Raw genomic sequence first — 144,179 nt, 5'->3', positions numbered from 1 at the left:
AGTGCTTGGTTTGTTAAAGTGTGCATATCCTTTTTAAGATCCAACAAAAGGGTGGGTGGAAGGGCCCAAGAACAATTCCATCTTGCACCACTTTTCCTTTCAGCTACCGCTGTGTGCCAATTTTACCTACATGTGCTATACACTGTTGTGTGCTTAGCAAGAATCTTAGACACCCATTGATAATGCAGATGACTCAGCACAACATTTTGACATCTGGTCTTGTCTACTGTAAAAAAATTGACCAGAATTAGTGACACCCAGGGGAAGGCTGGCAAATTTCAGTCCGGGGGACAAGACTCGACTCAGAAACCTATTTTAAAGGAACAAAATGCAGGTGGCCCAGTGACCCAGCCCAAGGTAGCTCACTATGGACCCTCCCAGGGGGCAGATGCACCCCAGCCCAGCTTGCCCCTAGTGACACCTCTGCTGTAACTCCACCTGATCCTACTATCAACCATCAGCATCCAAAGAATGGTGGAGGATTATTTTTAATTATTTTGAACGGTATAAAGACAACTGTTTTATTAATAAAGAACAACATTGCTTACAGAAGTCATGTAAGCATGGATGTCTAAATAGACGTGTATATGTATTACCTTTCACTTTGCTGATGTTTCATCAAGTGTTTGTAATCTGCACTTTACATCAAAGGTACCTAAATATATCTTATTTTTGTGGGAATTTGGGGTGATTCGAAACTCAGTGATGAACTTGCTTTTTGCTGGGTATTACAAAGGCTTATTTTAGTGCATTTTCTGGCACCCTGAATTGCTCTGGGTCTGATAAAAGCATGCCTCCTGGGGAGAATCAGCGCTCGTTGTCATGTGTTAACTGTAGAATTACCACAGTTATCCAAGAAATGGGTGGAATGATCAAATGAACCATAACTAGTTTCATGATCCAAGGACAATTCCATCTTGCACCACGTTTCTTTTCTGTTTTTTTGTCACTGCTGTGTGGCATTGTTTCCTAGATGTACTAGGAACTGCCGTGTGTTTGAGTCATTGCTCTGTTGCCTACCATCCAGCCAGGTTGCTGCAGTATTTTTTCAAAAGTGTATAAAAATAAAATTGTGACCTGTGAGATGGTCAAAATTGACTGCAAATGACTTGCAATTAGTGTGATTAAGGTTAATAATAATCTAGGAACAAAAAAGAGCAAAATTATGTGATTTTAGCATATTTTAGCAATTTTTCTAAAAAATACAGATCCAAAACCGAAACCAAAACACACGAGGGCGGTTTTGCCAAAACCAAAACCAAAACACAAAGTTAATCCAGATCCAAAACCAAAACCAGAACACGGGGGTCAGTGAACATCTCTACTTATATCTTTAACCCAATCTAAATATGTTTCATGTAAAACTTAGATTTCTCTTCTATTCCTAAACTAGTTTTCTATATATGTACTAAAGTGTTCCCCTAAACCAATAACTCTTATCTTATATTCCACACTGTTTTGTAGAACAGTATGCAACGTGTAGCAAAACAAAGATCCAGTTTGAAACTTAATCTAAAACTAATCATATTTGTTAGTTTCCGAGTATGTTGATACTGTTATCAAATTATTTTCTATAGTATATTTGTTTTAACATTATTTACCCATGACCGCCCTCGGAATCACAAGTCTGTCATGTACTGAGTCCGATTTTGTTTCATTTATAAATATTGGAATCACGTCTAATTTTAGAAACGTTTTGGGCCTTTAGTGGGAACCAAATACAACTAAGCACTTCCGTTCCTGTCAGAATTGACGTTTGAAATTCCACCTCCTCATTCCAAAACAAATAGGCAGCTGCACGACTGCTCAGGTTCAAACTCCTGAATACTTCCACCACGACACATGTAGGAACCAGCAGTGCCATAACTAGAAATTTTGGTCCCTGGGGCAAGAAGATAAATTTACACCCCCTAGCTTTCAACTGTAACCAAGTTAACCTAAAATATGAATTTCCCTGAGCCACGCTTCAGCTATGCACTCTGGGCAGTATCTCCTCTCGCACACATACCTACTTATGGTATAATCAGAGATTGCTGTCTGAAAAGAGAAACAGTAAAAATTGCACTCTCCCAATATCTGTGTATTATACCCGTATATAAAAAATATTTTGCATGGAGAGAAGAGCTCAGACCCCGGAGAGGAGCTCAGACCATGAATATGCACAAACAAGACAGAATATTGCTTTTTATGTTGTTACCATATAATAAGCAAGTGTATTTATTTAAAATGTCTTAAAATAAATACCTGTTGATCTCCATGCTTTTATTTAGGGGTACACTTGCCCAAGCTTCAAAGCTTCTCTGGTTAGATAAAACTTTGTCCTTCTAAAAGTTATAGTTTTTGTAGCTCTCTCAAAAAAATATTTTATTGAAACTCAAGTTATATATTACCATATCATGATTGTAATTCTCTAATACCCACTTAACTGCATTAAATATAACATCAGTGCTTTTTGAAAGTCTCAGGTCCTCCTCTAGTTAGCTCTCTCTACCACTTGCAAAATCTTTTAAACTGGATAAAAATCAACTTAAATTGCCAGAATCACTAGTTCTATTGTCACAAATTATATCTACATATAGGCGGACCAGGTTTTTCTTTGCTGCTCTTCAATGTATTAAACTAATAATTCCAGTACAAACATCTGTGTTGAGCGGCCTATCACAAACTACAGTCAATAATTTACTGCTGTCTTTTTTTTCATGTAGGTGTATTCCAATAGACTCTGTTGCCATCATCTTGACAGATATCTGCCCACTTGGCTTGGCTTTTTGCATACAGATATCCTTTCCTACACTTCCTAAAAAAAAATTATCTTCCAAATTCTCTTTGCAATCATAAATTGTATTTAATGACAAAAATACATAAGTACATTTTAGTCACTAATTACATACCAATCACAATAAGAAACAAATGTGTATTAGACTGTGTAATGTTGCTTTATAATATCTGAAATAAATATGAGGTTTTTAGTGCACATTTTCATCAAATTGTGAATGTCCATCTACTGCAAAAAGGTGATCTTTTTCAGATGGATGTCTACACTTACAATTAATGTGTTAATGTGTGATTATCCCCGGTGACCTAGTGGGGCACAGTCCAGATGACTGCATTGCGCGGACTGGTACTTTGGCTTTTGTGTATATGTGTGTATATATATATATATATATCTAATATATAAAAGCCTAGCGGCGTGTGTTAGTGTGTGTGTGTGTGTGTGTGTGTGTGGAAGAAACTACCGGGTGACAGAGTGCTCAAGCTGCAGTACCACCTGCTGGGCGGAGTCATATACTACACTGACCTACTAAATTCTTAGCATTATCTAATATATAAAAGCCTAGCGGCGTGTGTTAGTGTGTGTGTGTGTGTGGAAAAAACTATTTTCTCAGAAAGGGCTCATCCAATTGACCTGAAATTTGGTATACTGACATTATTTGACAAAAAATTATAATAGTGAAGTCAGTTAACTTCCATAATCCCCCCTTCCCCCCGTGGGAGGGGGGGTAAAGGCTAAATTTACGAGTTGAGGGCTCAAACTTTCGTGAGGTTTTTTTACCTCATGAACACACATGCTGTGTTAGTGTGTGTGTGGAATTATATACTACACTGACCTACTAAATTGTTAGCATTATCTAATATATAAAAGCCTAGTGGCATGTGTGTGTGGCGATGAAGATGACAAGAACCTTTTTAACACCTTAAGTAGCTTGATTTGACTAGAATGCATGAGTATCATGCACGGGTTAACTTGTATACATATATATATATATATATATATATATATTGTAACAAAGGGAGGCGTTTGTCTGACAAGATGCAGAGAAAGTATACAAACAGAATAAAATATTGGCACAGTTATGCACCTAGGTTGAGGTTAAACCAGGTAAAAACTTATGTGTAGTTTAAAGTTGTGTTAACTTACATGATTTTCTCTCAGCAAACAGACAGGGTGTGTCTGTTAGTGCAAACAGAGCCAGGGATGGGCGTTTCCTTATAAAGAGAAGGTGGGTGTGTTACCTGCCCATCAAGCTAAGGCTGGGGGAGGAGTATCATGTATAAAAGCTTGACTGTGTTACTTGTTCAGGAAGACCAACGCTGGGGAAGCTGGCAGGTCTTGAGAGAGAGCTGGTCTATGTATAGCTAGCGTTTAGGGTCTCCATAATTGCTGTGAAAGTATACAAGTCAAAACATTTACCATCCTGACAATAAAACTACATAAAAAGGAAGAAGTTGTTTGCGTGTGCTTCAGCAGTAGCGGGCTCTTGCCACAATATTATTATTATTATTATTAATATTTATTTATAAGGTGCCACAAGGCATCCGCAGCGCCGTACAGAGACAAACAAAATTACAATACAATGGGAGACAGCACAGTACAGTAAACACAGCAACTCAGTAAGCTCAATGCACAGCTAGAGAGGGCGGGGAAGGGGGAGGGAGGATCCGCAAACGACGGGGCCCAAGAAGGAGGGCACGGAAGACAGGGAGACCCCCAGGGGGGAGGAGGGAGCGAGAGTGGACGTGGGGTGGAGGACCCTCGAGGAGGAGGGCTAAGTAGCTGGAGAGCAGAGTTAGAAGTGGTGGAAACAGGAGGAGAGATGGCCCTGCTCAGAGGAGCGTACAATCTAATATATATATATATATATATATATATATATATATATATATATATTTGTGTGTGTGTGTATATTACTGTCTGCCAGACAGGAATTACATTTGTGAGCAACTGTATATATCATCTATTACAACTGACCCCTGTGTTTTGGTTTTGGTTGTGGATCTGTATTAACTTCACATTTTGGTTTTAGTTTTGGATCTGTATTTTTTCTTTTAAATGCTAAAAGTGGTAAAATCAAATTATTTGGCTCTTTTTTGTTCCTACATTTTTATTAACCTCAATAACATTTATTTCCAGTCAATTTTTGTCAAGTGGCAAAAACACTGCAACCCCTTCTGTTTCTGTATGAGCAATGGCACTGAGCAATGGCATTGGAGAATGGAGAGTGACAAGAACACTGCTACCCCTCCTGTTTCTGTATGAGCAATGACCAGGGCCACCATCAGGGGGGTACGGGGGGTACTGTTGTACCGGGCCTGGGCTCACCAGCGGGCCCGGTGCAACAGCTCAGCAAAGACTTACCTGGGGCCCGCCGCTTGTCTCCGCTATTCTTACCTGGGCCCCCAGGTAAGTATGTGTTGCTCATGGGGGGGGCGCTCATGGGGGGGGCGGGTGGCACGGGGGCCCGTACTGGGCCCGATTTTTTCTGAAGGCGGCCCTGGCACTGATACTGGAGAATGGAGAGTGACAAGAATACTGCTACCCCTCCTGTTTCTGTATGAACAATGGCACTGGAGAGTGGAGAGTGACAAGAACACTGCTACCCCTCCTGTTTCTGTATGAGCAATGGCACTGGAGAATGGAGAGTGACAAGAACACTGCTACCCTTGTTTCTATGTGAGCAATGGCGCTGGATCTCCTGGAGAGGGAGGTACTTATTGAATCCAAAACCTGCAAGATCAAACGACACAACAATGACGCTTAGTGTCGCTGGCTCAGCTCTGTACTCAGATTGTCGATGTTTGGGCGGTTCGGCTTTCGTAAAACCGAGCCTGAGCATCCTGTTGCAACCTGTTCAAATAAAACCAACAAACTTGGTTAACTTTTAAAGCTTCTGGTGGTTTAACATCCACCACCAACGATGCTGACATCTATCACAGACATTTTAACATACCTCTTATAGTTATTTCTGCCTACATGTTATAGATAATGAGGGTTGGATCTAGCTAAAAGCTGCCCTAATTAAAACACTTATGAATAAATGGATGAAATGTGAGCTAAAGTGAAGGAAGTGGCTTTAACAGAAAAGGGGGGATTTAGTCCGCACACTAAAATTTGTACGGAAAGGTACATCACCACTGTGACAGACTTTAGAGATTGCAGATGAATGAATCTCCAATGGTTTAGTTCTTGGAACTGTTCAGACTCTCCACCAACAACTGTACACTTGGTTAAAATGTTGAACTACTGATGCTGTAATGAAATGGAAGTAGAAAAATGCAGGCCATCATAGGTCAAACAGGTTCACAGTATGTACAGGTTTTACAAGTCATTTTGCAACAACTATCAATTTTAACATGACTAGGAGAGGTGCTAGTACTAGAAATGGTACATTAAAGTATGAGCAAAAATAGTAGAAAATAGTAGACAGTGATACACACTAACTAGTGTTAGCAGCCGATTATTTTTAATTTCTAAATGGACTGTTAGTCATACAGCATATAATACACTTATGGTGGTCTACGTTTAAAAATTGTCATTACTTGATTCTGAAGGTCAAAAAATATACAGTATAACTGCTACTTTCAACCATTAATCCATGAAAATGTACTATTGGTCAGCCACAAACATTAGTCTATTTGCCTACTTGATAACATAATTTTTGTCCTATTTGAGCATTAATAAATGATAAAACCAACAAGCTCACTTTCAAGGTTGCAACAACTTTGTAAATGTCTGTTTGTGATATTTTTAGGCAAAGGAGATTTTTTAGAATAAAGCCTGATATACACTACATCATATTAAAAATCATGTTATGAGATGTATTTAAAAAACTAAACAAAAAGGCAGTTTGACCTCTTATATATTTGTATACTTTTTTAAACTGTTCTCTTTACTGTTATCGCACTCAGGGGAGGGAGATATTGTGCTCTATTGAGGTGGTATAAATAGGAAGCTTTCCAGACATACACTGTCCCTGTGGATCTTTTATTTGTTAGAAAAACCACAAATATTTCTGTGCTATTTTACCAGAAACTAAGGGTCACCATCTTAAACATATCCTTTAAATGAAAAATACAGGACATAAATTTTGCACATTTTCATATTACTTGAAATGCTGACAAAATACGTAACATAATGTTCTAAATGACATTGAATGCAATACATTTTTTATGTCTATTCTTTCAATCATTAGTTGTCATTGAGTTTCAAATTAGGGGTATAGAAGAAAAAAGAGGAAGGGAGGGAATGGAAGGAATGGAGATAGGGGCACAATGCATTTTGAGTTAATTTGACAATTAAACTTTACAAATGTGCATGAATGAGAGAGTGGTAAAAAATACTCTTTTTTTGTTGCTTGTATTGGTTCATAACCCAAGAAAAGGGAAAGAAAGGAAGGAAATAAAAAAAAAATAACCAATGGAAATATCAGTAGACTTACAGGTAAGGTATGTTCTTGAATCATAAGTATTTTTATGTTGTTTAATGGTTTCAAAGAGCATATATAATAGGTTTTATTTGGTTTAATTATGGGGGTGATCAAAGTTTTCATTCCACTGGGAAGTCTTAGGGGATGAAGATGAGTGGGCCTCGAGGTATAGGATTTTCGTTTACTTGCAAAAATTATTTCTGCTAATAATGATGAAATTCTGAAAAGGTCTGAGGTGTGGAATTAGGTACAGTCCACCATAATCTCCAACAAAAGGGAGAAGACCCTGGAAAAATATTTTGCAGTTTAACAGGCTGCCAAATGCCAATGAAGAACTAGCTTTAGAAATCCCTCAATGTGGTAAGTTCAGTGGTGCACTGGTGATGCATTGGAAAAGATTTTTAGACCAATTGTCACAAGTGAACTAACACTTCCAAAAAATTTCTCATTTTAAAATGCTGCAGAGTCAAAAAACTCTGTGGCATCAAAGATGAACTTATACCAGTGGGTGATAGAGACATTTTTTAGAGGGAAGTAAGTAAATATTTGGCCATCTCCAACACTAGGGATGTTAGTGTTATGAACCCCACTATCATCGACTGATAAACCCTATTCAGAATCTATGGTGCAGAATGTTTTTCACCATTATCTGCTGCCTTTCCCAAAACCACACTGTTCACTGGTACTCGGATGTCCCATGGACTTGATCCCAGTAATGCATAGTTGTAATCAGCCATGAGTGAGGTAGAGTCAGGTAAACTCACAACTGTGGAGTCACATGTAGACAAAACAAAACAGACAGGACACAAAAGAGAAGAGTCAATTGGCAGGTCGGGTCAGAGGGCAGGAGAGGTACATGAGGTCATTAAACAGGCAGAAGATTCAAGGGCAGGCAGAAATCCAACATCAAGATCCAGTAAATATAGCCAAGGTCAAACACACTGTATCCAGCAGCAGAGGTTATATTAATCTATATAAAACAAAGGTATTGGAACTAGCCTAGGTAAACCAAACACAAGTAAGGCAATAGTGACAATGTGTGTATTTATGTAGTGTGGCAAAATAGGTTATTTACCACACCTCTCCTGCATAGGGAGAGGTAAAATCCCAGAGTGTTTGCAGGTACAGGCCATTTAGTCTTTCCCACAGCGCACAGACAAACAGGTGCACTACATGGATGTGATTGCTGTGGTGTTTGTGTGTGTATAAAAGGATTGTGGGATCTGGTGAGCGGGGCATCCGATGCTGATTAGCAGCCGAACATTAGTGAGGGATTGTGGGCTAATCTAGTGTTTCAGGAAGCCGTGGATTCTTTATGTTTATGCTGTGCTGTTTTCTGCTGATAATAAAACAGCCACTGATTAAGAAGCCTGGAGCAAGGAGTCTTTATTTGGTGATTTCTACAGTACAGTAGGTCCTGACCAATCATCTGCTGGGTAGAAAACATGTGAGCAGAGAGTGTGGGGTGATCAGATGCTTAATGAGCAGTAATGAGTCTTGCAAGAACTGATAAATCAACTGCAGTATGAAATCCCTGTTAGCAGTTCAGAAAGAAAGGCAAGTTTGGTCGCTTAGCAACCTCCAGAACACAGAGACACAAAAACTCTCACATACAGCGGAATCTGCAATATAAGTAACTAACTAACTTGCACATGTAGTCCCTTTATACTCGGAGACATACAAGTGTAGCACACCTCCTGTAGATACAGCCGAGATAGCCTTGGCCGCATCTCCAAATATTCCTATTGGAAGGCTTATCTATTATGCCAACATCAAACCAAATCTTAACTGTTTAAAAAAAGATTAAATAATGAAATACATGATGTGCCTAACTTCCTAAAATAAGTAACCAGACCCAGTGCTATCACATTGGCTGGTTACATTTAAACTTGAGGGACAATGAGCATGGGGTCCACCTGCCAAAGCATCAACTAGGATGGGCTGCTAAACCTATAACAGAGAAATTGGCAGTGTGGGGTCCTCTTGTCTTCATTTGGAAATGATCCCAGCCTGATCAGTAAAGCGCGCAACTTCCTCTAAAAATTCTGAATTACTGTTGTGAATGAACTACAGGTCCTAGCAAAGCCTGGCAGCCATTGCCTGTTTTGGCATGCTGGTGCTTGTCAAACTGGAAGCGCTAACATGCCCATGGACTCCTTTTTTGTTTCCTGCAGTAGGCCAAATTAATTAAGAATGAAAAAAAAAACATAGGAGAGCAATGCTTCTTGCTTCTTCAAGAGGCTGAGATGTGAATAAAAGAAGGGGTCGATATGGGAACAGACAGTAAGAATAGCTTGCGTCTAATTGACTGAAACATGGAAAAATCTTTCTGAAGTTCATTAGTTCATGGGAAAGATGAAAGCTTCCTTATGGATTTTTCCCCTTTTCTGCATGTATAAGCATATTTCAGAGAGTCGATGCATGCCTTCATCTGGGCTGAGCAGACCATCTAGTCACACTGGTTAAAAAACAAGTAATTTCCCATTGTGGATCCAGGAAGTTTTGCAAATGTTATAAAAACAGAAACATGTTATATTCCTTTAAAGCACTCAATTTAAAATAAATGAATGTGCATGTATAAATTGTCTCTTATTGGTAGCCTATTGCATTGTTTCATTGGTTCTCACTACAACAGTCTCTAGAAAGCTATGCAATTCAGTTTGATTGTTATCACCTTGTGCAATTTGTAGATATGTGTCAAAACAATTTGAAGTATATGTTCAATACCATAACTACACCATCTGTGTACATTATCTTCTGCTAATTGATTGTGTCTTTTTTTTTTTCAAATGTCAAGTTCACTCACCAAGTGGTGTCTCAGACAGTCAGACATCACTTAGTGGAATCTGAACATCTTGATGTTCCAGATGGAACTAGTAAGACTGAATATTGATGATGAGGCAGCAAGGTTTTTATTTCTATGTTTGCAAGTGTTCATAATATTATTTTTTCTTTCATTCAAAAAGGAAAAATATGAAAACAATGTATACTATATTAGGTTAAATACTGGAAGCTTAACATACATATGTACATGTACAAAGTGGCAGATAGTTCAGTAAACTGGATTTGATGTGTTTCTTGTGCTAATCATAACTATATATGAATTAAAATCCTGTGGTTCAATTTTCAAAACTATTTGGTCTTGGAAATTCAGAACAAAACTTTACAAAACTTACTTATTAATACGTAATTTAGAAATAAGCAAAACTGCAGAAGTGCAGAGCATAATGTGAAGCAAAACATACTATATAACCTCAGAGGGCCTGATTCACTAAGGAACGGTTTTGTGTATATTGTTCACAAAAATCATGCTGTGCATTCTCAGAACCAGACTAAACGCAGCTGAATGCAGCCAAGTCTAAATCAACTTTGAGCACAAATGACCCTTACTAAAACCACCTACGATTTAGGGGAGTGAATGGGGTGGGGAATGGACTTTTACACGTTGACAATATACAGTAAGGGCATTTACGTGCAGCCACATCCAAGTCAAACTCAGGCACACACAGAAGTACGCTATTTTTTTGCCATATATCTTTCTCCAACTGGGGAGCTAGTTTAAGTTACGAATACTAGTGCTGATGACTGAGTATGTATGCGGGAACGTGTTTTCTGTCAGGAGCAACTGTAAAAATATATTTCTTGTAAAGTAGACATTAAGGACAGCCTAATAAAATATATATAAAAATATAAAATAAAAATGTACATTTATGATCATAAATAACTATATTATTGACAAGTAACATTAATTGCTTATTTTTTTTCTATGTGCATTCTTTTGTGAGTTTACATTCTACATAGGTATTGTACGTATCCTGTCTTGCCTAGGAGAGCAGAGTAATCTTACACCTGTAGTCAACACCATACGTGGGTTAATGTTTACTCATACATTTATACCCTAGTAATGTGCCACATTGTCAATCTTTTGTTTTGATTAGTTTTTTCAATGTAATGTGCCTGTTTAATAGTAGTTCATAACATCACTATTAGGAGTGGGGTTCCTTGGATGGAAGAGGTCGAGGCGACTGGCAAGGAGGTGAAAGACATGGACCCAAGCCCTCCTGATTTGGGTGATTCAACCACATTTAAAGAATATGTCCTGATTATCTACTTTGCCTCTAAGACAATTTTGGCTTTTTTTAAAGAAAAAATAACAACCATAAATGTAAAGTATATCATTAAAAATTTTTTATTTACATTATTTTATAAAAATGAAAAAAAAAAACAGGGTTAGATTATTAATTAGGGTATTGGTTGTCTATGGGCTGATTTCCAAAATAGGGGGGTTGTGATAAATGTTGCTTATGTGATTAAACGGATTTCTGGGAAACCAATCAATTTGGCCTGAAGAGGGGAGTGATGCTGGATTATAAAACTGGTGAGGGCAAAGGTGTTGAATTTGTGGCTGAGACTCGGGTGGTGAAGTAGGGACGATAGATTGGACTGAAAGTTGGGGAGAAAGGGGGAAGGAGAGAGATATATTTTGCGCTAAGACCAGTTAGATGGGTAAGGGTAGTGTTTATTGTAGTCAAATTACTTACCAAATTGTGCTCTAGACGGGTGAGTGCATTGTTTATTTCTTGGTGTTGTGCTGAATTGTGAGGTTGGATTCCATAAGATTTTGATATCATTCAAGTCGTGAATCCTGGCCACTGACCTCTGCTTCATCTCCCATCTGATGCTTTTCAACATCACGGGCCTCCTCCATCTGATCTACCTCTAAAGTATCCGCCTGACCAACTAGAAAATAAAATAAAAAATAAAATAGTCACCAACAGAAAACTATTAGCAGCATGTTACCCTATCTTTTAATCGAATGATGATCCCCTGTGTGGTAACAAAGCACTCAGATCATTATGTGTGTGTGTATATATATATATATATATATATATATATATATATATATACACACACACACACACACACACACAAGTAAAGACACAATGGCGCGTAACTCAATAATGATATAATGTCCCAATAGTCAGTATTTTGCATTCACTTGCCAATATATTATATATATATATATATATATATATATATATATATATATATATATATATATATATATATATTTACCTGGAGGTGTTAGAGGGTCCAAGAGGGGTGGGCTTAATCCAGTGTCAATGCGGCCCACCCCTAGCACCATCTCATCAGCGATACAGGGCAATGACATGGTTTTCCAGGAGACTGAGGTCTAATTGAGCTGGGGGACCACCACCTGTAGTCTGAGCATGTTTGCGGTGGTCCCTCAACTTGTCTTTTAGCTGGCACTTACTGACACTGATGTTGGCCCGATTTTCACTTAACATACCACTTGTGAACTCTCCTGAGCTTGCAAAACATGTGAACAAAGTACACCCATAAAGCTAGTATATGGTTTATTTATGTAGTAAGAGTGCATTTTCACCAATTTGTATTTCCTTTTTCCAGCTGATGAAGAACTGGGGCCTGATTCATTAAGGATCTTAACTAGAGATGAGCGCACTCGGATTTATGAAATCCGAGCCCACCCGAACGTTGCCGATCCGAGTCGGATCCGAGACAGATCCGGGTATTGGCGCCAAATTCAAATCTGAAACTGAGGCTCTGACTCATAATCCCGTTGTCGGATCTCGCGATACTCGGATCCTATAAATTCCCCGCTAGTCGCCGCCATCTTCACTCGGGCATTGATCAGGGTAGAGGGAGGGTGTGTTAGGTGGTCCTCTGTCCTGATAGATCTCGTGCTGTGCTGTTTAGTTCTGTGCTGTGCTGTTTAGTTCTGTGCTGTGCTGTGCTGTGTTCTGCAGTATCAGTCCAGTGGTGCTGTGTGCTGTGCTCTGTCCTTCTGAGGTCAGTGGTGCTGCTGGGTCCTGTGCTGTGTCCTGTTCAGTCCAGTGGTGCTGTGTCCTGTGCTCTGTGCTTCTAAGGGCATAGTTATTTCCCCAATATTCCCCTGTGTTTAAAAAAATAAAAAAAATTATTTAAAAAAATACCAAAAACTAATTTAATTTTTTTTAATTACCACAAAATTTGCACAACCAATCCTGCAGTATAAGCCCATTGGTGCTGCAATATTACCAAGTTCACACATTCAGCAGTAAAAGTCCAGTGGTACTGCAATATTACAAAGTTCACACATTCTGCAGTATCAGTCCAGTGGTGCTGTGTCCTGTGCTCTGTCCTGCTGAGTTCCGTAGTGCTGCTGGGTCCTGTGCCGTGTCCTGTTCAGTCCAGTGGTGCTGTGTCCTGTGCTCTGTGCTTCTAAGGGCATAGTTATTTCCCCATTATTCCCAAGTTTTTAAAAAATAAAAAAAAAGTAAAAAAAAATAAAAAATTAAAAATAAAAAAAAAATATATAATTATAACCAAATTTGCAAAACCAATCCAGCAGTATAAGTCCATTGGTACTGCAATATTACCAAGTTCACACATTCTGCAGTATCTTGTGCTACATATAATGGAGACCAAAAATTTGGAGGATAAAGTAGGGAAAGATCAAGACCCACTTCCTCCTAATGCTGACCGTCCAACAGTCGTTTGCCATGACCACAAAATATGATAGTAGTCACCCTATTGCAAAGCGTATAACTGCGGCTGTAACTGCAATGTTGGTGTTAGACGTGCGCCCGGTGTCCGGCATCAGTGGAGTGGGATTTAGAGGGTTGATGGAGGTATTGTGTCCCCGGTACCAAATCCCGTCGAGATTCCACTTCACTAGGCAGGCGATACCAAAAATGTACAGAGAAGTACGATCAAGTGTCCTCAGTGCTCTAAAAAATGCGGTTGTACCCACTGTCCACTTAACCACGGACATGTGGACAAGTGGTTCTGGGCAAACGAAGGACTATATGACTGTGACAGCCCACTGGGTAGATGCATCCCCTTCCGCAGCAACAGCAACAGCTGCATCAGTAGCAGCAACTACAAAATGGCTGCTCGTGCAAAGGCAGGCAACATTGTGTATTACAGGCTTTAATAAGAGGCACAACGCTGACAACATATTAGAGAAAATGAGGGAAATTATCTCCCAGTGGCTTACCCCACTTAGACTCTCATGGGGATTTGTGGTGTCAGACAATGCCAGTAACATTGTGCGGGCATTAAATATGGGCAATTTCCAGCACGTCCCATGTTTTGCCCACACCATTAATTTGGTGGTGCAGCATTACCTCAAGAGTGACAGGGGTGTGCAGGAGATGCTTGCGGTGGCGCGCAAAATTGCTGGACACTTTCGGCATTCAGCCAGTGCCTACCGCAGACTAGAGGCACATCAAAAAAGCATGAACCTGCCCTGCCATCACCTCAAACAAGAGGTTGTGACGCGCTGGAACTCCACCCTCTATATGCTGCAGAGGATGGAGGAGCAGCAAAAGGCCATTCAGGCCTACACAGCCACCTACGACATAGGCAAAGGAGTGGGGATGCGCCTCAGTCAAGCGCAGTGGAGACTGATTTCCGTGTTGTGCAAGGTTCTGCAGCCATTTGAACTTGCCACACGAGAAGTCAGTTCCGACACTGCCAGCTTGAGTCAGGTCATTCCCCTGATCAGGCTGTTGCAGAAGCAGCTGGAGAAAGTGAGGGAGGAGCTGGTAAGCCATTGCGATTACACCAAGCATGTAGCTCTTGTGGATGTAGCCCTTCGTACGCTTTGCCAGGATCCGAGGGTGGTCACTCTTTTAAAGTCAGAGGAATACATTCTGGCCACTGTGCTCGATCCTCGGTTTAAAGCGTATGTTGTGTCTCTGTTTCCGGCGGACACAAGTCTACAGCGGTGCAATGACCTGCTGGTCAGGAGATTGTCCTCTGAAGAGGACCGTGACATGCCAACAGCTCCACCCTCATTTTCTTCCACATCTATGGCTGCGAGGAAAAAGCTCAGTTTTCCCAAAAGAGGCACCGGCGGGGATGCTGATAACATCTGGTCCGGACTGAAGGACCTGCCAACCATTGCAGACATGTCTACTCTCGCTGCATTGGATGCTGTCACAATAGAAAAAATTGTGGATGATTACTTTGCTGACACCATCCAAGTAGACATGTCAGACAGTCCATATTGTTACTGGCAGGAAAAAAAGGCAGTTTCTAAGCCCCTGTACAAACTGGCTCTATTTTACCTGAGTTGTCCCCCCTCCAGTGTGTACTCGGAAAGAGTTTTTAGTGCAGCGGGGAGCCTGGTCAGTGAGCGGCGAAGGAGGTTGCTTCCTCACAACGCTGAAAAAATGATGTTTATAAAAATGAATAATCAATTCCTCAATGAAGTACAGCACTGCCCTCCAGATACTACAGAGGGACCTGTGGTTGTGGAGTCCAGCGGGGACGAATTGATAATGTGTGATGAGGAGGAAGTACACACTGTAGGGGGAGAGGAATCAGAGGTTGAGGATGAGGATGACATCTTGCCTCAGTAGAGCCCGTTTAGTCTGTACAGGGAGAGATGAATAGCTTTTTTGGTGTGGGGGCCCAAACAAACCAATCATTTCAGCCAAAGTTGCTTGGTAGGCCCTGTCGCTGAAATGATTGGTTTGTTAAAGTGTGCATGTCCTATTTCAACAACATAAGGGTGGGTGTGAGGGCCCAAGGACAATTCCATCTTGGACCTTTTTTTTTTGCATTATATGACCAATCAACAGTCGTTTGCCATGTTCAAAAAGTAAAACCAAATTTAAACAAATTCAAGAAATTAAACCAAAAGTAAAATGCCCTGTCATAATTTAAAACAAGAGGTATTGACGTGCTCTAAAACTACTGTATTGTTGTTTATATTTTATAAACACTACACTTGAAAGCTTGAGTCTTTCAATAAAAAAGTAACTGTCCATTGCACGAATATTTGCAACAGGGACAATTTTAGGGTTAAGAAAGTCAACTAATAACACTTCGACGCTGTCTGTCTTTATAAACACTACACTTGGAAGTTGGAGGAGGTATTGTGGCCCCGGCACCAAATTTACTACCGGGGCCACTCCACTGTGCAGTCCATATTTAGGTGTATCAGATATTAAACAACGGTGACAGTTGATGCCCAATTTTTTAATTATATTGTGGCCTCGGTACCAAATTGTGTACCGGGGCCACCACACTACGCAGTCCATACCCTTTTTTGGTGGAATTCTGACCCGTGGAGGGTTTTTTAATTATATTGTGGCCTCGGTACCAAATTGTGTACCGGGGCCACCACACTACGCAGTCAAGATAGATAGATGCGTATCATAGATAAAGTACATTCAGTGGTGTGGGGCAAATTGAAAAATATTCAAAATGCACTGACATTATCAAAAACAAGAGGTTGTCACACGCTAAAACTCCAACATGTATATGATGGAGAGGATGGAGGAGCAGCTGTATGTGCAGTGTAATGCAGACCTGTTGAAGGTTTTTTATATATTTTATTGTGGTGCCCAGTGCCCACTCCTCTACGCAGTCCAGATACATTTATTGGTGCGAATCCTAAAAGTTCAGGGTTTTTAATATATATTGTGGTGACCCACTCCTCTACGCAGTCCAGGTACATTTATTGGTGCGAATCATAAAAGTTCAGGGTTTTTAATATATATTGTGGTGACCCACTCCTCTACGCAGTCCAGGTACATTTATTGGTGCGAATCATAAAAGTTCAGGGTTTTTAATATATATTGTGGTGACCCACTCCTCTACGCAGTCCAGGTACATTTATTGGTGCGAATCATAAAAGTTCAGGGTTTTTAATATATATTGTGGTGACCCACTCCTCTACGCAGTCCAGGTACATTTATTGGTGCGAATCATAAAAGTTCAGGGTTTTTAATATATATTGTGGTGACCCACTCCTCTACGCAGTCCAGGTACATTTATTGGTGCGAATCATAAAAGTTCAGGGTTTTTAATATATATTGTGGTGACCCACTCCTCTACGCAGTCCAGGTACATTTATTGGTGCGAATCATAAAAGTTCAGGGTTTTTAATATATATTGTGGTGACCCACTCCTCTACGCAGTCCAGGTACATTTATTGGTGCGAATCATAAAAGTTCAGGGTTTTTAATATATATTGTGGTGACCCACTCCTCTACGCAGTCCAGGTACATTTATTGGTGCGAATCATAAAAGTTCAGGGTTTTTAATATATATTGTGGTGACCCACTCCTCTACGCAGTCCAGGTACATTTATTGGTGCGAATCATAAAAGTTCAGGGTTTTTAATATATATTGTGGTGACCCACTCCTCTACGCAGTCCAGGTACATTTATTGGTGCGAATCATAAAAGTTCAGGGTTTTTAATATATATTGTGGTGACCCACTCCTCTACGCAGTCCAGGTACATTTATTGGTGCGAATCATACAAGTTGATGGTTTTCTTATTATATATATTGTGGTGACCCACTCCTCTACGCAGTCCAGGTACATTTATTGGTGCGAATCATACAAGTTCAGGGTTTTTAATATATATTGTGGTGACCCACTCCTCTACGCAGTCCAGAAAGATACCTCGTTGCAACGTTTTGGACTAATAACTATATTGTGAGGTGTTCAGAATACACTGTAAATTAGTGGAAATGCTTGTTATTGAATGTTATTGAGGTTACTAATAGCATAGGAGTGAAAATAAGCCCAAAAACTTGATTTTTAAACTTTTTATGTTTTTTCCAAAAAAAATCCGAATCCAAAACCTTAAATCCAAACCGAGACCTTTCGTCAAGTGTTTTGCGAGACAAATCCGAACCCCAAAAATAATGAAAATCCGGATCCAAAACACAAAACACGAGACCTCAAAAGTCGCCGGTGCACATCCTTAATCTTAACGTAAAGAAACTTCTTATTTCAGTCTCCTGGACAAAACCATGTTACAATGCAAGGGGTGCAAATTAGTATTTTGTTTTGAACATAAGTTAAATACTGTTTTTCCATGTAGCACACAAATACTTGATAGCTTATTTGTTCACTGAAATTTAAAGTTGATATGTGTGTGCTACATGATAAAACAGTCAGTATATAACTCATGTGCAAAACAGAATTCTAATTTGCACCCCTTGCATTGTAACATGGTTTTGTCCAGGAGACTGATATAAGAAGTTTCTCAAGTTAAGATCCTTAATGAATCAGGCCCCTGGTGACCCCTCATCAGAGGTGACCCCACATTGAAGGACGCCCCCCGCCCCCAAGTTTTTACTCCAATTAAAAAAGAGGTTAAAAAAATAAAAATAAATTATTTACTAAAACTTTTACAAAGAAATTCTTAAGTTGAATTTATAAAATTAAACAGTTTGTTTATTAGTTGAAAAACTTGTGTGTGTGTGTGTGTGTGTTTGATTAATGTAAATAAAATGCGTATTAAGGTATTTTAAGTAAAAAATGGTGTGCCACCAATCCCCACCACCACCACCACCCTAGCTGTAACAAGCTCTTTGATGAAAGCACTAGGTCTTTCATACATCCCTGGCTGGTGGGTGTGTGTTAACAGCAACTTAATTACTGTAAAAATACATTTTGTCCCTGGTGCACTAGAGGACCAAAGATGTCCAGGGTGCCATTAAGTGTCTGGGACTGGTGGCAAATGTAGTACTACAAGCACAAGAATACCCAAATAGTGGTGAGTATTTTTTTTTATCACTACTACAAATCACTCATCAACATCTTTATGGAAAAATATTGCAGGCACCTGAGCGGATCTCAGCTGTCCAGCAAAGCTGGCACGAAGCAGGAAGAGTTTACTTACCATTTTGTTGAGCCAGTCTCTACAGTTGTGTGCTTGCGTGAGCCAGAATTTTAAATAAAGCTTAAACAAAAGATTTTATTTTAAACATTATATAAATATTTTAAAAAGATTAATTGATTAAAAAAATGATATAGTACAGGACTAAAGCATGCTTTAATTTGTTTGCTGTTGTGGCAATCCTGAGATGATGTCTCTTTACTCCTAACACTAGAAGGGACTAAGCCCACACAGGAAAAATAACAGACCATTATAAAGAGAAATCAATATAGCATAGATAAAAAGTAAATCTAATCCTAATTTTTTTTTCTCCAATACATAGATAGCCACAAAATAAAAAATAAAAAAATACTTGGCTAATAAAAGATAGAAAGGTTGTTTATTTGGGGATCATAAAGAGAAATCTGAAAAGTAAATTATTATTTTTATTTTTCAACAGACTTTAGGTGGGAAAAAGCAGGGAAATGTGTTGTGTAGTATTAACTCATTGTATAAAGGGAGAGACTTACCTCATGTTTGGGAGAGTGTGAGATTATAAACAGCAGTAATCCATACTTGCCTACTTTTGCAATCCCCTCTCTGGGAATTGGACATGGCCATTATGCCCTGTTAAAATTACACAATTTTCAGCTTATTGCAGCAGGGGGCGGGGCCATGATGACGCGATTCACAGAGAATCGCGTCATCATGGCCCATCCTCCGCTCAAGTCACTAAGGAAGTGACAGGATTCTGGAGGTTGCTCTTCTCTGCCGGGAGAAGTCCCAGACATTCGTGAGTCTCCTGGACATTCCAGGAGAGGAGGCAACTATGCAGTAATCATAAGTGTGTGTGTGAGAGGTGATCACAAACAGCACAAGTGTGTTAGTGAGCAAGCAGTGATCGGATGCAGGAGGTATCTGCCTCGAGTGAGCTGGAAGGAGTTACGGACTATAAAAGATTGTTTTGCTGTTGTGGTTCTGCTGATTGATGCTAAACAAGTTAGCCAACCTATAGAGGAGCAGAGGTGGAGGGGGGAGGCTAGGTGTAGGAATCATCATTAGGAGTTATATTTATTACAATTTGTGACGTACTGTTGTAACTGAAGCCTGTGAAAAATCCATAATTTTGTACTGCAGAGAATCAGAGCCAGGAAATTATGTAAACCTGTGAGTCTGAAATCAATTGTGAGCAAACTAAAGGAATTTTAAGGTATGTAATAAATAATAAACTAATTTGCACCACTTGCATTGTAACATGGTTTATCCCAGAGAACATAAATTTATTCTTTTGCCTTACTTTCCTTAATGACTTTGGCCCCACAAATCCCCAACAGCAGCAACTATGGCGGAAGAGAGGAACTACATGCACAAAATATGTATAGAACACTGTACTAACATCTGGTACATAAGATGAAAGCCCTAGATCTAGGGAGGAGTATGTATATAGAGAACCAAAGGAATTGACGACAAATGGTAATTTTAAATGGCTGAGCTAAAGTTACTAGTTGTATACCAAATAGATGAGAATTGGACCCTGTCCTTTCAAAAAAAATGTTAATGCCCTTGTTGATGGACTAGAAGTTAACGTTTCCATATTTGCAGATGGCACTAAACTATTTATGGTTGTAAACAAAGATGATAGTATCATGCTGCAAAATGATTTAGACAAATTGGAAAGTTGGGCAGTACAATTGAAGGTAAAGTTTAAGTTAGAAAATGTAGAATTATGCACCTTGGCAGTGGAAATAGCTATATTACTTTCACTTTGGATAGGATACGTTTGGGAAATTTGTAATGGAGAATACTAGTAGACCATTAACTGAAGAACAGCACTCAGTGTCAGGCAGACTAACAAAATGCTGGGTTGCATAAAAATAGATGTACATGACGTAAACATAACCCGCTTGTCAGACCACATATGAAATATGTGATAGTTACAGACAACAGCCCAGAAGAAGGCTGTAACACAACCTGAGAGGGAGGCAGGCAATTTTATTATAGAAGAAAATGGAGGAGTTACATTTTAAAGAAATACTGCACAAATTACACTTGCTATATTGGAACACATAATGTGCCTTAGAGGTGACCTAATTATGATAGATAGATAGATAGATAGATAGATAGATAGATAGATAGATAGATAGATAGATAGATAGATAGATAGATAGATATGTAAGGTGAATCATCATCATTTATTTATATAGCACCAACAGATTCCGTAGCGCTTTCCGATTGGGAACAAACAGTAATAAAACATTACTGGGTAATAAATACACACTGAGAGGTAAGGGGGCCCTGATTGCAAGCTTGTGGCCTGGGCTCATCTAGTTTTTTTTCTCTGATTAGCTGACCAATTAGCACATATGTAGCTAATTTGTATTCATCCCAACTATATCTTAGAATTCAGTCTAAGGGCAAATGTGTTGGGGTTCTCTACAATAAGTGGGTTTTCTCACAAAGTGTTGGGAAATGCGCAGTTAAACAACACAGTTAAACAAATATTGAACAACATCCGGTGACAACCAAAAATATGCCTGACTCTGCACTTCTCTAGCTGCACTGGATATTGCAACTAAGTATTTATTTTAATTCCCTCAATTTGTTGCCTTTTATTCTTACATCCCAATGTTTCACAAATTGCTTTTATTACTTGTCTTTCATAACATAATCTTTAGGGCTATATTATCCTTCACCATTCCTGCAACACACACATTTGTTACCTCTACTTAACACTCATTAACTTCTTTCCTATTTAAATTCAATAACTGGAACAGCCTCATCCTGTCGCCAGAAAATAAAAGGTCACACATCTTACAATCATCTTACCTATCTTTCTTTTTCTCTCTGCTTCTATTAGCTGGTGATAAATAACCTAATCCAGGTCCCCTCCACATCCCCCATATGCATATATCAGATCATCTAAATCCATCAAACCTCAAACACATCACCTGTCTCCTGTCTCCTCCAAATTCCTTTAAATGTTCCCTTTGGAATGCTCATTCCGTGACCACATGACCACTTCCTCTCAAGCAAACTCAGCCTTCTGGCAATAGCAGAAACATAGCTAACACATTCGGACACTGCCTCACCTGCAACCCTTTCACATGGTAGCCTCCATTTCACCATACCAACACTATTGCCCTCTACAATTCAAACATCTGCTGGATACCTGGCCAGCCTAATGATTCACCGCAAGTATCATATCAATATTTTGCACAGTATTATCCATACAATTATCGGAGATATTACTGGAGAAGGACATGTGTATTACCGTTCGACACGCAGAATAACTTTTACCATTCTCCTCCTATGTAGAAGATATCACATCACTCCCAGTGAAGTTTCACCCACTTGGAACTATACATTGGTACAGTAAGAGTTAGACATTGGCTGGATAGACTGATTACTGAGCAGATATTTGTCTGGACTTGTTCTCAACTATTCATATAAGTCCAATTTGTTTTAATATTTAAACATAATTTTATTGTTATATTGCTATGTATGATTCAGGAATATAAGTAATGTATTAGATTCATACAATATATGTGATTTTGCGAGTTTTTGTAATTTTTGACTTAAATAGATATAAGTATTGTGTATGATTGAATTGATATATGTCAGTCAGTCTATTTTAATAAGTTCCTCGGTACAATAATTAGTTGTGATTGTATACAATGAGGCTATAGAATTACCACTTCAAGTAATTTACATTACAACAGCACCTTGGAGTGCATATATAAAGAAATACTAATAGTCAATGAGCACCTAACTATTATTTCTTCCTAACTATCTATTCATTCCTTCAATGTTAATTTATCTGGATCCCCCTCTTCACCACTACCTTTATCAGTTGGAGTACCACAAGGCTCAGTACCAGGTCCTCTGCTGTTTTCTATCTATATCATTTCTCTTGGAAAACTAATAAGGTCCTTTGGATTTCCTTTCTTCTCCTAATCTCTCATCGTCTGTGTTGTCCTGTATTACTGACTGTTTTTCTGCCATTTCATCTTGGATGTCCACTCGCCAACTCAAACTCAATCTTTCAAAAACAGAGTTAATAATATTCCCACCTGCCAACAGAAGTTACCTACCTGCCATTTCTAGTTTTGTTGACAACATGACCATAAATCCCACTCTGCAAGCTTGCTGGCTAGGTGTGATCGTTGACTAGGAACTATCCTTTGTTCTCCACATCAACTCTATATTTAAATCACATTGCATACTATAAAACATTTCCAAAATATGCACATATCTCACACAATAGACTGTAGAAACATTAATTCATGCACTCATAATCTCCCGCATTGAATGCTGCATTTCCCTCCTTATTGGTCTTCCCCAAATCAGATTCTCATCCCTACAATTTTGCATGCAGCAGCTAGGTAGATTTTCCTTGCAAAAAGTACTTCTTCTGCTGATCCACTCTGTCAGTCTCTACATTGGTTGCCTGTTTATTACTGAATACAATATAAAATACTTCTACTAACATACACGGCCATCAACAAACTGCACCAATATAAATCTCCTCGCTTGTCTCAAAATATCTCCCAACTCAACACCTCCATTCTGCACAAGATCTGTGTCTCTCATCCACTCTCATTACATACTCTCATTCCTGGTTACAGGACATTTTTCGGGCTGTACCCACTCTGTGGAATTCCCTCCCTCGCACAATAAGACTTTCCTCTGGTCTACAAACCTTCAAGCGTTCTCTGAGTACCCACCTCTTCAGGCAAGCATATAATATTATAATATTCCTCTACCACCCACTTAACCTCACTAGGTTACCCTATTACCAATCTTTACACAGGTCACACAAGACAACAATCCTCTAGCCAACATTGCTGTGTGACTGGATCACATAGCATACTAAGCACTTTTTACCTTTGCACTCTGACTGGACCAAAATGCAATATGTAGATTTATCCACATGTATCAAACTCCCATTGTCCCATAGATTGTAAGCTTTTGAGTAGGGTCTTCTTACCTCTATGTCTGTGTTTCCCAGTATTGTTTGTTCCCTGTAAAGCGCTGCGCAATTTGCTGGCTTTATATAAATAAATGTTGATAATGTTGATGATTGCCAGGGAATATAAACTTTGACTGAAAGAAACACATTTTCACTATCAGCATTAAAGGGAGGTGATGATGCCCAAGTTATTAAATTGATTTAAAAATAAATTGGATGCCTCTCATGAAATGGTATGGTAGGAAATTGTACATCCAGCTAAAATTGTTATAACAATCTATTAAGGTGGCTGATCCAAATAATGAATCTAATTGTCATTTATGGGGTCAGGAAATATGTTTTTTCTACTGTAAGGATAAAATGGCAGCTGTCTTGCTGGGACTTGTTTCGCCTTCTTATATTCTATTCCATATAAGTATAGGTTGAGCTTGACTGACTTTTTTTTTACCAACCTTTCTTATTATGTACTTTACTTTCCAATATTACACTTCTCAGCATCAAACATATTTCGTGACCATAAATTACTATACAATTAAAGACTGGGAGACACAGAGTGACTTTTTCAACATCATGAATAGGTTGTTTGTGCCATTCATAGTTAAATAATATACAAATTAGCAGAACATGGAAAGCTGATATTGCTAGCTAATTAAACATTTGTGCTATATAAAATGATTTATATGGAATATTCATGTTGATGAAGGCAAGCATAGGCTTTCTGAGGCAAATTTTTTACCTTCCATTCACATGATTACATTTTATATATTTATTTCCATACAAGTTAACCCGTGCATGATACTCATGCATTCTAGTCAAATCAAGCTACTTAAGGTGTTAAAAAGGTTCTTGTCATGCATTTGGGCCATAGCCCAGGCCTCAACCACCAACCACTCCCCACTGTCACCCCCGGCAACCACCAACCACTCCCAACTGTCACTTCTCCTTCAAGAAATATATATATATATATATTTTTAAATCTTTATAAACACTTTTAACAATTAACAAATTAAATTAACAAATTAAAAACATCTTAGTATACCAAATTTCAGCCCTTTCTGAATTTTTTTTTCCACACACACTAAGAATTTAGTAGGTCAGTGTATAACTCCGCCCAGCAGGTGGCGCTGCAGCTTGGTTTTATATTTTCCACACACACACAGACAGACTAACACACGCCACTAGACATTTATATTATAGATGAAGTAACATACAATGCATATTTAATGTGTAAAATAAAAATAGAAGTGTATTTTAACATTTAATTTTACTTTCCTTTTAGTAAACATTGTTAAAAATAAATGTTCACTGGTCCACTTCTGGATTTATCTGTGTAATTAAATGGTTAACTTGGGCTTGGGGGAGTTTTTATTTTTATCCAACTGCTTTGGAAGTCTATGTGTACATTTTTTCCAATTACTTAAGTTAGTGGAACTACATGTTCTGTCAGGCTAAGTTTGTGATTGTATGCTGGAGCATGCTCTGGCAGCTGCTGCCAGCCAAGTTCTTGCTGGCATATGCAGTTCTATAAGCCCTTGCACGTCTAAGCACTTAAGGCTTCCAGGGCTTCTAAGAACTTCTAGGTCGGAGGGTGGAACTTTTTTTGCAATCACAAATACCCCATGGATTCTACCCAGTGCTAATCTTGCTGTGGCTAGTACACATGACAAGAGGGCTCATATTGTGGATCTCACTGCTATTGTGCGACCAACCCAGCCTGGCATAACCTGGTGCTGGTTGGCATTTTTGCAGGCAGATGACTGCTGTATGTTTATATCATTTGCCTCAAAATAAAATCTATTTACAGTATCTATAAATTGGAACTACTGTATGTGTATGGTTCTGCTTCATTCTAATAACTTTATCTTTCAATCATTTACAGAGAGGCCATAAATTGGATGGATGCGTTACATTTTGAAAATGATGAGCATTGTGCAGCCCAAATAAAGAGAATACGAGTTATACACAAAGTGTAAGATGCTAACTCGGTTGGACCTTCGGATACAGTATAAAGTAGTGCAAAACAATGATAAAAAAAATAATGTGTGTAAGATCAATGCACATGTGAACAAAACTCTTTTTTTAACAATACAGTACCAAAATTCAATGCTTTACATATCAATTTACATATTGTGAACAGAGTAGTGGAACAGGTGTCTCTCCTGGGGTAGATGGTAATGTGTAGTAGCCATGAGATCACACAAATCCAAGACTTTATGTAGAACTGGCCTCAGCCAGTTTTATTAAGCAAGAAAATAAAGGAGACTTTAAAATAAACACCTTGAGTGTCCAGCACTAAATAAATACAAGTCACTCCTGACTAACAAACTAAAACAAAACATAATACGTTTCAGCACAGTTTTCCCATAGCAAAGATCAGGCTTCCTTTCACAGAGACTCTGCAGTCAATTTTTCTCAGGTAGTGAGAGACTGAATCCAATCCCTAGCAGCCTTTTAAACATAGCTCACAGGAGGCAGCATTAATCAGTCTGACAACAGAACAGAAGACCTGGACTGGCCTTTGTAAATGGAGCCTACCCTTCTCTCTCCATTTACACCCCAGGGACCCTTACTAGCTTTTCCCTAAAGCTGAACATCTCTCTAGGAATCATTTACCAAATATAAACACTCTTCCTGGGGTTTTAAAACATGTAGATTAGAAACCTGGGACTAATATACCTGCCAGCAAACACTATTCCTGAAACGTTTCACAATATGTTTATCACACAGAATTTATCCCATGATACTAAATTAGAATAAAAAGGAAAGGGTAGGAAATCCCAAGCTCAGAGCCTGGGGAACAATTCAATGACGTGCTATTCATGAATGAAACATTTGTGGCTGTGTAGCAATTTACATAGTTATCATTTAGGAATAGAACCCACCTCTCATTCAAACCAAGTTCAAAGCATCCCTTGAACATTTTTTGAGGGTAAAATATATTGTATGTTTACGAGATTATTTGTCTTGTGTTCTAAGAGTATTTGCCTAAGCTTAATGTAGCAACATGTGACATAGTGATAAAACAGTAGCACAGTTTAAGGAAAGTCAGTAATTTGAAATTATTAAGATCTGCTCTCATGAGTTTTGATTTGTAGTTTTCAAATTCAGGCTCTTTCAGACAATAGCGGTTGTCAATTGTTGGTAATCACATGAATTTGGAGCTAACAATATATTAGGTGTCACTACATGAAAGGTTATAATAGAAAGTGACTTCTAAACTTTTGGTTGTCTGTCTCCTTACCTAGCACTAAATCGCCCCCTAATATAAGTCTCAGAAAAGACACAAGAGACTGCTCTATAGTCATTTCTGTGAGAAAAAAGTCTACATTGCATGTGAATACAGATTATAAAGAAAAAACTTCTAGTTAAGCATTTTGTTTTCTTCTGGAGGGTTTATAGAAAATGAGTTCCACAAGGAACAGATTTTGATTAGGGTCCTTGCGTTTATATTAAGAGCTCATGGTTTTCAGGACATTGTATCTTTCAAGACAATGACTTCAAAATAGCCCCCCACAACATTCTTCTTGGAGAATGGCATTAATTGGTTATGCACACCTTCTGAGAAAGCTGGTATTCAGCCCATTATTATGGGAGTATGCTGTAATGTACTGACTGTTTGTTTGGTTTCCCCATTTGTATGATTGGTTACCAGATCTTAACCCTCATCAAATTAGTGTGAACATTAATGGGAAACCACATTCGAAATGTAACTAAGCCAAAGAGCATAGAAGAACTGGTAGCAGCGATTTAAACCTGTTACCTACAGATTCCTACAGACAAATGAATAAGAACAACAGAGACCTTTCCCCCCAAAATATAAAGGGTCGCAATCTGTTTCATAAATATTTGAGGAAAACAGGGAGTGAGGAGTGCACTGTCATCATGTGATACCTACTATATATACTTATACCTACTGTTGGTATAACCACCTAACAATAGACACATACGATAAATTGATAAACCACATAGTTAATGTTTTGTCTATTACTATTGAACATAATGGTTTGTCGAAAGAAATGTGAATACTGTATTTCACTAATGACTAATGAAATCAAATAAAATGTAACATTTTTAATACTCCTATGTCAAATAATTGTTAAGTTGATAAATGCCAGCAGTGTCACCAGAGTGCAGCTTTGGGGGAGATGCCTTGTAATTATTAAGTGTTTTAACTTTTGAGACACGTGAAAGTCATGAAACAATTTCCAGCATATGGCTCAATAACACAATAGCTCCTGTAGACTAATTACAGGACTACATTACCGGACTGCATAAAGAGAAAGTTGAAAAGTTGATTAGTCATCTGTGGGTGGGAGGCATATAGAAAGAGACCAGCTATATGAATAGCTTGAGGTCAAACTGGCATGTACTTAAATCTAAAAAGAAAGACTATTGTATAAATCATAAAATGGATTTATTAATATTCATAATATTCATACAGATATTAAACATTATATACTGTATGGTGATACAATAAAAAAGTTTCCCATAAAAAGTGAAATAAATAAATAAAATGGCATATGTACAGTATATATATATATATATACACACTAGGAATTAGTAAATGCAATTCTTATGTTATTTATTTTTTATTATATCTTTCAAATTTATCTGAATGTGCTTCTCAGTGCAGCTTGTGAAATGCAATACCGTTGCTGCACTAAAGTCAATTGCTGTCGTGGTATCACATTTTAGCTACACATTTCCACATTTGCTTCCCTGTAGATGGGGGTGGGCAATGATATTGATTTCTCATACTTGCCAACTTTGGAGATCACCCCTCCTGGAGACCACCAAAGTTGTTTTGAGGGTGTGGCCATGTTAATTGTATCATTAGGCCCCGCCCCCTGCTATACAATACCACTTTTGCCCTATCATAACAGGGGGCGAGGCCTAGATGACACAAATTTTCCCCGCCCCCAACAAAACAGACAGAATTCAGAAGGTTGCCCTGCTCTCCTGGGAGTCCGATAAAGCTCCCAAACATTCGGGAGTCTCCTTGACATTCCGGAGAGTAGGCAACTATGTGGTTATTTGAGGTCAAACTTCAATGTACACTACTAGAAAAAATAAATATTGTGCAAACCAGCACGAATTGTAACATCCATTGTGATTTCAGCTACTCTGTGATTATGTTTATCATTCACTCATTATACTGTATATTCAATGCACTGAACCAGGTAGCATTGAATCAGCTGTGAAGCTGCAGTAGTGTGTAATGTGAAATGCAACTTATTTAAATCAGTTTTCAAATCTCCCACTGCACGGCTGAGATCATAATTTATTCACTGCAATGAGCCAGGCAGCAGGAGATTTGAAAATTGATTTGAATACTCTGCAGAGCTACAGCTCTTGTGAATAGCAAAATATTTAAAGCGCTTTTGAAATCTCCCACATCTGTATAAATGCAGTGCAAACATTATGATGTCAGCCAGATAGTGAGAGCTTTGAAACCAGTTATCAGTCCGCTATGGCACAGAAATCTCCCACAGTTATCGCACCCCCATTTTTATACAACATAAAATGCTGTGATAAATAGCTCAATATAGCCAGGCGGAGTGAAAAATGGTCACACAGAACTTGTGTGAAATATGCACTGCTAGAATGACCCTATATAATATAATTAGTTGCATAAAATACATGCATTAAGCATTAAACTGTATGGTGACACAGGAAATGGTTTACAATAACTGTATAGCAAATAAAAATTACATTTAATTTGTGATGCTTTGGAGGGGGTTGTGCCAGTGAGATACTGCAGTTACGAATATTGCAACTTCTTATTATCCTTCACACACATTCTTCTGCAACCATTTTAAAGGAGTGTATTTTCACTGATGCATTCTGCAACTACTGTAAGAACATTGAGATTTTCAAATGAACATCTTATACAGAATAACAACAACATATTAATTACTTCTGTACACTTATGCATATAACCTCATGTGGCAGTGTTAACATTAATTAATTAGTTAATTATTATTAAACTGTTTCTTAGTATAAAGGGGATGGATTACAGTGACCCTGGTACTGGATCTTATTCTGTATAATGGGACAACTACATAGTAAGTACTGTAAATCATCGAACAAAATAAAAAGTTACTTAACTGGTGCAAAGGTAACAAGAGCGTTATTTATATATATCCTCATACCCTTCTCTCTATTCATACTTTGATGACCGCTCTGTTTGATGAGTGAAGTACTGTATTGTAAGCACTTTTTTAATTTCCAGAAACATCTGTCAAGGTAATATATAAGAGTGTGATGTCACAGAGCAGACTTTTGTGAAGTGTGATAAGAGTCCACCATGCAGACAATACTGGTAATACAAGCAAATAGTATTACAGATTTTGGGTCATTTTGTCATCATTACCAGATGTGTAAAAATCATATAAATCCAATTAAAATTGTGGTGCGCCAGATGTCTTATTAATGCTTGCTACATCAATAACTATACTGTAATTGACTTTGCCCCTTTTTTAAAAGCAGATGAGAAGATGTAACAATAAAAATTAGGTGAAAGGATAAAAGTTTAAAATGGAATTTATTTTCTTTATTTTATACAGATGAGTGAGAGAACATGCAGCAGAAGAATCCCCTTATAGAACCATGCATGCTTCCTATACAACACAGGTAAACATTAAGGACCTGATCCAACAACGAATGCAAAGTGAAAACAGTTTTTAAAACCAGACATTGTACACGTGTCCACCTGTATTCAAGTACAAGCTGATATCAAGAAATGTTTCCATTTGAATACGGGCATAAGCACTCTCTGTCTATACGGTACTTGCTGTATGCAGACAGATAGAACAGAATGTAGGATACACCCAATGTATATGTGCAAAATAAAGTCCCTTAGGAACTCATAGAAAAATAAACACTAAATACATTAACACCTCTTAATACTACAACCATTAATGGAAATACATTTAATTTTTTGTTGTTGTGGATTTTTTCTTAACTTGAAATACATGTAATACATACAGGATGTTGTTAATGCATTTTTGCAGTTGCTGTTGTAAATACATGTTCTGGCATGCATCCGTCACCACTATATATCAGCACTTACATCTGCCCTGCAGCTGGTGCAAGTGATACGACTGAAAAACACTTACCTCAGAGATGCCAAGCGCTTTATTTGGACGAATGTGCGAGTGTTTGACCTTGGCACGACTTTACTATACATTGCATACCTGCATATGCCCCTTCCCCTGCCCATTTAACCTTTCAAATCGAAGGCTGTTTGAACTGTCATTGGCGTATGAACTTGAATTGCATGCACTTGTGTTCACTGGCGTAAAGTTCATTTCTGAGCAACTTCACTCAAACTACGGCATGTAACAGGACTTATGTTCAAAGATGAATCATGCCCCAAATGTGCATTTCTTAAGATAAATTGTAGGTTTCACATGCTGTTGCAGGTCTAACAAAATGACTGCTGAAACCCCATTTTGATGCCTGTACTTTCATGTGTGTATTACTTTGAATACTTATATAACCAAGTGATTTTGCGATACTTATATAACCAGTGATTTTGCAATGCTTGTATAACCAAGGACACCACCACATAGTTTGCTAGGGTGTCAACTGCTTATGTGTAAACTTATTATCAGTATTATACCAATAGAAAGTCTGAAAAATCATGTTTATGCAAATGATTCCAGGGACCCTTGTTTCTTGGTCAATAGAAGCTAGGAAACTGTGACATTACCCTGCTTCAGCTTGGACCACTGCAGGTCTGCCAAGTACTCTGTTTGTTTCCAGTAGTTTACTCCTAGCTTTTGGACTTAGAAAGATGGAGTCCTAGGATCAGTGACTGAACATATTATACTGGAAAAAATATTGCCTAAATATCACATTTTATTTACTCGTATCATATTACTCTTTATGTTATATTACACTTTTATATTATATTTTTTACATTAAATAAACAACACACTTGTTTGACAGCCTTAGTGTCAGATGTTATTAATCCACTTTAACACAAACCTGCATTTCACACTGGGAACACATGCTATTACATTTTCATAATCATTACTAATCACTATGTATTGTGTGTCAGTTTGAGAAATGATTGATTGCACTGTAATAAGTACCAACTCTAGATTTACTCTGTTGACATTCAGTGGAGATCTCCTAGGAAAAGAATGGCATTGCTTTAAAAATCCTAGTGAAGAGAGAGTTTCTTAATAACCTGGGATGTGATACTGAAGCTGGACAGAGCAGTTAATAGATTTAAAAATAGAAATGTTAATCCTAACTCTAGTCCTGGGCTCTCTCATATGCAGAGGGTACTCAAAAGAATTTAAATTTGGTTGCATAATCATGACCCCTCCTTATTTCATGCTGATCCCACCTGGAGCAATATGGGGTTAGTATAAAATTATACCTCTACCCACTAGAAGTGATATGTGGCTGTGGTAATAAAGAAGTAACCTAGTGCTAGGACGATGTTTTTAAGAAGAAATACCCTGACCTAATGGTGGGGTCCCTACATACCTAATCTGATGGGAGATGGGGGAAAGCTATATTGTTGGCCTCAGCCTAGTGTCTGGGGCCCAACCCACTCCTGTACCCTGCTGCAGTGGGGAATCGCAGAAAGCAAAAATAAGAAAGCTGAAGCTCTATTCCATTCTTAACAAATTCTGTAAATTCCACTAAGAATCATCCCATTTTGAATGAACTCAGAATCTTCAAACTGATGCTTTCTCACCCTATCTGAGTCCACCTCCTGGTAAAACATTTTTGTCTTCAAACATACATAAGAAACTTTTACTTTGTGTTCACTCTTCTAGTTTTGCTGGTCATGTAGGAGTTAAGAAAACATTTGAACTTATTTCACGGAACTACTGCTGGCCTAATCTTCATCAAAATGTTAAGGAACTGTTACCTCCATTATCCCTTCCAGATAGACCATGGTCTAATATCACCACGGACTTCATCACAGACCTTCCCATCAGTAAGTGTTGTAATACCATCCTAGTGGTGGTGGATTGGTTCTCTAAGTCTGGGTTAGGGTTCAGCTGGTTGTTCCCTGTATCTTGACTCCTATCAAGTCTGAACTGCTGTGCAGGTGTGCTTTCCCTGAAAAACTGATTGGTTTGCTGTACTATTTAAAGACCTCTCCTGCCTTCTTGTCTAACCAGTGATAGAGTTGGAAAGCGTTTGACATGACAGGAGCTGAATCTTCTCCTGTTTTTCCTAACCTTTCACTCAGTCCTTTTTCAGAATTTCATTTGTACCCTGACTTCTGAACAGCACTATACATTATTGCTGGTTCTAGCTCTGATAAACACGGACTCCTGTTGCATGGTTGGTCTATACAAGTTTGCTACCTCCTGTCTCTGCTTCTGTCTCCTTATTCCTATCTTCTGGTCTGCATCAACTCTGGCATCACATTAGAATCTGGGCCTGGGTAGAAGTAAATTAAATTAGTTCAGCATCTCTTCCTGTGTACTCTTGATAAATAGAAGTTGTTGTATGGACCCAATTAAAGTTCATCAACCTCAGGGAATTTTGCCAAAGTGTGAATGGTCATCAGGCTTCTCTAATCACTTTTTAAGCCTAATAAGAGGTGGAAATATAAATGATGATTATATTGGAAAGTACAGATGTGAATGTGAAATTTATCTTGCAATGTTTTATTAGATGTGAAAGTAAGAGACTAGAGGGGTATGACCTGGTCGTCTATGGAGAAGCACGTCTTGCTGTGTGCTCTCCGTTTGACTATTCTGCTGCAGTAATTTGTTGGTTTCTGGCTCTTAATGTGCAAGGTCCCATCTGCCCTCCTGCTGGTGCCTGCGGTGCTGTGCTTGTCAAAGCTCCAAAGAGCCCCTTTGCTGTGTCCTGGTACATGCAGCCCTGTTCCCACTAATCTCTTCTTTGTTTATTACAGCAATGGAGGAGAGTGGTCCCTCAGGATGTAAGGCAGTGTTTGCATTATCGCTCCCTCTGGCTTTGTTGGGTCAAGCTTCTATGTGCCACTTGTAAGTCCGATGTTCGGCATGTGGATTTGGTGGCCCATTCCAGCCAGTGCCTGCTCTATATACAATTTTATTGCCGATTCCCTTCTCTATTGGAACCATGGGAGGCTGATATAAATCTGTGTACCTGTTACACTAGGGCCTTTCTTCATTTACCAATCTGGCAAGTCACTCTTATATTCCCTCTTGGCAGTAAATATTATTTGGCTCACCTTAGGCTCATGAGGCCCAGTCAATGAGTCCCTGCATACATTTTTTAGAATTATTCTCAGTATACACTGTCCAAGTGTAAATACATCAATATTCTGCACTCCTGGTACAAACAGGACCACTGGGAATCATATACATTGACTTTACGGACTTATTTCCTCTATGTTTTGGTGCTTTGTGATTTGCACAACTACAGCTGCTCCCTCATTGCCTCTGTTGTGCAATATTCTTGGCAGGCTTGCCTGTATAACATCTACCCTGTTTTTGCACTCCTCTATGGTTATTATACCACCAAGCTCTACTTCTAGTTCCAGATAAAACACACTTGCTGTACCATTTCTCTTCACCAGCCATTTACTCGGTGGTCGTCGGCATATCAATGCTGACTACACCTCCACTAATTACCCCGAAGTGGAGAGACCGAAGGGCTCCTTCCCCGACCAGCGTGCAGGATGACTTCTGTGTAAACCGACTGGAAGTCATGGCGATCCCTGAAGTAGCCGGCGTCAGCTGATGACACCACCGATAACCGCAACGCAGTCATCGGTGCTGTGAAGGGGGGTATGTTTTCTGCACTTTTTCCTGATTCTCCTGTCATTTGTGTTGGTGACTTCAGTAATGTAATGGCCAAAAATTCTGATGGATGGTGGGACAGCCAATCCACTGACCTCCATGGTAACGCATCCTTTAAGGACCTGGCATTCGACTATAATATTACCAAGGGTAAAGCTCTCTGAAAATTCAACCCATTTTGGTTGTCTCACATCGGGGCTGTTGTCTGAGACTCATTTAAAGTTTATCTCCAGAGTACTTCGATTAATAAATTAGCAGCTCTTAAAACATTTTCTAATGATAAAGAATGAGAAATAGAGCAGACTTGTAGAGACCTGGAATCTGTGTATTTGGTAACTCTCTCCACTGATTCCCATTGCAAATGGCTTTCTGCTCAAATAGAGAGACTGATTTAGACCTGTTAGAAACATCTACACATGGAGGGTGCTAAGACTGCTGTTCCTGTAATTGTAGATGTCATAGAGTTTGAGCAATTATTGATGCCTAATATTGTGGGATCTTTCAGGATATCTACCGTATACATCTCGTGCACATGACACTGAGAGGGACCTATCTTGGTATTTAGACGTAATTTGTCTTTCTACTCGATCAACATAATGTAAAATGTTTTCGATTTCTGTTTACATTGGAAGAGGTGGAAGATGTCCTTCCCTATGGATTCATCTAGATCAAACAGGCTTCAAGCCTGGAAAGTCCCCCTGTCTAAATTTACAGTGTTTATTTACTCTCATGCAGGTGACTGATTAGAGTTTTCGGGAACTGGTAATAAGGTATTTTTATTCTGTTGATTGATCATATTTCCACATAGTCAGTTTCCACTTAAATGGACCACCCACTTTACATATTTAGGTATTTGGATCTCTAACAATGTATTTGATTATGTGCCTCTGAACATTCAACCCCAGATTGACTTTCTGAAATCTAAAGTCCACACATGGTGGAAATTTCCTCCTTCAGTGTCAAGGAGGATAAATCTTGTAAAAATGATCATACAGCCTAAGTTTCTATATGTTTTGCAGCAGGTACCAGTATTTCTGCCCTCCTATCTGTAAAATTGATCAGTTCCAATTTGTCTTTGGTTTGGGGTGGGAACAGGGCAAAAATAAAAATGAGTGATTTATGTAAATCTAGGAACTTTAAGGCCTTGCCTTACCAAAACGTAGGTTTTATTACTATGCCTACTCCGAAATGGCTCATTTAAAATTTTGGGTATCAGACCTAGATACTTGCCTAACCCTGGAAACTTGTTTCCGGGAGAGGGGGCATGACTGGAGGGCGGGAGGTGGCGGGGCGGGGCCAATGGCGGCATTTTGGCCCTGCCCCCGCAAACGTCATTAATGCCGCCGGGGTGGGGCCAAAATGACGCAATTGGCCTCATCCCGCCCCTTCACGCCCTCCAAAATGGCGTCAAATGACGCCATTCTCTGTGAATTCCGGGATGCGGGAGAAATGCCAGCTCTCGCGGGAGCCCGGGAGACTGACCCGAATTTCGGGAGTCTCCCGGACTTTCCGGGAGGGTTGGCAAGTATGACCTAGATTACCACGGTCTCCATTAGAAATTACTGAGGCACATAGCCAGCCGTTACACTCCTGTTAAAAATGTATTGTCTGGTGTTTGTCCCATACAAGCACCTCCACTGCTTTTTCAAGCTGTAAAGGTTTGGAATGCTGCGCATCCTTTGTTACATGTTGACGGTGTGAATCCCTGTACTCCATTTTGGGTCTTACTAAATTTACTGAACTTAAATCACTGCCTGTATGTTCTATGTGGTTTACACGTGGTATATCTGCTCTGGGACAAATGTGTGCTGCGGGGGTTCTCAAATCATTTGCACAACTTAGAGCGGAATTTGCGATCACTAAAGCTATGTTTTACTGCTATTTACAACTTTGGCATGGCTTAATTGACCAATTTGAGCTGCAATTCCCTTCCCTTATAGATGCTCATATGAAAACCCTACTTCAACCCTAAGGTTACTCGAAGCTCACCTCCTTTATGTATTCTTATTTATTGAGTAAATATGCTACCAAAAACCTTGTACAATTGAGGAAGAAGTGGGAGGTGGATCTCGGCCCTCTCTAGGATAAGGAATGAAGGACGATTCTTAGTAGCTCCCAAATCTCGACTCTTGAATTTTCAGCAGATTCAGATTTATATTCTACACAGAGCGTACCTTACTCCTTCTAGATTGGCTAAATTTAGTTGTGACGAGACAACTCATTGTCTGAAATGTGGTGATCCTTCTGGCAATTTCTGGCATCTCTTATGGCAGTGCCCTGAAATAAATTGCTTCGGATTGCTTTGTTTCGGATGCACTCTGTGAATCACTAAAACTGGGGTGAAGGAAACGTCATGTATAATAGACTGATGCGTCTATACTTAATAAATGTACTCATGTTAGCTAGAAAGTGATGTTCGTGGATGGATCAATCTAGTTAACGACACAGTGGGTCACAAGCTTTTTGTCTATATTAGTAGGAAGTGCCCTTTGAAGAATGAAAATATTTGGAGATGATATCTGGACTCCTCCTTTGCCTTACCCTTCATGGCATGACCCTCTCTCCTAGATTAGATATGCGGCACCCTAGATATTGTTGTACCTTTTTTATTACCCTCTATGTTTTGCTGTTAACATTGTTTGTATAGTCTGCTATATATTGCTATATGCATTATATGCATCAATGTACTCATGTTGTCCCTGACTGATACCTCTGAAACTAGAGACATCATTTTTTTGCTGAACATGCCTGTTTGTGGGGAGTTTATGCCACCTTACCTTGTGGTTCCCCAAGTACCAGCATGCTCTGGCAGCCATGGGTAGTACTATAATCACCAGCATAATCAAATTATTAATGGCAGCCTGGGCTTGCTGGAACTTGTAGTGCATCATCACAAAATGTCTATATTAGTAAAACATTTTTTTTGTGGAACCTAATTCTCAAGGGAAGGGTGTCCAGCAAGGGAATCCAGTTTATCAATATGGCAGGGGGACCCCACACTATTGACTATAGAGCTGGTTCTAGTGAAATCGGGGGGACTCCATGCTTTTTGTCCCCCCGACTTTGCTACTACCATCCTAGGCTGGCAGCACTAGGGTTAATCTGTTTGGGAGGGGGGAGGAGCAAACTATTTATTTGTTTATTTTAACACTATTGTGCTGGCAGGTCAGTGGCTGTAATGCTGCTGGGTCTGCCGGCTGACGCTACATGGAATTGAATGTATCCTGCAATGTCTTGTATAGTAAAGCAGAGCAGAGTAAAAATACACCCGTAGTCAACAAGGAACGTATCTTGAGATCCGCTTCTTGTTGTCTACAGGAGTATGCAGAGTCAATTTGTTTGGGGATTTATTACTTACTGCATTTAAGTTCCTTAATGACTCATGCCCACTGTGTTTAGATAAATAAATAAAGTAAAGAATTTAATATAATTTATTTATCTGAAGAAGATGACCTATTATGTTCTTTGTTTATGGCTTTTTGCCATTTCAATGGCCACACCTGTGTTCCATCTTTATTCACACATGCATGTCAGGGAATTCTGTTTGCTCACACTAACCCATGCACCCTGGTATGAAAAAATATAAGTGACTAAGAAGCTACCACCCGAACCTCGCCGATCCGAGTACCAAGTCAGCTCGTGGATTCTATATGTACCGTCCTCCACGATGATCCAGCGCCATTTCAAAGAGAGACACAGAAGGGGTAGCACGGATCTTGGCAGTCTCTAGTGTAGTTGGGGCGCGTCATATCTAAAACAGAAAGAGGAGGGGTGGCAGTTTTCTTAAAAGTCTCCAGTGACATTCTTGTGAGTTATAGCTCACACAGAAACAGGAGTGGTCCATTGCTCCATTGCTAATTGTCATTGCTGAAATAGAAATAATAAGGCTGACATTGTTTTTCAAAATCTGCAGTCACATTGTACTGTGTTATTATAGCTCACACAGAAACTGGAAAGTTCACAGTTTTGCTGCCAGTCTACAGTCTACATGGCATTGCTCCATTGCTAATTGTTATTGCTGAAATAGAAATAATAGGGCTGTCAGTATTTTTCAAAATCTGCAGTCACATTGTGCTGTGTTATTATAGCTCACAGAGAAACAGGAGAAGTCCCAGTGTTGTTGCCAGTCTACAGTCTACGTGGCATTGCTCTATTGGTAATTGTCATTGCTGAAATAGAAATAATAGGGCTGTCAGTGTTCTTCAAAATCCACAGCGAAATTGTTCTGTTCACAGCAGTACAATGGATTCACAGCAGTACACAGAAGACCAGGAACACCAAGCAGCTGCTGCCACCAGTCATGATGATAGTAATCCCTATGTTAAAGTGCATAGGGTTTTTAAGTCAGGGAAAAAAATGTAAAAAAACACCTTTTACCTCGGTAAAGAAAAAAGAACTGTAATCCAGGCAAAGTTCACTGCAGAAAAAAAAAAATTTGCCAACATGCTATTCTACAAACTGTGGTGGCAATGAAAGAAATAGTCTTCGCCTTTCTCTATGAGTGCTAGTTCTGCAACTGTCACTGACAGACCTTGTAATTCTGACTCAAAAAGTGGTGCTCAAATACTTTTACGTGTAAAAGCTGAGCTGGAAGAAAACAGTAAGACATTAGAAGAAAATGTATGTTGAGATTCAGAAATTACACAAATCCCTGAGGTATCCATGTGTAAACCTGACCTGTCTGATGGTGTACCCATAAAGAAGCCTGCTTTCAGCATTTCTGCAGATGTGTGGATGAGCAGCACAAGTGCAGCCGATGATACACAAACTGAGGATGCCACTTTGGAATTGCAACAGGATAAGGGGGATATTTGTGTATCTGACGACACCGCTAATGAGGATGTTGATGAGAATGACGTTGTTTGTGTAAGTCCTGCACCAGTGGAAGAAGTTCTTGCATGTGATAAGAACAAGGCCATTGCCATGCTTGGGCATAAGACCAAAAATCCACCTCTTATGTGTGGAATTATTTTTACCCGATTCTTGACAACAGTTGTCTAGTCATTTGCAGCCTTTGTAAAGCCACAGTCAGTAGAGGTAGGGACCTTAACCATCTAGGAACCTCATCCATGTTACGCGATTTGAAGCGAGTTCATGGCAAGCTGTTGGGAAAATCGGAAACTTATGCTAAAAAAATAACAACAAGCATTCCAGCATCAGCTAGGTCTCTTTTCTCAGCTAGATACCGGCACCTGCAATCTACACCCACAACACCTTCCTCATCAATATCCTCAGTAGCGATCAGTGTTAGTCCTGCATCCAAGTTGCTAAGGCTAGATGACTCCTCCACTATCCAGGATTCCTCAGAAGAATTCTTGAGTGTTAGTCCCACTGCTGCTGCTGCTGCTGGTGGGGGTGGATCTTCATCCCAGAAGCAGACCAAGAAGAAGACTACTAGTAGTTTACAACAATTGACCGTTAATCAATCCTTTGCAAGAGGAAGAAAGTATGAGAGCTGTCATCCTGTTGCAAAGCGGATCACAGACGCCATGGCGACTATGCTGGTATTAGATCTGCATCCAATATCCCCTATTAATGCAGCTGGTTTTAGACAGTTAATTGAGGTCTTGTGTCCCCGTTACAAAATTCCATCACAACACCATTTTACTAGAAAAGCTATTCTTCACCTCTACCAGAAGGGTCCTAAAAATATAATTATTGGGCTACAAAATGCCATTCTACCCACTGTACACTTAACCACAGATATGGGGACAAGCGGAAATGGGCAAACTAAAGATTATATGACTGTGACAGCCCACTGGGATGGTTATTCGCCTTCACCAGCAGGAACAGCAGCAGCACATTTTTCACATTTTTCAGATCAGGCTACTCTGTGTATCACCGGCTTCACCAAGAGGCATACAGCTGACAATCTGTCATTGCAACATGGTTTATCCCGCTTGGACTCTCATCAGGATATGTCATTTAAGATAATGCCACCAATATTGTGAGAGCATTACAGCTGGGTGAATTCCATCACATTCCCTGTTTTGCTCACACAAAAATGCAGGAGATGCTGACTGTGGCCCGTAAAATAGCTGAACATTTCCGGCATTCAGCAACAGTAGGAGATTGCAGCAGCTACAATAGCAATTTTATTTGCCCTGCCACCAACTGAAGCAAGAAGTGGTAACAAGGTGGAATTCCACTCTGTATATGCTTCTGAGGATTGAGGAACAATGAAAAGCCATCCACGCTTACTCCACAAGCCATGACATTTGGAAAGGAGGATGATGTATTTTATTCAAGCGCAGTGGAGAATACTTTCCATGTTATGCAAGATGCTGAAATCATCCAAAGTAGTCACCTGTGAAGTGAGTTCAGACACTGCTAGCCTGAGCCACGTGATTCTCTTAATTAGAGTTTTGGAAAAGCAGCTTGAGAAACTGAAGGAGGAGATGAAACAAAGCAATTACGCTAAGTATGTCAGACTTGCAGCTTAAGTACTTTATTCACATTGCCAGGATCCAACAGTTATCAAAATCTTAAAATCGGATGACTACATTTTGGTGACTGTGCGTGATCCTAGTTTTAAGAGCGATGTCTTCTCTTTGTTTCCAACTGACCAGGATCTCAAGAGATGCAAGGAGCTCCTGGTGAACAAGATGACAGCTCAAGTATTACTGTCACAAGCTGGGTTGCTCTGATGGCCTTACCTGCCGGTATTGGCGCTGCTACGTTGGGATGCGCAGAGTCTAAATACACCTCAGTTCTTCACCAGGGATCGCCGCAAGGAGATTCGGGTTTAGCTGCAGAGACGTGAAGGTTGCGGCCCTCCCATGTAGCTAGCAGCGAGGTGTGAGTGAACTATCAGAGTCATACAATCCAAGGTCAAAACCGTGTGGGCAAAAAAGAGGTACCGAAGGATAAGGCAAAAGAATCGTCAAGAGGTCAAACCAGAGAATCAGGATGGGTCCAAGGGAGAATACGAAAGAGTGGTCAGGCAGAGCTGGGGTCAAGAATCCAAATAGTCAGAAGTGCAGGATACAACAGTGCTGGAGCCTAGAAAATTAGATAGTCTGGCACCCAGTGGTGCCAGAGTCTGGGTTAAATACATGTAGCCCTTCTTTCATTGGTGGACGTTGGGTCGGCGGTCAGCTGTACTGACTGCCGACAGGAAATGCTGTTTGGTGTCTCCGTTGCCTAGCAACGGAGACGCGATGTTCGGGCGCATGCACCCGAACCTCCTACTAGACCCGGAAGTAGCATTCTGTTTCTAAGCAACGGGACGGCTGGGTAGAAATGAAGGCGTCCATCCCCGGCACCTGGTGTGTGTGTGAGAACGGTGTCTGATAGTTACTTGGCAGAGATGGCCTCTCCTTCAGTTCCTCAGTCAACTGCAGCTAGGTAAAAACTTTGTTTTCCCAAGAGACCCAGGGATGATGCAGATGACTAAGCACAACATTTTGACATCTGGGGGTAAATGTATCAAGCTGTGAGGTTTCCGGCAGGTTTGAAAAACCAATTAGATTCTAGCTATCATTTATTTAGTACATTCTACAAAATGATAGCTAGAATCTGATTGTTTGCTATAGGCAACATCTTCACTTTTCAAATTCGCCAGAAAACTCTCAGCTTGATATATTTACCTCCTGGTCTGGTCTAATTGAATTGACCAAAAAATGTGACACCTCTGTCGTAACTCTACCTGATCCTACTATCAACATACAAAAGATGATGGAGGATTATTTTAACCACAGCATAGAAATAGACACATCAGACAATCCCTTTACATACTGGGAGGAAAAAGAGGGAATTTGGACACCCATGTACCAACTCGCTTTGCACTACCTAAGCTGCCCACTCTCCAGTGTGTACTTGGAAAGAGATTTCGGCACAGCCGAGAGCCTTGTCAGCGATTGGTGTAGGAGGCTACTTCCTCAAAATGTGGAAAAGACGATGTTCATAAAAAAGAACTACAATTTCCACGAGGAAGGCCTTTCCTGCAAATTACATCAAAATACAGAGACTTCTGTCATGGTGGATTCCAACGGTGATGAATTAATAATGTGTGAGGATGATGTACACACTGATGAGGGTGAGGATGAGGCTGAGGATGATGACAACAACATCTTGCCACAGTAGAGTCCATTAACAGCACTATTACTTTAGGTGCCTTCAGCCCATTGTTACCTTGTTTTGTGGGGGCCCAAACAAAACAAGCATTTCAGCCACAAAAGTGGCACTCCTTGATGCTGAAGTGCTTGGTTTGTTAAAGTGTGCATGTCCTTTTTAAGATCCAACATAAGGGTGGGTGGGAGGGCACAAGGACAGTTTCGTCTTGCACCACTTTTCATTTCAGCTACCACTGTGTGCCAATTTTACCTACATGTGCCATATACTGTTGTGTGCTTTGCAAAAATCAAAGACACCCATTGATGATACAGATGACTCAGCACAACATTTTGACATCTGGTATTGTCTACTGTAAAATAATTTAACAAAATTAGTGACACCTCTGCTGTAACTCCACCTGATCCTACTATCAACTATCAACATCCAAAGAATGGTGGAGGATTATTATTAATTTTATTTAATGGCATAAAGGCAACAGTTTTATTAACAAGTACAACGTTGCTTGTAGAAGTAATATAAGCATGGATGTCTAAATAGACATTTATTTGTATTACTCAAACCTTGCAATTTGCTGCTTTTTCATCAGTATTGCATAAAGTGTTTGTAATCTGCACTTTACGTCAAAGATACCTAGCTATATTTTAATTTTTGGGAATTGAGGCTGATTCGAAGCTCATTGATGACCTTGCTTTGTTGTGAGTTTAAATGGCTCTTTTTAGTGCATTGTCTGGAGCAAGATCCAATATACTACTGTCAACATGGTCACAGCCAATTTTTGGACACCTACCGGATTTACCCTTCTGAAGTTTGTTTTCAATCAGCCTTCAATTGCTTCTCTCTCATACACTGACCATCCCAAACTGTGTTATAGGAGTACTCTGAATGACGGCAATCACCTCGTCTTCATCTTCCAAAGCTTAGTCTACAGGGGCCGGTGGCACACCTATTTGTTTTCTCAGGTCTCTTAGTTGTTCTTTAAACCTGATATATTTATCCTCCTGCCTCAGGGCCTACTCTGTATTATTCTTCTGAAGCGCAGTGTATCTCTCGAGTACAAGCTCTTTTAAATCCGGGATCTCATCCGGTGGGTCACATGTTAATTTAAATACGATCACCTCAACTGCGTCTATATGTTGGTTTAAATCTCTGTTCAGTGCAGCATATCCCAACATGACAGATTCCATGCTGCCCACATGTTACGTGTCATAGTCTGTCTGAAGCAGATGTAATGCCATTGCAGTTGTAATATCCATTCCTGTGTCTATACAAGTTTGGCAGTTCTTCAGGGATGAGAGGGAGGTTTTCACAGAGGAGAAGGAGATTAAAGATGCAGCACGAGCAGACATGGTTTCATAATGTAGAGTTCATTGACAGCACTGTTAGGCTTAAGGCAGTCAAGCTATTGGTAGCTTGTTTTGTCGAGGCCCAAACAAACCAATCACTTTAGCCACAAAAGTGGTACTCCTTGTCACTGTAGTGCTTGGTTTGTTAAACTGTACATGTCCTTTTCAATATCTTACAAAAGAGTGGGTGTGAGGCCAATGGACAATTTCGTCTTGCACCACTTTTCTTTTCTGCCACTGCTGTATGGAAATGTTTCCTAGATGTGCTATGAACTGCCGTGTGTTTGTGTTGTTGCTCTGTTGCTTAGCACATAGATGCCGACTTTGTGACTCTGTCCTTTGGGAGGACAGGTCTCGTGACAGGGGTAGGAGGGGGCTATGGTGACGTCTTTGTGTCACCATAGCCATGCCCCCACTATAAAATGCCTAAATTCACTGCATTGAATAGCGGGGGGTGGGGGGCTTAATGACGCAACTAAGCCCCACCCTCTGATATTTAGTGCCGTGAATTTCGGTATTTTTTAGGATCAGGGAGGGCTGTCTACTCTTCCCCAAAATTCGGGAGCCTCCCGGAAATTCCAGAAGAGTAGGCAAGTATGGCTTAGCATCCAGCCAGCTCACTGCAGTCTTTTTCCAAAAGTGGGTGAAAATAATATTGTGACCTGTGAGGTGGTGAAAATTAACTGGAAATGACTTGAAATTAGTGTTATTGAGGCTAATAATAATGTCATTTTAGCATATTTTAGCTATTTTTCTAAAAAGATACAGATCCAGAACCAAAACCCAAACCAAAACACACAAGGGCAGTTTTACCTAAATACGAACTTAATCCAGATCCAAAACCAAAACCAAAACATCTCTAGTTTTAGTTTTATACAGAATCTATACTACATTCAAAGAAAGATTCATGATTTTGCATGCTTCTTCTATACACTACATTACACATGCACCACCTAGTGGCACATATTTTTACTGTATATGAGAATTCCAAGGAAATGACTTATCTCTTTGAATTAAATAAATTGTAAAAATGTATTCTAAAATATATCTATGTATAATTTATTATAGTTCACATATTTTGCATGTTTTACAAATCAAGTATATCGAAACATGACAATGCATTCAGATACGTATTAATAAAGTAAAGACCTGAAAACTGCACTACAATATTCACAACAGCAAATCTGTAACAGTCCTGTTATAGATGTCACTTGATTTTATCTAAGAATAAAAGTATGCATAGACAGGCACATTCAGAGACTGATTTAATAATTATACAACCTTGCTTTGTATGTATCATGTACAGATGCTTACATGATAGGTGAAGCCCAATCAATCTACTGCATAAGTAAATTTTCAGGCATATCCAAGGTACATGTCTTTCAGTCGTATCACATGCACCAGCTACAGGTCAATTGTAAGTGCCGAGTGATAGTGATGATAGTAGTGTTTGTATGCGATCATGTGTAAGAACATGTGTTTGCAATCAAGTGCAAATGTAAAAATGTATTTTATGTTCAGCAGACATAATAACATTCTGATAAATGTATTTGATACGCGAGAAAAGAACATATTTTTTAATTAGTGACTATATTATTAACAGCTGACAATAATTGAATACTTTTTTTTCCTGTGCGTTCTGCTGGGACTTTATATTCTGCATACGTATTGCACATATATCTTGCAAGTGTATTGTGTCTGTTTGAATATGGGAAGTGCCGCATAAACAGAGCCTACCTAGTCCCGTATTCAATAAGAGATGTTTCTTCAGTTCCGCCTTAATGAATCACGCCCAAAATCTCTATGTAACATCTTTGTGACACCTTGTTTGATTTTGAGTGCAAAATATAGCAAAACATTTATAATGTTAGAGGGCCTGATTCACCAACTCAGGTATTTGCTGATTTTGAGCACATCAAACGCAAAATCACTCTGCGCATGTCCATAAGCGGCAGATATGGTCATGATTGCAGACCTGCTCCGTGCACTGGTGAGCTCAAGGGACACATACTACATCCTACTACATCGTGGGGAAAGGACGTGTTACCATAGCCATTTGACAGTAGGGGCATGTCTAATGCATGCAGCCACTGCCGTATACAGCTCTACAGCTGCAGAGTAACTTGTTTTTCTGCCACATCTCTTGCACCAGCTCTGGGGCTAGTCTAAGTTTAGTCAGCTCTATACTCTGTTAAAATAAATATTTATTTATTTTTTTAAAGCGTGGGTTCCCCTCCACTAATAATATTAACTCTTGTGCTGCCAGCCTAGTGCTGGTAGCTACAAAATCGGGGGAATAAAAGCGTGGGATCCGCCCTATTTTACAAAAAAACAACACTAGACAATATAGCAGGGTTGCCCTGCCATAATGACAAACCAGCACTAGGCTGTTCAGCACAGGGCTGAATTCCTTAGGGAGGGGGGTCCGCAAAAAAATGCGTAGGCCCTACCCCTAGGGGTACCCAGCACATGCTGAAAGCACTAAGGCTCTTCCCACACCCATAGGAGGTAGGTGTGGGGTAATAAAGTGAAAAAAAAAGTTTATAACACTATTTTACCTTGTGAAACAACAAGTCTCAGCCAGCCAAGACTGCCATTAACAGTCTGGGCATGCTGGTGTTTGTAGAACTACAAGTAACATATCCATGGCAACCAGGATATACTGTCACTTGGAGAAACACAAAAGCCATCATGCCCTGACACCCAGGGTCAGCTGAGCCATGTAGTACCACAAAGTAAAATTTAAATAAAACACACACCTTTTTGAAACCACATTAGTTTAATAAAAAATAAAAATAAACCCCTAAATAAAAATGAAAATAAATCCCACAGCTCATTTAAATCACATAAATGTATTAAAAAAAAAAAATACCAAATATACTTACCATCTGTTGCCTTTAGGCTTGATTCATCTAGGCACGCATTCTGAGCACAACCTGCATTTAGCATTAAACACACATATTTAGGCTTTGTATACTCCCAAATTCATCAAGGCACTGATTTCAAGATACGTGTGCTGTTGACTTCAGATGTAGTTCTGCTGTGCTCTGCTACACAAGATGCTGCAGGATACAACCATTACTTATGTGGATCATAAATTTGCCAAAGAACACACAGAAAAAAATTGTTTTATTAATTTTACCTGTTAGTAATAGAGGCATTAATGATAAAACAGTTTAAAACAAAAAATCCCCATGAAAAACATATATTAGGATGTGGTTAATGTTTACTGAGCATAAAATTCATTATTACAGTTGCTCCTTATTGCAAACACATGTTATAGCATGCATACAAGACTGTCATCACTACTAATAAGTACTTAGACTAGCCCTTTAGCTGGATCAAGAGATACGGCAGAAAAACAAGTAATTTTGAGACGTTTAGAGCTTGATTTGGATGTGGCTGAGTGAGCTTGACTTTGGCACACACCTACTATAAATTGACTACTGCAAAACGCCCCTTCCCCGCCCCATTCACTCCATGAAATCGTAGGTTCCGAAAAGTGTCCTTTGTGTAGGAAACATACCTCCCAGTTCTGGACATGCTCAGAGTGATTTTGAGCACGATACATTCAAAATCGGCAGATACGTGCCATGATGAAGCCCATAATATGCATTTTTAAACATAACTTTCTGGTATGTGATATTAATTCTTTATGAATATTGTATAAAGTTACAGTTTTCCCCATCAGGCAGGAATGGAGGAAAAATCAAGTATTCCATTTTAAGGTGGTTTGTCAAGTAACCAGTTGCCCATGAATAATGATTTCCCAAACCACTCCATGTTAAATAGTAAAATAGGACCAAAGTACCTCAGTACATTAATTGCATATTGAAAATTACCACCTTAGTATTAATTTAACAGTACATTTGACATTTATGAAGGAATAATTTAAAAGGATAATTACTACACTTGTCTCCACTTCATTTGTTCTGTCTCAACCCACCCTTAAGTTACAATCCAATGTATTTTGATTAGGATGCTCTAGTTTTGTCATAGGAATGAGTGATGATAATGTGTTAGAGAGTACGGTGATTCTGGGTCATTCTCTCGGTGGATTAGAAGAGATAAAATGACAGCAGTAAACATGTTGTGTAGGAAAGTCTGTAACATTTAGAACCCACCGAGAGACAGCATTGATCTGTCTGGCTCTATATTTTGTAACTCTGTCTTTTTCCAGCTGCTCTTTCCAATACACTGTCCACAGTCTTATTTCATAGCCACAGTAAATAGACTGACATTTAGTGTTAATTTTTGTTCATCTCTCATATTGTTTATCATCTGAGAATTTATCACAAGTTTACATCCTTTACAGTGCTGTTTTCACATCTATGGATCCACAGTTTTTCATGGTAAACTAAAATTTGATGGGTTGGAGTAAACTATAATGTAAAAGCCAACTCACCTGATGCTCAAATGTTTTATTGGGTTTAATCTAATTGAACGGTGTATCAACAACATTTTCATTGCCAGAAGTTGACGGAACCTATACCTCAACATGAATTATTGTACGGGACGTGTATTTTATTCTGCGATCATTCTTTTTTTAATGTGCACTACTGATTTTTTATAAGTCAAAATATTAAAAGGGACATTCACCTTAAGAGAATTGCATTGTTCAGGCAGATTTATTTGCTTTCATTGCCCTTGGAATCAACAACAGGTCTGCTGGGTAAATCAATCCAAAGCACTTACCTGAGCTTATCAGTTGTCATACTCAAGGATAACAAAAATAGACAATAGAATTGTCAGAGGAAGAACAGGGAAGGGCAGGCAAGCATAGGTTGAGTATATTAAGGGCATGTGCACATAACTGCGACTGAGGTAGACCTGGACGTATGTCTACCTGTCAGGAGGTGTATCTCTTGCCCAGAGTCGGAACTAGCGAGCTGTGGGCCCCGATGCAGGGAAGCCGGGAGGAGGGATCTGGGGCCCACAGCACACTAGTTCCAATTCTCTGCATCTGCCGTACAGTGGGCCCCATTATCTCCATGGGTCCCGGTGCACCACACTTGCAGCACCAATAGTGGTTTCACCATTGCTCTCACCGGTGCAGAAGGGCTGGTGCAAAGATATGCAATGATGATGGTGATGACGATTGGCAGCACCAGTTAGCCACTTATGTTTGGTTGATTGTGTGTTGACCCTTCCAGTTGATCGTACCTTATTCATTAGGTGAGGGTGCTATATTACATTAAGTTGAGACTGTCTTTTTGCATTACTTAATTGATAGTTCCATTTGAACTAGGGCAGGAAAGAATAACCCCATTTAATTTTTAAAGGGGAAAAACAGATATTTGAATTTAAATGAATTTGTATCTTGTATTTCTGTTTGTATTTATTATATTAAATACAAACAGGAATTGGAACATGTGTTATTAATAACAGTGTCAACACACTCTAATCTGTTGTGTATATGACATTACATTATCACATTGTGTGCATATGTGTGTGTGGTAGGGATTTTACCGTGTAAACTCCAATGGGGAAGGGCTGATGTGAATGATTCAATAGAATAGCAGCAAAGGGTGCCCAAGATGACTGCCTCATCCTCTGCAATAATTTAAAGTGCGTTGAGTCTTATTGGGAGAAAGGTGCTATACAAATAAATAATTATTATGTGCAAACAAGAATGACATGACATTATTGCAGAATTGAAATATTTTGGAAATTGAAGGGTGCACTCAATATGCTAGTCACGACAAGACATAATAATTATTGGCAGAAATGGTATCAATAAATAAAAATTTCTTTACCTTTATTTGCCCAAGGATAGGAAATAATTAAACCGCACTTGGCATATATATCACCACTGGATATTATTAGAACCCCACCTGAATGTTTAACCAGGTGGGCTACTCTTAGTCCTAACTAGAGCAGTGTGGGGAGAAGGTATATTATAATATTATCATTATTATTATTATTATTATTATTATTATTATTATTATTATTAATAATAATAATAATAATAATAATTCCTTTCCAGGTGGTATAATCACAGCTTGCCCTGGAGCTCCCACTTAGAGGATAGCGTTCCTGGCATAAAAAAACAGCACCAGATCAAATGATCATGTGGGCACTTCCAGTTACCTTTCAATGATGATGCCCAGGGGCTCCAGGGCAGCCTATTGTATCTTTACCATGCCCCATAGCTTCTGCTTAGGTAGAGATGGCTTACTCCAGTCTGAGTAGCAAAGTGTTTCTTCATTATTCCCCAGCAGGGGCTTATTGGCAGAGTTTTCCAGGGAGGTAAACACACTTTTCTCTCCCATGGTGCATAAGCCCATCTCCTAAAGTGAATTTAGGTACTGTGAATGTGATGACAGTTCTGCTTTAAGTGTATTATGTGGTTGGCTTTGCACCAGTGTAACCTATGGCTCGCCAGCTAATTTGGAATGACAAGTTCCAGCTTGCCCTCTGGCAAGGCCGTCAGTGCATAGCAATTACACAACACTGAAGAGCTAGAGGCTCTGATAAAAATAGTGTCATTGATTGCAGGCCCACCTACCTTGCAGCTTGTATACAGCCTGGCTGCTTTGCCACTGTAGCTTCTCCTGAGCAGTACAGGGGAGCAGAGGCCATCCACTGTTAAAAGCAATAGAGAACCAGTTCAAATATATAGGGGTCTATTTATCATGAACTGTCCCTTAAATGGTGATATGAAGATTTTTTTTATAGCCATTTGTCATGACAATAAGAAATCCTTTTTTGCCACAATATATTTTTAAAAAAGTCACAGTGGCAGCTGAGCAATACTCGGCTGCCACTGTGATATTGGCTCAGAGCAGTAAAGGTTAACTTACCATTTTACCAGGCCAGTCTTTGCAGATGAGGCTTTTTTTGTAAAAAAAAAAAGTTTGAAAATGGATAAAATGTAAATATTTTTTTTTAAAAAAAAGATGAAAAACCTTTATACATATAAAATGCTTTATTCAAACCATTTTATTGTCATCCAAAGATACGCGTTAAATTCACATGAGGATATTTTCGCTGGTGAAAACCTATGAATCTTACCGCCATTAGGGTTATTGCCAGCAATAGCAGTCCTGTCGCTGGCAGTAAAGTTATGATCTATAGGGCTTTTCACCCTTCGAAGAATTTGCCTTTTAGTGAGGAATTCTGGACCTACAGAGTGTCATGATATCCACGGGAAGAAACTGGGATTGGTGTGACTTCCACTCTGCAGGTCGCGGCCCCCTAGAGACGTTCCCAACGAACTGTGAGAGAGAGAGACAGAGAGCGAAGAATTTACAGGTATTCACCCATGGAGAGAAGTAAAGAGATAGAACATCTGTGGTGGTTTGTAGCCGTTACCACTGAAGCGTGGAAAAAGAAGAGAAGATCTGCGGTGTTACCACTGAGAGGTGGAGTGTAAAGATGATCCGCGGTGTTTCCACTGAGGAGTGGAGATGCTGTGATGATCTGCGGGGTTACCACTGAGGAGTGGAAATGCTGACAATGACACAGGGAGTGTAGGATCACCGGGATGCCACACACACAGGAACCCAGGAGAAGGCAGGAATCACTAGAGGGTAGAAATAGCCGAAAACCCAGGGAGCTGCTTCCAGCACAGAGGATAATAACTGACTGAAAGAACCAGGCCTGAGTCAAAGGTAGAAAGGCTAGATATAGGGGCTAGTAAATAGAACAGCCAATGACAGACAGAGCAAGGGGAGAAAGGCTAGTGGTTCTACGCATGCGCAGAACCGCAGACAGAGGAAGGACCAGTGGGCTGGATCAACGCCGGTGGGAGCACCCCCCGGGCAGCCGCTGCAGAGGGCCAGAGGAAGTGAGCTGGAGGGGACGGAGCGGAGGAGTAGCAGATGAGTGTGCTGGCTCCCGGGCAGACGTTGCAGGAACCCGGCGCGTTACACAGAGTCTCAAAACCACATTAGTACACACCTATTTAAGCAGAGTGGTTGCATGCTGCCTCTATATGTCAATAGGCAACATATGTGGCCAATTGTGGAAAGGAATGAGGGCAGTTCCACTGCCACCACCAGAATGCAACATTTTGCACTGCACACAAGAAGTGACTGGTAGCCAATTTTGCACACTTTGCAAAAAAAAGATGACCCACTGACTCACCAGTCCAAAACAGTCTGATATTTGATAGGCCCAGGTAATACGTGATCCCCTGCTCCCGACCCAGTCTACCCCTGTTCCTCTGCCAGGTAACAGTCTAAATAGGTTCAAAAAGTGTATCCAACACAATTCTAGAGTTATTATCCTCATCTGGGCTAAAGATGAGTGGAACTTGACATATAGCTCTAAAATGTTAAGGATGATTCCCACTGGTTCTCAGCATTGAAAGCAGTAAAAGTAGTAGAAATGATACTTACCTGTCCCCCACCTGTATTTCCTGCTGGTGGGTAGCTGGGAAAACAGGTGGGGAACGATATCATCATGGCACCTGCAGACATGGTAGTTCTCTCTTTCAAACACTGCCCCTTAGAAGTTATTTTCTAGTGATCATGTGTGATCACCAGACATTAACAACCTACACAACATAAATCATTAGGAAGCCCAGGAATGTGGGAGGCTCTCCCCTATCCTGGCGATAACAAACCTTATTAGATATTTTCTGGTGCTCACAAATGGTGATCACACATGTTTTTAATGCCCAGGTTTCCCCCATACTGGCTTCAATAAGCACAGGGGTGTCATCATATTATGCGGTAGGTTGTCTAGTTTTCAATATGGTATTTCTTGATTTTTATTCCTACAGATTTTACACATTTTATTCAAGAAAAAACAAACTAGCAAAACAATTAATTGTCATTTTCAAATGCAGATTTTATTACGAAACCCTACGTATAGATTCCAAGGTAGATTGATGCCAAAGTAAGAAGCACAAAGTATTTCTGGGTGGTGTTTTGAAAATCAAGTACACACATGCTTTAATTTTACTTTCTTGCAATTTCAATAAGAAAACACTTTTGGGCATTTCAGTGTAAATTTTTCTTTACTGTGTCAGGATTTCTAAACAAACTAATTATTTCTGAACATTCAAAGTCTTTTAAAAAAAACAAGATATAATTTGTGAAGGAACAGCTTAATGAAATACTGATATTGATGTTAGAATATTACCCACCAAAAAAGTACCAAAATTAGTTTGTTACAGAGGTGAGAAGAAATTCAGTTGTGGAGGGGTTAACTTAAAGGTTGGAAATCACTTTATTGCAGGAGGACAGGCATGCATGTATCGTGGCCTCCTGGACACAAACTAGAGGGTGTCACATGTACAGTGGGGCTAGTATTGTACCATGTCTGCTATAGCCACTTTTTAATACAAATTAAGTTAGTGCGTGCCACCTTGATATAAACGGGGTAAATCCTGTTCTGAGACCAGGGAGTTTGCTTGTGTTTTTTAACTCCTGCTACTCTCAGCAATAAAATATAGCAGGCTCAGCCCATCAAATGTGGGACGCTAAAAAAAAATTAGATATAGATGCTTATCTCCAGAATATCACCCTTCCCAAACTCAAAGAAGAGGATAATTCTTCTAAGAACATCCATATTTCAAAAAATAGAACAGGCCATATTGAACTCCCATTACGGCAAAGCTCAGGGCAAGATGACCTTTCTGTTTCCTACTATAAACCCCCCCCCCAGCCCCTCTCCTTTTCCTCTCAGAAGAACAAAAATTCACTAAGGACCTGTCTCATTCCTTTGCCTCTAACTTTGCCCCCCACTTATCTAAAATGCACTCAGACTATAAAGACTGGTTCCCAAAACAACTGTCCTGGATTGTGAGGATTAATGTAATAAAAATGAATACCCTGCCCAAGATTTTGTACTTGTTACAAAAATATCCCAAATCAGTGGGTCCTGGAGTTCCAGAGACACATTAATAAAATTATTTTGGGAGGAAATCACAATTCCCCCCAAAAAATTTCTATAGGCGGAAAAACCTAGGTGACCTTCAACTTCCTCATATTCCAAGCTATTACCATGACATAATACTTAACAGAGTTTTAGAGTGGACAATAACCAAAAGTTCTAAACAATGGATCACCATAAAATAATTCATTCTTAACATGACCTCTGAGATCCTTCCATGGCTGCTCAAACTTCCCATAACTTAACATCCAATAAACATAAAGTCACATATCCTTACTCATTTTACCATATACATCTTTTTTAGCAAACCCAGATTTTCCTCCAGGCATTAATTTATCAGCTTTCAACACATGGGCTGCTAAGGGGTATTTTCGCATAGGTCAGCTGGTTACTTCGTTGGGGGTACAAATATTCAATGATCTCCAGTTCAGTTGGGATCTCCTCTACACTGAATTTTGGAAATATTTACAGGTTAGACCAGTGGTTATCAAACTTTTGCAGTTCGCGGCACCCTTTGAGTCGCCATAATTTTTTCAAGGCACCCCTCCAAAATAATTACCGAGCAGTCCCCTTTTATAAGTAGTTGGGTCAAAAAAACGTATTAAGTATTTAGGTCAGGACAGAAATACTTATTTAGTTGTATGCAAAAATATTACAAATAAATCCAAGGGATAAGAATATTTTTATATATTTTTTTTCAATTATATTTCTGTCAAAGAATAATTTACACCTAACTCACACTGAGCCCTTCATCCACACACTGTGCCCTCGTTCATCTCCACCACTCACTCTGTGCCCTCCTTCATCTCCACCCCTCACTCTGTGCCCTCCTTCATCTCCACCTCTCACTCTGTGCCCTCCTTCATCTCCACCTCTCACTCTTTGCTCTCCTTCATCTCCACCCCTCACTCTGTGCCCTCCTTCATCTCCACCCCTCACTCTGTGCTCTCCTTCATCTCCACCCCTCACTCTGTGCCCTCCTTCATCTCCACCCCTCACTCTGTGCTCTCCTTCATCTCCACCCCTCACTCTGTGCCCTCCTTCATCTCCACCTCTCACTCTGTGCCCTCCTTCATCTCCACCTCTCACTCTGTGCTCTCCTTCATCTCCACCCCTCACTCTGTGCCCTCCTTCATCTCCACCCCTCACTCTGTGCTCTCCTTCATCTCCACCCCTCACTCTGTGCCCTCCTTCATCTCCACCCCTCACTCTGTGCTCTCCTTCATCTCCACCCCTCACTCTGTGCCCTCCTTCATCTCCACCTCTCACTCTGTGCTCTCCTTCATCTCCACCCCTCACTCTGTGCTGTCCTTCATCTCCACCCCTCACTCTGTGCCCTCCTTCATCTCCACCTCTCACTCTGTGCTCTCCTTCATCTCCACCCCTCACTCTGTGCTCTCCTTCATCTCCACCCCTCACTCTGTGCCCTCCTTCATCTCCACCCCTCACTCTGTGCTCTCCTTCATCTCCACCCCTCACTCTGTGCCCTCCTTCATCTCCACCCCTCACTCTGTGCTCTCCTTCATCTCCACCCCTCACTCTGTGCCCTCCTTCATCTCCACCTCACACTCTGTGCCCTCCTTCATCTCCACCTCTCACTCTGTGCTCTCCTTCATCTCCACCCCTCACTCTGTGCTCTCCTTCATCTCCACCCCTCCCTCTGTGCCCTCCTTCATCTCCACCCCTCACTCTGTGCCCTCCTTCATCTCCACCTCTCACTCTGTGCTCTCCTTCATCTCCACCCCTCACTCTGTGCCCTCCTTCATCTCCACCCCTCACTCTGTGCCCTCCTTCATCTCCACCTCTCACTCTGTGCTCTCCTTCATCTCCACCTCTCACTCTGTGCTCTCTTTCATCTCCACCCCTCACTCTGTGCCCTCCTTCATCTCCACCTCTCACTCTGTGCTCTCCTTCATCTCCACCTCTCACTCTGTGCTCTCCTTCATCTCCACCTCTCACTCTGTGCTCTCCTTCATCTCCACCCCTCACTCTGTGCCCTCCTTCATTTCCACCTCTCACTCTGTGCTCTCCTTCATTTCCACCTCTCACTCTGTGCTCTCCTTCATCTCCACCCCTCACTCTGTGCCCTCCTTCATCTCCACCACTCACTCTGTGCCCTCCTTCATCTCCACCTCTCACTCTGTGCTCTCCTTCATCTCCACCCCTCACTCTGTGCCCTCCTTCATCTCCACCCCTCACTCTGTGCCCTCCTTCATCTCCACCTCTCACTCTGTGCTCTCCTTCATCTCCACCCCTCACTCTGTGCCCTCCTTCATCTCCACCCCTCACTCTGTGCTCTCCTTCATCTCCACCCCTCACTCTGTGCCCTCCTTCATCTCCACCCCTCACTCTGTGCTCTCCTTCATCTCCACCCCTCACTCTGTGCCCTCCTTCATCTCCACCTCTCACTCTGTGCTCTCCTTCATCTCCACCCCTCACTCTGTGCTGTCCTTCATCTCCACCCCTCACTCTGTGCCCTCCTTCATCTCCACCTCTCACTCTGTGCTCTCCTTCATCTCCACCCCTCACTCTGTGCTCTCCTTCATCTCCACCCCTCACTCTGTGCCCTCCTTCATCTCCACCCCTCACTCTGTGCTCTCCTTCATCTCCACCCCTCACTCTGTGCCCTCCTTCATCTCCACCCCTCACTCTGTGCTCTCCTTCATCTCCACCCCTCACTCTGTGCCCTCCTTCATCTCCACCTCACACTCTGTGCCCTCCTTCATCTCCACCTCTCACTCTGTGCTCTCCTTCATCTCCACCCCTCACTCTGTGCTCTCCTTCATCTCCACCCCTCCCTCTGTGCCCTCCTTCATCTCCACCCCTCACTCTGTGCCCTCCTTCATCTCCACCTCTCACTCTGTGCTCTCCTTCATCTCCACCCCTCACTCTGTGCCCTCCTTCATCTCCACCCCTCACTCTGTGCCCTCCTTCATCTCCACCTCTCACTCTGTGCTCTCCTTCATCTCCACCTCTCACTCTGTGCTCTCTTTCATCTCCACCCCTCACTCTGTGCCCTCCTTCATCTCCACCTCTCACTCTGTGCTCTCCTTCATCTCCACCTCTCACTCTGTGCTCTCCTTCATCTCCACCTCTCACTCTGTGCTCTCCTTCATCTCCACCCCTCACTCTGTGCCCTCCTTCATTTCCACCTCTCACTCTGTGCTCTCCTTCATTTCCACCTCTCACTCTGTGCTCTCCTTCATCTCCACCCCTCACTCTGTGCCCTCCTTCATCTCCACCACTCACTCTGTGCCCTCCTTCATCTCCACCTCTCACTCTGTGCTCTCCTTCATCTCCACCCCTCACTCTGTGCCCTCCTTCATCTACACCTCTCACTCTGTGCTCTCCTTCATCTCCACCCCTCACTCTGTGCCCTCCTTCATCTCCACCTCTCACTCTGTGCTCTCCTTCATCTCCACCCCTCACTCTGTGCCCTCCTTCATCTCCACACCTCACTCTGTGCCCTCCTTCATCTCCACCTCTCACTCTGTGCTCTCCTTCATCTCCCCTCACTCTGTGCCCTCCTTCATCTCCACCCCTCACTCTGTGCCCTCCTTCATCTCCACCTCTCACTCTGTGCTCTCCTTCATCTCCACCCCTCACTCTGTGCCCTCCTTCATCTCCACCTCTCACTCTGTGCTCTCCTTCATCTCCACCTCTCACTCTGTGCTCTCTTTCATCTCCACCCCTCACTCTGTGCCCTCCTTCATCTCCACCTCTCACTCTGTGCTCTCCTTCATCTCCACCTCTCACTCTGTGCTCTCCTTCATCTCCACCTCTCACTCTGTGCTCTCCTTCATCTCCACCCCTCACTCTGTGCCCTCCTTCATCTCCACCTCTCACTCTGTGCTCTCCTTCATCTCCACCCCTCACTCTGTGCCCTCCTTCATCTCCACACCTCACTCTGTGCCCTCCTTCATCTCCACCTCTCACTCTGTGCTCTCCTTCATCTCCCCTCACTCTGTGCCCTCCTTCATCTCCACCCCTCACTCTGTGCCCTCCTTCATCTCCACCTCTCACTCTGTGCTCTCCTTCATCTCCACCCCTCACTCTGTGCCCTCCTTCATCTCCACCTCTCACTCTGTGCTCTCCTTCATCTCCACCTCTCACTCTGTGCTCTCCTTCATCTCCACCTCTCACTCTGTGCTCTCCTTCATCTCCACCCCTCACTCTGTGCCCTCCTTCATTTCCACCTCTCACTCTGTGCTCTCCTTCATCTCCACCCCTCACTCTGTGCCCTCCTTCATCTCCACCTCTCACTCTGTGCTCTCCTTCATCTCCACCCGTCACTCTGTGCCCTCCTTCATCTCCATCTCTCACTCTGTGCCCTCCTTCATCTCCACCTCTCACTCTGTACTCTCCTTCATCTCCACCCCTCACTCTGTGCCCTCCTTCATCTCCACCCCTCACTCTGTGCCCTCCTTCATCTCCACCCCTCACTCTGTGCCCTCCTTCATCTCCACCTCTCACTCTGTGCTCTCCTTCATCTCCACCCCTCACTCTGTGCCCTCCTTCATCTCCACCCCTCACTCTGTGCCCTCCTTCATCTCCACCGCTCACTCTGTGCTCTCCTTCATCTCCACCTCTCACTCTGTACTCTCTTTCATCTCCACCCCTCACTCTGTGCCCTCCTTCATCTCCACCTCTCACTCTGTGCTCTACTTCATCTCCACCCCTCACTCTGTGCTCTCCTTCATCTCCACCCCTCACTCTGTGCCCTCCTTCATCTCCACCTCTCACTCTGTGCCCTCCTTCATCTCCACCTCTCACTCTGTGCTCTCCTTCATCTCCACCCCTCACTCTGTGCTCTCCTTCATCTCCACCCCTCACTCTGTGCCCTCCTTCATCTCCACCCCTCACTCTGTGCTCTCCTTCATCTCCACCCCTCACTCTGTGCTCTCCTTCATCTCCACCCCTCACTCTGTGCTCTCCTTCATCTCCACCCCTCACTCTGTGCCCTCCTTCATCTCCACCTCTCACTCTGTGCCCTCCTTCATCTCCACCTCTCACTCTGTGCTCTCCTTCATCTCCACCCCTCACTCTGTGCTCTCCTTCATCTCCACCCCTCACTCTGTGCCCTCCTTCATCTCCACCCCTCACTCTGTGCTCTCCTTCATCTCCACCCCTCACTCTGTGCCCTCCTTCATCTCCACCTCTCACTCTGTGCTCTCCTTCATCTCCACCCCTCACTCTGTGCCCTCCTTCATCTCCACCCCTCACTCTGTGCCCTCCTTCATCTCCACCTCTCACTCTGTGCTCTCCTTCATCTCCACCTCTCACTCTGTGCTCTCTTTCATCTCCACCCCTCACTCTGTGCCCTCCTTCATCTCCACCTCTCACTCTGTGTTCTCCTTCGTCTCCACCTCTCACTCTGTGCTCTCCTTCATCTCCACCTCTCACTCTGTGCTCTCCTTCATCTCCACCCCTCACTCTGTGCCCTCCTTCATTTCCACCTCTCACTCTGTGCTCTCCTTCATTTCCACCTCTCACTCTGTGCTCTCCTTCATCTCCACCCCTCACTCTGTGCCCTCCTTCATCTACACCACTCACTCTGTGCCCTCCTTCATCTCCACCTCTCACTCTGTGCTCTCCTTCATCTCCACCCCTCACTCTGTGCCCTCCTTCATCTACACCTCTCACTCTGTGCTCTCCTTCATCTCCACCCCTCACTCTGTGCCCTCCTTCATCTCCACCTCTCACTCTGTGCTCTCCTTCATCTCCACCCCTCACTCTGTGCCCTCCTTCATCTCCACACCTCACTCTGTGCCCTCCTTCATCTCCACCTCTCACTCTGTGCTCTCCTTCATCTCCCCTCACTCTGTGCCCTCCTTCATCTCCTCCCCTCACTCTGTGCCCTCCTTCATCTCCACCTCTCACTCTGTGCTCTCCTTCATCTCCACCTCTCACTCTGTGCTCTCTTTCATCTCCACCCCTCACTCTGTGCCCTCCTTCATCTCCACCTCTCACTCTGTGCTCTCCTTCATCTCCACCTCTCACTCTGTGCTCTCCTTCATCTCCACCTCTCACTCTGTGCCCTCCTTCATCTCCACCTCTCACTCTGTGCTCTCCTTCATCTCCACCCCTCACTCTGTGCCCTCCTTCATCTCCACACCTCACTCTGTGCCCTCCTTCATCTCCACCTCTCACTCTTTGCTCTCCTTCATCTCCCCTCACTCTGTGCCCTCCTTCATCTCCACCCCTCACTCTGTGCCCTCCTTCATCTCCACCTCTCACTCTGTGCTCTCCTTCATCTCCACCCCTCACTCTGTGCCCTCCTTCATCTCCACCTCTCACTCTGTGCTCTCCTTCATCTCCACCTCTCACTCTGTGCTCTCTTTCATCTCCACCCCTCACTCTGTGCCCTCCTTCATTTCCACCTCTCACTCTGTGCTCTCCTTCATCTCCACCCCTCACTCTGTGCCCTCCTTCATCTCCACCTCTCACTCTGTGCTCTCCTTCATCTCCACCCGTCACTCTGTGCCCTCCTTCATCTCTATCTCTCACTCTGTGCCCTCCTTCATCTCCACCTCTCACTCTGTACTCTCCTTCATCTCCACCCCTCACTCTGTGCCCTCCTTCATCTCCACCCCTCACTCTGAGCCCTCCTTCATCTCCACCCCTCACTCTGTGCCCTCCTTCATCTCCACCTCTCACTCTGTGCTCTCCTTCATCTCCACCCCTCACTCTGTGCCGTCCTTCATCTCCACCCCTCACTCTGTGCCCTCCTTCATCTCCACCTCTCACTCTGTGCTCTCCTTCATCTCCACCTCTCACTCTGTACTCTCTTTCATCTCCACCCCTCACTCTGTGCCCTCCTTCATCTCCACCTCTCACTCTGTGCTCTACTTCATCTCCACCTCTCACTCTGTGCTCTCCTTCATCTCCACCTCTCACTCTGTGCTCTCCTTCATCTCCACCTCTCACTCTGTGCCCTCCTTCATCTCCACCCCTCACTCTGTGCTCTCCTTCATCTCCACCCCTCACTCTGTGCCCTCCTTCATCTCCACCTCTCACTCTGTGCCCTCCTTCATCTCCACCTCTCACTCTGTGCTCTCCTTCATCTCCACCCCTCACTCTGTGCTCTCCTTCATCTCCACCCCTCACTCTGTGCCCTCCTTCATCTCCACCCCTCACTCTGTGCTCTCCTTCATCTCCACCCCTCACTCTGTGCTCTCCTTCATCTCCACCCCTCACTCTGTGCTCTCCTTCATCTCCACCCCTCACTTTGTGCCCTCCTTCATCTCCACCTCTCACTCTGTGCCCTCCTTCATCTCCACCTCTCACTCTGTGCTCTCCTTCATCTCCACCCCTCACTCTGTGCTCTCCTTCATCTCCACCCCTCACTCTGTGCCCTCCTTCATCTCCACCCCTCACTCTGTGCTCTCCTTCATCTCCACCCCTCACTCTGTGCCCTCCTTTATCTCCACCTCTCACTCTGTGCTCTCCTTCATCTCCACCCCTCACTCTGTGCCCTCCTTCATCTCCACCCCTCACTCTGTGCCCTCCTTCATCTCCACCTCTCACTGTGTGCTCTCCTTCATCTCCACCTCTCACTCTGTGCTCTCTTTCATCTCCACCCCTAACTCTGTGCCCTCCTTCATCTCCACCTCTCACTCTGTGTTCTCCTTCATCTCCACCCCTCACTCTGTGCCCTCCTTCATTTCCACCTCTCACTCTGTGCTCTCCTTCATTTCCACCTCTCACTCTGTGCTCTCCTTCATCTCCACCCCTCACTCTGTGCCCTCCTTCATCTACACCACTCACTCTGTGCCCTCCTTCATCTCCACCTCTCACTCTGTGCTCTCCTTCATCTCCACCCCTCACTCTGTGCCCTCCTTCATCTACACCTCTCACTCTGTGCTCTCCTTCATCTCCACCCCTCACTCTGTGCCCTCCTTCATCTCCACCTCTCACTCTGTGCTCTCCTTCATCTCCACCCCTCACTCTGTGCCCTCCTTCATCTCCACACCTCACTCTGTGCCCTCCTTCATCTCCACCTCTCACTCTGTGCTCTCCTTCATCTCCCCTCACTCTGTGCCCTCCTTCATCTCCACCCCTCACTCTGTGCCCTCCTTCATCTCCACCTCTCACTCTGTGCTCTCCTTCATCTCCACCCCTCACTCTGTGCCCTCCTTCATCTCCACCTCTCACTCTGTGCTCTCCTTCATCTCCACCTCTCACTCTGTGCTCTCTTTCATCTCCACCCCTCACTCTGTGCCCTCCTTCATCTCCACCTCTCACTCTGTGCTCTCCTTCATCTCCACCTCTCACTCTGTGCTCTCCTTCATCTCCACCTCTCACTCTGTGCTCTCCTTCATCTCCACCCCTCACTCTGTGCCCTCCTTCATCTCCACCTCTCACTCTGTGCTCTCCTTCATCTCCACCCCTCACTCTGTGCCCTCCTTCATCTCCACACCTCACTCTGTGCCCTCCTTCATCTCCACCTCTCACTCTGTGCTCTCCTTCATCTCCCCTCACTCTGTGCCCTCCTTCATCTCCACCCCTCACTCTGTGCCCTCCTTCATCTCCACCTCTCACTCTGTGCTCTCCTTCATCTCCACCCCTCACTCTGTGCCCTCCTTCATCTCCACCTCTCACTCTGTGCTCTCCTTCATCTCCACCTCTCACTCTGTGCTCTCTTTCATCTCCACCCCTCACTCTGTGCCCTCCTTCATCTCCACCTCTCACTCTGTGCTCTCCTTCATCTCCACCCCTCACTCTGTGCTCTCCTTCATCTCCACCCCTCACTCTGTGCCCTCCTTCATCTCCACCCCTCACTCTGTGCCCTCCTTCATCTCCACCTTTCACTCTGTGCTCTCCTTCATCTCCACCTCTCACTCTGTGCTCTCTTTCATCTCCACCCCTCACTCTGTGCCCTCCTTCATCTCCACCTCTCACTCTGTGCTCTCCTTCATCTCCACCCCTCACTCTGTGCCCTCCTTCATCTCCACCTCTCACTCTGTGCTCTCCTTCATCTCCACCTCTCACTCTGTGCTCTCCTTCATCTCCACCCCTCACTCTGTGCCCTCCTTCATTTCCACCTCTCACTCTGTGCTCTCCTTCATCTCCACCCCTCACTCTGTGCCCTCCTTCATCTCCACCCCTCACTCTGTGCCCTCCTTCATCTCCACCTCTCACTCTGTGCTCTCCTTCATCTCCACCCCTCACTCTGTGCCCTCCTTCATCTACACCTCTCACTCTGTGCTCTCCTTCATCTCCACCCCTCACTCTGTGCCCTCCTTCATCTCCACCCCTCACTCTGTGCCCTCCTTCATCTCCACCTCTCACTCTGTGCTCTCCTTCATCTCCCCTCACTCTGTGCCCTCCTTCATCTCCACCCCTCACTCTGTGCCCTCCTTCATCTCCACCTCTCACTCTGTGCCCTCCTTAATCTCCACCTCTCACTCTGTGCTCTCCTTCATCTCCACCTCTCACTCTGTGCTCTCTTTCATCTCCACCCCTCACTCTGTGCCCTCCTTCATCTCCACCTCTCACTCTGTGCTCTCCTTCATCTCCACCTCTCACTCTGTGCTCTCCTTCATCTCCACCTCTCACTCTGTGCTCTCCTTCATCTCCACCCCTCACTCTGTGCCCTCCTTCATCTCCACCCCTCACTCTGTGCCCTCCTTCATCTCCACCTCTCACTCTGTGCTCTCCTTCATCTCCCCTCACTCTGTGCCCTCCTTCATCTCCACCCCCACTCTGTGCCCTCCTTCATCTCCACCTCTCACTCTGTGACCTCCTTCATCTCCACCTCTCACTCTGTGCTCTCCTTCATCTCCACCCCTCACTCTGTGCCCTCCTTCATCTCCATCTCTCACTCTGTGCCCTCCTTCATCTCCACCTCTCACTCTGTACTCTCCTTCTTCTCCACCCCTCACTCTGTGCCCTCCTTCATCTCCACCCCTCACTCTGTGCCCTCCTTCATCTCCACCTCTCACTCTGTGCCCTCCTTCATCTCCACCTCTCACTCTGTGCTCTCCTTCACCTCCACCCCTCACTCTGTGCCCTTCTTCATCTCCACCCCTCACTCTGTGCCCTCCTTCATTTCCACCTCTCACTCTGTGCCCTCCTTCATCTCCACCTCTCACTCTGTGCCCTCCTTCATCTCCACCACTCACTCTGTGCTCTCCTTCATCTCCACCTCTCACTCTGTGCCCTCCTTCATCTCCACCCCTCACTCTGTGCCCTCCTTCATCTCCACCCCTCACTCTGTGCCCTCCTTCATCTCCACCTCTCACTCTGTGCCCTCCTTCATCTCCACCCCTCACTCTGTGCCCTCCTTCATCTCCACCTCTCACTCTGTGCTCTCCTTCATCTCCACCTCTCACTCTGTGCCCTCCTTCATCTCCAGTCATCACACTCTGTGCCCGCCATCATCTCCACCTCTCACTCTGTGCTCTCCTTCATCTCCACCCCTCACTCTGTGCCCTCCTTCATCTACACCTCTCACTCTGTGCTCTCCTTCATCTCCACCCCTCACTCTGTGCCCTCCTTCATCTCCACCTCTCACTCTGTGCTCTCCTTCATCTCCACCCCTCACTCTGTGCCCTCCTTCATCTCCACCTCTCACTCTGTGCTCTCCTTCATCTCCACCTCTCACTCTGTGCTCTCCTTCATCTCCACCCCTCACTCTGTGCCCTCCTTCATTTCCACCTCTCACTCTGTGCTCTCCTTCATCTCCACCCCTCACTCTGTGCCCTCCTTCATCTCCACCCCTCACTCTGTGCCCTCCTTCATCTCCACCTCTCACTCTGTGCTCTCCTTCATCTCCACCCCTCACTCTGTGCCCTCCTTCATCTACACCTCTCACTCTGTGCTCTCCTTCATCTCCACCCCTCACTCTGTGCCCTCCTTCATCTCCACCCCTCACTCTGTGCCCTCCTTCATCTCCACCTCTCACTCTGTGCTCTCCTTCATCTCCCCTCACTCTGTGCCCTCCTTCATCTCCACCCCTCACTCTGTGCCCTCCTTCATCTCCACCTCTCACTCTGTGCCCTCCTTAATCTCCACCTCTCACTCTGTGCTCTCCTTCATCTCCACCTCTCACTCTGTGCTCTCTTTCATCTCCACCCCTCACTCTGTGCCCTCCTTCATCTCCACCTCTCACTCTGTGCTCTCCTTCATCTCCACCTCTCACTCTGTGCTCTCCTTCATCTCCACCTCTCACTCTGTGCTCTCCTTCATCTCCACCCCTCACTCTGTGCCCTCCTTCATCTCCACCCCTCACTCTGTGCCCTCCTTCATCTCCACCTCTCACTCTGTGCTCTCCTTCATCTCCCCTCACTCTGTGCCCTCCTTCATCTCCACCCCCACTCTGTGCCCTCCTTCATCTCCACCTCTCACTCTGTGACCTCCTTCATCTCCACCTCTCACTCTGTGCTCTCCTTCATCTCCACCCCTCACTCTGTGCCCTCCTTCATCTCCATCTCTCACTCTGTGCCCTCCTTCATCTCCACCTCTCACTCTGTACTCTCCTTCTTCTCCACCCCTCACTCTGTGCCCTCCTTCATCTCCACCCCTCACTCTGTGCCCTCCTTCATCTCCACCTCTCACTCTGTGCCCTCCTTCATCTCCACCTCTCACTCTGTGCTCTCCTTCACCTCCACCCCTCACTCTGTGCCCTTCTTCATCTCCACCCCTCACTCTGTGCCCTCCTTCATTTCCACCTCTCACTCTGTGCCCTCCTTCATCTCCACCTCTCACTCTGTGCCCTCCTTCATCTCCACCACTCACTCTGTGCTCTCCTTCATCTCCACCTCTCACTCTGTGCCCTCCTTCATCTCCACCCCTCACTCTGTGCCCTCCTTCATCTCCACCCCTCACTCTGTGCTCTCCTTCATCTCCACCCCTCACTCTGTGCCCTCCTTCATCTCCACCTCTCACTCTGTGCCCTCCTTCATCTCCACCCCTCACTCTGTGCCCTCCTTCATCTCCACCTCTCACTCTGTGCTCTCCTTCATCTCCACCTCTCACTCTGTGCCCTCCTTCATCTCCAGTCATCACACTCTGTGCCCGCCATCATCTCCAGTCATCACACTCTGCCCCTGTCATCTACTGTCATCACACTCTGTACCCGCCATCATCTCCAGTCATCACACTCTGTACCCGCCATCATCTCCAGTCATCACACTCTGTACCCGCCATCATCTCCAGTCATCACACTCTGTACCCACCATCATCTCCAGTCATCACACTCTGTACCCGCCATCATCTCCAGTCATCGCACTCTGTACCCGCCATCATCTCCAGTCAGCACACTCTGTACCCGCCATCATCTCCAGTCATCACACTCTGCCCCTGCCATCTTCTGTCATCACACTCTGCCCCTGTCATCTACTGTCATCACACTCTGCCCCTGCCATCTACTGTCATCACACTCTGCCCCTGTCATCTACTGTCATCACACTCTGCCCCTGCCATCTACTGTCATCACACTCTGCCCCTGTCATCTACTGTCATCACACTCTGCCCCTGTCATCTACTGTCATCACACTCTGCCCCCCTGTGTCCCACGGCCAGGTAGCGAAAAAAAAATACTTACCAATCTGGAGGCACCCGGGACCCAGCATCCTCCTCTCTCCTGCTTGTCACAGACTGTCGGGTCGTGATGACGTCATCACGCCCGACGTTCAATGATAAGTGAGGAGGGAGGATGCTGGGTCCTGGGTGCCTCCAGATTGGTAAGTATTTTTTTTTTCGCTACCTGCCCGCGGCACCCCTGTCACAGCGCCGCGGCACCCCTGGGAGCCGCGGCGCACAGTTTGGGAACCGCTGGGTTAGACACTTCCTCTGTTTCGGGAGTCTCAACCGTAGTATTTGGTAGTCACATCGGTAGTACCCACTCAGCCAAAAGGGAACTGTCTGCCTTTGAGAAACTTTGTGTATCCACCCAAAAACCTGTGCATACTATTTGATTCCCGACCATGGCTTTATCTGTGTGAAGTTTGTATGTTTTCTCCATGTTTGCGTGGGTTTCCTCCGGGTGCTCCATTTTCCTCCCACAATCTAAAAACATACTAGTAGGTTAATTGGCTGCTATGAAATTGACCCTAGTCTCTCTGTGTGTGTATGTATGTTAGGGAATTTAGACTGTAAGCTCCAATGGGGCAGGGACTGATGTGAGTGAGTTCTGTGTACAGCGCTGCAGAATTAGTGGCACTATTTAAATAAATGATGATAATGATGATTTATTCTGTCTACCTCCTATGTACCTGTTTTATGCATACTATGTTTTTCTCACTGTTCGATGCTGCAGTGATGTTCCACTTCTAGACATGTCAGCTATATGTATTTATTGATTGTGAAATATTAAAAGTCATCCAAACACCAACTTGTATTTCACATTAATTGTAGACTCAAACCTCTTTATGTTAGATTTCAATGGTGGAATTTTAATGTTATGCAACCCATGGATCCAGCACTCTATTGTATTTGGAGGCCCTGTCCCATAAGTTAAGACACAGGGGAGAATGAGCCACTTGCAGGGTTGCAGTCCAAGGCTTCCATTGGTGCTTCCATTTCTTCATCCTGTATGAGCCAAGGTGGTGGCTCAAGTTAAAAGGAAGTGGTTTGAGACCCACTCTCTAGTAGGTGATTTCCTTCATTCTTGCCATATTTGTTTGCTGAGTACAGAACATGACGGGATAAGTGTTTTTTTTAATAATGATAGCACAAAAGAAAAATGCATGGTTCCTTTGCTTGAATCCAACTTTTAACTAAACTATGGATGTCCCTGGCAGGAAATAAGGGTTGCCCCAGACAGGGGTCATGGGGGGAAATATGAGAGATGATTATCAGTTTCAGATATATATCCAACATTGTAGTAAAGAATTTCAGTGTTGGGAGTAAATTGGAAGTAGGTGGTCTACATTTTTTATGCAGTCGTCATGAAAGGGTTAGGTCTGAGCAATTTAGGGAGTTAGATTTAGTGACTAGCCAGAACATTGTACCTGGAGGTAAGTAAGATGCTACTATTTGATAAAAGTGTGCAGCCAGATATGTTTTTCCCAGTTATGTCAAAAGCCCAAAACACTTTGGGTCATAAGACTCCAAGAGATTTTATCACACCTTTTAAACATCAAGTGTGATAATTAGAACTGAAAATTATGTGAATGTGATTTATGGCCCACCTTTTGCTGTCCCTCACCTGGTGCCCTGGGATGAAGCCCACCAGGCGCGGGCTGGGAGAGGGAAGCCTGGGGGGCATACAGGCGGCTGCATCACATGAAGCGGGACGAGGCCGCGTCATCTCATGTCATCAGATGCGGCCTACCCCCCGGCCCAAATAGCGGGCTGCCCCCATGCCCCCCGGGCCAGCCCGCCCCTGAAGTCCACTAGGTTACAATGAATCACTGCAGAATGAACATTTCAGTCTATTAGCCAGGACTTTAGCATACATTTTAACATTGTTATTAAGGAGAGAGTTAGGCCTGTAACTGGTGTAGTTGCGTGGGTCTTTTCCCTCCTTGTGGATCACTACTATTCTGACTTCCAACATATTGTTGGGAAATGGGTCTGAAAATTTCTTATAATATGCAACATTAAATCATTTGGGGTCAGGGATTTGCCATTTTTTGCCTGTTATTTTGGCCTCTATTTCCTCTAAAGTAATTTCCCTGTTCAAATACTCTGCTGAGCATTGAGATAATTTAGGCAATTGGGTGTCAGCAAGAAATTTGTTGATGTGTGGTTTGGTTGGAAGAAGGGGAGGAGCGGGAAAAGAGATTATATAATTTATTATAGTAACATTGGAATTAAAAAGAAAGCCTGAAAATAATTGTTTTTTGGATTTTTTGATAGTTTACTTATCTTTTGCACTGACATAGTACCACTGTCTTATTACTGTCACGCCTGAGGATCTGTCTGTACCTGGGCTGATTGTGTCTCTGGTGTAGAACTGGTAACTATATGCAAAAAGTTGGGTTGTTTGATTAAGTTCCTTTACATAGAAAGGGAAAGGACTGGTAAAAATGGTGGTTGTTGTGAGTTCAGGAAACTTGAGAAAATGAATGGCACTGGAGACTGGCAAGAAATGAAGAATAGCAAGACATTGGTCAAATTTAGCACAGGAGACCGGACTGCAACCGGAATGCTGGACCGGACTAGAACCGGGAGATTGGACCATACTGGAACCGGATTGCAGACTGCACTGTTTGAGCAGAAATAACTGAGAAGACTGCAGAGTGCTGAGAATTAGGTTGACATCTGAAGAAGCAACGTTGTACTGGCAACAGGTAAGGCCTCCAGGAAGTCCTTTTAGACTAACTGTTATCACCTGATTGGAGGCTGCGGTCAGCTGAGCTGAAGTGTGGTTGGCAGGGACTAGTTGAGAATTGCCTTGAGCTTCTCCAGGTACATATGAAAATTAGTACCAGATATAATGTAACCTAAGAAGATAATGGATGGTACTTCAAAGGTACATTTTTCCAATTTGCAAAAGAGCCGGTTAGTAAGGAGACATTAAAGATCTTCTTTGACATGGGCACAATGTGATTCCAGATTGTTGGAGATGATAAGAATATTGTCCAAGTAGACAACAACTGTTTTGTAGAAGAGTTCACAGAAAATTTCATTGTCATAATGCTGGAATACCGCTGGGGAGTTATTCAGTCCGAATAACATGACTAGGTACAGGTTACGAGTGTTAAAAGCTATCTTCCATTCGTCACCTTCACAAATTCTGAATTAAATTGTAAACCCCTCTCAAACCTAGTCTGCTAAAGATTGTGGCAGTTCCCACACGATCAAACAGTTCCATGATAACGGGCAAAGAATAAATATTTTTAATGGTGATAACGTTCAAACCTCTATTGTCAATATAGGGGCGGAGACCGCCATATTTTTTCTTGACAAAAAAGAAGCTTTAAGGTTTTCCTGGATATATTCCAACATGGACTCAGGGAGAGACAGTAGGTACGTATGCCCCCTAGGAGGTGTTTCCCTGGCATCAAATCTATAGGAAAATCCCAATCCTGATGTGGTGGTAAGGAATCAGCACCAGCTTTACTTAAGACATCTGAGAAGTCTCTGTAAGGTAAGGGTGGAATTTCTTGACCAGAGGAAACTGTGGTCCGAAGTTGTATAACACACTGAAGGTAGGAGTCCTTACAAGATGCTCCCCAGGATATAATCTGAGACTTCATTCTGGGGGTTATGTAACCGAAGCCAAGGTAAACATACAACTAAGGAATTTGAGCCTTTCGAAATTATGAGAAGTTCTAAAAATTCTGAATGCAGAGCCCACACTCTAATCATGAGAAGGTGTGTCTGGTTGTGATAGTACTATCAGAGATGCAACTTCTGTCCACTGCAGTGATGTAGAACGGTTGGGGTAACGGCTTCATTGGTAGCCACAAATCTCGAACCACTGCTGCGGTAATGAAGTTTCAAGCGGCACCAGAATCAAGAAGAGCTGACAAGAGTGATTGGTAGTATACAATCAGATTTTGTGGAGAATGTACACAGGGAAATTAAATCATCAAGTTGTAGAAGGCAGATCACGAGTGGATAATTTGTCCCTTATTTTATCTGACAAGCCACTCCAGAAGGCTGCGATCAAGGCCTCATCATTCCGCTTTGACTCGAAAGCCAGTATTTGGAACTGAACCAAGTATTGGCCTACAGAACAAGAACCTCGATGAAGGCGTAGAATATCTAAGGATGCTGAAGTAGTTCTGACTGGCTCATCAAAGACCCATCGGAAGGCTGCTATGAATCCAGACCATGTGGAAAGCGGGGGATCTGCTTTTTCCCATAATGGAGATGCCCAAGCTAATGCCTGTCCTTATAGGAGGAAGATAATGTACGCAACTTTTGCTTTCTCCGTAGGGAGACTGCTGAGCTGTAACTCAAAATTGATCTCATACTGATTCAGAAATCCTCTGCACAGTTTTGGCTCTCCATCAAACTTGGCAGGAGTTGGCAAATGAAGATGAGATACCGTGGCAGGAACTTGACCAGGTGGAGCTTCCGCAGGATCGGAAGAGTCATCTGAATCACTGAGAGTAGTTTGAATGCTATCTAGGCAAGTGTACAATCCTTGAAGGAACTGCATGTTTTTTCTCTGTGCGAATTCCTGGCTCATGAGCTTATTCACCAGGCTTTGCATTGAACCTGCTCCTTGGGGCAGATCACCAGGGGCATGCATTTGGCCAGTGCAAACTGTTAAGCTTGAGGATCTGTCTGTACCCAGGCTGGATTGTGTCTCTGGAGCAGTACTGGTGAATATCTGCAAAAAGGTAGGTGGTTTGATTTGGTTCCTTTGCATGGAAGAGAAAGGATCAGTACAATTTGTGGTTGCTGGGAGTTCAGGAGACTAGAGAATATGAATGGCACTGGAAAATGGCAAGTAGTGAAGAACAGCAAGATTGTGGTCAGATTTAGCAAAGGAGACCAGACTGGAACCGGAATGCTGGGCCAGACTGCAACTGGAATGCTGGGCCAGATTACTGGACCGTACTGGAACCAGATTGCTGAAGCGAACTGGAATTAAAATGCAGGACTGGACTGGAACTGGAATGCAGGACCGGACTGGAACAAGATTGCTGCACCAGACTGGGACCACATTGCAGATTACACTTTATGAGCAGAAGTAACTGAGAAGACTGCTGGGAACCAGGTTGGCGTCTGAAGAATCAACGTTTCACTGACAACAGGTAAGGGCTCCAGCAAGTGCTTTTACACTAACTGTTATCTGATTAGAGGCTGCAGTCAGCTGAGCTGAAGCAGCACTCTGACTGGCTGAGAGGGATCAGGTGACTGGATCCAAAATGGTGGTGCCCAGGAACTGGTGTTGGAGGGAACCCTGGAGTGGAGACTGCTATCCCCTGATTGAAAGCTGCAGCCACCTGAGCTGAAGCAGTATTCTGACTGGCTAAGAGAGAGCAGGTGACTGAATCCAAGATAACAGCACACATGTACTGATTTTGAGGGATGTCTAGAGTGCAGAGAGACTGGGCAGGAAGCTGCAGAGAGATCTGATACATCAGAGCCTGCAGACTGCAGTGACAGCTTAAAACGATAGCGAACGGGTAAGTAACAAGACCTAGTACATGACAATTAAAAGATATTTACATTTCACGGTAATAGTCATCTCAGCCACTTTATCCCTGTCAAGCACAGAACTTTTTACCCTTAATATTTTATTTATCACGTTATTGGTCATTAGCTTACCTGGCCATTTAATAAAAGTGCCAGGTGTTTTTTTCTGTTTTACCTGATGTGTGCATGAGCTATCACCAGTCATTTGTTGTGAAGTATGGGTTTCCTAAGTAAACCCCTGGAAGAACTTGTCAAGATCAACAACCCCAAAGAGAGATCATGAGACACTCTGCATTTGAGAAGTGGTGACATTAACAACTGTGAAATTTACCACCCATCTTTCTTCAGGTATGCTGAGGTAACTCTGTGACACAGGGGCTACAGTTAAACTTTCTGATGTTCATTGTAGGTTCAGAATGATTTTGCTTACACTGGAGGTTTTAAGAAGTGCAAAAATCCCACTGTGCAAAACAAAACAGCTTTCAACTCAAGGGTGTATGCAAGTGTACCTAGATTTAGCAGATGAGAGTATGTTTAGAGCAGCAGAAGGCATTGGTAAGATGTTCTTAGCAAAGAAGGTACAATAGTGACTTTTGTTTTGCAGAACAGTGCAGAAATAAAATTTCAGTTTGTGCAGTGAGATTATATTATAATGAGATGGAGAGCTGAAAGAGTACAATTATATCAGCGTTTGATGCTCTGCAGAGTAAGACACTGCCTCTTTCACTTCTCAAAAGGGGTTTAAATTTTAACCAGCTCAGAGCTGGTGATCTTTGAATCTTGCCCTATTATTTGAATTGGATTGATTTCGTGCTTCCATGCTAAACAGGAGAAAAACATAAACATTTCATGAAATAAAAACAATGGTACTAAAGTGGTAGTTGGCTGGATTTTGATGTGATGTTTATGTGGTGCCCCAAAGCCCAGTTGAACAGCACAGAGTAGTGCATAAGCGCTGTTAAAATGCAAGGCTGCAAGGGGTTAATTGTGCTCCTAGAGACTTTTGACCAGGAGTGATTGACAGGAGGAGGATGAAGGCCCTGATTGGCTGGGGGAGTAACAGGAAGAGGATGTGCAGGAAGGAGGAGGAGGAGATAGCAGCATGGTAGAAGGAACAAGGGGGGCTGAGGTACAGCCGAACAGAGAGAAGATAAGCTGCTGCCAGAACTGGTGACATTGCCAGCAAAGCGGACGGAGAACAGCTGGGGACACGCAGTGGGGTGCCAAAGACAGTCTCCACTAACTACAGAACCCCCTCAAGGTAAAACCCTAGCCTGCAGTGTACTGCACACACCCCAGTGTCAGAGGGAAGAGTGATGAGAGAATCTATCCAAAACTGACATTGCATTCTTGTACAAGGAAGAATTGTGAGAGTTTTTCCCCCACATCATACCTTACACAGGCTGCAGGGAACAATTAAGACTGTCGTTTCAGCTATATCCTGTGTGTGCTGATAGAGATTCATTGACTGTTGAGAGAACAGCGCCATCTTGTGGCTGAACTGAGCAACAGCCCTGCTTTCTACTATAATACTTAACCCTTGATGGAAACCTCTGCAGAACATTGGAACACTACTAAATTCCTGTACACAGGTCAGCCCAGGACTGAGTGGAAAATATGGTAACGTTACCAGGGATAATATTGGTGCACCAAATGTTTTAGATGATGTTAATGTTATGCGATTTACCTAAGAGTTGATTTAGTGATATTGAAGGTGTGACATTCAGCGTTAGCGGTACCGCTGCGATTCAAGTTAACCCAGAGGGAATAGCACGGTACCACAAACACCTGAATAAGAAGGAGCCCTCTAGTGGGCGCGGTAGTGACCGTAAGAGTCTTGATGGGTTATTATTGATGGTTCTTGCATCATCACCAGTCAGATATTGTTAACTTGAAAGTAGTAACTGTGATTACCAGTGTGCCTTATTAGACAATGTGTATTGAAGATGTGATCGCTATTGTGCCTTATACTCACCAGGGGGTAAATGTATGAATCTCCGGATTCTTCATCTCCGGCGTGTTCAGCCTCTTCAGCGCTTAAATTTAAAGCGGCGCTGCATTGTAAAGGGAAACTTCCCTTTACAATGCAGCGCCGCTTTAAATTTAAGCGCTGAAGAGACTGAACACGCCGGAGATGAAGAATCCGGAGATTCATATATTTACCCCCAGGTGTATGTTATATGTTAAATGCTATTGTGGTCTATGCTGATCAGACGCATTATTTGTCATTACTTTTGAGCTGAAGGGGTCAGTGGCGCGGTGGCTTATGAAAAATACCCTTCCCGCATTCTCAATAAAACCAAGTTGTTTGACCAATCTTTGTCCCTTTCATTGAAGTATTTATCTCCTGACCACCGGATATCCAAAAGAGAAAAGAACCTGTCTCGTATCTGGGAGACAAGGTAAGGGAAGGATTTCCCAGCAGTACTCGGCCACCACATTTACACTTTTGCACAAGCTGAAGCTTGATCCAATACTCCACACAACTAGGGTCATTTCAAGGTGGCAGAGGTTTAGGGTGCTCATTAGTGTTGTAAATGATCTCCACTAGCTTTCGTTTTAATATAAACTCGCTATTGCATGGCATTTGTTCCTATTTTCCTGTTTTGGAAGGCTGAGAACGTAGTCATTGTATACATCTATAAAGATTGCACTTGAAATAGCACATGCATTTAAGCTATTACTGTCAGACCTATCCATTCATCCTCTTCTGTGGTTGTTAATTAAATGCAACCCCAATCTTTTGAAGTTATTATGCCAACCGTTAAGGCAAATTTACTTTATTTAGTGCACTCCTGAGGTTAAAATTTCCTTATAATAGTTTGTCTACGATTAAAAAAATGTATCAAAAGTGTATTTACACTTTAAATGATAGATCATGTCATGTGCACAGAAAAACTAATAAAGCTCTATAAAAATAGGATTTGTTTGGGCCAATTAAAGCATGCAACTTGAAATCCAACAGCGACGCAGGTGCTGTGCTGATGCTGCATTCTAGAAATGTATTACCCCCTCCTTATTATCAGGGATAAGATTAATAGGCTATGATAAACTAATGCAACATTTGCCTCCTATGATCATAAGGATTGATTTATTAAAACAAACTTCTTTCTGTTGTATTTGGAGGAGATGTAATTAAGGATTGCTTAATTATTCACCAACTGTTTACCCTGAGCCTTTTCACTCTTGCCAGACCCATGTAAGCATGTGTCATTTCATAGAAAACTTCATGGTAACTAAAACTGAATGAAATTAGACCATTATGTTCTGCACAGAATTCCCTCTATCATTTTTAGTTAATCTAGTATTCCCAGTCCTACCCGAGCCCCAACATAGAGCAGAATGACTTGACCACCGTCATCCAAGCTCTTTTTATAGACTGCAAATTATGCATAATGCAAACATACAAATACAGGGTCTGATTTTGAGTTAGGAGCAAAGGAAAGAAAAGGAGCAAATTTGCACCTTGGTAAAACCATGTTGCATTAGAGGGGAAGGTAAATTTATAATGTAGGGACAGATTTATAGTTGGGATATGGCATGTCATAGATCAAATTTAATTTAATTTAGTGTAAAAATAAAGCTATTAATTATTTGTGTGCTACATGAAAAAACAGCCAGTATTTTCCTTGCATACAAAAAAAAGTCAATTTGTACCACTTGCAGTGTAACATGGTTTTTCCAGGTGCAAAGTTGCTCCTTTTCTAGGTCTGGCTCCTACCTCAAAATCAGGCCCACAGTGTGCAATGGCAAATACACTGCAGAATGGCAAACTAAAGCAGAACTTAAAGACTGTGTGGCTGCAGGTCACACCTGCGAAACAACCTATTCAATTGCGGAATTTGACTCATGCTAAATTTCACTTCAATTTTGCTCATCTCTAATGTTGACAAAAAAGACAATTATATGTGTGAATCTCTTTAGGAAAACTATAAACAAAAAGAAAAAAATCCTGTTAATAGCATATGATTGTGTGCTTAACTATGATGCTTACTGAACTGACTCATTAAATGATGCTTGCAATATATAAATTACATCATATTAAAAATGAGCATTAGTACTTTAAATGAGCTTTGCATAATGTATGCAGTAAGTTTGGAAATATCACTATGAAAAGAACATGAGAGATAGAAAGAAAAATTAACATGAGCAAACCACATAACCCATAATACACAAACAGGGTTTGTTGTCTTGAATAAATCTAGATTCATGAATGGAGACCAATCTATCTTCTATTTTATTGAAGAATTCAATAGTTTTCCCCAGAATGAAATGTTTTGAAGCAGAAGATAACTCATCATCATTTATTCTTTCCAATGTAATGCATGTTTCACTGTTTAGCACATTTGGAAGGTGTTACATGTTTTCTTTTCCTGTTTGTATTTTTACATTATTGTTTTAGTTACTTTCTATGTAAATCCTTTATGTCTGCCCCATGCATTTTAAAATTCATGGTGGACAGAAAATAGCTAGATAGCTCGTCAGCTGTTTTAGCGGTGAACACATGGAAGGATGCATAGACAGTAAAGCTGGACTTCTCCTGTGTATTGCCAGGCCGTCTGTCGGAGGTAGGCCATATGGTTTGCAAGATGCAGTGGCCAACAGAGTCTGCTTGCACCACATTTACCTGAAAGAGAACAGATGGTTTCATCAAATAAATAAAACACCAGTAGCAAAGTAGAGGAGGATTATCATGTTCTAGTTTAAGAGCATATATAGGTGTACACTACCTCCAAAATAACAGAACTTTTGGGTATTTTTTTTTTTTTAATTGTTGAATTATTTTCATGTTTACTTTAGAATTTTTATGTGACATAACTACCACTTGAATTTTATAGTCAATTGATGACTTAAGCAGATGTGAGGATTATTGTGCTTTTTAAAATACTAATGTATTTAAACCATTTAATGTAAAAAATGTGCTAATTTATCTTAAACATGTGCCCCACTTTTCTGATTGAAATACATGAAAACCCTACAATTATCATCACTGGGCACTAAAACAATAGCGTGAATTACACTGGTAGGTCCACTGCATGCAGAGCCAGCTGGCAGACCAACTGCTCACAGACAGCATTGGCAGGGCTACTGTGAGCATTCTTTGCACAGACCACATAGCCAGGCACATTGCTTTAACTCCAGACTTGTGTCACTGTTTTATGCCCATTTCATTTCAAAGTATAGTCACAACATATGCCCACCCTTGGAACTGGACGAGACCTGACAACACACAATGCGAAAAAAACTGTTCAACTGTTTCACAATGTTTTTGCATGTTTTTACTAGGGATGAGCGCGCTCGGATTTCTGAAATCCGAGCCCACCCGAACGTTGCGGATCCGAGTCGGATCCGAGACAGATCCGGGTATTGGCGCCAAATTCAAAAGTGAAACTGAGGCTCTGACTCATAATCCCGTTGTCGGATCTCGCGATACTCGGATCCTATAAATTCCCCGCTAGTCGCCGCCATCTTCACTCGGGCATTGATCAGGGTAGAGGGAGGGTGTGTTAGGTGGTCCTCTGTGCTGTTTAGTTCTGTGCTGTTTAGTTCTGTGCTGTTTAGTTCTGTGCTGTTTAGTGCTGTGCTGTGCTGTGCTGTGCTGTTTAGTGCTGTGCTGTGCTGTGCTGTGCTGTGCTGTGCTGTGCTGTGCTGTGCTGTGTTCTGCAGTATCAGTCCAGTGGTGCTGTGTGCTGTGCTCTGTCCTTCTGAGGTCAGTGGTGCTGCTGGGTCCTGTGCTGTGTCCTGTTCAGTCCAGTGGTGCTGTGTCCTGTGCTCTGTGCTTCTAAGGGCATAGTTATTTCCCCAATATTCCCCTGTGTTTAAAAAAATAAAAAAAAGTTTTTTTTATAAAATACCAAAAACTACTTTAATATTTTTTAATTACCACAAAATTTTCACAACCAATCCTGCAGTATAAGCCCATTGGTACTGCAATATTACCAAGTTCACACATTCAGCAGTAAAAGTCCAGTGGTACTGCAATATTACAAAGTTTACACATTCTGCAGTATCAGTCCAGTGGTGCTGTGTCCTGTGCTCTGTCCTGCTGAGTTCCGTAGTGCTGCTGGGTCCTGTGCCGTGTCCTGTTCAGTCCAGTGGTGCTGTGTCCTGTGCTCTGTGCTTCTAAGGGCATAGTTATTTCCCCATTATTCCCAAGTTTGTAAAAAATAAAAAAAAAGTAAAAAAAAATAAAAAATTTAAAAAAAAAAAAAATATATAATAATTATAACCAAATTTGCAAAACCAATCCAGCATTATAAGTCCATTGGTACTGCAATATTACCAAGTTCACACATTCAGCAGTAAAAGTCCAGTGGTACTGCAATATTACAAAGTTTACACATTCTGCAGTATCAGTCCAGTGGTGCTGTGTCCTGTGCTCTGTCCTGCTGAGTTCCGTAGTGCTGCTGGGTCCTGTGCCGTGTCCTGTTCAGTCCAGTGGTGCTGTGTCCTGTGCTCTGTGCTTCTAAGGGCATAGTTATTTCCCCATTATTCCCAAGTTTGTAAAAAATAAAAAAAAAGTAAAAAAAAATAAAAAATTAAAAAAAAAAAAATATATATAATAATTATAACCAAATTTGCAAAACCAATCCAGCATTATAAGTCCATTGGTACTGCAATATTACCAAGTTCACACATTCTGCAGTATCTTGTGCTACATATAATGGAGACCAAAAATTTGGAGGATAAAGTAGGGAAAGATCAAGACCCACTTCCTCCTAATGCTGAAGCTGCTGCCACTAGTCATGACATAGACGATGAAATGCCATCAACGTCGTCTTCCAAGCCCGATGCCCAATCTCGTAGTACCGGGCATGTAAAATCCAAAAAGCCCAAGTTAAGAAAAAGTAGCAAAAAGAGAAACTTAAAATCATCTGAGGAGAAACGTAAAGTTGCCAATATGCCATTTACGACACGGAGTGGCAAGGAACGGCTTAGGCCCTGGCCCGTGTTCATGACTAGTGGTTCAGCTTCACCCACGGATCTTAGCCCTCCTCCTCCTCCCCCCCCCTACAAAAAATTGAAGAGAGTTATGCTGTCAGCAACAAAACAGCAAACAACTCTGCCTTCTAAAGAGAAATTATCACAAATCCCCAAGGCGAGTCCAAGGGTGTTGGTGGTTGTCAAGCCTGACCTTCCCATCACTGTACGGGAAGAGGTGGCTCGGGAGGAGGCTATTGATGATGTAGCTGGCGCTGTGGAGGAACTTGATGATGAGGATGGTGATGTGGTTATTGTAAATGAGGCACCAGGGGGGGAAACAGCTGATGTCCATGGGATGAAAAAGCCCATCGTCATGCCTGGTCAGAAGACCAAAAAATGCACCTCTTCGGTCTGGAGTTATTTTTATCCAAATCCAGACAACCAATGTATGGCAATATGTAGCTTATGTAAAGCTCAAATAAGCAGGGGTAAGGATCTTGCCCACCTAGGAACATCCTCCCTTATACGTCACCTGAATAACCTTCATAGTTCAGTGGTTAGTTCAGGAACTGGGGCTAGGACCCTCATTGGTACAGGGACACCTAAATCCCGTGGTCCAGTTGGATACACACCAGCAACACCCTCCTCGTCAACTTCCTCCACAATCTCCATCAGATTCAGTCCTGCAGCCCAAGTCACCAGCCAGACTGAGTCCTCCTCAATACGGGATTCATCCGAGGAATCCTGCAGCGGTACGCCTACTACTGCCACTGCTGCTGTTGCTGCTGTTAGTCGGTCATCTTCCCAGAGGGGAAGTCGTAAGACCGCTAAGTCTTTCACCAAACAGTTGACCGTCCAACAGTCGTTTGCCATGACCACCAAATACGATAGTAGTCACCCTATTGCAAAGCGTATAACTGCGGCTGTAACTGCAATGTTGGTGTTAGACGTGCGCCCGGTGTCCGCCATCAGTGGAGTGGGATTTAGAGGGTTGATGGAGGTATTGTGTCCCCGGTACCAAATCCCCTCGAGATTCCACTTCACTAGGCAGGCGATACCAAAAATGTACAGAGAAGTACGATCAAGTGTCCTCAGTGCTCTTAAAAATGCGGTTGTACCCACTGTCCACTTAACCACGGACATGTGGACAAGTGGTTCTGGGCAAACGAAGGACTATATGACTGTGACAGCCCACTGGGTAGATGCATCCCCTTCCGCAGCAACAGCAACAGCTGCATCAGTAGCAGCATCTACAAAATGGCTGCTCATGCAAAGGCAGGCAACATTGTGCATTACAGGCTTTAATAAGAGGCACAACGCTGCCAACATATTAGAGAAAATGAGGGAAATTATCTCCCAGTGGCTTACCCCACTTAGACTCTCATGGGGATTTGTGGTGTCAGACAATGCCAGTAACATTGTGCGGGCATTAAATATGGGCAATTTCCAGCACGTCCCATGTTTTGCCCACACCATTAATTTGGTGGTGCAGCATTACCTCAAGAGTGACAGGGGTGTGCAGGAGATGCTTGCGGTGGCCCGCAAAATTGCTGGACACTTTCGGCATTCAGCCAGTGCCTACCGCAGACTAGAGGCACATCAAAAAAGCTTGAACCTGCCCTGCCATCACCTCAAACAAGAGGTTGTGACGCGCTGGAACTCCACCCTCTATATGCTGCAGAGGATGGAGGAGCAGCAAAAGGCCATTCAGGCCTACACAGCCACCTACGACATAGGCAAAGGAGTGGGGATGCGCCTGAGTCAAGCGCAGTGGAGACTGATTTCCGTGTTGTGCAAGGTTCTGCAGCCATTTGAACTTGCCACACGAGAAGTCAGTTCCGACACTGCCAGCTTGAGTCAGGTCATTCCCCTGATCAGGCTGTTGCAGAAGCAGCTGGAGAAAGTGAGGGAGGAGCTGGTAAGCCATTGCGATTACAGCAAGCATGTAGCTCTTGTGGATGTAGCCCTTCGTACGCTTTGCCAGGATCCGAGGGTGGTCACTCTTTTAAAGTCAGAGGAATACATTCTGGCCACCGTGCTCGATCCTCGGTTTAAAGCGTATGTTGTGTCTCTGTTTCCGGCGGACACAAATCTACAGCGGTGCAAAGACCTGCTGGTCAGGAGATTGTCCTCTGAAGAGGACCGTGACATGCCAACAGCTCCACCCTCATTTTCTTCCACATCTATGGCTGCGAGGAAAAAGCTCAGTTTTCCCAAAAGAGGCACTGGCGGGGATGCTGATAACATCTGGTCCGGACTGAAGGACCTGCCAACCATTGCAGACATGTCTACTCTCGCTGCATTGGATGCTGTCACAATAGAAAAAATTGTGGATGATTACTTTGCTGACACCATCCAAGTAGACATGTCAGACAGTCCATATTGTTACTGGCAGGAAAAAAAGGCAGTTTGGAAGCCCCTGTACAAACTGGCTCTATTTTACCTGAGTTGTCCCCCCTCCAGTGTGTACTCGGAAAGAGTTTTTAGTGCAGCGGGGAACCTGGTCAGTGAGCGGCGAAGGAGGTTGCTTCCTCACAACGTTGAAAAAATGATGTTTATAAAAATGAATAATCAATTCCTCAATGAAGTACAGCACTGCCCTCCAGATACTACAGAGGGACCTGTGGTTGTGGAGTCCAGCGGGGACGAATTGATAATGTGTGATGAGGAGGAAGTACACACTGTAGGGGGAGAGGAATCAGAGGTTGAGGATGAGGACGACATCTTGCCTCAGTAGAGCCTGTTTAGTCTGTACAGGGAGAGATGAATAGCTTTTTTGGTGTGGGGGCCCAAACAAACCAATCATTTCAGTCAAAGTTGTTTGGTAGGCCCTGTCGCTGAAATGATTGGTTTGTTAAAGTGTGCATGTCCTATTTCAACAGCAGACCTCTCAACTGCAGCTCATCCCTCCTCTGCGGGGATAATGTCTCCTGTGCTCTGACACGTCACTCTGTGTACTCTCAGCCTCAGGATCTGACACTACAGCTACCATGCCTCTTGTAGCAGCCCTCACTCCAGGGCCTCTTCCATGTGCAGTGTCCCCCTCTCTCTTGGGTTCACTATAGTGGCATGGAGTTCTCCCCCTCATCCAGGGCACACATTCCTTGCCCTGGCTCAGTCACCACGCTCAGACTTCCAGGCAATGCTGGGGGAGCCTGGGAGCTTCCACCCCAGGTCCCCAGCTACAACTCTCCTCTCCTGTGTCTTCTCTCTCTTTCTGACACTTTAAAGATCGTGCCTTTAAATGAAAAACTCAGTCTTCATTGCACGACTATGTGCAAGTGCAACAGGGACATTTTTTTGGGTTTACAAAGTCAAACAATAACACTACGACCCTGTCTGTCTGGGGTCTGTCAATGACGAATTGTCTGGAGCATGTTTTGAGGAGGTATTGTGGCCCCGGTATCAAATTGGGTACCGGGGCCACCCCACTATGCAGTCCAGATACTTGTTTGGTGGAATTCCGACACGTGGAGGGTTTTTTAATTATATTGTGGCCCTCGGTACCAAATTGTGTACCGGGGCCACCACACTACGCAGTCAAGATACTTGTTTGGTGGAATTCAGACCAGTTGAGGGTTTTATTATTATATTGTGTGGACCACTCTATCTATACCACACTACAACTCTATACCACTCTATTTCCTACTTTAATTCTATTTAATTCTATTTCCTACTTTAATTCTATTACTAATTAATTAACATAAAGAGGAACAAAAATAACCAATTTTACCAAAAGTATAATATGACTTAGACTTACAAACACTACACTTGAAAGATCGTGCCTTTAAATGAAAAAGTAAGTCTTCATTGCACGACTATGTGCAACAGGGACAGTTTTTTTCTTTACAAAGTCAACTAATAACACTTGGACCCTGTCTGTCTTTAACATACTTAATGGGATCTCAATGACGAATTGTCTGTAGCATGTTTGGAGGAGGTATTGTGGCCCCGGTATCAAGTTGGGTACCGGGGCCACCCCACTACGCAGTCCAGATACTTGTTTGGTGGAATTCTGACACGTGGAGGGTGTATTTATTTTATTGTGGCCCCGGTATCAAATTGGGTACCGGGGCCACCCCACTACGCAGTCCAGATACTTGTTTGGTGGAATTCTGACACGTGGAGGGTGTATTTATTTTATTGTGGCCCCGGTATCAAATTGGGTACCGGGGCCACCCCACTACGCAGTCCAGATACTTGTTTGGTGGAATTCTGACACGTGGAGGGTGTATTTATTTTATTGTGGCCCCGGTATCAAATTGGGTACCGGGGCCACCCCACTACGCAGTCCAGATACTTGTTTGGTGGAATTCTGACACGTGGAGGGTGTATTTATTTTATTGTGGCCCCGGTATCAAATTGGGTACCGGGGCCACCCCACTACGCAGTCCAGATACTTGTTTGGTGGAATTCTGACACGTGGAGGGTTTTTTAATTATATTGTGGCCTCGGTACCAAATTGTGTACCGGGGCCACCACACTACGCAGTCAAGATAGATAGATGCGTATCATAGATAAAGTACATTCAGTGGTGTGGGGCAAATTGAAAAATATTCAAAATGCACTGACATTATCAAAAACAAGAGGTTGTCACACGCTAAAACTCCAACATGTACATGATGGAGAGGATGGAGGAGCAGCCGTATGTGTAGTGTAATGCAGACCTGTTGAAGGTTTTTTATATATTTTATTGTGGTGCCCAGTGCCCACTCCTCTAGGCAGTCCAGGTACATTTATTGGTGCGATTCATAAAAGTTCAGGGTTTTTAATATATTGTGGTGACCCACTCCTCTACGCAGTCCAGGTACATTTATTGGTGCGAATCATAAAAGTTCAGGGTTTTTAATATATCTTGTGGTGACCCACTCCTCTACGCAGTCCAGGTACATTTATTGGTGCGATTCATAAAAGTTCAGGGTTTTTAATATATTGTGGTGACCCACTCCTCTACGCAGTCCAGGTACATTTATTGGTGCGAATCAAACAAGTTGATGGTTTTCTTATTATATATATTGTGGTGACCCACTCCTCTACGCAGTCCAGGTACATTTATTGGTGCGATTCATAAAAGTTCAGGGTTTTTAATATATTGTGGTGACCCACTCCTCTACGCAGTCCAGGTACATTTATTGGTGCGAATCAAACAAGTTGGTGGTTTTCTTATTATATATATTGTGGTGACCCACTCCTCTACGCAGTCCAGGTACATTTATTGGTGCGATTCATAAAAGTTCAGGGTTTTTAATATATTGTGGTGACCCACTCCTCTACGCAGTCCAGGTACAATTATTGGTGCGAATCATAAAAGTTCAGGGTTTTTAAGATATTGTGGTGACCCACTCCTCTACGCAGTCCAGGTACAATTATTGGTGCGAATCATAAAAGTTCAGGGTTTTTAATATATTGTGGTGACCCACTCCTCTACGCAGTCCAGGTACATTTATTGGTGCGAATCATAAAAGTTCAGGGTTTTTAATATATCTTGTGGTGACCCACTCCTCTACGCAGTCCAGGTACATTTATTGGTGCGATTCATAAAAGTTCAGGGTTTTTAATATATTGTGGTGACCCACTCCTCTACGCAGTCCAGGTACATTTATTGGTGCGAATCAAACTAGTTGATGGTTTTCTTATTATATATATTGTGGTGACCCACTCCTCTACGCAGTCCAGGTACATTTATTGGTGCGATTCATAAAAGTTCAGGGATTTTAATATATTGTGGTGACCCACTCCTCTACGCAGTCCAGGTACAATTATTGGTGCGAATCATAAAAGTTCAGGGTTTTTAAGATATTGTGGTGACCCACTCCTCTACGCAGTCTAGAAAGATACCTTTTTGCAACGTTTTGGACTAATAACTATATTGTGAGGTGTTCAGAATACACTGTAAATTAGTGGAAATGCTTGTTATTGAATGTTATTGAGGTTAATAATAGCCTAGGAGTGAAAATAAGCCCAAAAACTTGATTTTTAAACTTTTTATGTTTTTTTCAAAAAAAATCCGAATCCAATACCTTAAATCCGAACCGAGACCTTTCGTCAAGTGTTTTGCGAGACAAATCCGAACCTCAAAAATAACGAAAATCCGGATCCAAAACACAAAACACGAGACCTCAAAAGTCGCCGGTGCACATCCTTAGTTTTTACCCCCTAGATCAGCGATGGGCAACCGGCGGCCCCCAACTTATTTACGGCCATGGGCAAAACTCAGCAGGTCATACAGTTGAGTCAAAAACTGAAATTGATTTTATTATTTGCCTGACGCAGCTGACTTCAACATCATTTGAACCCATCACTTTATATCATCAGCACAATACAGGGAGTTCATGCAGAAGATATAGTGCATCTAAGATCAGAGGAGGGAAGACAATCAGTCTGCACCACGTGGTCTTCCTCCTTTTTCTGTTGGAAAAAGCTACGTGATTCCTGCTTTCTTCATTTGAGCAAGTTAAGCCCTTTTTAGGCAGCGTTTTATTAGACAAATTAGATTAGTAGTGGTTCATTGAGTCCCAGTGAGAGGTGCGTTATAAATTTGAAGCGTGTTTTGTGTGAAGTCTAAAGAACATGGCAAATTTTCAGATTGAGTGGGGGTTCAGGCCTGCTGCAGAGCAAGTAACAGGTAGGTATGACAGGCATTTTGGGGCCAATGAGGTTCTAAACGACATATGGCTGTGTTTTGGTGAGTGGACATTGTGTGGGTCTGAGAGGTGATTTGAAATTCATGTGGAATCTATTCTAAGAACAGGTGTCTCTTTCTTTCTTTGATTAATGTATTTTTTTAACTTATTAACTGACACTGAGGGCTATTTTTAAGTTAAGAGCGCTACACATGATGCGCTTGAAATTAATCAGGTTTCCTATCACTGTACTAAATGGTCAATTTTTAGTGTTCTAGTAAAACTTTTTATACATTCTGAAATTTTTCATTTGCAAATTATGACACTCTGTGAAACATTTTCATCATTATTCATCTGTAATTATACAGGACTCCATCCGCAATGCCCACTGCATGGAGTGATTAAAATAAACAAAACAGTAAGGGAATACTTTATTTAAAATGCTTTTCTCCCTCTACACCTCCTCCCTTGGTGTCCTCATCCGCTCTTTTGGCCTCCAGTACCACCTCTATGCTGATGATACCCAAATCTATCTTTCATCCCCTGACCTCTCCCCTTCCCTTCTGTCTCATGTCTCCTTCTGTCTCTCGGCCATCTCATCTTGGATGTCCCAACGCTTCCTTAAACTCAATATTTCCAAGACCGAGCTTATAGTCTTTCCCCCTGCCAGGACTCTCCCACCTCTCCCCCTCTCTATTTCTGTTAATAACACTACCATCGTTTCTGTCCCCCAAGTCCGATGCCTTGGGGTCATCCTTGATTCCTCCCTCTCATTTAAGCCTCACATTCTGTCCCTCTCTAAATCCTGTTACTTCCACCTTCGGAATATATCTAAGATACGTCCCTTTCTCACCACGGAAGCCACGAAAACCCTTGTTCACTCGCTTATTATCTCTCGCCTTGACTACTGTAACCTTCTTCTCTCTGGCCTACCTGTTTCTCGCATTGACCCTCTTAAGTCTATCCTCAATGCTGCTGCCCACCTCATTTTTCTCTCCCTCCGCTCTATCTCTGCGGTCTCCCTTCAACAGTCACTACATTGGCTCCCCATACCCTACAGAATTAAATTTAAACTCCTCACCCTCACCTTTAAAGCTCTTAGTCAATCTTCCCCTCTCTACATCTCCAATCTCATCTCTACCTACACTCCTACCCGCTCCCTCCGCTCTGCCTCTGACCGCCGCCTCACTACTTCACTCACTGATCACCTCTTCTCACTCTCGTCTTCAGGACTTTGCCCGGGCTGCTCCCCTGCTGTGGAACGATCTTCCACGTTCCATCAGGTTAGCATCTATTCTCAAAGGCTTCAAGCGTGACCTTAATACTTATTATTTTATTCAAGTCTATCAGTCCTCCTAACTTTCTTGTCCTGGCTCTCTCCCCTAGTTAGTACCCCCATTTATGTGTCTCCCCTTCCCTCTAGGTTGTTAGCTCTCATGAGCAGGGCCCTCTTTCCTTGTGTGCTCCTTCTACAGTTCCTTCACCCTCTGTACCTCTTGGCCTGCTTCGCTAGCCCTGTTTTCCCTGTTTTATTAATCTTCGGCCTTCTTCTTGCTGATTTCTACTATCCCTTTCTCTATCTGTCAGATATAATCTGATTTGCTTTACCCTGTCACCTGTGTTTGTATATATTTGTATCATGTTGTGTCTTGGTTCTGTTTTCTGTATATGAAATGTACAGCGCTGCGGACCTTTTGTGGCGCCTTATAAGTCAAAGATAATAATAATAATAAGAAGAAATAAGTCTAATGCTCCTTAGACTAAGCATTACTTAGTGGACTGTATGCAATGTGAGGAGATTTCCACTCCTGAACTTGAACCGCACCAATCAATATATCAATATAGTTTTAATATTTCCTAGTCATTGACTGGGGATATGTTGCGCTGAGCACAGGCAGTAAATGCACCCATAGTGCTGTAATTGAGAGTTACACCAGGCAGAGTTCCGAATGGTAAACTAGCAAAACCCATGTGGGGTTGCAGAAACAATAAATACATTAGAAGGCATGCTGAAATCTATGTCTGTATACTGTATATTTAATCTGCTTAGTGAGCAAGACTGTGGAGCCAAGAGGTGACACTTAAATAATGTGGAAACTAACCCAATGTTGAGAGATCAGGGGCTACTAATGAGGATTGTTTAGAGGTGTAGAGTAGAATGACTTTCCTCAAAACATGGAGGGCCTGATTTTTTAAGGAAAGTTAAGCAAAAAATTGAGTATGTTTTCTTACAAGGGGTGCAAATTATTTATTTGCACATAAGGAAAACACTGGCTGTTTTTTCATGTAGCACACAAATACTTGATAGTTTATTTGTACACTAAAATTTAAAGTAAATCTAGGACATGCCCGAACCCAAATATAAATCTGCTGTCACATTTTAAATTTACCTCCTTCTCCAATGCAACATGGTTTTGCCTTACTTGCTTACTTTTGCTTAGCTTTCCTTAATGAATCAGGCCCATTGTCGGTTTATCTGTAAAACCTGTGAGCCACTGATGAGTGATAATTGCAACTACTAAGGGTGTGCTTATGGAATTCAATAAAGGAAATAAATGTGATGTGATCTGTACTTTACAGCTGTGTCATTAAGAACTAATATGATTTTCAAACGTGTGTGCACATGAAACTCTTTTCACCCTCTGACCCATAGAACCTGCAGTAAATAACGAAGAGAGAGAGAAAATTAACTAGCCTGTAGAAAAGTTTATATGTTAATACAAAACAAACAGTCATGGCCAAAAGTTTTGAGAATGACACAAGTATTGGTTTTCACAAGAAGAGTTTGCCTCTTCAGTGTTTTTAGACCTGTTTGTCAGATGTTGCTATGGTATACTGAAGTAAATTTCCAAGCATTTCCTAAGTGTCAAAAGCTTTTATTGACAATTACAGTAAGTTTATGTAAAGAGTCAATATTTGCAGTGTTGACCCTTCTTTTTAAAGACCTCTGCATTTCGTCCCTGGCATGCTGGCTGTCAATCAACTTCTGGGCCACATACTGACTGATGGTCGCCCATTCTGCCCTAAAAAATGCTTGGAGTTTGGCAGAATTTGTGGGGTTTTGTTTGTTCACTCGCCTCTTGAGGATTGACCACAAGTTCTCAATGGATTAAGGTCTGGGGAGTTTCCTGGCCATGGACCCAAAATTTCAATGTTTTGATCCCCGAGCCACTTAGTTATCACTTTTGTCTTATGGCAAGGTGCTCCATCATGCTGGAAAAGGCATTGTTCGTCATCAAACTGTTCTTGAATGGTTGGGAAAAGTTGTTCTTGGAGGATGTTTTGATATCATTCTTTATTCATGACTGTGTTCTTAGGCAAAATGGTGAGTGAGCCCACTCCCTTGGCTGAAAAGCAACCCCACACATAAATGGTCTCAGGATGCTTTACTGTTGGCATGACACAGGACTGATGGTAGTGCTCATCTTTCCTTCTCCGGGCAAGCGTTTTTCCAGATGCCCCAAACAATCTGAAAGGAAATTCAAAGAAAATGACTTTACCCCAGCCTTGAGCAGTCCAATCCCTGTACCTTTTGCAGAATATCAGTCTGTCCCTGATGTTTTTCCTTGAGAGAAGTGGCTTCTTTGCTGGCCTTCTTGACACCAGGCAATCCTCCAAAAGTCTTCGCCTCACTGTGCATGCAGATGCACTCACACCTGCCTGATGCCATTCCTATGCAAGCTCTGCATTAGTGGTGACCTGATCAACTTTAGGAGACCATCCTGGCACTTGTTGGATGTTCTTGAGCGCCCTGAAGCCTTCTTCAGAACTATTGAACCTATCTCCTTGAAGTTCTTGATGATCCGATAAATGGTTGATTTAGGTGAAATCTTACTAGCAGCAATATCCTTGCCTGTGAAGCTTGCCGCAAAGCAATGATGACTGCACATGTTTCCTTGCAGATAACCATTGATAGCAGAGGAAGAACAATGATTTCAAGCACCACCTTCCTTTTAAAGCTTCCAGTCTGTTATTCTAACTCAATCAGCATGACAGAGTGATCTCCAGCCTTGTCCTCGTCAACACTTTCACCTGTGTTAACGAGAGAATCACTGACCTGATGTCAGCTGGTCCTTTGGTGGCAGGGCTGAAATACTGTGGAAATGTTGGTGGGATAAAGTTCATTGTCATGGCAAAGAGGGACTTTGAAAGTAATTTCAATTCATCTGATCCCTCTTCATGACATTCTAGAGTATATGCAAATTGCCATAATACAAACTGAGGCAGCAGACTTTGTGAAAAATAATATTTGTGTCATTCTCAAAACTTTTGGCCATGGCTGTACACTGGTGCAAAGGATAATAAGCACTTGTGTAGAATACATCTTACTCACCAAAACTATATTCTTCCTAGAAAGATACAAGCAATGTACGATCATACAATCTGGATATATATATATATTCTTCTGTGAAAGACCAATCTCTACTGATCCCATTATATTCTTTTTTTCCCCTGTAAATTCCCACAAATCCCATACTAAATGAATATGTACAAAAGATCACAGTTATTCTGCTACACACTCCCAGGAAAAGTTTACTTTACTCCCATAGGGGCATCAAGATAGTGAAATATTTAAGCCAAGTTCGGTAGCCCTCCCAGTGTTGCTGTTACCTTGATTATATTTGAATAAATCAATGAGTCAAAGTACCTTGTAAACATAATTCATGCATCCATTTACACTAAGGGTTCTTAGTTTCAGGCCAGGACCCAGATTATCTCTGTGAATCAGTTTTGTGAATTATGGATACGTTTTTAATTAGTTTACTGTGTTTAATTTGGTATATAATTGTTAGTTATATAGTGGAATATGAAATTGGGAACTCAAACAGAATAATATACTATAATATATAATATATTGGCAACACAGTGGCTTAGTGGTTAGCACTTCTGCCTCACAGCACTGGGGTTCAATTCCCGACAATGGCATTATCTGTGTGGAGTTTGTATGTTCTCCCTGTGTTTGTGTGGGGTTCCTCCAGGTGCTATGGTTTCCTCCGACACTCCAAAAACATACTAGTAGGTAAATTGGAGGATATTAAAATTTACCTTAGTCTCCCTCGGTGTGTGTGTGTGTGTGTGTGTGTGTTAGGGAATTTAGACTGTAAGCTCCAATGGGGCAGGGACTGATGTGAGTTCTCTGTACAGCGCTGCGGAATTAGTGCCACTATATACATAGCTGATGATGATGATGATAATATATACTAAAATATATTAAATTAATTTATTAGTTGGTAATATACTATTTTTCTTAAAAAAGAACACCTGACCTACAACGAGCAATGTTTACCTATTCAGTCACTCACATCATGGAGTGGTGCTTAAAGACACAAATGATAAAGCAGGTGACAATGCAACAACACCATATGGAAAAATAGGCAAACATACTTGCTGAAGTCAATAGGGTACATGAGCAGATGTTTATATGAAATAAAGAGCACTAAATTATTTTTGTGTTGATGGTTAATACAGTCTTAGCAAATGTTATAAAAGATGCTTAAGGTTAACATGTTCTATCTATCGCTTGTGTACTTTTCAGCTATATATTAAGCATAGGGAAGCATATTTTAAACTGTGAGAAATAGTGCATATGACTTTTTTATTCTTGCCTGTCAAACCCTAAATTGAAACATGTAAATTTGCTAGTGCATTACCAATTACAATTTTATTGGCAGCATCTAAAGCAGAGCAATGGTATTTTTTTAAAAAACATTTTGCTTCGGAACGTGCATAAGCATTTGCTGTTAACATTATATTACAGTATTTTAGTGTTTTAATAATATTATTTTAATATTATAATTAAACACTGTGCCAGAATTCATCTTAATCATCTATGATGTCGAAAACACAAAGAGATGATAATTATATTGCTGGAAAATGTCAGAGGTAAAGATGGGTGCTGAGCATAGTGCTGCATACACATCAATATGGCCCCCAGCCAAGTGCTACTTCTTCCTCTGGAGGCAGTGGATGATCTGGAAAGCAATGTAGTCCATAAGGACTCCATAAAGGGCATTCCTAAATTAACAAAATCCCCAGGGTCCAGGGGCACGTTGAACTTTTTCATAGTCACTCCCACCATATGGTGGCATTATCATACATCATTTACATTAAATAACTATAAATAACAGGGCAGGTAAATTTACTTTTTGTGCTGCCAAACAGCACAAAAAGTATTCAAAGTATACATAGTGTTACGAGCTGCAGCAATCCGCGGCTCTCCTCTCCTGCTTGCATACCAGCTACCATGGCAACAGCCGGGATGTCATTTCCGGCTTCCAGGTCCCGTCCGTCACCATAGCAACAGCCAGGACACTATCACTGACAGCACCGTGTCCCGGCATCTGGCACAGCACTCCGCAGGTGCAGATTAGATTTATTTGGTAGTTACAGCCTCAGGTGGCTGATTAGATCTCTAACACCTCCTCAATTCTGATTGGACATTTTATGTATTTAAGGCAAGAAGAGCTTAGCCTCCCTGCCGGTTATAGCATTCTCTACCTGTGCTGTTGCTGACCTGCTCATTGTCTCCTGACTTCTGATAGACTCCTCGTTGTGACCCTTGCCTGGAATTGGACCTTGCCTGTTTGCTTGTAGCCCTAACCTCTGCCTGAACATTGAAACTTTGTTTGCTTCGGACCCCTGATCTCGCCCTACCTCTGACCACCCGCTCCATCCTCCTGGATCCTGCCTCCTGTTAAAGCTGCGCTACATAGATAAACCTTTACTACGCTGAGCTTAAGACCTGGGGGCATCCAAGTACCTGTGAGCATACTCGGCTCTACGGGAAAAGCGGCTGCTAAAGGTGAAGACCTCATTACCTATTGTTCTAAAGTTTATCTTGGTAGCCTGTAGCCAAAACACATTGTAATATAAAATGGAATGTCATAACAAGTCATATCTGAAATATATCACACAGATCATTTAGAATGGTTCCTCATTTTCTACAGACACCTGATCTGAAGTTAGGATACCCTCCAGCCTTTGCCTGTTAGGGTGATAATATTACTATTATAATTATTGCATCTAATATGGAGAAAGAGAAGTGGTGCATGCCTAGAATAATTACAGCAAGGAACTAAATATATTCATTTAAATAAATAATACCTTTCTTACATATCATACATTTCACTGAACTAAAACAGTGCAGCATATAATTGTACTAAAGCCTTTAATAAAATTACAATCAAATTGTTGAACTTCAATAGCAGAACAGAAAACTACTGGCTATATGTAACCCCTATATATGCTCACTTTGTGATAAGCCATTAAAGAGGCTGTGCACAATAAAACATTTTTTTAAAGTTAAATGCGGGTACAATCACATATATTAAAAGATAAAAAAAATATGTATGTATGTGAAGGAAAATGGAACATAGCACTGCAGAATATATTGGCACTTCCTAAACACATAGAAAAAAAATGACATAAATACAGACACTTTGTTTGACACATGTACACTACTAAATCAAACTAATCAAGGAGACAGTTTGCAAAATAAAATAGACCTAAAGAGAAATTGTTATTCTACAAAGGTACTTGCAGGTATTCGCCTTGAAGATGGTGATGACAGTGAGCTATATTATAATCCTGCTCTCAGTGTCCACATCACTATATATTATATATATACACATACATACACACACATTCTTGTTGTCAATTTCTCTTTTTTATATCTCCCTAACATACCTTTCTATATATCCCTTTGTCTTGTTTATGATCCCCCCTTGCTGCTGTGTCATGCCCCTTATCCCTTCTGTCTTATGTTTTTACTCACATCTTCTTACTTGAGTCTTCTACATGACCCATCTTTTCCTCTTTATCTTGACTATGCCTCTTCTACTTTTATTGTCTATATTCTTCCTCTGTTGTCGATATCTCTTGTATTGTGCCCCTCTAATGTCTTGACTGTGTCCCCTCCCCCTTATTTTGTATTTACCCCCCTTTCCTCCCTGTATTTTTTCTCTCCCCCCACATCTCATTTTCATTTTCTCTGTCCTTGTGTCTTATGTTTGTCTCCTTTTTTTGCCTGTTACCATACAATACTTTTTCTATGTTTTGCCTGTGCCCTCTCTCCTTGTGTTTTTGTACACCGCACATCCCATACTCACTGTTTTTTGTCCTTTCCCTCTTCGCCTTGTTAATATTTTGCAGTTCCCTAATCACAGTTCATGTCCTATTGTTTTTCATTCCCCTGTTTTTATTACCTCTCTCTTCCCACTCAGTTTTTGTATAGATAAACTCCTTCACTCCCCATTCCTGTTCTTTTTGACTATGCTCCTATCCCTGTACTGGTGATTGTCTGTATCCCATTTTTTCTCACATTTTTTATTTTATCTATGGATTCTATCTCTCCCCATATTCTGTTTATTGTATTTGCACCCTATCCACCCCTTTCTGGTTTTAGCCCGAGTCCCCTGTCTCTTCTACTGTTTTTTTCTGTGCCCCTTTCCTAGCACTGTTTTCTACTGTAAGAACTTCCTACCAATGGTTTAAGCAGTGTCAGGAGACCTCATACACACTGGGTGAGAGCAGCAATATATTTTGGTTTTGCAAGATGTACCTAGATGGTCCTCTGGGCACTTAAAGGTACATGAGTACTCTCTGCACTCGGAGTATGTCTCTGCAAACTAGAAGTGCACATAGCTAGGGAAGCAGACAAGACAGGGAATTCTCAAGACGCGCACCAAGCAAAACCAACTTCCACTTTTGCCAGTCCTTTCACTAATTTAATCTTTTCAGTCTTTAAATATTGATCAGTTTAATCACTAGATTAAGGGGACACCTACAATCCCTTTACTTCACAGTGAAACTAGTAAGTGTTAGGGTGACGGTCTGTTCACAAACTCACAGAACTAGTTGGCGGAGGTCTTCACCTTTAGCAGCCACCTTTCCCATAGAGCTATATACGCTCACCGGTACTCAGATGCCCCCAGGACTTAGCTCCAGACGAAGTGCAAGTTTGTAATACAGAACCATAGCTGCAGGCCAGGAGACAGAGTAGATGGCAGCGGATGGTGAGACGTAAGCCGAGGTCAGAGGTTACTAGCAAGCAGAATGGTCAGATAACACGCCAAAGGTTAGGGTTACAGGCAACACAGCCGGGTCCAGGGTCTGGGTCACAGGCAAGCAGGCAGAGTCCGAGGTACAGGCAGGGGTCATACACAGAAGTCAATCCAAAAGGCTATCACCAGACAGCACAGGAGCAGAAACTGGACGCTATAATCGGCAGGGAGGCTAAGCCCTCTCTGCCTTAAAAACTGGAGCCAACCAATCAGGGCATTGCCCTGTAATCACACACAGGGCATGGTTAATTACATAATGAAGAGCCTGATTAGCCCGCAAGCTGTAGCGCACACTCGGCTGTACTGAGTGGCCGGGGCGCGATGGCAGTAAATTCTGCGTCCGGCCGTTGCCCTGGCAACGGTCGGGGCAGAGAAACAGGATGTGATGTACCGGTCGTCATGGAGATGGCCGGGACACCAGCACCAGAAGGAAGCAAGTCGCAGTGGTGCCCGTGGCCGCCGCGGCTCCTGACAGTACCCCCCCTTGAGGAGGGGTTAAAGAACTCCGACATCCTGGCTTCCTAGAAAACTGCTTAAAGAATTTCTGAATAAGTTTTTTAGAATGAAGGTGTCTTCCTGGATCTCAGGACCATTCTTCCAAACCATGATTCTTCTATTGAACCACAAAATGGACCTGACCTTGAACTCTCTTGGAATCAAGAATTTTTTGAACAAATTTTCTTGGGACCATCCAGATCCGGTGCCTGAGTACTTGAAGGCCGTAGATGCTGAGACTGACTTGGGTATAACACTAGCTTGAGAAGAGAACAGTGAAAGGTGTTAGGAATCCTCAAGGAGCCAGGCATCTTTAACCTGAAGGCTACAGGGTTGACTTGTTTAATGATCGTGAACAGTCCAATGAACTTAGGCCCAAGTTTCCTGCAGGGCTGTCTGAGCTTGATGTTAGGTGTTGAAAGCCAAACTCTTTGCCCTACTTTGAAAGAACAGGTTGCATGATGGCGATCAAAATTTTTAGGGAAAAATGGGGCTCGTATTAAAGAGGACTGAACTTTCCTCCAGATAATTTTGAGGTCTGCAGCTGTAGAACATATCTCTGGAATACCAGCGGACCAAAGTGAATATAAAGAATTGGACCTGGGGTGGAACCCAAAATTACAGAAGAATGGAGAAGTATGAGTAGACGAATAACATGAATTATTGTAAGCAAATTCTGCCAAGGGTAACAGAGAGGACCAATTGTCGTGGAATTCTGTGGTGTATAACCGTAAGAACTGCTCCAGAGATTGGTCAACTCTTTCAGTTTGACCACTAGATTGAGGGTGGTATATGTATGAAAGGCTGATTTTAATTCCAAGCAGGGTACAGAAAGTTTTCCAGAACTGCACAGCAAACTGAGAGCCACGATCAGAGACAATATCAACAAGAAGCCCATGGAGTTGAAATATATGTTGGACAAAGAGAATAGCCAGATCTCTTGTGCTGGGAAGTCTGGTTAATGGTATGAAATGAGACATTTTGCTGAACCGATCTACAACACCGATGTTATATTCTGCAGAGGATGGGAGATCAACGATGAAGTCCATTGATAAAGTGTGTCCAAGGTTTCGAAGGAATGGATAACGAAACAAGCTGGCCTGAAGGACAGTTCCTGGGGACCTTACTCCTTGCACAACTTTCACAGGAGAGGACAAAGTACCTGACATCTGCAGATAATGAGGGCCACCACTCGGCACGGGAAAGAATTTCCAGTGTTTTATAGATTCCAAGATGCCCGGCAGTCTTGCTGTCATGTGCCTCAGAAAGGATCGTTCCAGTCCACTTAAGGAAAGCGAACAGACGATTCCCCGGAGTGTTAGCAGGAGCTATCCTTTAGATCCTACGGAGAGTCATTCCCAAGTCCTGAGTTAGTCCAGCATGGATAATAGACGAAGGAATGATAGGCAGAGGTTCAGCAAGTGGAACGTGATGTGACATGAAGCTCCTAGATAGGGAATCCGCCCGGATGTTTTTAGAACCTGGTCTGTAGTTGGCTAACTGGTTAGCACTTCTGCCTCACAGCGCTGGGGTCATGAGTTCAATTCCCATCCATGGCCTTATCTGTGTGGAGTTTGTATGTTCTCCCCGTGTTTGTGTGGGTTTCCTCCGGGTGCTCCGGTTTCCTCCCACACTCCAAAAAACATACTAGTAGGTTAATTGGCTGCTATCAAAATTGACCCTAGTGTGTGTGTGTGTGTATGTTAGGGAATTTAGACTGTAAGCTCCATTGGGGCAGGGACTGATGTGAGTGAGTTCTCTGTACAGCGCTGCGAAATCAGTGGCGCTATATAAATAAATGGTGGTGGTGGTGGTGAATTATGAAGTTGAACCGGGTAAAGAAGAGTCCCCAGCGGGCCTGTCTGGGATTCAACTGTTTGGCTGACTGGCTATACTGTAGGTTCTTGTGATCGGTTATCACGGAGATTACATGCATGGCTCCTTCTAGCCAGTGACGCCATTCTTCAAAGGCCCACTTAATGGTCAACAGCTCCCGGTTACCTACATCGTAGTTAGCTTCGGCAGTAAAGAATTTACAAAGAGAAATATGCACATGGATGAAAACGGTGAGTATGAGGGTCCTTCTGGGAAAGGATGGCACCAGCTCCGATGTCAGAGGCATCAACTTTTAGTACAAATGGTATATCTTAATTAGGATGTCTGAGAACTTGAGCAGACACAAATGCCTTTTTTAAGGCTTCAAATGTGGTTACCGCCTGAGGAGGCCAATTAGTTGGATTCGTTCTCTTCCGGCTAAGGGCGTCAATAGGAGCCACTATATTAGAGATATCACTGATGAACCTTCTATAATAATTTGCGAAGCCCAAGAACCTCTGAACAGCTTTGAGGCTATTGGGTTGTACCCAGTTTAGAATCGCTTGGACCTTAGTTGGGTCCATGGAGAAACCTGCAGAGGAGATTATGTATCCCAGAAATTACACCTTCTGTACCTCAAATTTGCACTTCTCCAACTTGGTGAAGAGATGATGCTCCGGGAGTTTTTGGAGAACCTGCTTAACATGACCCCGATGTAGAGAAAGTGACTGAGAATATATCAGGATATCCTCCAGGTATACAACAACAAATTGGTCGAGGAAATCACGGAGTACTTCATTAATAAGGTCCTGAAACACGGCAGGTGCGTTGCTGAGACCAAACGGCATGACCAGGCACTTGTAGTGGCCAGAATGTTTGTTAAATGCCATTTTACATTCACCTCCCTCTCTGATGCGGATGAGGTTGTATGCCCCCTGAGATCGATTTTGGTGAAGATGGTGGCAGTTTTTAGCTGGTCAAATAGCACAGAGATGAGGGGAAGAGGATAGGTAATCTTAACCGTGATTTGATTGAGACCCCGGTAGTCGATGAAGGGCTGCAATCCACCATCTTTTTTCGAGGTAAAGAAGCATCCGGCTCCCACTGGAGATTTAGATGGCCTGATAAACCCTTTTCCCAGATTTTCCTCTATGTATTGCTGCATGGCTTTAGTCTCAGGACCAGAGAGAGAATACAACCACCCTTTGGGTAGTTTAGAACCAGGAATCAGGTCAATGGTACAATCGAAGGCACAATGTGGAGGTAGAGAGTCAGCTGCAATTTTACAGAACATATCCCGGAACTCATGATATTGTGGAGGGAGCTGCTCAGGTACCGGTTGCAGAGGGGCAAGGTCAGGCAGGACTGTGAACAGTAAGGGCTCCATTGAATAATTTCTCCTTTAACCCAATCCACTACAGAGTAAAAGAGAGAGAGCCAGGGATGCCCCAAACTTAAAGGGACAGACGGGCAATCAATTAGGAACAATGACAGAGCTTCCGAGTGGAGAGCACCCACGGTTAGCTGCAGTATAGGAGTCTCACAAAGAATTTTGCCACCGGGCAATGGACTACCATCCAGGCCACAAACAGTAATAGCGGAATTTAGCTTAATAGAAGGAATTCCAGCAGAATGAGTGTACCTGATGTCCAGGAAGTTGCCGGCAGCACCACTGTCAATAAAGGCCGAGATGGCTGTAAACCAGGCATTGTGAGAGTTGTGTGCAGGAACAAAGACAGCATTTTTTGGGGATATGATTCGCAGACCTAGACGAACTTCCCCCTCGTTCCCTAGGCATGCTCTTATCGCAATTTGTTGGGACAAGAACGGGAGAAGTGGCCCTTTATGCCACAGTAGAAGCAGAGGCCTAGAGACAGTCTTCTGTCCTTTTCCTCAGAAGAGAGATGGTATGCCCCTAATTGCATGGGCTCTTCCATGTCTGTAGGTGCGGAAACATAAGCAGAAGAGAAAGATGGTGCCTCCTTTTCCGCCTTCCTCTACTTGATTCTCCTATTGATCTTGATGGCGAGCTGCATGATGGTCTCCAGGGATGTTGGAGACGGATACTGTACATAATGAAGAACCTAATTATCCTGCAGGCTGTAGAACGCGCGCCCGGCTGTACTAAGTGGACGGGGCGCGATAGTAGTAACTTCGGCGTCCAACCGTTGCCCTGGTAACGGTCGGGCCGAGAAACAGGATCTGATGTCCCAGTCGTCATGGAGACTGCAGGGACGCCAGCAGTAGAAGGAAGTGAGTCGCGGCGGTGCCAGTAGGCTCCTGACAGTAGGTGCAAAATAAGCCCCATTAAAGTGTAATATGAAAAGTGATCTCTGCAATCTCAAAGCTGGTGCTAAATTCAAGTCCTTTTTTGGAGTGGAAATCGTTTTGCATCCTTCTGCACAGCAAGAAATGTCCCTAAAAATGTGTACCATCCACCCTTTATTCGCATTTCAATAATGTTGCTGAAGTTCATAGCAGTATACAAAAATCTCAGTTTTGCATTGCTCCAGAAAACTAAGCATAGCATGTGCTCAGGGCTGCAAATAGGAATTCAGGGCCCCGGTACAACAAATTGAGTAAGCAAAAAAAATTTGTGCCGCCTTACAGCGCCGCAAAATTTTTCAGGGGTGTGCTCACACAATTGGGGGCGTGTCAATGAGCCATTGGGGCGTGGCTAGCACAACAAAATCACTAGGTCCTGAATTCCCCAGAGCGTGACATTTGTCCAAGCACTCCTGATTTTCAGGACATCTAGCACCCTTGTGTAGTATAGGAAGAATGCAATGTGTACAGAAAGAGTTTAGTCTTGACCTGTGCCCACTGGGCTCACCAAATACTCACCAAACATTGCCATTGTCCCTACTACAATCAAAACATTTTACACACTATGCTGCTCTGTCCTACCTGTTTGTCTCACTTTTACCACATGTGGCTGCTGGTTTCTTTAGTTGCGGCTTGCTTGGATCCTGGAATGTTGGAAAATCTATTTGGAAAAAAAATTGGCTACATTTAGAAAATTACAGCCAGCCCCACCGTTAATTGTCCCTCCTTTCTTTAACCCCCTGTGCCATGCTGCTGGTCCCTCTTTTCTTTAACCCCCTGTGCCATGCTGCTTGTCCCTCCTTTCTTTAACCCCCTGTGCCATGCTGCTTGTCCCTCCTTTCTTTAACCCCCTGTGCCATGCTGCTTGTCCCTCCTTTCTTTAACCCCCTGTGCCATGCTGCTTGTCCCTCCTTTCTTTAACCCCCTGTGCCAAGCTACTTGTCCCTCCTTTGTTTAACCCCCTGTGCCATGCTGCTTGTCCCTCCTTTCTTTAACCCCCTGTGCCATGCTGCTTGTCCCTCTTTTCTTTGACCACCTGTGCCATGCTGCTTGTCTCTCCTTTCTTTAACCCCCTGTGCCATGCTGCTTGTCCCTCGTTTTTTAACCCCTCTGTGCCCCCCTCATTTTTTAACCCCACTGAGCCCCCCCTCGTTTTTTAACCCTTCTGAGCCCCCCTAATTTTCCAACCCCTCTGAGCCCCCCTCATTTTTTAACCCATCTGAGCCCCCCTCGTTTTTTAACCCCTCTGTCCGTTCCCCCCCCTCCCCCCGTTTTCCTCCCTTCACTTACCTTTTGTTCTCTCTTCTTTCTTGGACTTCTCTGCTGCTCTGTGCTCCATTGCTCCAGACTGACTGAATGCTGGGTGTGACATGATGATGTCACACCCGGCATTCAGTCAGTCTGGAGCAATGGAGCACAGAGGAGCAGAGAGGAGGGACGCCGGCGCCGCAATCACGTGAGTATGTTTTTGTTTTTATTTTAACTACCCTGCTCCCCCCACCAATGACCGAGCCCCCCCAGCCACAAAAAAAAAAAAGAAAAGAAAAAAATGTAGTTTCTTTTTTAAAAAAAAATTGTCGGCGCTAGGGCCCGGGCCGGGCCCCCTGACATGCCTGGGCCCGGGTAATTAGTACCAACCCCCCCCATTCGGCGGCCCTGCATGTGCTTATTATGTATCTAGCAAGAAACACTCAACCAATCCACCCAACTCCTCTCATTGGCTGGTGGAAATGTCTGACCTTTAAGCAAACCCATGCAAATTGGTCGCAATCTAGGATAACAGCACTACCAAAGAGGATTTTGCGCTAAGCAGTTTTGTGCTTTGTAATTGACCTTCTCAGTTTGAGGATGCTTTGATGCATTAGGAACTCAGCAGTTTGGTATTTTTTAAAGAATCATGTACAAGGGACCGTTTGTCATACCGTCTACATTCCCAACATAACTCTCTACATATATTTGTTGACTCAGACATTTAAAAGATAAATAAAACAAATGGCAAGGGTGTTTCCCAAGTCTCTGTAGAATGTTCTTAATTAAAAAAGTCTTGCAAATGTATGTAAAAAATATTTTGTGGTGCTCCTGAATTTTTCTCCACTGTCCCTTCACCGCAGCATGTCCTTTCCCTTCCCTTCCCCTCCACTACTCACAGCCCATCTTATAATCTCTGAAGGTTCAACTGGTGTGTCCAGAGTGAGTTAGAGCTAGGGAGGGTGCTTATAGCTTATTGAAACTGGAAAAGGTATGGCACTTGCCCCGTTAAGGTTATTTTTATTTTGCTTTCATCATCTATTATAGGACAGCTTTTGAGCACAGACATTCCATAATGCAAGAAAATCTCAGCAGTTAATTTGCAGAGTGAGGTAGTCAGCATTGTCATGTCTATACTGTGTCCCCCACCACATCTAATAGAAGGGTTAGGTCTAATTTGCCCTCATAACTAGCACATCTTACAGGCATGATAGACAAAGAAATGGTTCTGAAACTAGCTTAAAAGGGTTGTCAATTTTACACAAAATCTTTCTAACATTTTTAAAGGTTAATACTGTAAATCATAAATAACAACTCAGATGTAAATTTAGAAAGAACTTGGTTACAGTTTAATTAAAATAAATTGGTGGCGGAGAAATCTAAATACTGATTCAACTACATTTTTAACCAAACAAGTGGATGGTCAAATGGCCCTGCCTCCACTAGACCAAGGAAATTCTCCTTTACCGAATGGCCGACGCTAAATCTGGCATCAAAGGGCAACATCGCCTCTAGACTCACAATGGCAGGCCCTCACAAAGCAGGTCAAGGGATGAAAAGGATGGAGGATGAAGAGCCACCTTTGCCTCTAAGGGGGCTGTGACCCGCGCTTGCTGAGAGGTGCTGAGAGTGGTACATTTTACAAGGGACCTATGCCAGTGAACCTCCAATGGAGCCTAACGAAGATCTCTTTCTGTGGGCATTCAATGCTAATCTGTGGCCATAGAGAGAGTTTCCTGGCCTAGTTGATTTGTGAGCGAGTAGACAAGGCAGCGTATAAGAGGAGGTCTTGTCCCCGTGATTACTGCTGAGTCCTGCCCAGTGTCTTACCCCAATGGTGACAGATAAGTGTGCTCATAGTTGATATACACATATACATCTACACAACATAGAGACATAAGTGCAGAATCATTCTGTTTCCGAGTTCTGTGACTACTGTATTGCATTTCCTATATATATATATATATATATATATATATATATATACATACATATAACTGCTGTGTGACAATGTGTCCTAGATGTGCTAGGAACTGCCGTGTGTTTGAGTCATTGCTCTGTCGCGTAGCATCCAGCCAGGTCGCTGTAGTCTTTGTCCGAAAGTGTATGAAAATAATAATGTGACCTGTGAAGTGGTCAAAACTTACTGCAAATGACTTGAAACTAGTGTTAGTGAGGTTAATAATAATGTAGGATCAAAAAAGAGCAAAATTATGTGATTTTAGCATATTTTAGCAATTTTTCTTAAAAATACAGATCCAAAACCACTTCACGGGGGTCAGTGAGCATCTCTAAAATATATATAGTACTAGAAGTGTAGGTAAGAAATAAACAACATTAAACATAAAACGAAAGGTTTAGAACTAATGTTCTATTGAAGGCATTAATAAATTCTGTATCACTGCTGATTTTTTATTTTGTGAAAAATGCAATAGCTGTGCAATTCTGTGAATATAATTATCTTTACCTTGTGATAAGAAAAGATGATGATATAAAATAAGATAACCTAAATTAAGCTGTAATTCAACATGGAATTCCTGTGGATTCACTTAAACTCAAGTAATTGAAATAAAGCAGGCACAACTAATCAAAAGAGAAAATAGGCAGGAACGCTAAGTGTATTGTATTTTGGCAATCATATAGTCTGCAACGATTAATTTGTCAAATAGTATTGCAGTTTGACTGTGGGTATAGAGCCCCACTGTGAAGTGGGATCAGGTAAATTGTGCCGGAGGCTTTTCTCAGACCACCTGTGCCAAACTGTTTGGAAATGGTGCTTAAGAAAGACTAGTTATGTCCACTTTATTACTATAAATCTACCTCCAGCAGCCCAGTGGTTGTTGAATAAAGACCAGTGCTAAATCACCTTGGCATGCAGTGGGGATCCATTGCTACTAGCTGGTAGGTGTTTTATATTTATTATTGGTCCTATTGTTACAGCGTGACATAAGTTTGTGTCTATCTAATCCCTTGCACAAAACAGTGAAATGTTCAACATTAATTGATACCATCAGGGGGTAAATGTATGAAGCTGCGAGTTTCCGGCGGGTTTGAAAAGTGGAAATGTTGCCTATAGCAACCAATCAGATTCCAGTTATCATTTATTTAGCAAATTCTACAAAATGATAGATAGAATCTGATTGGTTGCTATAGGCATAATCTCCTCTTTTCAAACCCGCAGGAAACTCTCAGCTTGCTACATTTACCCCCAGGAGTGAGTTGTAGTGGGATCCTGCATGGTTGAAGACCTGGCACAAGTTTATCAAAATTCTCAAAAGTTCATGAAAATCAGGTATTATAGATAGTTATTTATGAAGAGACAAGCTTGCAGTGATTACTCCTATTCTGAAAAAAAAAAATCCGCCCCATCTCTTGCCACACACGCTTCCTTTCCGCAAACAACCTATTGGATCCTGTTCAGTCAACACTCCATTTCACTCTCAACACTCCATAGAGACGGCGTTGACTAAGGTTGTCAATTATTTGATCACTGCTACTCTCTTCTAAATCTCCTGGATATCTCTGCTGCATTCCAAACTGTTGAGCAGTTTCTTCTCATACAAACGCTACAATCCCTAGGTCTTCAAGATACTGCCCTATCCTGGTTCTAATCCTACCTTTCTAATTGCTCTTTTAGTTTAATTCTTCTGGATCCATCTCTGCTCCGCTTCCTTTATTAGTAGGAGTCCCACAAGGCTCAGTACTAGGTCCTCTGCTGTTCTCTATCTATATCACTTCTATACCACTTTGGACTTCAGTATCATCTCTACGTGGATGATACCCAAATTTATTTATCCTCTCCTGATCTCTCGCCATCTGTGTTGTCCCGCGTTACTGTCTTTCTGACATTTCATCTTAGATATCCTCTCGCCAATTCAAACTTAATCTTTCAAAAACAGAGTTAACAATATTCCCACCCACCGACAGAAGTTACCTACCTGACATTTCTATTTATGTTGACATGAGCATAAATCCCACCCTGCAAGCTCACTGTCTAGGTGTGATCCTTGACTCGCAACTATATTTTGTTCCCCACATTGACTCTATATCTAAATCATGTTACATACATCTAAAAAACATTTCCAGAATATGCACATATCTTACACAAGACACTGCAAAAACTTTAATTCATGCACTTATCACCTACTACATTGACAATTGCAAATCCCCCTTACTGGTCTTCCCCTAAACAGATTCAAGCTCCTACGATCTATTTTGAACGCAGTGGCCAGACTGGTTTTACTTGCAAATTGTTCTTCCTCTGCTGAGCCACTCTATCAGTCTCTACATTGGTTGCCTGTTTTTTACAGAATCCAATATAAAATTCTTCTACTAACATAAAGGCCATCCCCAACATACATCTCCTCACTTGTCTCAAAATATCTCCCAACTCGACAACTCCGTTCTGCACAAGATCTGCGACTCTCTTCCACTCCCATTCCTGTTTACAGGACTTTTTTTCGAGCTGCACCCACTTTGTGGAATTCCCTCCCTCGCACAATAAAACTTTTCTCTGGTCTACAAACCTTCAAACGTTCTCTGAAAACCCACCTCTTCAGGCAAGCTTATAATATTTGTCATCCACCCTCTTAACCTCAATAGGTTACCCTATTACCAGCCTTTACACAGGTCACATAAGACAACAACCCTCTGACCCCAGATAACATTGCTGTGTGACTGGATCACATAGCATACAAATCACTTTTTACCTTTGCAATGTGGCTGGACCAATATGCAATGTGTAGATTTAGCCTCAGGTATCCAACTCCCATTGACCTATAGATTGCAAGCTTGCGAGCAGACCCTCTTACCTTTTTGTCTGTTTTACACAGTAATGTTTATTACTGTGTTTGTCCCAATTGTAAAGCGCTATGGAATTTGCCTGTGCTATATGAATAAATGTTGATAATGATGATATATTGTTAGCCTGATATACTTTGTGCTGAAGTTAATGTTAATGTAGTCAGTGATCCGTTGTGCAATCTAATCTCTATTAAAATAGTCTATATTGAAATGGAAACTGTATGCTTTGTGGTATGTGGTTGTTTTTCAAGCCTCCCCCCAACTATTATGAATTTTTAATTTCCCAGTTGAAGTTCAGATATTCATTACTTTCTCTAGAGCTCACAATAATCAGATGCTTCGGATTGCATGTGTGACCTACATGTCATCTCTCTCGAACAGATCGTGGGTGGGATCACAAAATACAATTTAGCTGCCATTTAAGAGTTCAAATGAAAGCATATGTTCTATTATATCTAAAAGTGTAAGTGCTTCTTGAGCATAAGGAATATGCAATTATGTAAAAAATGTCTTAGTAGCATATTCCTTAAAATAACTTATGGTCAATGGAAAAGCATTTCCCATAGGAAACAAAGATACAGCAACATGTACAAGCAATTGGGTTTATTAATTTGCAGACATGCTCTCAGAAATCAATTACTAGAAAAAGAGTCTAAACACATGAAGTGCTTCATATGGTATATAATATTTTGCTGCTAACAAACATTTTGCCATAGGCATCATAAACACTGTCAATTTCACAGCATAATTCTGAAAACAATAAATTGTTTCATAAGTACCACAAAATCCTTCTCCAGCAATTTATTAAAAATGTATAAAATAAATTAATTGTTTACCACATGAAAGTAAATTGCTATAAATGTTATACAGCAGGCTTTATCTGCTTGTTCTTGGCAATTGCCTAATTATATTATTACATCATTTCTGTATATTGTAACAACATCATAGCCCAACACCACACTACCAGCCCATCACCGACATATAAAGAGCAGCAGCCCGAAGCTTAACAGTTAAGAAGCAGCCGGCTGTTGCCCTTTTATGTCAGCAGCCAGCGTTTGATGTACAGGCGCTGCAGAGAAAATTAAAACATTGCATTAGTGACACCTATGTTCGGTTAGTGGCAGCACCAGCACTGAGAATAAAGGATAGTCAGCCATAGCCCACAATTTTTTTGCCAATTATTAGGTTAATCTATCACCAATGCCTGCACATACTCCTAATTCATATGTAATTATATTTAGTGAGAGTGCCTCCACTGATTCCAAATGTAACACTCCTTCTGGTGTTGTTGTTCACACCTCCCAGTGACTCAATGTGTAGCCCAGCAGTAGGACCCAGAGGAGACACAGTAGGGATTAGCAACATCAGGCTAGTATAAAGGGATCAGAACCATAGTTGCCAATAGTTGCCAATTCCGCTTATAACAAGTGGAATTGGGCTTGTTTTTTTTCAGAGTTGCTGGGTTTTTCTGGTGGTCGCGGGTTGCGGGTTTTTGGGCTTCACAACATTTTTTATTTTTTTTAAAAAAACTTTATTGCATTGTGTATAGTAACGCTTTAGTCAGTGTAAGGACACTGCTGGTCTCTTACGTGGGCGTGACCTCCGGTGTTGGTAGGTAAACTTCAGCGTGTTGTATGCAGTAGATATGAAGAGTATATATGCGACCAGACAGAACATGATGTGTGTAATTATAGTGTAAAGCTAGGGATATGTTGTAGCGTACAGAGTAAACAAACCCCTAAAGTGCAGCTATAACTCCTGAATCTTCATCTATAGTTACTGTAACTGCAGAAACTGCTGCAGATCCCATTACTATTAATATTATCTTGATATTTGTATCATAAATAAAAAATAATAAATTTTTTGCTTTTTGGGGCTCTTTTTAGGATTGTTTGGGCTTGTTTTTCACTTAGCGGTTGCTTGTTTTTCAGAGTTGGGAACCCTGATCAGAACTAGTGTGGAAAGGGAGAGCCAGGGACACAGGGCAGAGGGGAGGAGGTCCTGGGTCCCCCTTGTAATCTGGGGAGCTGGTCCATCGCCTGCTACCACTAGGTGCCAATGTATAACATCACTGACATAATACTAGTAATGGGGCAGATTTCAGGGATTAATTACCTCAGAAAGTGATAGGATTATAGAGAGGAGAGGCAGCAAACACTGAAGGGATTGAGAAATAATGCCCCAACAGAGGAGGGGTGAAATATAATACCCCCACAGAAGAGGGGTGAGTGAACACTGCTGTGAGAGAGAAATGTGAACTAATTTTAAATGTGACTGTCTCATTAATATTCTGTGCAAGTAGTCCTGAAGAACTGTGCAGGAGCTTACTTGCCAACTCTTCCAGAATGCACAGGAGACTTCCGGATTCTGGGTAGGTCTCCCGGACAAATGCATCTGCCCACGTCACTAGGAAGTGGGCAGAATTAGAAAAAAAATGCCACAATTCCCTGCATTTGACCTCGTCCCAAGCTGTATTACATCGCAGGGGCAGGGCCAAAATGACACGATTTGCTGAGCTCTGCCCCCCACACGCCCATTTCCCCCCTGGCAGCTCCCAGACTTCAAGAAGTCGGCAAGTATGTGCAGGAGACAGGATATGTATATAGGAACTTGTAAGGACTTGCCTTTACAAGCCATTGCTGCTTTAAATTTCTCCTGCAAATTAGCTGATTTCCGCCGACTTGCAGAAATCGGAGCTTTATACATTTAACCCCCGGATTTTATTGAATCACCATTGTGATTTATCTGTAGGGAATTTCACTCTCTGCTCCACCTAGTCTGATCGCTAGGCCATCTGTTATTTGAAGTGTTCATTTACTTGTCTATGGAAGTGTCTATTTAATTATCCAAGAAACTGATCAGGGAATTGTCTATTCTAATTTCATTGACTAACTAATGTGTATTGAATATATTATTTCCAAGTTGCTTTTTCCCATTTAAGCCTCTTTGATCCAGAAATAAAATTATAAAGGTTCTTACTGTCTGTTATTGAGTTGAGAGTAAGACTTGCCAGTACCATAGCTCCTCTGTCACCCTTATTCATTTTCCTACCAACTGAATCTGAATTGTGTGGAAGCAGGAGAAACAGCATGCAATGTAGTCCCTCCTTTTCTTCAGAGCGTTACAATGAGAAAACCTAGCGTAATGGACAAGATAGCTACAGAGACAAAAGCGATGCATTGGCAGCTTGCCCTCCTCCAACTTGCACAAAAGTTTCACACCGCACAGAGAGATGTCATAAACCCCCTCTGTTGACTACATTGGTATGGTATATAATTCCATATAGTGAGGGGGGTGCACCTACACATTATTATAATTCATAAGAGAAAATGTGGAAAAGAGGAAAATGTGTATAAATAGGGCACTCGTGACTGATTTAATCTTATCTATTATTCATAAAATATGCATTTCTGCTTTATTGATATGCATTAAAATCGGAGATTTGTTATTCTTAGCTCCACTGTGTAAATGACTAGCGAAATATTAAAACTTAAGAATTGAAAACTCTATGTACTAATGAAAACTACTGTTAAGATGGCAGACTATTGCTGCCAAGCCATGTCGCTACTCTTGTTGAAACGTATATTTAGTGTCCTCCTTTTCATTAATTTCAAATACACTATTTAATTAGCAATACATTATTGTTCATTTAGGAAATATTGCAATAAAATTGTCTTCAGCCGTATGTGTGTTTGTTTTGTGAGTTATAATCCACAAAGCTGCCTTAAAATAGATTAAGATTATATCTACCTTTTATCCCCATATATCCTCATATCAAGAATCTTTATAAATTCATTATTTCCATTGATATTATTTTAGCTCTATAGTGTCAGATGACAGTAATTTTCTTATTTGCAATATTAATAATTATTAGCTGTCCAGGTAATTGCAGTTTTTTCAATAATAGCCTCTATTGATGGCTACATATTAATAAAAGCCTCTCGCTCTCTTAAGAATTCTGCTAACTTAATGCTTTGATCCTTCTATTGCCAGGACACAATTAAGATACAATACTTGAGTGGAAATATAGGATAAATGTGATATGTAGCATATGTGTGTGCCTTAGATAGTGTTATATAAGCAGTTACCTGTAACCAAGTGATCATAGGCATCTCCGAAAGTAACAAATATAATTGAGCATAGCAATCATCCAACCCATTGGTAATTGTACAGCTGTCATCCAGGGAGATAGACCAAGATGTTTTAACGTAGAGGCTATTATTAATATGTAGCCATCAATAGAGGATATTATAGAAAAAACTGCAATTACATGGACAGCTAATAATTATTAATAATGCAAATAAGAAAATTACTATCAACTGACACTATAGAGCTAGAACCATATCAGTGGAAATAATGAATTTATAAAGATTCTTGATATTAGGATATGTGGGGATAAAAGGTAGATATAATCTTAATCAATTTTAAGTAGAGAGGCTCACTGACCCCCGTGTTTTGGTTTTGGTTTTGCCAAAACTGCCCTTGCGTGATTTGGTTTTGTTTAGCTATTTTTTACTAAATTTCATTTTGTTGGGTAAAATCACATAATTTTGTTATTATTTTGTACCTACATTATTATTAACATCACTAACACTAATTTCCAGTGATTTCCATTCAATTTTAGGAGAGGTTGCATGTACAATTGATCAAGCCAAGCAGTTCATCCACAAGGAGTGGCACTTTTGTGGCTGAAGAGCAAGTCCATCATGGCCCTGCCTAAACATGCTAACAATGGGCTTGTTATAGTAATGGGCGAAACACATATCAGTGCCAGGAAAGATTAATGGTGCAAGATGGAATTGTCCTTGGACCCTCCCACCCACCCATATGTTGGATCTTACAGAGGACATGCACACTTTAACAAACCAAGCACTTCAGCAACAAGGGCTGCCACATTTGTGGCTGTAGTGCTTGATTTGTTTGGGCCCCCACTAAACCAGCTATCAATGCCCTAATGGCATGTTAAATCAACAGTGCTGTGAAATGAATTCTACACTGTCAAGATGTTGTGGTCATCATCTTCAGCATCATCCTCACCCTCATGTTACGAGCCTCCGCGGCTCGCTTCCGGATCTCCCAGACGCCCCGGCCGTCTCCATGACGACCGGAGTGTCACTTCCGCCTCTGACGTCCCGGTTGCCTAGGCAACAAACGGGACGCTGTAATCCGGAGGCCGCAGCGCCCGGCCAGCGGGCTGACACCCGGGCACATACCAGCAGGGAAAGGTAGGGCTATTTATGCCTATGGAGTAGACTCTGGTGAGAGTCTTTTTGATTTATATTTATTGATGCTGTCTTGTGATTGCCAGTATTGTCCACGGTGCAGAGACTATGCAGTGGGGTTTTTTTTTTTTACTATGACTCCTATTGGCTCTCCTTGCTATTTAAGGCAATGAGGACTTAGCCTCATTGCCAGTTATAGCTTCCTGTGTAGCTAGGCTCCTGTTCCTGTTTCCCTGCTCCTGTTCTGTATTTTAGTTTGGATTTCCCGTGTATGACCCCTGGCTTGTTTCTGGACCTCGTTGTATTGCCTGTGACCCCTGACCTCGGCTCGTTATCTGGTATTGCTGCCTGCTGCCGGCCCTTGACCTTTTACTTGGATCTCACATTGCTGTGTCTACTTCGCTACCTCAGGGTTCTCCCCAGTCAGTGCACACTACACGACCCTCCGTTGTCTGCAGCCAAATCTGTCCCCACCACTAGGGGCTCCAGCGAACACCAGACTTCAGAGTAGACTCCGGGTTTTGTCGTGCTGACTGAAGGAGTTCCTAACACCTCATCAGTGTGTACATCATCATCACAGACTATTTATTCATCTCCACTGGAATCCGCCATTAGAGAAGTGTCAGTACTTGGATGTATTTGCCGGTAAAGGCCTTCCTCGTGGAAGATGTAGTTCATTTAGATGAACATCATCTTTTCCACATTTTTAGGAAGTAACCTCCTACGTCGATCACTGACAAGGTTCCTGGCTGTGCTAAATATTCTTTCTGATTACACACTGGAGGGTGGGCAGCTTAGGTATTGCAAAGCAAGTTTGTACATGGGTTTCCAAATGGTAAGGGACTGTCTGACATTTCGATTTCAATTAACTCTTGAAAATAATCCTCCACCATCCTTTGCATGTTAATAGTAGGATCGGATGGAGTTATGGCTGAGGTCACACTTTTTTTTGGTAAAATCTTTCAAACCAGACCAAATGTCAAACAGTTGTGGTCTGCCACCTGCGTCATCCATGCTTCTCTTTGGAAAGTGCAATTTCTTACAAGCAGCAGCTGCCTCAGAGACTGAAGGAAGAGACGTCATCAAGCCAAGGACCAGTTCAGCAGTCAACTTGCTGACCAAGAGCTCCTTGCATCTGTTCAGATCTCGGTCATTTGGATGCAAAGAATCGATATAGGTCTTAAACCTAGGATCAAGCACAGTCGCCAAAACATTGTGATCCAACTTCAAGATTTTAATAACTCTTGGATCATTGCAAAGCAAATTAATTACTTGATCTACAAAGACAACATACTTTGCGGAATTGCTTTCTTTCATCTCCTCCTTCAGTTTGTCAAGCTGCTTTTCCAAATTAAAGGAATGACTTGGCTCAAGCACGCAGAGTCTGAACTCACTTCACATGTCACAACTTCAAATGTCTTCAGCACCTTGCACAGCACAGAAAGGATTCTCCACTGTGCAAGACTGAAATACCTTCCCCCCTCCTTTTCCAATGTCATGGCTTGTGCAATATGCTTGTATGGTTTTGCGCTGTTCCTCCATCCTCTGAAGCATGTACAGGGTGGAATTCCACCCTTGTTAACACCTCTTGCTTAAGTTGGTGGCAGGGCAAATTAAATTGTTCTTTGAGCTGCTGCAATTTCCTACATGCTGTGGCAGAATGCCGGAAATGTCCCTAAATTTTACGGGCCACGAAAGCATCTCCTGCACCTCATGGTTATTTTTCAAGAAGCTCTGCACCACCAAGTTTATTGTGTGAGCAAAACAGGGAATGTGATGGAATTCACCCAGCTGTACAATATTGTTGGCGTTATCAGAAATAACATATCCTGGGGAGAGTCCAAGTGGTATAAGCCATGTATCAAAGACATCCCTTAGTTTTCGTAACAAATTTTCAGCTGTATGCCTGTTAGTGAGGCCAGTGATACAAAGATTAGCCTGCCTGTGAGAAATGATAAGTAGTGGTGTACATGCTGCTGCTGTTCCTGCTTGTGAAGGCGAATGACCAACCCAGTGGGTTGTGACAGTCATATAATCTTTGGCTTTCACACTTCCTCTTGTCCACATATCTGTGGTTAAGTGTACAGTGGGTAGAATGGCATTTTTAGCCCAATTAGTACATTTTTACGAACGTTCTGGTACAGTTGATTAATAGCTTTTCTTGAAAAATTGTGTTGCGATAGAATTTTGTAATAGGTACACAAAATCGCAATTAACTGTGAAAAACCAGCTGCGTTTGTAGTGGATATTGGACACAGATCTAACACTAGCATAGTCGCAATGGCGTCTGCGATCCACTTTGCGACTGGGTGACTGCTGTCATACTTGCTTCCTCTAGCAAAAGATTGTTTCACAGTTAATTTTTGTAAAGTACTAGTGCTCTTCTTCTTTGGCTGCTTATGGAAGGAAAATTCACTTCCAACAGCAGCAGCAGTGGGACTAACGCTCAAAAATTCTTCAGAGGATTCAAGGATAGTGCAGGAGACATCAAGCCTTACCAAGTTGGATGCAGGGCTAACTCCAATCGCTACTGAGGATATTGAGGATGGTGTTGTGGGTGTAGATTGCAGTCTTTGGAATGTAGGTGAGAGAAGGGTCCTAGCTGATGATGGACTGCTTGTTGTTATTTTTTTACCATAACTTTCAGCTTTTCCCAACACATCGCCATGAACTCGCGTCAAATGGCGTAACATGGATGAGGTTCCAAGATGGTTAAGGTCCCTCCCTCGACTGACTGTGGCTTTACATACACTACAAACGGCTAGACAGCTGTTGTCAGGATTTGGGTACAAATAATTCCACACATAAGAAGTGTCTTTTTTGGTCTTATGTCCAGGCATGACAATGGCCTTCTTCTTATTACGTGCCAGAACTGCTTCCACTGGTTCAGGACTTACACAAACAACCTCATCCTCATCAACATCCTCATTAGCGCCCTCGTCGGCTAGACAAATATCCCCCTCATCCTCTTTAAATTCTAAAGTTGCATCCTCAATTGGTGTATCACCGGCTACACTTGGGCTGTTCAGGCTCACGTCAGCAGAAATGCTGAAAGGACCCTACTTGGTCACGATTACACATACCCCTCGTGGATGGACTCTCCTCAGGGATTGGTGTCATTTGTGATTCTGAGCATACATTTTCCTCTAATACCTTATTGTTTTTTTCCAGTTCGGCTTTCACATGTAACAGTAGTTGTGCACCACTTTTGGACTCCGAATAACTTGGTCTTGCTTGGTCACGAGTGACCTTACAAGATGAAGCCTCAGTAACATTTTTAGATCTCGCACTCATAGAGAAAGGCGAAGGCCTCATTCTTTCTTTGCCACTGCGTGTGTAGAATGGCATGTTGGAATATTTTTTTATCGGCAGTTAACTTTTCCTGGATTACAGCTCTTTTTCTCTTGAACGTGGTAAAAGGTGTTTTTTTGTTTGTTTTTTTCCCTGACATCAAAAGACTATGTACTTTTACATAGACTTTACCAGATGACGTACAGGGATAACTACCAGCAGATCTGGTGGCAGCAGCTTCTTGCTGCTCCTGCTCATCTGTGTACTGCTGTGAATCCATTTTAATAACACCGTACACTTTGTAGTGCAAATTCAGAAAAATACAGTGCAATGACTGCTATATTAGGATTTCAGCACTCAGAAATGCAGCTCTTTTATAAGGGTGTATATCAGACCCTACACTTTGTAGTGCAAATTCAGAAAAATACAGTTCAATGACTGTTATATTAGGATTACCACCCTCCTATTTTTATTCTATCACTTTGCCTGCTCTATACTGTGACCTAACCCTTCTCTGTCCCTCTCTCACATGGCGCTAGATCGCAGTGGAGGCAGGTATTTATTGATTCTAAAACTCGCAAGATCTGAGATCCGAGATCCGACGACGTCACAACGAAGTTCGGGTGGGTTCGTTTTTAAAGAAACCGAGCCCGACCACTCTAATTTTAAGGCAGCTTTGTGGATTATAACTCACAAAGCAAACTCACATACGGTGGAAGACACATTTATTGCAATATTTCCTAAATGAACAATAATGTATTGCTAATTAAATAGTGTATTTGAAATTAATGAAAAGGAGGACACTAAATATACGTTTCAACAAGAGTAGCGACATGGCTTGGCAGCAATAGTCTGCCATCTTAACAGTAGTTTTCATTAGTACATAGAGTTTTCAATTCTCAAGTTTTAATATTTTGCTAGTCATTTACACAGTGGAGTTAAGAATTACAAATCTCCGATTTTAATGCATATCACTAAAGCAGAAATGCATATTTTATGAATAATAGATAAGATTAAATCAGTCACTGGTGCCCTATTTATACACATTTTCCTCTCTTCCACTTTTTCACCTCCTCTAACATGGCCAGCAAAATGAGGTGGAACTGGTCCACCCTACAGAGTTAGTGGCAGCGGCAAGGAACCTGACACTCTTATCTATGAGCACCATAAGTATCCACATATTTAGGAGACACTGATCATCCAGGCAGCAGTGCCCTCTGTGACTTCAAAACCAAGATGAGGTCAATGTTTAGACTCTACTCCTTAGATAAAACCCAGAAGGTAGAAGTACTACTGAGCCAATTATCAGGACCTGTCCTAAGAGAAGTCAATTCCTGATGAAGAGTAGAATACTGTAAATCAAGTCTCTGACTGATTAACTATCATCTTCGAAACAAAGACAAAGACACTCTCTGAGTTAAGATGAACGTTTATGCCAGGAGACAGCATAGTGGAGACTGCCCTGCAAGATTTGCTCTAAGCCTACAAGAAGCCTTAAAAGCAATTCAAAACATAGACAACTACATAGATCAGTTCAAGGAAGGAGTGCGTGCAGAAGCCATTAAGACGCAGTTGAAGATGCTCCACCTTCAGAGACCATCAGACACCTTTCTGCAGTTCAGGAAGACTGCCCTATAAGTGTTAGTGACAACCCCATCTACAGCCCCATCTAGTAAAGGGGTCAAGTCCCCTGAAGCTGTACACTCAGTGGTTCAAGACAGACCCTTTGGAAGACTCAGGTCTCAATGGTGATTCTGGGAATTAACGCATTGCAATACTGTTCAGATGAGGTGATTGCTGAACTGAGAAGGGAGTTGCAATAACAAGATGTCCAGAGAGGCAAAAGCTGCAAAGAACGATTAGGGTCATGCAATCCCATCAGAGGTTTGCTGACCCACAGGGAAAGTCAGGAAGGCCTGAGAAGTGGATCAACACTCCATCCTCCTGAAGCCTAATTTGGAGACAATTGTGATTTGTAAGGCCAGAATTGTTGTCCGGGTGAAAAATGGACAAGTACCATTACGAATTATGAACCCCTACAATCACCCTATCCATTTGTACCGAAATCAACCAATTGCCAACTTAACTAAGATAATTTTTCAAGATGTTACTCCATTGTTGGCAATCACAAACACGCAGTTGGTGACTTCCGCCGAGAGTACCGAACTGCCAAATACACACAACTAGTAGGCAAAATTCTAATTGGAGGTCAAAACACCCCAACAGAACAGAAGGTGGGAGTGCTTGGGGTATTCAAGGATAATCAATAGACCTTCAGTCAGTACCAGAAGATTTCAGGTGTGTCCAAAATATCAAGCATCATATACCTACAGGAGATCATCCTTCAGTGAGAGAAAGACATTGACCTCTAGCTCCTTCACTCTACCAACCAGTGAAGAAGATGCTAGAAAAATTGAAATCTATAGGAATAATCCAAAAGAGCACAGTCCACACACCCCAGAATTGAGAAAACTCTGACCGCCCTGGGAGTTTTGCTTACTTCTCCACTTTAGATCTTATGAGTCTGTATTGGCAAGTACAATTAGGCCCAGAAGACTGAGAGAAGATGTCCTTCCATACACCCATAGGCCTCTTCGAGCTTGACCACTGCCCCAGGCACCGGCCAGCGCATTATGGGACACTTCTTAGGAACTATGACATGGTCTTACTGTACCTGGATGACATCATCATATTCTCTAAGATGTATAAGAAACATCTGAAACACCTGAATGAAGCCTTTGAGCAGTTGGTGAAGTATGGCCTGAAAGTGAAGCCCTCAAGGTGTTATCTACTCAATCCAGGAATGAAATTCCTGGGTCATGTGGTGAGCACCCAAAGAATATCTACAGGCAAGGATAAGGTGAGCACGGTCGAAGATTGGCCAACTCACATGGTGAAAGATGTGAGACGATTCCTGGGCTTTGTGGGATACTACCACGTGTTTTGATAAAGTCTTTCCAAAGATTGTCATTCAAATTCAGGAGCTGCTGCAAGGGATTCTGAAGTGCCAGCAGAGCACGGACATCTCTTTACAGTGGGGAGAACCACAGCAAATAGCCTTTGACTGGTTAAGACAGGCGTTGATCAAGGCACCCCTGCTGAACTACTCCGACTACCGACAAATGTTCTTCTTGTACACAAATAGAAGTCTTGAAGGACTGGTACCTGTGCTGGCCCAGCAGCAAGATGGACAGGAGAGAGTTATTGCCTATGACAGATGAGGATTATCATGCACTGAGAGGAATGAAAGCAACTACAGTGCTTTTACGTTGGAGTTCCTGCTCCTGGTCAGGTCACTGAGGGAGAAATTTCAGCACTACCTAACTGCTACACCCGTGACAGTATATACTGACAGTAACTCTCTGGTGCATTTACAGATAGCGAAATTGGGAGTGCTCAAACAAAGGTGGGCCACCTGATTGTCAAACTTTGATTATGCAATTAAGTACCAAAGGGGTTGAGTGAAATTAAACGCGGATGCTCTGTTGTTCCGACGCCCAAATTCCATAGAAGTGGAAAAGGGAGATCGATGGGAGACAGTGGAGCTACCCACCTTCCTTGCAGAAACTCTCCGGCAGCACACAACTGCTTCCCAAGTGCACTCACCTAACAGTTCCGATGGTGAACAATCAGAAGAAGAGGTAGAGATGGATTGGGTAAAAGCCAGTGAAAGAACCCAATCCTCAGCCAACTACTGACCAAAAGAGAATTCCTACCCAGGCTGCAATACTTGAGGCAGGGCCTGAATTAAATAAACTATGGCTGCAGAGGAGCCGTTTGAGGATCGAAAAGGGAATAATAGCGCAATATAAAACCCACACCACAATCAAGCAAGTGGTTGTTCCCAGGCAACTCGCCAAGCAATTGTTCGAGGCCTACCACAACTGATTTGGACACTTCGTAGGGCCTACTCAAAAAGCACCATTGCACCCTATTGCTTCATTTCACCCATTTATTAAATGATCTGTCATGTGTTTCCACTTAACCTTAATATTAAGCGAAAGACTGAGATATTGTGAGGAACTATTATTAGAACTGTGTGGGAGGAAATATTTTAGTGACTTCCTTTTGCTAAGAAAGTATTGTACAGTTGCAATGCTGGACTATTTAATGCACCAGAAACAAGATTTACCATGCTGCTATTGTGCTCAGGGATTTAGCCAAGTCACATCTGTGCCAGAAAGTAGATCCAGATTTTACTGAGGCACCACTATGATTTATCTGTAGGGAATTTCACTCTCTGCTTCAACTAGTCTGATCGCTAGGCCATCTGTTTATTGAAGTTTTATTTACCTGTTATGTGAAGTATCCATTTACTTATCTATGGAAATATCTATTTAATTATCCAAAGAACTGCTTAAGGAAATGTCTGTGCCAATTTCATTGTCTAACTAATATATATTGAATATATTATTTCCAAGTTGCTTTTCCCACTTTAACCTTTGATCCAGAAATAAAATTATACAGATTCTTGCTATCGGTTATTGAGTTGGGAGTAAGATTGTCCATACTATTGCTCCTCTGTCACCCATATTCATTTTCCTATCAACCGAATCTGAATGGTGTGGAAGCAGGAGAAACAGCGTTGAAGAAAAATAGTCTTTGCATTGTAGTTCCCCCATTCCTCTAGAGTGTTACACATTAGCATGTGTACAAAAAGTTGGCATGTTCATTTTACGCTGAAGGTGTGGTTCATCACATTGGGTCATGTCATTTCCCCTGTGTCTAGTACTTCTGAAGTGCTAGACCTTCCCCATGTCCCACTCCTCTACCCTAAAAATACATATGCAGTGCTGCACGCTCCGGTGGAAGCTGTGTGAGACCCCTGCTCACCAAAGTGAGTGGGGAATACCTCCCAGCACTCCCATCAGTCAGGACAATAACAACAAAGTTCATCAAGCTATTAAGTTATTAATAAGCTGTTTGTTATGTTTATCAAAAGGAGGGCAAAATAAACCCCAGAAAATTTGTTGCCAATGTATCCTTCCTAACTCCAATTGGATTATTTCCCAGGATCAATCGCCAAATAATACACACAGGGCCTGATCAGCCAACAGGCTGACCAGGCTGCAGCCTGGGGTGCTGGGTCCCGGGGGGCGCAGTGCCGGGCACAGTAACATTTGTTATTAGATTTTAAAAAAAAATTAATTACCGGTGATCGGCGCCTTCTTCTTTCAACCTCGAGGCCGCCCCTTAGTCTCTAGGGGGCGGTCCCAACTGTCAGCGGATCCAATTAGGAAGCAGGCAGGCAGCTAACAGTAATCCGAGGATGTTAGCTGTCCTGCCAGAGCGGGCACGCTGTCACTGCTTAGTGTGGTCACGTGAGATTATCACATCTCACGTGACCACATTAAGCAGTGACAGCGCACCCGCACTGGCAGGACAGCTAACATCCTCGGATTACTGTTAGCTGTCTGTCAGAAGATAGAAGTTCCAGCGTCTGAAGAGAGGAGGAGCAGAAGACAGCCAGGTAAGTTCTGTCCAGAATATAAAGGAAGAGGATGTGATACAGGTGGCAACTGTGTAGGGGGGGAGATTACTGGTGTGGGGAGGGGATTAATGACTCGGCAGCAATGGGTTTGAAGAACTGCCTGGGGGGGGGAAATGAGTTGCCTGCAATGGATTGATGAATTTGTGTGTGGGGGGAAGTTAATTAACTACCTGCAGTAGGTTGATTATTGAGGTGGGGGGGGTGTAATGCACTGCCTGCAAAGGAGTGATCAATTTGACTGGGGAGGGGTTAATGAATTGTCAGCAGTGGGTTGAAGAATTGTTGGGGGGAGGGGGGCAATGTATTGGCTGCAACAGGTTGATGAATTTACCTAGGGGGGTTACTGAATTACCTGCAACTGTTGATGAACTAGCTAGTGGGGGGGGGGTGTTAATGGATTGGCTATGGAGGGTTAATGGATTTGTTAAAGTGAGGTGATTAATTGGCTGGGGGGTGGGTGAGCAAATAAGTGGTTGGGTGGGTGATGATATGAATGGGGTGTCAAACTTTCTGGTGAGGGTTTACAAAAATGACTGGGGTAGGTGATGACATAGCTTGTGGGGGACATGTTCTCTGTATTGTGTGGCTTAGACGTGGATGCTCTCTGTAGTCTCAGTGGTCACTCATTAGAATGTTAAATACTAGACAGATGGGGCTGGTAGATGTTAGTGTATGATTATAAATAATTTTTAAATATTTTATTGTCTATATGTGCCTGTACTAGGGGGTTGTTTTATTTGGTCATAATGAAGTGTTGTGTTTGTATCATTCAGGGTTTGTTAACATTTTGCACTATAATAAATTTTTTGCATATTTTCAATACAGGACTCCACGTTTCCAGAATCCAGCCAGCTAGCAACAACGCTCCAAGAACAAGCAAGAGCATCATATAGTCTACGCTGCAAGATCAGGTAAGAAAACGGCACAATTTGTCTAACTTTCACTGCAGAATCTTGCTGTAATGACATTTTAATATGTTTGCAGAATTAATTGTGCTTTATGTATTAATATTGTACAATTGTGTGTGAGTGTGTGTGTATATATATATATATACACACATACGCACAGTGGTGGAAGTGGGCTGGTATAGACTGTTATATGCCATACCGCCACTTCTACCGTCTTCATTGTAAAACTTTGACCACTGTTTATAAATTGGTGGTGGGTGGCAGGGGGGCGGCAACTGGTGTATTAGCCTAGGGCGGCTGGAACCCTTAATCAGGCTCTGAATACACACTAGAAATTAAAGCTTGTGACAACTCTTGCCTATGCAGAATGCAAAATTGCCATTCTTCCATTCTAAATGGACATACCCAGTGCTTTTTTTCCCATTGAACGCTGGGAACGGCGTTCCGGCACCTTTTTTTTTACTTTTTTTTTCTCTGCGGTGCTGCTACAGTGCAGCACCGCATCTGTGTGTGTGTGTGTCCTGCTTCCGTCGGCTGGAAGCAGGGCAGCGGGAGGAGCAGCGATCGAACTAAGAAGAGTGAATAGAAGTATGCAAAGAAGGTAAGTAATACTGACTACAGAAAGTGGGAAGGGGCGAAAGTAGAAGAGGGCTACAGAAAAACAAAGGGCGAGCAGAAAGAAGGCTACAGAATAGAGGGGAAGCAGAAAGAAGGCTACAGAATAGAGGGGAAGCAGAAAGAGGGCTACAGAATAGAGGGGAAGCAGAAAGAAGGCTACAGAATAGAGGGGAAGCAGAAAGAAGGCTACAGAATAGAGGGGAAGCAGAAAGAGGGCTACAGAATAGAGGGGAAGCAGAAAGAAGGCTACAGAATAGAGGGGAAGCAGAAAGAAGGCTACAGAATAGAGGGGGAGCAGAAAGAAGGCTACAGAATAAAGGGGAAGCAGAAAGAGGGCTACAGAATAGAGGGGGAGCAGAAAGAGGGCTACAGAATAAAGGGGAAGCAGAAAGAGGGCTACAGAATAGAGGGGGAGCAGAAAGAAGGCTACAGAATAGAGGGGGAGCAGAAAGAGGGCTACAGAATAGAGGGGGAGCAGAAAGAGGGCTACAGAATAAAGGGGGAGCAGAAAGAAGGCTACAGAATAGAGGGGGAGCAGAAAGAAGGCTACAGAATAGAGTGGGAGCAGAAAGAGGGCTACAGAATAGAGGGGGAGCAGAAAGAGGGCTACAGAATAAAGGGGGAGCAGAAAGAAGGCTACAGAATAAAAGGGGAGCAGAAAGAAGGCTACAGAATAGAGGGGGAGCAGAAAGAGGGCTACAGAATAGAGGGGGAGCAGAAAGAAGGCTACAGAATAAAGGGGGAGCAGAAAGAAGGCTACAGAATAAAGGGGGAGCAGAAAGAAGGCTACAGAATAGAGGGGGAGCAGAAAGAAGGCTACAGAATAGAGGGGGAGCAGAAAGAAGGCTACAGAATAAAGGGGGAGCAGAAAGAGGGCTACAGAATAAAGGGGGAGCAGAAAGAGGGCTACAGAATAAAGGGGGAGCAGAAAGAGGGCTACAGAATAAAGGGGGAGCAGAAAGAGGGCTACAGAATAAAGAAGGGGAGCAGAAAGAGGGCTACAGAAAAAGGAGGGAGGTGGAAAGAGAGGGCCACAAAAAAACAGGGTGCAGAATAGGGGTGAGAATAGCTAGCGGCCATATGTGAGAAAAGTTGGTAGGCAGCCGCAGCAGGGGACATGTCAGTGTGTAACAGGTGAGTGATGTCCAGTTGTTATGTTTGTTTTATTAAATTAACATATGGGGCCTCCCCTCTAGATATCCTGCGTTTACTCCATCAGTCATCTGGACTGCAGCCTTGCCAGCCAACCAGGAGGTGGTAGGAGTTATTATTTTTATTTTACAATTGTCAAGTGTGTGAGGGGCAAGGAAGGGAGTAAATTTATGTATATATATATATATATATATATATATATATATATATATATATATATTTATATATTTTTTTTATTTTTTTTCATAAAAGATTAATAAGACATAAGTTCCGGCAGTTTTTTTTTTTACAAAAAAAGCACTGGACATACCTATTTTATCTGTACAGTGCTCTGTATGAAAAGCTCATTAGATAAATTTCACTCTTCATTTATATTCATACCTTGAGCAACTATTTTACTTAATTTAATTATGGTAAATAGTAATGATTCCCATAGCATGTTCACTATCTACGACGATCCAAACCATGGCTGATTTATTGTTTTTGCAAACTGTATGCTTACACTAACAATTTGTTAATTCTATACATGAGGAATTGTAATAATCTCTTTATTGCTCCAGCAAATATATTTTCACATATTGTACCCTTGGTTAAGATGTAGGCAAACAAGCATAAAATACTCTCATGGATCATAAATAATAATGATTCCTTTTTATATGATTGTTTTTAGATTATTTTTACATGTTTGTTCAATGTTATTATGTGTTCTTTAGCACAATATATCACTTCCACTGACCAGTGCATTATGAGGACAAACTATGTTACTCACTAGCAATTATATTGTTATTTTGCTGATTATTCTTATTTACTTTTTAAGAAAGGCCATTATTACTTCAGTCTGTAATGTATACCAATAAAAATATGCTTAATGTTTAATTCATGTTTTTTTCTCTCTCACAACATAAACGATCAGAGCATCTGAGTCTGTGCTTTGCTTTTGTTTTGATTTGATTGCTTTGACAACAAAAATGTTGTCTATAGGAAATAGCACATTGCAGGCAGGAAAACTGATGCACTATAATACACAACTCCTCTTTGCGTTGACTGGTCCCTTGCTTGAAGACAAGTGGCCTTTATACGTCACTACACGCAACTATATAACATGGACACTGATTGTGGAGGCCCAATCAACCGAAAAAAACTGTTATGCTGATGAAACATATGGACAACAAAGAGTGTTGTTTGAAAGTGCAATGTAGTATGTTTTTATCACTTGTTCGTAGGTAGAAGAGTCCAAGATATTGTGGTAGTGTGGACTATGTAAGCCTCATTAGTAAATCTATTACAGAACCAGCCTTGTTTTGTGATTTTTATTAAGTATCAAAGGGGCATATTTATGTCGCACCGCATAATATTAAAGATAGTTTTCAATCCTTATTGAATTGAAGAGGATTGAACTATCTTTCATATTTATCAAAAAACATCAGCAGTTACGATAAACTGCTGTCCCTGTGAATTTTTTTACTTAACTTTACACTGGCTGATAACTGCGAAAAAACTTCCGATGACAACATCTTCCCCATAACACCTAGCGCACATGCGCCGTCCGGAAATATCGGGCATGCGCACAAAGACTGCACTGACCAACGACTGACTAATGTGACAGGGAGGGACCTCGTGAACCCTCCACACATGCGCTATCCAGCTCTGCTCTTTGGAGCAGAGCTGACAGCTAGGAAAGTTTTCAATTACGTTAATGTACGCTAGCTTCAGCTGACATACATTAACATAACGAGATTCCGAAACTTTCTCTTTTTCAGAACTTGTTGAATTGAGTTTAGGAGCAGTCCTTATACTCTTTTATGGGGACTGCACAGAAAATGAAATTAAATGCAAAGCAGCAGATATCCACCATATCTGCTGTGATGCAATGTTCATAAATTTTAAGTATTCTTCAAATTGCGGTAGAATCACAGTAAGTGTAGTTTTGTGCCATTAAATTGCTTCATAAATCGTCCCCAAAGACTATACAAATTTCTTTACATAAGACATTAAGTTACCTTACTGAAGCTCAGCATCACGATGTTATCAGAAGCAGCTTCTCTACAAACCGATTCTAATATGTGTAACACCCTGGAGGAATGGAGTGGCTACAATGCAAGGACTTGCTTCTTTTTCTGCTATGCTGTTCTTTCTCCTTCCACGCAGTTTAGATTCATTTGATATGAGAATGAATATGGGTGACAGAGGGGCAATGGTACTGGTACAACTTACTCGCTCCCAACTCAATAACCGACAGCAAGAACCTTTAACCTTTTATTTATGGATCAAAGAGGTTAAGGTGGAAAAGGCAACTTAGAAATAATACATTCAATACACATGGGATAGACAATGCATTTAGCATAGACACTTAAAAGATAGGTAAACAATCACCAGGGGCGCACGGAGGATTGTCAGGTGGGGGGGTTTCTCCCCACCGACCAGAAAAATAAAACGAGAGAGAGCTGCTGCGCATGCGCAGCAGCTCCGTTTCGCCAGCGCTGTCCTAAACAGCAGCCACGGCGCTGTCTAAGAAGCGTCTGGGGCGGTGCTGTAGCCGCGGACGCTTCTTTGGCAGCGCCGCGGCTGCTGTATAGAACAGTGGCCACTTAGTTAGCGCATGGGGGGGGGTTTCTAGAGACTCAGAAACCCCCCTGCGTGCGCCACTGATCACTGCAAGAAACAGATAGCCTAGTGATCAAACCTGATAAAGATAAGGTTCCTCACAATATCTCAGTCTTTTACTTGAAATTAAGGTGAAGAAAAACAGTCTTTAATTCCGTTAACAAATGGATGAAATGAAGCAGTTTCTGTAAATAACTGATTGCACCTTTATCAGCACAATAGTTGCACAAATTAATACTCTTAATCTGCCAGCCACAGTGTTGTCACATAATAGTCTTGTGGTAGGACAAACAGCATTCCGGGGCTTACTGGGATCAGTAGTTCCACAGAACTGAACTGTATCCAATAGTCACAAATGTCCCATAACAAAGCTACTGTTTTGTGTTTAAATGGTACTCCAATGCAATCTCGTAATCGTACAAATCCAAATAAAGTTCTGACAGATTTTTCAGTCTCGGCAACAAACAAAATGCCTGATCCTTGATGCTACATTCACTGTCTCAAAATGGTGGTGGCTAACAAACACAATTCCTTTAACTGGTGGGTAGTCTTAATTACAGTTCTGGAACAAGGATATCTTGCTGCTCTTAAAGTAGTTTCTCTTATGATGTACTGCAAAAACGTTAATTAGTACTTGCTTTTATATCCTGAAGCTGGCTGTGACTTGTAGTGCCACCCTGTTGCACAGACTCTATCATACGGTGACTCACTCTCTCAGTTCTTCTGATTAATAATACAAGTGTTCCAAATGTACGATTTATACTTAGAGCTGTATTCTTGTTTCTCACTACTGTTATGTCTCAAACAGTACAAAGTCCCAAGGGTATAGTATATAGACTTACTCCAGCACACTGGGCTGTTGTCTCTGTTGCTGCCTGGTCTGTCAAGTAAAACTTGGCAGTATAGCAGCTGTTATCTCCAACCAGCCTTCTGCTTGCCTGTTTTTTTGTTTCAGATTTATTCACACAATACCTCACATCACAGTTCTTCTTTCTGAACTTCTGCTGGGAGGAAAGCTTGACTGATAGCTGCATGAACCATGAGTTGTATGCTTCCTGAGCTTGCACGAACATTTTTTAAAGGAACCATACACATATATAGTACTCTGGGGCACTACATATGTAAAATAAGACAATTGGTAGGGGATGAAGAGAAATAGTGGGAAGAAAACTTCAAAATAAACACCTTGCCTGTCTGGCACTGACTAAACACACAGGAACAACCTCTCTTCTGTGAAGGACCTTGTGTCCCGCACACATTCAAAATATAAAGTTAACTGGTCACCATTTGCAGTGTCTCTAAGGAGGCATCCAACCTCCTCCCCAGGTCTGAAAGAGAGAGAGGAAACTGGCTAGCAGCTTTTTATCAATACCTTGCAGGTGCAACTACTGATTACTAGCACTTGCTAGCTGGTTCAAAAATCTGAATTGAGCCTTATAAATGGAGCCCACCCTTCTTGCTCCATTTATACCCCAGGGACCCTTACACCAGCTTCTCTATAGCCGAACACACTCTTTGGGAAGCTTTTACCCACACACTGTCAATCTCCCTGAGGTTTAAAAGCATATAATACAGACAGCCTGGGACATATATAACTGCCATTTCCACTTTCCCAATGCTTTTGTCACTATATATATATATATATATATATATACATGTTAACCTGTGCATGATACTCATGCATTCTAGTCAAATCAAGCTACTTAAGGTGTTAAAAAGGTTCTTGTCATGCATTTGGGGCTAGACCAGGCCTCCTCAGGGGAAGAGCGTTACTTCCTGACGTAAGCGCCCTTTTTTAACGTGGTTTTGTCCACATGTCACCACCTCATCATTTTTCTCCATCACCTCATCCTTCATCTTTATCGCCACATCTATCCAGATGTCTATCCAGACACAGGGATCTCTCTCAGCGGTCCTGAGTATCACACTCCTCTCACTCTGTCACCCCCGCCAACCACCAATCACTCCCCACTGTCACCCCCGGCAACCACTAACCACTCCCAACTGTCACTTCTCCTTCAAGAAATATATATATATTTTTTTAAATCTTTATAAACACTTTTAACAATTAACAAATTAAATTAACAAATTAAAAACATCTTAGTATACCAAATTTCAGCCCTTTCTGAGGTTTTTTTCCACACACACTAAGAATTTAGTAGGTCAGTGTATAACTTCGCCCAGCAGGTGGCGCTGCAGCTTGTTTGTTTTTTTTCACACACAGACACACGCCACTAGGCTTTTATATAGTATATATATATATATATATATATATATATATATATATATATATATATATTTGTATCCTTATTGCATGTCATGTCCCTTTGTCAGTGTTGAGATCAAGATCAATAATAATCAATAATTAATTATATGATTCTGCCTAGTATTTGATTGGATAAAGCACTGAGATAAGCTTTACTATGTAGTGCTACTGCCATCTACAGTTGTATATAATGATCACAGTGTACTCTTAAGTAGCATAATGATATTTTGGTAATGGCATCTGATTGAGTGTAAAAACTGAACTCAACAGGAATACTGAAATCTTTCCCGAAGACTGCATATCAGTCACGTTTAAAGGTTGAAAGTGCATTTGCCTGGGATTTCCTACATTGGATGTCAGTGCTTTTATTTATTTAGCAACCTGTAAAACTCTAACTCTTAATCATTATACCCTTGTGACTGTTATTATTCCTCTTTTTGTCAATAATGCATGATTGTAATGCCGAACCTCAAGTGAAACTTTCACTTTAACAAGTGGTATATTTTCAAACACTTTAATAAATAAGAAATGCATTTTACATATCATAGTGAAATGTATTTATTCATGTTAGGCCTAGCACTTCTATGACTCTAGGCATGTCCCAAATGTGCTGGCCACATCCTCTCTGTGCTCTAGCCACACCCCAAGTGCACCAATGCTCCACTGCATCATGCATACATTTGAAGCAGCAGGGAGTATGGCGACATTTGGAACAGCTGCCACGACTCTTTGATAAACCACTGAGTTGTGTTATTTGTTGCCAGTATAGCCACGTAAAGATATGAATGTCCAGAAACCCAAAACCTATCACACTAGTGTCATATTGTTTATCTCTATACTAACAGTATAATGTTACTGAGGAGAGTGAATGATGATGCATCTCTGCATTGGTTCTAAGTAGTTTTATTCTTACTGTCATTGGAACTTCACTTTTAATTAGAGACTATTCATAACATCTGTCTAAAAGAATTAACGTTAATTGATGTGTTAATAGTTCTTCAAACAACTTTATATGCCCATCTAATATATTTTTATGTATCCCATCTGTCATGTGTTTTTTTAATACACCTAAAAATGTCCGACAAAACAGGTTAGTTTATAAAGAGAGTAACTAACAGAAACAAGATGGCTGAAAATTGGCTAATGTTAAAATTAAATCTATTGTTCTAAACAGTATTTTTCATTCTGTAACATGGAAAAACAAAACTATTTCAAAGTCACAGAAATAAGCTGAATTTTTTCCGTGTAAGTTAAATATCAATATCTTGAAAGAAATGCTCAAAATTTAACTACAAAAAGTTGTTCATAAATTGTTCATGAAAATAAACTCACTTAAAATATGTTCCCATCAGAGTCAGATTGGGACCTTAAAGTTGCCTATGTTGTAAGTGGGGCCAAACTATCAGTAAGTGGTGCAACAGGATGTGGGGTCAATGCAACTGTGGTGTGGTATAACCACGAAACAAAGTGCTACAACATTGGAGGAATATAACATTACTTGAATCAGGGAACTCCATAACGCTGCTGGTAATGCTGACACTGGGAGTCCTTTTGCATAGGTAGAATCCACTTAGTACCAGATTAAGTGCCACATGAGCCAGGTGCGAAAAATGTTATGTGGGTGTGGTCATCAAAATGGAGGGAGAGGCTAGTGCCTAACAAGTGTACCCAAACCATCAACATAAACCTCCCTCTATCCCTTATATGATTTTCATGAACAGAAACTGATGCTCACAGCATGTAAGAGGAGTAAGGAGAGGGGCAATATCTTCCAACTTGGTTGCAAGCAGCACCTAGTGCTAAAACTGTCAGTGCCACTTCTAATATCACCTGCAACAGCTTTGGCCATCTACTATACTAGCGTATTCAGAGTTGGTCGTAAGGCTGTCTCGAGACTTGCTCAAGACATGCTGGCTTTACAGATGGAACCACTTGCCTATCCTAATGCATACAATACTGGTGTGGGCTACTATTAGGTTGGCATGGAGTCGCACCACTTTTACAAGTTCTAAGAGTAATGACTGATTCTGACTTTAGTCGGCACATGAGCTGGCAAAGCATAACAGTTATTTCATGAAGAGGCAACATTTTTAGAAGAGGAATAAAAGTGGAAATTTAGAACAGTAGCCCCTCCCCTTCACCTCACTAAAACAACTAGTATATACCAAAATATTATACTGAATAGATTCCAATATTAAATATGTTTTCATAAATATTAATATTTTTTATTATACTGCACAAGTGACATATAGCATGCGTCTGTACTTTATAAATACAAATATTGGGACTAATTCATTAAGCTCATTAAACTCAAATCTCAGTATTAAAAGGTAAGTGGAGATTTCTAAAACACTGGCATATTTAGATTGTAGTTGGTGTTGTTTACAGTAATTTTAAATGTTTATGCATATATTCTGATATGAATTTTAGCAGGGAGGACTGTGCGATTGGTGGGGCTCTAACCAGTGTAAATATACCCAACGCCCTGCACCAATTGATCATCGATGTAGGCCAATGCCTTGCACCCCAGAGGACTGAGGTCCAAGGAGCCATGGGGCCACCACCTGTACCCCTATTATGCTTGCAGTGGTCTCTGAACTTGTCATTGAGGCTTAAAATCACAAATTGTCATCTGTGTGAAATGTTCAAAGTGAAGAATATTGCAATGTATACTGCTAAAAAAAAGTTTCAAATACCTGGGCCGACATACATATAGCTATAAATGTATTGGGCCTAAAGGCCACACAATAATCACAAAATGCTATACAGCCATAATCATTATTAAAGACTTAAAACAGGTTGCAATGTAAGATTGCAAATTTTTACATTTCTATATTTGTGAAAGGTTTTAGTGTTGGTCTTCCCATGCCTTGCCCAGCATTTATGTTGCAGCCGCATAGTGCAGCTCGAGTGCTGCTGGAGCGACCTCAGGAGGAGGCAACCACAGTTCCTATCAGAATTAAGGGGAGATATTGCAAGGCTTAAGTTCTCAAATGTAAAAATATATAATTGGGATAAACTGATTATAAAGTTATATACCAGTGTAGAAGAGGAGATATTGAATCTAATAATGTGGTTTGTCATAATCTTCATTGAACAAACTACAAAGCCTGCTATGTAATAGTGAAGTTTTCATAAACCTCTTAGTTCAAGTCCATAGGCAGGTGGTGTAGAGGTCTATGTATTTGGCCAATGGTAGAGTAATGCTCCATGTGTGGTATTTGATAATTAACAATGAAACCTAACATTATATCTATGTATGTAGGAGAGAGAGAAAAAAAATCATAAAAACTAATGAGTCCATTTCCCCACCCTGCAACCACTTTCACCACCCCACCCTCAACAATCGCTTTCCCAACCCCTGGATCTCTTATAATTATGGAGGAGCCAATGGAGGAAGAGGCCATTGAGGAGCCACTGGAGGTAAAGCCCCTGGAGGAGCCCCTAGTGGAGGAGACAGGACATCCCAGATCCCTGCAGAAATGTAAGCATCTTGATTTTATAATCTAGTATTATATTAATTATTTTGTTTTGCAACATAAAAGTGTAGGCCTCAGAAAAGTCTTCCTTTACTAAATGTTTCTTTGCCTAGACTTAATATATATCTGCATGTGCCTCCAAAATGCAGTCCACTGGCTAGTGCTGTGTCCAGCATGAGATGAACCTTTAGAGAAATTCTCATAATATAGCAACTCTTGAATTCTGCAGAGCTAGAAAAATGTGGGAACAAACTACACCGATAGAGCTACGATATGTTTACAAAATGTCATAGTGCTGCGATTTAAAAAAAATAATATTTTTTTTCCAGGTGCGGAAGAAACACCACAAAAAAATTCTAAAATACTTTGAGTTGCTAAAAATAGCAACTGAAAGGGGCCAATTCAATTTGGCTGCATTATTTTAGGAAAAACGTGGACTGCGCACTATTACCATTACTACAGTAAAAGTGTGCAGTATTATCGTTAGTACGGTAATTTTAACGATGATTTTTGCTCGCAGCTCTCGAGCCGCAAGCAAAAATCCTGGCTAAAATTACTGTATTAATGGTAATAGTACTAGCGACAAGTTAATTATAGACTAACGTGGCTGAATTGGATCGGCCCCAAAGTATTTTACTATAGTTTGTTTTTTTATTAGTTTATATATTCCAAAAGTTCATGTTTTCATTGTTTATTAAAAAAAAAAGCTATTTAGTTAAAAAAAATGTTTGTGTGTGTCTTTTATTTTTTAAAAGCAAATGTGTACTATTGTGATTGAGGTCTGTTCTAGTTTTTTTTTTTTTATATCTTGCAATATCATACAATTACACCTTGATACTGTACAGGTTAATGTGGTAATGCATCACACAAGGGGTTAATATGCAGGGTTAATATGCCAATTATGTCATGAAACATGAGTGTTTAGAAATAATAAGGTGAATGAGGGTAATGAAGAAAATGCACGTCTGTGCGTTCCTTACTGAGGAGTAAACAGGTAGCATGTAATGCACTAAGATGCTTTTGCTCGTCAATCACATAGAAAAGCAACTAAAACCCGCAATGATATGTCCATTGTGACCATCCCAATTCCATTTCTGAGACACTTTATACACATTTATGTGCCTTTGCTAAAAGTTAACTAAAAACTACTAAGAACATACTGAAAGTGCTGAGCTAGTACTGTTGTCATAGTGATTGAAAGTTGGCTAGAGCTTGTGAACTCCTTTAGCTCTAAACAAGAGTAAGAAAACAGTACTAAACAGTGTGCAACTGCACACAACTAAGCACTGCAACTTTTGGTGGACTTGCAACCAACTGTAAACTACTCCTTACTGCTTGTTCTGCACATAAACTAGGCTCAGCATATAAAGACAATACAATTAGCATATAAAAAGACATATTTCCCAAATCTTCTGCTCTAAATCATACTTACCTACTTTCTTCAGCTCCCTTCCGGGAGCCAGCCAGTGGAGGGGGGCGTGAAGGGGCGGGGTGGCCGAAATCGCGTCATTTCGGCCCCGCCCCCTGTGACGTCATGAAGCAAATTGCGTCATTTGACAGCGGGGGCGGGGCCAAACGCCGCGATTCACCGGGAATCGCGGCGTTTGGGATCTAATTCTGCCCACTTCACTAGGAAGTGGGGCACTTCCTAGTGAAGTGGGCAGAATTCGGGAGATTGCCACACTCGCCCGGGAGTCCGGGAGACTCTCACAAAATGCGGGAGTCTCCCGGACATTCCGGGAGAGTTGGCAAGTATGCTCTAAATGATGCTAAGACTTGCCATGCCTTAACACCCATTTATTTCAATTGGAGTTAACACAGGCTAAAATTTGCCAATACATATTCGCGGCAGCATTAGGCTGCTGTTTAAGGAGTTTTTAGTTACATTAGGAGGGAGAAGTTTACCCAGACTCTCCAATGAGGAAGTTTAGGTAGTTATAAAATCTCATCCTGAGAACAGACATTCACATTTCTTTATCCTTGACTAATCATCATTTATTTATATAGCGCCACTAATTCCGCAGCGCTGTACAGAGAACTCGCTCACATCAGTCCCTGCCCCATTGGAGCTTACAGTCTAAATTCCCTAACACACACACACACACACACACACAGATACTAGGGTCAATTTTGATAGCAGCCAATTAACCTTCGAGTATGTTTTTTGGAGTGTGGGAGGAAACCGGAGCACCCGGAGGAAACCCACGCAAACACGAGGAGAACATACAAACTCCACACAGATAAGGCCATGGTCGGGAATCAAACTCATGACCCCGGTGCTGTGAGGCAGAAGTGCTAACCACTAAGGCACCGTGCTGTCCGTCCACATACAGTAAGTGATGAGTACTAACTCAACTTCAGTCCCCCTAGCCTCATCCTCTTATCCTACTCCACTCACTCTCTCTGCTATACTATCTCCTTCCTGCTCACACTTACTTCCTCTCTCTCTTGCTCCTTCCCCTTCCATTGGGCAGCGAGGAAGGGAAGGTTGGAGGATCATTTAGATGAAACATGTCCTTATCTCCTTCTCCACTGACCAGTAAGGACAGATGAGATAAAGGGTATATCTTATTTGAATCCTTTGCATCTCCTGATGATGCAGGGAATTAAAATCGTGTGATGCAGAGACTGGCTGAGGTCAGACAGTTGCTGCACCACCTTCCCTCCACCTACAAGGACCTCTGCAAATATCCCATAGGACCTTTCATGGCACATTAGCGGAGGTAACAAGGTGGGGTCAGAAGTCGTGCATGTGTGCAATGAACTAAACGTCTAAATTATGTAAACTTTTTGAGAGGGCAGAGCTACAGCAATAGGCTGCACAGACACCTTCACAACAATACGAGCGATGGGGGAGGAATTAGAGAAACTGGCCCACTTTTTTAATTAAAAAAAAGCCTTCTCCTGGTGGCGCCATGATATCACTTAGGCCACTGACTTACCAGGAAAACCCCAGGTGAGATCAATTGCCAATTTGCCCATGGTTCCCAAAGATAGTAATTAAATGTTATTGGAGGATGTTACACCAGTGATTTTCCTCTAGCGATCCTCTGTTTGTTTCTACTGACAGCGATGTAGCCTAGCAGATAAAACGTTACAAAAAACACAGTTCTCTTAAAATCAATGGTTTCTTTTAATTGTCTGGTACACAAAGTGTATTGACTGCTGGTAAGATGTGAAATGTAGATGTTTTTTCATCTGCATGTCAAAACCTCAAAATTAGATAAAAATGCTCAGAAGATTTTCAGTAGTGGAAAACCGCAACTGAACTAGGTCTTTCTATTTATCTATATTTTTTCCTATCTCATCTGTCTTACTAGTGTAATTCATTTTAACATTCAACATTAGCCATACATACCTTGTGACCACTATCCAGCGTTGACCATAATACTTTCGTAGAACTTCTCCAAAGTTCCTGGGTTCTGTCTTCCTGTGTTCTTCAGATTTCTATAGATCATTATGATACCACATTACAGTATAATTCATAGTATAATGAACTACTGCAATATAATGCAGGGGTACACAATCTTTTTCGGTCCGATAGCTGCATTTGAAGATAATACTCATTTGAAGGGAACACAATAAAAATTAATTTGCTTATACATATTAAATTTAAAGAATCCACCACAGAAAAAAAGGAAACCTATTTGCAGATGCCATATCTGTAATGTACCATACATTGTTAAAAAGTCCCCACGTTGTGACAAAAGGAGTAAGGGCATCCCTTGTAGTGGCAGGCGCCCTAAGGAACGGTCTTCAGTTTCCCAGAAACCCTCCTTGTACTGGAATCACCACGTCCTGATGACGGCCACAAAATGGGTCACGCACTGTGTATTTCTATAAAGAAGGCAGTGCGCAACCACATTGAAAAGCATAGACCCCACCCCCACCTCTACCTGATGGTCACTGCATATAGCAGTGGCAAGAGCACCAGGTGCCTGCGTTTTCATTAAGCACCTGTTTCAATCTAGAGTGCGATGACTATTACAATGGCTGAAATGACATGAACTTAGTGCAAAATAGGAGAGAGCAGACTGCCACAAAATCATCCTCCTCCTTCCCTGCTTCAATTAAAGGTTGGTTTGTATTTATGTGTGTATCTGCGCATGTGCAGATTAAATTAATTTTTTAGAAAATCAAAGAACAAAGCAACTATTTAATAGTACAAGTACCAATATTTGTAAATAGGCTCCTTCATTCAAGCATTCGGAAATGTCCCTCCATAAATTCTGTAGGCGATGCGGTCTCGTCACATAGCAAGCCATGCCCCTCCACTGACACATATGTGGTCTTCCTAACCTGTCTAGTAATACATTTCAACCCTCACACCTATAGTAAAACATTTCCTCATCTTACCTCTATAGTAATACATACCCAATCACTTCAATTTTAATGCAACCCTCTATCACCTCTGTAGTAGCACATTTTCCCTCTCATTCTTGTACTAACACATTATATGTTCCCACTATTATGTTCACACTTAATACATTCTGTAAATAACGTCTGTAATAATTCTCCACCATTAACACCTCTTTAGTTACATATTTCTCCACTCTACCATGTACTATCCAATTCTTCCATCTGCCTCTTGTAGCAACACATTCTTCCCTCCTTTCCGCCTGTAAAAGCACCTCCTGACAATTTTTAACCTTCCACCTTGGTCTCACTCAGGAGATTAGGCTCCAGAGTTGATTGACCTGACTGATGAATGCTGGGTCTCACTGCAGCTGTAGGGAAACCCTCCAGATACAATAATACTATGAAACCAAGTATATGATAAATACAGGAGGACCTAAGACAGAAATACTGTAGAAGTAATCTGTTATCTGTTCTGCTTCCCGAAGCCTGCAAAAGTGCCCTTACAGGCTCCTCTTGTACAGCACTGGTATAGTGAGTTATAATAATCTGGGGAATTTGGGTAAGTCAGTAACCAGGAACAATTTCAATGCCTCTAAGCATAACAGCTTACAGCCACAACCTAGCCGGTGGCATTAGGGATCAGCACTGGGAACTGCTGAAAGCAAATAAAATAAGCAAGACGTTAATATTAAAATAAGCAGTGGCGCACGTAGAAACCCCCCCTGCGCTAACTAAGTGGCCACTGTCCTATACAGCAGCCGCGGCGCTGTCAAAGAAACGTCCGCGGCGGTGCTGTATTGTATACAGCACCGCCGCAGACGCTTCTTAGACAGCGCCGCGGCTGCTGTATAGGACAGCGCTGGCGAAACGGAGCTGCTGCTCTCGGGTTTTTTTGTTTGTTTTTTTGGGGGGTCGGCAGGGGGAAACTCCCCCCCCCCCCCCGACAATCCTCCGTGCGCCGCTGATAAGGTACTCTAGAAATAGGGGTTGGAAAGAGAAAATGCACAGCAACACCAGCATTTACACATCCAACAGTGTCTTGGGTATATTGACAGAGGAGCTCCACCGAAACAGCATCCAACCAACAGTGGTTGGAAATAGACCATTGATACCTTGTGTATAGTAATAGATTGGCCGCTTCAGGCAGCTAAGAGCTTATATCCATCCCTAGTACCACAGTAGGCATATCAGGATGCAGAACTAATTTTTAAATGTTTCACATGGGGTAAGGCAACAAACCAACCCAGTGTCATTGGAAATTAAAAAAAATCATCTTGTAGGTGCAGTAACGCCAACACTGGACACAGGAAATTGGGAAAACACTGCCAACCAGTCCTGGTTCCTGCTGTTTCACAGTGATGAGAGGACTGGGATATGGCATAACTGCATGAATGTGGGAGATGTAATCGTGTGGGGTCCATAGCACAAATAAAGTATAAGGATATAAGTAAAGCAAAGCTGAAATGCCACAAGATATCTAAATAGATATGCTGGTTCCTTAATAACAGCAATTTACCAATATTTGAATTCTAAGCTAGAAATGTCCTGGATTGGTTCCAGTGACATGACAGTGTATTTGTCTTAATGCACTTAATAGATCTCAATCTAATAGAGTATTTGTGGGATTAAATTGAATAATAGCGTCTAAGTGTAAATATCCCTCACCAGCTAAATTGCAACATCTATGGGGCATAGTAGAGTGGATATAGTTCAGCATCTCTAATCCACTCTCTCATTTGGCACCTTATTGCCTATGCCTTATAAATCCAGACTATTCTCAAGGGGATCTCCAATTAGCCAATTGTACCTGAAAAAAATGTCTTCTGCAATACACTAATCACTTCAGTCTCCTGAACTGTGACATCAGCATTTCCAATCTGTTAAGGCTGTTTGAGTAGTTTATGCTTACATAGATTGCTCAAATTGCCTAAACTGAGTGTAAATCCAAGATCTGTCTTCAAACAAGTCACTGGGCAAGTTGGAACAACTAACAAATTATAGGCTGACCAATTCATTGAGATGTAGCATGTTTCTTTGTCAAATGATGTGATCAAGCTCCATCTACACAATACACTGATCAGGCCATTTGTTTATAATAACATCTGACTACCTAGTGACAATATTCAACAGAACTTCCTTGCTCCAGAGTTAGTCAGTTTCATCATTTGCCTAAAAGAAACATGCTACATTTCAATAAATTTTAGTTGAGTTTAACGTGGATGCCTGCCCCTTATCCAGAAATTATTATTATTATTATTATGATTGTTTTTTATTAACCTTTATTTATAAAGCGCCACAAGATTTACGCTGTGCCGTACATAATACAAACAGTGGACCATACAGGGTAAAACAGTGCAGAACAATAAACAAGTAAAACCAAGACTCCAATAGCTCCAGGCATAGCAAGTACAGTGAAGTTGAAGGAGAAGAAATGATATAGAGACAAGAAGGAAGAGGGTCCTGCCCAGCTTACATACTAAAGTTAGGGCAAAGTGACAGCAGGCACAAGAGGGAGTCAGTGGAGGGGTTCAGGTGCAAGAGGAGTGCATACGGGGACATGGGAGAAGGGGGGTGAGCAGAACAAAGCATGGAGAAGGTTAGGTGGATGGCTGGAAGGCTTTGAGGAACAGATGAGTTTTAAGTACCCATTTGAAGGTGCACAGATTAGGGGACAGTAGGATAGAGAGAAAGAGGTCATTCCAGTGATAGGGGGGACTTGAACTCTGGCATGGGATGAGGTGATCAGAGTGGAGGAGAGGCGATGGTCATTGGCCGATTACAGGGAATGGGCGGGAGTGTGAATGGAAAGGAGGTTGGAGATAAAAGGGGTAGTGGAGTGGGAGAGGGTCTTGTAGGGGTGGGTGAGGAGTTTGAAAAGGATTCTATAGGGGAAAGGGATCAATGTAAGGCAAGGCAAGGCAGAGAGGGGAGGCAGATGAAGAGCAGCATGAAAGGAAGATACATTTTCCAGCCACGTTGAATATGGAACAAATGGGGGCGAGATGGGAGTGGGGGAGGCAGGTGAGAAGAAGGTTACAGTAATAAAGATGGGAAATGGTGAGTGTGTGGATAATGCTTTTGGTGACATCCTGAGATACGTTAGGCCAGATGCGGGCGATGGTACATAGTTGGAATCGACAGGATTGGGCAAGAGATTGAAAGTGGAGGGCAAAAGAGAGGAAGGATACGAGAGTGACACCCAGGTAGTGAAGATGGGGAACAGAAGAGATGGTGGTATTGTTAACAGTGATAGAGATAACATGGAGGGATGAAGGTTTACAAGAAGGGAAAAAAATTAGTTCAGTTTTGGCAATGTTGATTTTAAGAAAATGTGAGGACATCTGTCACGGGCACTAGGAGTCTTTGCCCAGGATATCACCAGATGATGTTCTTACCAGAGTAATATAGCTGGTACTATGGTCCTCTGGTAGCAGGGTGACAGCGGAGCAGGAGAATCAGCAGATGGTGAGAGAATGCTCAAAGAAAGTCTATGACTAGCAGCAACTGGTAATGACTTAGATGTATGAACACGAGGAACCAGATGGACAAGTAAACGTGAGGAGAGTCAGTGGTCTGCGTACAGCAAGTTGTACCACTGCTATAGTGAGGAGGAATGTCCAGGAGTAGAGAGGAGGTAGTGAAAGTCAGTGGTCTGCGTATAGCAAGTTGTACCACTGTCTATAGTGAAGGAATGGGTTCCAGGTGCAAGTAGGTAACGGGGAAGTCAGTGGTCTGCGTAAAGCAAGTTGTACCACTGCTTATGTGAGAGGATACTTGAAACTGGTGCCAATGGGAAACAGGAGTCAGTGGTCTGCGTTCAGCAAGTTGTACCACTGCTATATATATGTGAGGAGGGGCACGAGGAAATGAATGGAATACAGAGGATACACGGGCGGCACATGGAACTTGATCCCACGATGATAACCACAATACAATAATAACTGACAAGCGCTGCTTGAAGTATACAAAGTCACTATAGAGATCCAGGTAATAGGAAATAAAGTCAATAGAAACAATAGCTTCAGTAGATGGAAGACTCCGGAGATGAACACAACACAGTCCAGACGGATATGCAACACAATAGCAAAGTCAATGGAAAGTATGCATACCGCGGTTCAGGAGAGCAGGCTGTCAAGGAGAAGTGCAGGGATACCTGAACGGCTGAACGCCGGCAGGAGGAGAGACCACTGGAGGATGGAAGCGGTAATCAGGTTGGTGCAGCGCACGAAAGGTAACCGGTAATCAAAGGAGCAATACTCAGGAAGCAGTAGTTAGTAAAACTGCAATCATGATGAACACGGGAGAGTTGAGGCTGTCTGGTATCCGGCAGTAGTAGCGGAGGCAGCGGAGGGGAGACACGCTGAACACAGGAGAGTAGAGGCGGTCTGGAATCTGGCAGCAGTAGCAGATAGGAATCAGTGGAGAGCTGACACGATGAACATAGGAGAGTTGAGACGGTCTGGAACCCGGCAGTAGTAACGGAGGCAGCGGAGAGCAGACACGCTGAACACAGGAGAGTTGAGGCGGTCTGGAATCCGGCAGCAGTAGCAGATAGGAATCAGCTGAGTGCAGACACGATGAACACAGGAGAGTTGAGACGGTCTGAAATCCGACAGCAGTAGGTGGGCACAGAACACATGGAACCGGGTTTGTCCGGAAACTTGGAATAAAACTTCTTAAGAAGAGCTGGAGCGTTGAGATCTTCTGCTTTAATCCATGAACGCTCTTCAGGACCAAAGCCCTTCCAATGAACAAGGAAACGAAGAACTCCTCGCAAAATTTTTGCATCTAATATGTGAGTAATCTCAAAGTCCTCCTCTTGATGAGCTTGAACTGGCCGAGATGCTGAAGGAGGGACCGAGAAACGGTTGATGATAAGAGGTTTGATCAAAGACACATGGAAGGCATTGGAAATACGAAGGTTCTTAGGTAGTAGAAGTTTGAAACAAACTGGATTTATCACTTGAATGATCCTATATGGACCAATAAAATGAGGAGCGAACTTCATAGATGGGACCTTCAAACGAATATTTTTGGTTGATAACCATACACGATCTCCGATTTTAAGTGGTGGAATAGCCCGTCTCTTTTTATCTGCAAAAGACTTATATCTGGCAGATGTCTTCTTTAAACAGGTTTTGACCTGAGACCAAATATTTTTGAAGGTCTGACAAGCAGTCTCCACAGCAGGAACTTGGGTGGGCGGGAGGGCAGGAAATTCCGGAAAAGACGGATGGTGACCGTAAACCACAAAGAATGGAGTTTTAGAAGATGATTCATGATACATGTTGTTATGAGCGAATTCAGCCCATGGAAGCAAATCTACCCAGTTGTCTTGGTTGGCTGAAGAGATTATCCTTATAAAAGTCTCAAGATCTTGATTGACCCTTTCGGTTTGTCCGTTTGATTGAGAATGGTAGGAGGATGAGAGTGATAATCGGATACCCAAGGTCTTACAAAGGGCCCGCCAGAATCTGGAAACGAATTGCACTCCTCTATCTGAAACAATCTCGGAAGGACATCCATGAATACGGAAGATTTCTTTGATGAAATAATCAGCCAGAGTAGATGAAGAAGGTAAACCGGTCAAAGGAACGAAATGTGCCATCTTCAAAAATCTATCCACCACTACCCAAATAGTATTGCACTTTTTACTAGGAGGAAGATCAGTAACAAAGTCCATACTAATATGGGTCCACGGCTTGGAAGGAATGGGTAGTGGTTGAAGCAAACCCGCTGGAGTTCTGCGGGGAGTCTTAAACTGGGAACACAATTCACAAGCAGCCACAAAATCTTTGACATCTCTCCTCATAGAAGGCCACCAGTAACTTCGAGAAAGAATTTCAAAAGTCTTGCGTTCACCAGAATGTCCAGAAAAACGATAAGAGTGAAACCACGAAAGGATTTTCTTCCTAAGAGCAGGAGGCACGAGGGTTCTCCCAAATGGTAGCACCTTAGTGGAAGAAGCAGCTAGAGAAACACATTTGGGGTCTAATATAGAGTGGTTAGGACCATCTTCAACGTCTGAGGACGTCACAACAGCTCGAGATAGGGCGTCTGCTTTTTTATTTTTCGCAGCTGGTTTGAAGGTTATGATTAGTTCAAAACGAGAAAAGAAAAGAGACCATCTTGCTTGATGAGGATTCAAACATTGAGCAGACTGTAAATATGACAAATTTTTATGATCAGTAAAAATTGTCACAGGATGACGAGCTCCTTCCAACAAATATCTTCATTCCTCTAATGCTACTTTTATAGCCAGCAACTCCTTGTCCCCGATGGTATAATTCTTCTCTGCAGGCAGAAGACCCCGAGAGTAAAAGGCACAAGGATGGAATTTTTGTTGCTCCGATCTTTTGGGAGAGAATGGCTCCAAAGCCAACATTAGAGGCATCTACCTCTAGGAAGAAGGGAAGCGTCACATCGGGCTGTCGAAGAACAGGAGCGGAGGAGAAGGACTCTTTGAGAAACTGGAAAGCTTGAAGGGCCTCAGAGGACCATTGTTTAGTATTGGCCCCTTTACGAGTTAGGGCCACAATAGGAGATGCAATCGAGGAAAAATCTTGAATGAAGCGTCTATAGTAATTGGCAAAACCTAAAAAACGCTGAATTGCACGAAGAGTAGTTGGCTGAGGCCAATGTAATACAGCATTCACCTTTTCTGGATCCATCTGAAGACCAACTCCGGAGACAATATATCCCAGAAATGGAATCTGGGGCAACTCGAATGAACATTTTTCTAACTTGCAGAATAATGAATTTTTTCAGAGTCTGGAAAGGACCTCTGCCACAAGTTGATGATGAGAAGGCAGGTCCTGAGAAAAGATTAATATGTCGTCCAGATAGACGACGACACAAACATATAACAAGTCCCGGAAGATCTCATTAATGAAACCCTGGAAAACAGCGGGGGCGTTACATAACCCGAAGGGCATTACTAAATATTCAAAATGCCCGTCTCTGGTGTTGAAAGCTGTCTTCCATTCGTCACCGGACCTGATTCGAATTAAATTATAGGCACCACGAAGATCCAACTTGGTAAAGATCCGGACTCCCTTGATACGATCAAATAACTCAGTAATTAATGGAATGGGATACCGATTTTTGATAGTTATGGCGTTAAGTCCACGGAAATCTATGCAAGGATGTAATGACCCATCCTTCTTTTTTACGAAGAAAAAACCTGCTCCAGCGGGAGAGGTAGAAGGTCGAATAAATCCTCGCTGGAGATTCTCTTTGATGTACTCAGATGTGGCTTGAGTTTCAGGTAACGAAAGTGGATACACACGACCCCTGGGAGGAGTCTTGCCAGGTTGAAGATCAATCAGACAGTCCCACGAACGATGAGGAGGAATACATTCAGACTGAAGTTTATCAAATACATCGGCAAAAGAAGCATACTGAGGAGGAAGTCCCGGTGAACAAGGTGAAATGGAAGATTGCTGTATCTTGAGAGGAACGACTTGAGAGAGGCAACGATGATGACACTCAGACCCCCAAGACGTAACTTGAGGAGTGTGCCAGTCAATCTGGGGAGAATGACGTTGAAGCCATGGAAGGCCTAATACAATCGGACTGGTAGTAACAGGAAGAATTAAAAATGAAATTTCCTCCTGGTGTAATACACCAATTTGAAGGGTTACTGGAGACGTACTCTGGGTGATGAGACCATTAATAATGCGTGATCCATCGATAGCAGTCACAGTAATTGGTATTTTCAAAGTAATCACTGGTAGGGACCATTGATTCACGAGGGATTTAGAAATAAAATTTCCTGCAGCTTCAGAGTCAATAAGTGCTTGGGACATGAAAGATTTGGTAGCAAAGGAAACAGTAACATCAAAAGCACAAACTTTTAATTTCGTAGAACATGGAGAGGACTCCAGGGACCCTAACTTCACCTCTCCAGAACTGGTTAGGGCCTGGCATTTCCCGATTTTTTAGGGCATGAATTGAGCATATGAGTAGAATCAGCACAATAGATACAAAGTCTATTTTTTACTCTACAGTCCTTCTTCTCTGAAGTTAATTTGGAGCGACCTATCTCCATAGGTACTACCGGAGATGAAACTTGGCGAACTTGAGCGAAGAGGTGCTTTATATGAAGTTGTTTTTTCAGACTCTCTTTCACGAAATCTCATGTCTACACGATGGCAAAGAGAAATCAAATCTTCTAGAGAAGTAGGTAATTCTTGAGTAGTCAGTGCATCTTTAATTTTATCAGAAAGCCCCTGCCAGAAGGCGGCAATTAAAGCTTCAGTGTTCCACTGAAGTTCAGAGGCTAATATCCGAAATTGAATGACGTACTGGGCTACAGTACGAGAACCCTGACGTAGACAGAGGATGCTGGATGCAGCGGAAATAACACAACCAGGTTCATCAAATACACTTCGAAACGTGGAAATAAATTATAAATTTGGCACTATCTTGTAATAATGGATCATTTCTTTCCCACAGAGGGGAAGCCCATGCGAGAGCTTGTCCGGAAAACAAAGAAATGAGATAGGCCACTCTGGAACGATGAGTAGAGAAATTGTGAGGTTGAAGCTCAAAATGAACTGAGCATTGATTTAGAAAACCCCTGCATGTTTTGGGGTCTCCATCATATTTTGAAGGAGTAGGCAGGTGTAGCGTGGAAGCAGTAGACACCTGGGATGGCACTGGGGAAACGGATGAAGGCACAGGAGCATCAACAGTAGCTGTGATATTTTGCGCAGAAGTTCCTTGGGAGGCTAACGCCTGGCAACATTGCAGCAATTGTTGTTGGCGAACATCCTGTTGTTCAATACGGGTAACCAGATACTGCAGCATCTCTTTAGCTGTAGGTTCCGATCCTGGGTCTGTCATGGCCTGATCTTACTGTCACGGGCACTAGGAGTCTTTGAACAGGATATCACCAGATGATGTTCTTACCAGAGTAATATAGCTGGTACTATGGTCCTCTGGTAGCAGGGTGACAGCGGAGCAGGAGAATCAGCAGATGGTGAGAGAATGCTCAAAGAAAGTCTATGACTAGCAGCAACTGGTAATGACTTAGATGTATGAACACGAGGAACCAGATGGACAAGTAAACATGAGGAGAGTCAGTGGTCTGCGTACAGCAAGTTGTACCACTGCTAAAGTGAGGAGGAATGTCCAGGAGTAGAGAGGAGGTAGTGAAAGTCAGTGGTCTGCGTATAGCAAGTTGTACCACTGTCTATAGTGAAGGAATGGGTTCCAGGTGCAAGTAGGTAACGGGGAAGTCAGTGGTCTGCGCACAGCAAGTTGTACCACTGCTTATGTGAGAGGATACTTGAAACTGGTGCCAATGGGAAACAGGAGTCAGTGGTCTGCGTTCAGCAAGTTGTACCACTGCTATATATATGTGAGGAGGGGCACGAGGAGATGAATGGAATACAGAGGATACACGGGTGGCACACGGAACTTGATCCCACGATGATAACCACAATAATAACTGACAAGCGCTGCTTGAAGTATACAAAGTCACTATAGAGATCCAGGTAATAGGAAACAAAGTCAATAGTAACAATAGCTTCAGTAGATGGAAGACTCCGGAGATGAACACAACACAGTCCAGACGGATATGCAACACA

The sequence above is a fragment of the Mixophyes fleayi genome, chromosome 5 (genome assembly GCF_038048845.1).
Source record: "Mixophyes fleayi isolate aMixFle1 chromosome 5, aMixFle1.hap1, whole genome shotgun sequence".
Taxonomy (NCBI): Eukaryota; Metazoa; Chordata; class Amphibia; order Anura; family Limnodynastidae; genus Mixophyes; species Mixophyes fleayi.
The sequence above is the reverse complement of the archived record's forward strand: the minus strand, read 5'-3'. Positions refer to the sequence as shown.